This window comes from Adiantum capillus-veneris, chromosome 8 (assembly GCF_014529385.1).
Source record: "Adiantum capillus-veneris isolate H3 chromosome 8, ASM1452938v2, whole genome shotgun sequence".
NCBI classification, from domain to species: Eukaryota; Viridiplantae; Streptophyta; class Polypodiopsida; order Polypodiales; family Pteridaceae; genus Adiantum; species Adiantum capillus-veneris.
This window is the reverse complement of record NC_140938.1, coordinates 13,607,409-13,751,587: the sequence shown is the minus strand read 5'-3', so window position 1 is coordinate 13,751,587 and position 144,179 is coordinate 13,607,409. Positions and strand designations below refer to the sequence as shown.

General features: G+C 42.4%; 4 protein-coding genes and 1 pseudogene across 7 annotated transcripts; 2 read left to right on the top strand and 3 right to left on the bottom strand.

The window, feature by feature from the left end:
* Nucleotides 1-56,088: 56,088 nt before the first annotated feature.
* On the bottom strand, nt 56,089-57,478 carry LOC147451700 (uncharacterized). Its single transcript, XM_086518803.1, has 2 exons — nt 57,235-57,478; nt 56,089-57,064 (listed from the first exon to the last, which is right to left on the bottom strand). The coding sequence occupies exon 2, from the start codon at nt 56,827-56,829 to the stop codon at nt 56,089-56,091; it is 741 nt and encodes a 246-aa protein (XP_086374929.1). The 5' UTR covers nt 56,830-57,064; nt 57,235-57,478.
* Nucleotides 57,479-57,844: 366 nt separating this feature from the next.
* LOC147451699 (uncharacterized) lies at nt 57,845-60,821 on the top strand. The gene is made up of 7 exons (XM_086517589.1): nt 57,845-58,013; nt 58,675-58,716; nt 59,898-60,028; nt 60,109-60,153; nt 60,232-60,320; nt 60,400-60,447; nt 60,634-60,821. The coding sequence occupies exons 1-7, from the start codon at nt 57,909-57,911 to the stop codon at nt 60,732-60,734; spliced, it is 561 nt and encodes a 186-aa protein (XP_086373715.1). The 5' UTR covers nt 57,845-57,908; the 3' UTR covers nt 60,735-60,821.
* Nucleotides 60,822-67,619: 6,798 nt separating this feature from the next.
* Nucleotides 67,620-126,323, bottom strand: LOC147451696 (protein ARV 2-like). Of its 4 annotated transcripts, none has more exons than XM_086517585.1 (10): nt 126,079-126,323; nt 98,460-98,507; nt 80,001-80,090; nt 79,861-79,906; nt 79,677-79,759; nt 79,509-79,606; nt 68,458-68,524; nt 68,262-68,337; nt 68,118-68,178; nt 67,620-67,999 (listed from the first exon to the last, which is right to left on the bottom strand). In XM_086517585.1, exons 1-10 carry the CDS (start codon nt 126,184-126,186, stop codon nt 67,795-67,797), a joined length of 882 nt encoding a protein of 293 aa, XP_086373711.1. In that variant the 5' UTR covers nt 126,187-126,323; the 3' UTR covers nt 67,620-67,794. The 4 variants fall into 4 exon arrangements, with proteins under 4 accessions (XP_086373711.1, XP_086373712.1, XP_086373713.1 ...); XM_086517587.1 differs by having other exon boundaries at nt 67,674-67,967; XM_086517588.1 differs by having other exon boundaries at nt 67,778-67,967; nt 68,045-68,178; nt 126,079-126,320.
* Nucleotides 84,676-97,843, top strand: LOC147451698 (secreted RxLR effector protein 161 pseudogene; annotated as a pseudogene).
* LOC147451697 (uncharacterized) lies at nt 112,878-119,430 on the bottom strand. The gene has a single exon (XM_086517584.1). The coding sequence runs from the start codon at nt 114,378-114,380 to the stop codon at nt 114,051-114,053; it is 330 nt and encodes a 109-aa protein (XP_086373710.1). The 5' UTR covers nt 114,381-119,430; the 3' UTR covers nt 112,878-114,050.
* Nucleotides 126,324-144,179: the final 17,856 nt, after the last annotated feature.

Genomic DNA, 144,179 nt, shown 5'->3' with positions numbered 1-144,179 from the left:
TTTTCTCTCTCTAAGCCGACGTGGCACTTCTTACAGAGCCCAAAAGTGAGTCCAACTTTCTCCTAATGGGGGAGGGGATAGTTGTCCCGAATTGTAGCAGCGTTTACTTTCTTGAGATTGACACACACTCTCAACTTTCCATTTTTCTTCGGGACCACCACAATCGGTGAAACCCAGTCAGTGTGCTCAATTTCGTAAATAAACTCTGCCTCTTTCAGCTTATCTATCTCCTCCTTGATCTTCCTTGCAAACGTCTCATTGTAAGTATAAGGATGTTGTCTACTTGGTTTAGCGTCATTCTTAAAGGGTATTGTGTGTTGAGAGTTACTTGGATCCACCCCCTTAAGATCTTTATATGAACATGCAAACACATCTTTATACTGTTTTAGAGTAGCTATCATAAGCTTTTCCTCTTCTTCAGTAAGATCCGTGGCAATATATGCAGGTTTTGGATCTTCTCCTGGCTCCGCTAGATCTATTCGTTTGGCTTTTTCAAGACCGTCGTATGATGTACCAGGGGGTAAGACCCTTAATTAAGCCAAGAACCGGAAACTATCACAACTGTGGTGTAGATGATCCTTGAAAAAACGAATGTCCAAAGCCTGACAAGAACCTTAAGCCAGTTGAAGCTTATTGCATACAATGTTGCAAAAAGGGAGGACACTTCCCGGAAGATTGTCCAAAAAATCCTTTCAACTAGGGTAAAACAGTAGTGGACGTAGTCCAAGTGATACCTAGTAGCTCTTCTGAGAATGAACCGATTGTTCCAATCAAGGTAATCACTAGATCCCAGACTAAGAAAAAGAAACATAACTCCTCTGATGACTCAGAGAATACAAAAATTTCCTCTCAAAAGACCAAAAGAAGCAGAAACAAAAGGTATGAGATGAGAAAACAGAAACAAAGGGCTGAAATCGAGGAGAAAGCAAAGAAACTATTCCAAGAAAAGGTAAAAGAAACTGGAAGTGAAATCAAGGAAACCACCTTGAAATCTAGAGGATCAATTTTGGTAGACAAATTTTTTGAGCCTATTAATACAGCTTTGGGAGCTTACCAAACGCAAGACTTAAAATAGACCAAAACATGAAAAACAAATGGAAAAACTATCCTTATCCAGACATGGAAGCAGCTCAGCTTGAAGCTTATCAAAATTTGGTAGAAATTACTCAAGAGATGCTGAAAAAACAAAAACCCAAGCTCATGAGTATGGCAAAACCTGAGGAGCTTTTGGTAGGAACCAATAAAGAGAAACTCAAAGTGGTGGTCAAACCCCACCTTGAAACAAAAGAGCCAGAACTTATAGTGTCGGACAGTGAAGATGCCTTAGACGGAATTCCATTCGTAGAAGAGAACTGACTAGGACACTTATGGGAAAAAGTTAGAGAGATTAATGATGGGAGCCTAACTGTGAAGTCAGCTCTTATAGAGGAAGTTTGGCTAGATAGCCTACCTCCTGATATGGACATGGATATACAATCTTTGTATGGGGATTGCGGATCTGAAGCTTTAGGAATGTCTAAACCATTGACTTTGAAAACATTGCCCTCTTACTTGGGAGATAACAAAGATGAATCCATAGTGTGTAAAACCACTCAGGTAAAGAGAGCGGAACAAACCCTAGAAGTAGACAACATCCATGCAATCATGTCTACACCCATCCAAAGCACTCTTACTTTAGGAGAACTGTTGAAAATTAGACCATATCTATGGAATGATCTACAAAAAACTCTGGAGAAGGTGGGAATAACAGGGCTAATCGCAAAAAAAATGGGAAAATTGAAACATAAATTGGATAACAAAGAGATTAGATCTGTTCCAATGAACAAAGTCGGAGAATACTACGAAGGGGAAGAAGGAAACACGACCCTTCCAGTGAAATATAATGATATCAAAACCATGGCAATACTGGATAGTGGGACAGGAATATCCATAGCCATGAAAGCAGTATGGGAATCATGGGGACAACTAGACATTAAACAAACTCAAATGAAATTGCAATTGGCTGATGGGCACATCGAAAGACCCTTAGGACTGCTTGAAGTCAGCTCTTATAGAGGAAGTTTGGCTAGCTAACCTACCTCCTGATATGGACATGGATATACAATCTTTGTATGGGGATTGCGGATCTGAAGCTTCAGGAATGTCTAAACCATCGACTTTGAAAATATTTCCCTCTTACTTGGGAGATAACAAAGATGAATCCATAGTGTGTAAAACCACTCAGGTAAAGAGAGCGAAACAGACCCTAGAAGTAGACAACATCCATTCAATCATGTCTACACCCATCCAATGCACTCTTACTTTAGGAGAACTGTTGAAAATCAGACCATATTTATGGAATGATCTATATAAAACTCTAAAGAAGGTGGGGATAACAGGGCTAATCGCAAAAAGTTTGGGAAAATTGAAACACGAATTGGATAACAAAGAGATTCGATCTGTTCCAATGAACAAAGTTGGAGAATACTACGAAGGGGAAGAAGGAAACACAACCCTTCCAGTGAGATATTAGGACATAGAAACCATGGCAATACTAGGTAGTGGGGCAGGCATAGCCATAGCCACGAAAGCAGTATAGGAATCCTGGGGACAACCAACCATTAGACAAACTCGAATGAAATTGCAATTGGTTGATGGACACATCCAAAGACCCTTAGGACTGCTTGAAAAAGTAATAGTTAATTCCTGTGGGATTGAATATCAACACACTTTTGCCATAGTAGACTTTGGAAAGAACTCAATTACAAAATCATATTGGGAAGACCTTTCATGCGACAAGTACAACTCATCGAGGATTGGTGAAACAATTATTTGTACTTGAAGCAAGTGGGATCGATAACAAGGGTTAATCTAAAAGATCACACTTATAGAGATGTCATGAAAACACCCACACAAGAATTCGATTCAGTCTCTTCGGCTGAAACTAAGCTTCCATCTTCCATCTTCCATCTTGGTTGAACAAAGACACGCCTATTTGGATGTGTGGGGCCTCAAAAAATGGGAGCTTAAAATGAGAAGAGTGTATCTTAGAAAGGGATTGCACAGATGAAGCCTATGTACCTGAACCCTTGCCAAAGCATTTGTTTGAGCCATTTGAGTGGATTTAAATTTTAGCAACAATGGATGTATGTGTAAATACGTCAATTCCTACTTAATTTTGCAATGAGGACGGCTATGACATAATTCCCATACAAATGATCTCAACCCTTCACATTGAAGACAAAATTCAAGAATTCAAGGACTTGATGAAAGCTCAACAAGTCTTTTTAGACCTCTACTATGCAACATATGAGTTAGAAGAACACTCAGCTACCTCAGATGAATCGGGGTCAGAAAAGGAACATGTGAGAGCTAAACTACTCATGAAGGGAGGGAGGAAAAGTTTTTTGACTTTCCAAACCAAAAACCAAGAAGATAAAAATGGTATAGAAGAAAAAGAGACACGAGAAACTTGAAAGCTAGACCTATGCCATCAGTCTCCAGTAGAACACAGTTTCTGATGCAGATAGATGCACATGATTGTGTTAAGGAAAAAATCATTGGTAGATATCATTTAAACAGAAAGTAGGGAATATCAAAAAACATCGAGAAAAACAAGAAAGGAAACTTAAGTAAAACCGAAACACCAGGACAAGAACTCGTCCATGACACGAGTTGAACGGAAAAAGAAATATCAAGAGTTGAAAAAAGCTCTAAAGGAGATATATACAACAGAAATGGAAACCACTTAGGAGGATAATCAGTGTTACATCCCATTACAAGAAGTGTACTCTCCAAGATCAGAAAATTATAGTTGAACAACCTATCAGGGAACTATGAAAACGGGTGAGCCCTACAAAGGACCTGAAAACGCAAAAAAGATAGATCTAGCCAAACCACGAGAAGAGCCTAGACCTGCCTACATTGCAAATGACCTAACGGAAGAAGAAGAAGAGCTTTTGTTAAGATTACTGAAAGAATACCGAGATATCTTTGCTTGGTCTTATAAGGATCTCAAGGGTGTTCATCCAGAAATCTGTCAACATACCATATCCATGAGAGATGATGCGAAACCAAGTAGACAAAGACCATACACGTATAATGAGACATTTTCCAGAAAGATCAAAGAAGAGATATAAAAGCTAAAGGAAGTCGAATTCATTTATGAAATTGAACACACAGATTGGGTTTCTCCAATTGTGATAGTACCCAAGAAAAATGGAAAATTATGAGTGTGTGTCAATCTCAAGAAAGTGAATGCAGCTAGCATTAGAGACAATTTTCCTCTTCTAATCACTGAGCATGTTTTAGAACGAGTTGCAGGAAAAGAAGCTTAAAGCTTTTTAGATGGATTTTTGGGATACAATCAACTTTTGGTTGATCCCAAAGATCAGCATAAAACTACCTTTGCAACTGAATGAGGTATTTTTGCCTATCGGGTTATGTCTTTTAACTAATGCTCTTGCCACCTTTCAAAGATTGATGAGCCATGCTTTTAAAGAATATCTTCGAAATTTCTTGGAAGTATATATGGATGATCTATGCGTACATTCATCAATCCGTGATGATCATTTTGAATACCTCAAAAAGGTATTCAAAAAATGTAGACTTTATAGGATTTTCTTAAATCCTGAAAAGTGTACATTTATGGGTAGACAAGGAAAAATTCTTGGACATATAGTGTCTAAAAATGGCTTAGCTACTGATATGGATAAAATTTTTGTTATTGCTGATTTGCCTAGACCGACACAATAGACAAAGGGGTTCTAGCCTTCTTGGGACATTGTGGATATTAGAGACGATTCATTTACATGTACACTATAATTGCAAAACCCATGTACAGCTTGATTACACACTTTGAATGGACTGCTGAGTGTGAAAAATCCTTCATGAAGCTTAAGCAAGCTCTCACCTCAGCTCCAATATTGAAAGCAACAGATTGGAATAAGATATCCCACATACATGTAGATGCTTTCAATTTTTCCATCAGGTGTATACTAGCTCAACCAGGAGACGGGAAATTTGATTTTCCTATTTCTTATGCTAGCCGACAGTTGAATATGGCAATGAAAAACTATACCACCACCGAAAGGGAAGGACTAGGAATGATCCATGCCAAGAAAAAGTATAGACATTACCTATTAGCTAACAAATTTGTGTTCTTTGTGGACCACCAAGCCTTATTGTATTTGGTCAACAAGCAATGCAGCACAGGAAGAATAGTGAGATGGTTCATCATTCTTTTGGAATTTAAGTTCACTGTAGTTGTGAAAAAGGGCACCACTCATCAAAGAGTAGATCATTTTTCAAGGATTGTTTCAGGATAACCACCTAAGGGAGTAGATGATAATCTACCTAATGCATATTATTGAACTTCCATCAACTTTTGGCAAATGTAAGTCAATGAATGGCATGGAGCAGAAATTTGATGGACATACATGGACGTGTTGGAGAGGGGCAATGGGGGACGCACCCAACGCGCTAACACGACTGCCTCCTATAGCACAGGGCACACACAACACCCCAATCCACTTGGCGAGCACCTTCGACTCGCAATTCTCACCAAAGCGCACGCGCACACGTGCTCACACAGACGCATACGAACTCACACGGCCATCACACAACCCACGCCCACATAATGACACCAATCACTGTCTCCCGTAGACCACACACACACACACTCTATCTCTTTCTTTGCAAACGCTATGTCGGGGGGCATACTGCCACACACAACCGCACACACTCTCAGCAGAGCAGAGAAGAAAGGGGAAAGGAGAAAGCATGACACAATTGCTCATATGGGGGGACTCCTTCTTCATTCGCATAAAAGCCCTTATACAAAACCACCACCGCTCATCGGCGTTCATCAAAAAGCACAAAAGGGCGAGACCCGCTCAAGCCCTACATGGAGTTCTCCATGGCTCCTGCTCCTTGCAAGCTCCTCTTCGCCTTCAAACAAGCGAGCACCCCAAAAAAAACCCTTTTTTCTTCTCTTTCTCTCCAAGTCTAAGTCTAGAAGAAAAAAAACCCCTTCTCGAAAATGCTGCTTTTTCTTTCCCTTTTTCCCTTTCTTTCCCACTTTCTAAAACCATTATTTTTTAGCAACAACCCCGGGAGCCACTGCTCATCTTCAAAAAAAGGCCTTTCTCTTTTTTTTTTTTTTGTCCCTCCCTTTAACTATTGAGAATCCCTTCTAGCCAAACTCCAACAACCTTCCTTTTTTACACTTATAGCTCATGGGTTTTCCTTTTTTTTAAAACTCATTTCCCATGGTGCTGGTGCTTCACGTGCACGGACTCGTTGAACCTTCTTCTTCCACTTCATTCAGACCGCCTCACGGCCTCAAACGGCGTGTCCCAAACATGGAAAAAAAGCATCCGACCATCCACATTCGCTACGAATTGTCGACCTCGACGAAGCTTATCTCCATGCTCCGGACTCCAATTCAGGTGCCGGCGACTCCGACTAGCATCACATGTTGCATACTATCCACCAGACACCTGCGAGCTCGAGAAAACACCAAATGGCATGTTTCCCAATGTGGCCAAACCGCTTCAAAACTAGCCCCTGTCAAAACTTGACTGTCCATAAAACTCCATCCAGAAGCCCGATTCTCAATCCGAAAAGACCGACGTGCTCCACAACGCGAGCACTTCCCGTGCATCATTTCACACCCGCCTTGACCAACCACCTGTGCCTGCCCAATCCGGCAAGGATCTGCGAATGCATCCCACTTCAACTTGCCATATCTTGCACATCCGAGCTCCGTTTGACAAGCCGTCTGGACCTGCTTGAAAAACACATCAACCACCACTTCGGCACACAAAACCATCACTTCGGACACATGAGGCCACCATCCAATTTAGCGCCTGACAGCACACCCTTGGGCAAAAAAAACCATCATATGCATACATTTCTCGATCCACCTAACCACAGTGGCACTTCACAGCTGCATTATCAGCTGGGCCTACATCTGCTCGACCACATAGCCCCGCTTGTGCCCACTTCTATCGTCGATAGCATTTGGCTGTACCATCATTGCCCACCCCCTCGTTGAGCATTTATGCTCAACCAAAAGCATGCTCACTGCACACCAAAACGGCATAACCCCACCAACACTGAGCAAACCACCAAACTAACCACAAAAAGCATACCTCAACCTATATGTACACTATATACATAGCTTCTGCTACTGCAGGTCTTTCTTTAGGTGGGTTGCCCAACCCCCTGCTTTATCCACTATCATCCACTAGGGTCAAACACCTGGCACTGGTCTTGTCCATCCACAAGTAGCAATTCCCTGTAGTGTTGCACCCCAACACAAACACAATAGTGCAACCAAAGTGCACACAACATAGCCTCACTGTTCCAACACAAACACAATAGTGCAACCAAAGTGCACACAACGTAGCCTCACTGTTCCACGCAACCACTGGCATCCATGCACTCAAAAGAGCACTATCGTGCTCACCACTTTTCCCAACGGCCACATCATTAGACATATCAGCATCGATGGACAAACCAACATCGACGGACAAACCTGACCCTCCCACCCAACCATGTAAAGTGGAGGACTCCTCCACAGACTCCTGCAACTGGCAGCATGCCCACTGCACTGTTGTACTCACAAGCATGGTCTTCACGACCCAATGGCACATCTCCTTTGTTAGGTTCACAGCACCCATAGCCTGCTCTTCCTCTTCACCCATGGCCAAATGCACCTGTTCATCACCCAAAGGCCTCTCTAACGGCATCATACCATCACAGTCCATGCATGTGGCATCCTCAAACACCGTATCTTCATGCTCATCTGAACCAAGAGAGCCACATGGCTCCATCAATGCCTCTTGCACACCATCCTCTTCAACCTATTCACTCTCCACCTCCATGGCAGCTTCCTCTTTGGCCAAGCTCCATACCTGCCTCACTATCAAAGCACACTACACGGCCACTTTAACCAACATCACCGTAAGCATGGTGCCACACAAAACCCCTGCATGCATTTCCTCAGCCCCAAGCTTGGCCATTTCCACCTGCACTTCAGCCACATTGGAAACCATCACATCTTTATATGCCAAACTAAGCAGCTCTACATGTACCATCTCAGGCTCACTAGAGTCCGTCTCTTCGCCATGGGATGTGGACCCGTCCTCTTCACCTGTATCCCACAAACTCGAGCTCAAACTCCCATCACCATCACTGCCATAGGCCGACTCGGCACCTGTATTCACATCCTTTAGTAGCTCCACAAAAGCTTGGCTACTGCCAACTTGGCTCTGCACACTCTCATCTTCCAAATCCAAGCTCTTGGTACCTACAACCTGGCCATAACCTGCCATCTTCTTGAGCAAAGACTCCACAAAAACAGGCTCTACTGCCTCTTCAAGCTTCACTTGACACTTGACATCTACCATCTTCGTTGCACACAGACTCTCTTGAACACATGGCCTGCCCTCATTGGCAAGCACATCCACCATTGGCACTAGCATCCTGCAAACAGGCACCTCCAAACAAGCAAAATTCACCATTGGCCTTACCTCAACAGGCTGCATACTTCGCATCATTGGCACCATCCTCGGCGGGCCCAAAGAACACCCTGCTGCTACAATAGGCACATACTCTACCGGCTTAAGCAAGTCGAGTTCTATCTTTCTTTTCATTTTCTTGCTCTTGACTTTGGCCACTTGGACCGCTTCACCATAACTTCGCGGCTCTTCATCATCAACCTTCTCACGAACCACAGGATGCAGACACGCAAGAAACTTTTCCATCTTCAAGCAATCACCATTAACCACATGCGTAACAGCCACCAACTGCCTCCAACAAGCTTCAAACTCAGCCACAAAAACCTCAAAATTGGCACTTATATCTTGACGCAGGCCTTTAATCTGCGCTTCCACTTCATTCACCGACACGACCTTGCAAAACTGCAGTAGAAACCGCTCTTTCAAACCTGTCCAAATCTGTTTGTCTGCTGCCTACAAACCATCAAACCAAGCCTTCGCTTTTCCTCGCAACACCAAGGGCACCGTACGCACCTTGTCATCATCACCTGTGATCTACAATGATAGCAGGAACAACTCAAAATCCGCCAGCCAGTCGTCCGCATCCTCGCTTCCATTGAAGATCGGGCCACTGCTTTGCCACATCCTTGCTTCCAATCACATCATCGGGGAGCTATCAGCGCGCTCCTTAGTGGGGGCACCAGAAGGTGGAGATGGGGAATGGGGGACGCACCCAACGCGCTAACACGACTACCTCCTATAGCCCAGGGCACAACAACCTCAATCCACTTGGCGAGCACCTTCGACTCACACTTCTCATCAAAGCGCACGCACACACGCGCTCACATAGACGCATACGAACTCACACAGCCATCACACAACCCGCGCCCACATAATGACACCAATCGCTGTCTCCCGTAGACCACTCTCTCTCTCTCTCTCTCTCTCTCTCTGTGCAGACACTATGTTGGGGGATACACTACCACACACAACCGCACACACTCTCAGTAGAGCAGAGAAGAAAGGGGGGAAGGAGAAAGAACGACACAATTGCTCAAATGGGGGGACTCCTTCTTCATTCGCATAAAAGCCCTTATACAAAACCACTGCCGCTCATCGGCGTTCATCAAAAAGCACAAAAGGGCGAGACCCGCTCAAGCCCTACACGGAGTTCTCCATGGCTCCTGCTCCTCGCAAGCTCCTCTTCGCCTTCAAACGAGCGAGCACCCCAAAAAAAACCCTTTTTTTTCTTCTCTTCCTCTCCAAGTCTAAGTCTAGAAGAGAAAAAACCCCTTCTCGAAAACGCTGCTTCTCACCTTCTTTCTCTTTTTCCCTTTCTTTCCCACTTTCTAAAACCATTTTTTTAAAGCACAGCGCCAGGCGCCACTGCTCATCTTCAAAAAAAGGCCTCTCTTTTTCTTCTTCTTTTTTTGTCCCTCCCTTTAACTATTGAGAATCCCTTCTAGCCAAACTCCAACAACCTTCCTTTTTACACTTATAGCTCATGGGTTTTCCTTTTTTTTAAACCCATTTCCCATGGTGCCGGTGCTTCACGTGCACGGACTCGTTGAACCTTCTTCTTCCACTTCATTCAGACCGCCTCACGGCCTCAAACGGCATGTCCCAAACATGGAAAAAAGCATCCGACCATCCATGTTCGCTACGAACTGCCGACCTCGGCGAAGCATATCTCCATGCTTCGGACTCCAATTCAGGTGCCGTCGACTCCGACTAGCATCACATGCTACATACTATTATCCACTAGACACCTGGCGAGCTCGAGAAAACACCAAATGGCACGTTTCCCAATGTGCCCAACCGCCTCAAAACTGACCCCTGTCAAAACTTGAATGTCCATAACTTTCCATCCAGAAGCCCGATTCTCAATCCGAAAAGACCGGCGTGCTCCACAACTCGAGCACTTCCCGTGTATCATTTCATACCCGCCTTGACCAACCACCTGTGCCCGCCCAATCCGGCGAGGATCTGCGAACGCATCCCACTTCAACTTGCCATATCTTGCATATCCGGGATCCGTTTGACGAGCCGTCTGGACCTGCTAGAAAAACACATCAAGTACCACATTTCGGCACACAAAATGATCACTTCAAACACACGAGGCCACCATCCAATTTAGCGCCTGACAGCACACCCTTTGCCAAAAAAACCATCATATGCGTGCATTTCCCGATCCACCTAACCACAATGGCACTTCACTGCTGCATTATCACCTGGGCCTGCATCTGCTTGACCACATAGCCCCGCTTGTGCCCACTTCTATCGTCGACAGCATTTGGCTGTACCATCATTGCCCACCCCCTCGTTGAGCATTTATGCTCAACCAAAAGCATACGCATTGCACACCAAAACGGCATAACCCCACCAACACTGAGCAAACCACCAAACTAACCACAAAAAGCATACCTCAACCTGTATGTACACTATATACATAGCTTTTGCTACTGCAGGTCTTTCTTTAGGCGGGTTGCCTAACCCCCTGCTTTATCCACTATCATCCACCAGGGTCAAACACCTGGCACTGGTCTTGTCCATCCACAAATAGCAATTCCCTGTAGTGTTGCACCCCAACACAAACACAATAGTGCAACCAAAGTGCACACAACATAGCCTCACTGTTCCACGCAACCATTGGCATCCAAGCACTCAAAAGAGCACTATCGTGCTCACCACTTTGCCCAACGGCCACATCATTAGACATACCAACATCGATGGACAAACCAACGTCGACGGACAAACCTGACCCTCCCACCCAACCATGTAAAGTGGAGGACTCCTCCACAGACTTCTGCAACTGGCGGCATGCCCATTGCACTGCTGTACTCACAAGCATGGTCTTCACTACCCAATGGCATGTCTCCTTTGACGGCTTCACAACACCCATAGCCTGCAAACAGCACCAAGGATTAGTCCAAACAGTGTTGAAGATTGACAGGTCTAGTGGTCCTCTAAAAATTCAAATGCTTGTGGCTCGTCAAGTTCTGATGGATTCACTCATTCTTGGCAAGGACATTCTATGGGAGATGCAGAACTTCAAAACTTTCTAGAAGAGATGATGCCACTTGTGCAAAACCAAAGGTAAGGATACATCATTTTTGTTAATATTTATCAGTATAGTACCTAAAATTCTTTTTCTAATGCATAACAGATTAAAGAGTATCATTGCTTTAGAAAAACAAAAGGGTCAGTGGTAGTGGGAGATGGATTTGACAATATTCTCTTACTGAAGAAAAAATGTTTGTTCGATACCAATTGTTGGAATTAGGGTTGCAAAGAAACACACATAGCTTGGAGAAGATGAAGGAAGCTCAAGGCACACAAATGAGAGTGTGTTATTTAGTGTGCAATGGACAGATAGATAGCCCTAGAGTGATGGGCCTATATACAATGCACGGGGGGGAAAAATCTCCTAAAGAGGAAAAAAATGCCCTGGCGGTCCTAGTGTGTTCACACACCACTACCACATATATATGGTAACAAAGCCCAATTCACATGTTGAATCTTCAAGTAGCTGCACCAAGCTCTTTTGAAGTCGTGGATCAGTAGCTTGGACAAATTGCTCTACCCGTTTTGGTTTCAATGACCGCTGCTCTTCCGTAGATAATTGCTCAAATTTATTTTCAAATTCTCCTAGCAATTCTCGTGCAAATAAGTCCTTGTTTTTCTGTTGGATCCACTTCATAAAACTTTGCCTAGTTACCCTCTAAGAATCTTCAAGGAAATATTCCTCTTGTAATGCCTTTTTAAAATTCTCCTAGTTTGCTCCTTGTGCAATCTGTATCTCTCCAATTTGAGCCCTAAGCTCACACACGACAATAAAGTGAAACCCTTCAATTGCTTCACGATCATCAATCCCATTATCCTCCATAGATTGCTCATAAACTTGGCAAAATTTTGAAACATCTCGACCTTCGAACCGCTGCAATTTTTTTGTAATTGCCTGTCTACCCTTCCAAATCCGCTCATGCAAATTAAATTTATGTTGTGCAGTCTGTTTGTTGTTGCATGTAAGCAGCAAATTGCTGCATCATTTGTTCCATCACCGCCTCTTGCGGTGTAGCCATCTCTCTGCAAACTTTTCCCACCCCGGCGCAGTTCGCGTCGGGTTCACCAAATATAGCGAGGATAAGGGGTTCGCGAGGTGAGCCCGGTCAACATCGGGCTGCTCGCTGTGGAAAAATGAGAGACCAGATGCACGATGCCAAGCAAAACAACTAAAATAACACTTAACTTGCTTAAAATTGACACCTTGAAAGCCACAAGCTACTATGGTGAACCAAAGTGGAATTTGATGACAAAAGTTGCCATTAATGGCACTTCTAGATCAATTTCTGAGCTAGTGAGAGCTTAACCCTCCCAAAATCCACCTGAGAGTGTATAAATAACCTTGGTTACACCTTGAGAGCTTCCACCTTGAGTATGCTTGTCATTAGAGCTAGGAAAAAAACTGGTGTCTTTCTTCATGCCATCCTCGACGATGATGAGGTCAAGAAGGAGAGAGCAGTTACCAAGCGTTCTCCTTTCTTCTTGCTTTGATTGTTTATCTTTAGCTTGCTCCTTGCATGCCTATTCTCCTTATACCCTTGAATACATGGCCTGCTATGAAAGCGAGAGAAAGGGATTGATGCTCTTCTCCTTTACCCAATTTCTCCTTTACCTCCTCTTGGATCACTTACACCCTCCTTGTTAGTCTTGATTTGCCGAGAGAGAGTAAGAACCCTCGATACCCGAGTTCTCCTCGCTTGTCCCGCTTCTTTCATTTAAGAAGCAAGAACCTTTACCAAAGTTGAGTGAGAGAAAGAGAAGACCTAATCTTCTCTTCCCTTCCACCGACCTCGAGGTCAGAGCCTCCTTCCTGGTTCACCTTCCTCCTTTGTCCTCCTCTCTGCAAGGTCGAGAGAGAGAGAATAGCTCCGCTTGAAGCCAAGCTCTCCCCTCCCCCCCCTTTTCTTTTTGAGAGAGTGAATGAGAGTCATGTCCCTATCCGTGAGTGAGGGAGAGAGAGTGAGAGTCTTCCAAGAGCTTTTTCGAGAGAGGGTGATCGAGCTCTATTCCTCTTGCTTCACCTCTTGAGCTTCATTGCCTTATTTTTACTTCCTCACACTTATTTATCCCCCTATATCCTTCCCACTCCTTGGTTATCCTTTCCTTTCATTTTAAAATCCCCCCCCCCCCCCCCCCCCCCCCCCCCCAAGCAACATCAGCGTCGTCGTTGCTAGGTGAGAAGTGCGAAGAGATGATGTGGCATGTCGAACGACTAGATCCAGAAAATCGCACAGTGTTGGGACTAAACAAGGGTGCCATGTCATCCTTGTCAACTTTCACTTCATGCACGTGCTCATCCGAGCACTGCACAGCTTGACTCGAGCTCCTCTCCTTCCCTACTCGTTGTCCGTGACTACCTGCATGCCATGGTCTTTTTTTTCATCCCCATTCACATTAAAACCTCACATTTCTAACTCCTTTGGGCGGCCATACTTTGGCTCATTGGGTGGCCTTGAGTTTATGGGAGGCCACCACACCTCCCAATGGGCATCACATTGGACATATATATTGACCAAGGTATTACCTTGCACCATATTTGGCATGCACCCCAACCAAATCATTGCCTTGTACCACAATTAGCATTAGATATTTCTCAATTAGCCCCGAGTCGGCAAGGTGCAAGCACATGCAAATGCATTGGAGGAAGTTCTTGCCTTCGCATCTAATTAAAAGCACTAGAGCTTCTTTTCCATAGCTAGGTTGGACATATCTTGCAATCAACGTTTTTTAATAAATGACATTTTGAATTGAAAGCTCATCAAGAATTTTTATGCGCTTTTGTAACGACACCACATTGGTTTATATATGTATCAATCATTCCAAGAGATTGCATCCGAGATCGAAAGCTCCTCTAGCACTTAGTGTGCTCTCTGAAGTGCATCAAAATCCGCATAAATATCAAATTGGTGTACATCCACCCAAACATTGTTGCCAAGCTCCATTATTGCCAACCAAGCACTATCAATCACCACATTAGGCATACATACCGTCCATCATAGTGCTGATCACAACTTTAACATCATACCCCGCTTTCAATGCACTGCATGAGATGACATTCCGCACAAGATGCTCCTTGAGCACTTATTGCTCTATTTTGTACAAAATATTCTAGAACATGGTCGAAGCCCAAAAACTCCTAGATGGAACATTGATCGAGGCGACCAAACTGGTATGGAACTAGCCCCGACACTTTAACGGGAAATATCTTGGCAACCAAAACTCCAAATGCTGATTTGAAAAGACCGACACGTTCCACAAGTTGAGCACTTCAGGCCCATGCATCCATACCAACTTTGACCCTTCATTAGTAGCTACCCAATCCGGTACAAATTCAAATTGTCATAACTTTTCTCACCGTAGCTCCAATGATGAGCCGCAAACACAAGCCCATAGAGCACCTTGAGCACTGTAGTTCTAGTCCATAAAATTCCATTTTTGATCACCTCATACATACCCCACTTCTAGCATCAAAAACATAGTTCTTGGACCTTTAAAGCCGCATCTGTCATACATTTAACATTAAACCTTGCCTATTATCAAGCCCTAGTCACTGTTCAATAAACATATAGACTTCAAAGAAGCTAAACTTGCATCCCCTTGCCCTTTTCCTCATCATGGAAGCGGACCAGTACAAAAATGTGTTGTATAGCACAACCCAAAGAGGACCGTAAGGGACGGCCTGCTGTGCAAAAAATTGCAATGACAAAAATCCTACACAAAAGGATGAAATTGCATGTAGAATACCACTTGTAGTGGAAATAGAGGCCAAAATGCCCATATCAAAATTTTGAACATACCCAGTTCTATAAGCTAACCTAAAGTATTACTCTTCTTGTTGACATTCACCAAATCTTATCCAAACTGGAGATAGTGAGCAAGGAGGTTTTGGCGTGTATGCTGAGGAGGATGCAACTTGCCCTAATATCAATTGTTGGAATTAGGGTTGCACACACAACTTGGAGAAGATGAAGAAGCTCAAGGCACACAACAAAGAGTATATTTCTTAGTGTGCAAATAGAAAGATGAGTTAACCCTGGAGTGATGGAAGTATATACAATGCACAAAGGAAAAAATTTCCTAGTGAGGGAAAAAGTGCCCCGATGGTCCTAAGTGTGTTCACACACATCACTACCACATACATGGTAATAGAAAAGTTGGAATTTCCTTGTGCTTTAGAGGAAGCTGAGCCATTCACTCCTCAAGCAAGCATCTCCAATAGACACAATACTTGAACAAAAGGAAAACTTGAAAGAGTCTAATCTAGGTGGGTCCAAAAATGTACTCAAAGTCATAGCCATGGAAATACTTGACTTTGACTAGGCAAGCAAACAACTAGCAATGAGCATGTGGTATGAAGGGAGTGTGCTAATAAGTCCTCTGCTAGGGACCCTTGGCCAACACTCTAATTGCAAAAAGAATAGACAGTTAAGGAAAAGGAAACTAGTAATTGCCAAGCTTTAATGTTAGTTCGAGTGACATGCACTTCGCCCTTGCAAAACATCACACACTAATTTTTGTACACAATAGTTTTTAAGATTCCTACATAGGAGGGGGCAACCACTGTAAGTAGGGGATGAGAGAGAAACACACACACACACACACACACACACACACTCAGAGGCTCCCTTTACACAAAGGGATAGGGGACACAGGTCAGCTCCCTAGCCCAGTTGTCCACTAGGTGCACTCAAATCCTATTGGATGGCCATAGAGGTGAACCAATGAGAATTAGGCTAGAGTAAATCTAGTTTAATTCATTTAAAGACACTTGATAAAAGATCCAATAAGAATAAGCTCTCTAGAACACTATTGGACAGTCTCCCAAGGGGTCCAATGAGCATTTATCAGCCCAATGGCTTGCCTGCTTCCTATTGGCCAGAAGACAAAGGGGTCCAATGAGAGTTTAGTTGCATTATTTAATTACCTAAAGCTCTCACAAAAGGGGAAATGGGGACACATGTCACAAGGCTATCCCTTATGCTTCTCAATTATGATTGGCTAAGCTTTGCAGAGTCCAATGGGGTGCCAGCAAGAGTAATTTTCAAGAGGGGTCAACCAAGAGACCGAGAGGGGGATGATTTTGGCAAGGCATTATCACACACACACTCACACAATCTCATGCGTGAAGCAAGAAGACTCTCTGTCTCCTTCTCAAGCTTTAATGGAAAGCTCATCATCTACACCAAGCTTGCTAGAAGGGAGGCCTACACCAACAACTCTTGGCTTTGTGATGCAAATCCAACCAAGAGCCAAGCTTCAATGCATTCTCATTTCCTCTACCATGCTAATTACTAAGCTATGCTAAGCTTTTATGAGTGATTATGTGAGGAGATATACTTCTTTCTCATAAGACTACTCCTTCCTCTCAATCTACTCTCATACCCTGCTAGCTCTCACCATCTTCGAGGGTGTGTGAGGTCTTGGGTTTGAGACTGTGAGGGAATTGATGTTGTCTTTATAAGTGTGTGCATGGTGCTTGAAGCTTCCATCTTGTAAGGTTTCCCGTTTCTGAAACCTTAAAGATTATATAAAGCTTAATCAAATTGATATGATTATTGAAAAAGCAATGTAGAATTGTCCGACCGTGGCAAATATGGGTATTTTTGGAATCTTAAGCACAGCAAACCCCGGGCTAGAATTTTTCAGAACCGAATTCCGATAAAATCTGGAAAAGTTGCGGGCTTTGAAAGGTTACACTATGAATTTAATTAGTTAAGTAAAATTAAATGGTTTCAGTAATTATTATTAATAAAGACTTTCTTATCCTAAGGTTCTAGAAATTACTGATATTTCCAATTTTCATCATTAAAAAATAAGAGAAATTAGTAAAAATCGATTCTCGAAGCTGGGGGGACTGTGTGGAGCTATGGGGAACCTGCCCGGGACAAATTTAGCAGCAGGGAGCCCCATCTTGAGCGTGGGGGCTGCTTGAGCTGCAAGCAACTGCTTTTTTCAGCCTGTGAGAGCTTATGAGTGCCAGAAAACTATAAATAGGACCCCTTGCTTCACAATTTGACAGACTCGGAGCCTTGCACATTCTCTCTCATCTAGAGAGACCACTACGCAGAAATCACTAGAGATTAAGCTCTAGCTGGTTAATTAAACGGTAATTAGCCTAATCTTTCTTAATTAGCAAAGCTAGGTTAACCTATTCTTTTAATAAATTGAAGATTAATCATATGTATACTCAAAAATCCTCTCTTAATTAAATATTCTATGTTGATTATTGTGATTAAGCTTAGAGATATTAAGCTAATTACTTATTATATCCTATTAGGATTGAAATTATCCATTTTAACCATAAATTAATGGGAATTATACTAATTAAGTTTATATTAAGTTGAGATAATTATCAGAGCTGTGTTAAACTGTAATTATGCTAGGAAAATTATCTTATAATTTTTTGAGTAATTTCCATAATTAATTAAGCATAATTACACTGTTTTTGAGAGAAAAATAAAAGGGAAAATGATCAAACTATTTCAAAATGATTTAAGATATTTATCAGAGGTTAACTACATCTTAGGAAACCCGTGATAATTATGTTAACCTCAGATAAGTAGTTTACCTAATTACCATAGCAGAACTACATTGTTTTTAGGACAAATTAAAAGAGAAAAAATAGCAAATTGATTCCAAATCATTGAGATATTTATCAGAGGTTAATTACATCTTAAAACAACTATGATAATTATGTTAACCTCAAATAATTAGTTTACCTAATTATCTTAGAAGAATTACACTATTTTTAGGACAAATTAAAAGGGAGAAATTATCTAATTGATTCAAAATGCTTTAAGATAATTATTAAAGGTTATTACATCTTAGGGAACAGGTGATAATTATCTTAATCTCAGATAATTAGTTTACCTAATTATCTTCGCAGAATTACACTCTTTTTAGAACAAAATAAAAGGGAAAAATAGCAAATTGATCCAAATAACTTTGAGATAATTATTAGAGGTAAATCATATTGTATGGAACCAGTGATAATTATCTTAACCTTAGATAATTAGTTTAACTTATTATCTTAGCATAATTACACTGTTTTTAAGAGAAATTAAAAAGCAAAAAATAGCAAATTGATCCCAAATGTTTTAAGATAATTATCAGAGGTAAATGACATCTTATGAAACCTGTGATAATTACTTTAACCTCAGATAATTAGTTTAATTAATTATCTCAGCATAATTACACTATTTTTAAGAGAAACTAAAAGGGGGGAAATAGCAAACTAATCCAAAATGCTTTGGCATAATTATCAGAGGTAAAATACATCCTATGGAATCCATGACAATTATCTTAATTTCAGATAATTAGTATAACTAATTATCTCAACACAGTTACACTGTTTTTATGAAAAAATACAAAGGGAAAAATAGAAAACTAATCCAAAATGCCTTGGGATAATTATCAGAGGTAAAATATATCTTATGAAACCCGTAATAATTATCTTAATCTTGGATAATTAGTAGAACTAATTATCTCAATAGAATTACATTGTTTAAAGGAGAAAATACAAAGGGAAAAATATCAAACTAATTTAAAATGCTTTGAGATGATTATAAGAGGTAAATGACATGTTATGAAATCCTTGATAATTATCTTAACCTCAGATAGTTTGTTTAATTAATTATCTCAATAGAATTACCTTCTTTTTAGGGGAAAATAAAAGGGAGAAATTATCAAATTAAGCCAAAAAGCTTTGACGTAATTATCACAGATAAATTACATCTTACATAACCTGTGGTAATTATCTTAACCTCAGATAATTATTTTAGATAATTATCTTTGTAGAAAACCACTATTATTGAGGGTAAATTAAAGAGGGGAATTAGTAAATCTTGTGCTATGATTACATGCTATTTATCAAAGCAAGATTATAGGATAAAAAGTCTGTGATACTTATTTCAAGGTTAGAAAAGTAGTATAGGTATTTATCTAAGTCGAATTATACTAATTCTAGCTAAAAACTAAAGACGAAAATTAGTAGATCATGTTATATGATTACATGCTATTTTTCAAATATAAATTACATGATTAAAAGGTTTTAATAATTATGTCAAGGTTAGAAACTTAGTATAGATATTTATCTAAGCCAAAATATAATAATTCTTGTTGCAATTTAAAGGGGAAAATATGTAAATCATGGTATATGATTACAATCTATTTATCAAAGTTAGCTTACATAATAAAGAGGCTGTGATAATTATTTCAAGATTATAAAAGTAGTATAAATATTTATTTAAATCAAATTATCCTAATTTTATTTGAAAAGTAAAGACGGAAATTATATAATTAATTTGGAAAATAATAAGATAATTATCAGAGGTCAAAAATATTCTTACCTACTTGTGGTAATTATACCATAGTTAGTTAGTGAGGTTAGGAAATTATAATTGACCAAAAATCATATTTTTAGCAAAAGATTAATTAAAATAAATAGACTTTGCGATTAAAAGTTTTTAGGAAAATTATAGTAAGTGTAAACCTATGATATAAATTGGAGGAAATGAACTCTTTGAGAGAAAATAAATAGAATAAATATTAAGCTCAAAATAAACAGATCCCAAGCTTAAAATTCGATGGAAAAATTAGGAAAAAGATATACAAAATTATAAGAAAATTAGGATAGCTTAGAAAACGCTTAGGAAAGCTATGGAAAAAGTTATCATTCCTATATAGGAAAATAACAAATTAGTAGGTCAAGAATTTACCAATTAAAACTATAAATTTAACCTAGATTTGGGTAAAATTGGATACAAAGGTTAAGTTTAGCTTTCTGATAAGTTATCTAATGATTAGAAGTCTTTTTTATAAGAATAAGAAGTTATGGCACCTAAAAGGACCCGAGCAAATCCTACATCTGATGACGAGGACGTAGGTCCAAAACGAACTAGAGCGTCGCACGATGACGAAGTCGGGCCTAGGAGTAGGCCTATGGAGGAGAGTATTCAGGTGCCAGCGCAGCAGCAAATGGACAATCAATCCCAGGTGGGTTTCCCATTATTCAATTAAGTCTTTAAATAGTTTAAGTTCTTTTATAAGTTAGCAGTGCATACGTAAGGAGTGAGTAAGAATCAAAAAAGAAATAATTGACCAAAAACGGAAGGTAACTTCCAACATGTATTTGTTTATCATGTAGGAAAGAATGGTTTGGGTTAAAACTGATTGAATTAGGAAAGATATGATTGATCATCCTTAAGACAGCTTGTCTCAAGACACCTCCGACTCCTTGGTATATTTTGATGATAATGATGGCTTTCCAGCCATGGATAAGTCGGTTACCCCCATGAACGTTGAGTTTCTACTCCGTGTCATGTCTTGATGTTTTTACATAAGTTAGGATACCGTTTTTATCCTGGGGGAGCCGCCGGTTGTATGGGCAACTGGTTTGGTGTATGGGCACCCGGAACCTTGGGTGGGGGTTTATCCACTCCGGATTGTGAATAAGGAATGGGTGTTGTTTTTTTTCATCCTTAGGTGGTCTTGAGACAAGAAGAGTATTCGTCATTGTTATTATGGACAATGTTTTGATTGACAGTATCCTGTCTTAAGTTTAAAGATGTCTGTTTGTTAAAAGAATGCTTTACAATGCTGTCTTTAATACTTGATTGAAGGAGTTACTGTGACGAAAGTTAAAAGAAACCATTATTTTAAATGTTAAAACAATGTGATAGTAAATAAAAAATAAATGAATCATGTGTGAGTGCGGGGTGGTAAGTGGGGGTTGACTAAGGTTGTCAATCAAGGACGGGTGGACCTGATTAGTCAGGTACTATCCATCCCTGCGCACTAAAACGTTTAGAAAACTTCTTCACTTGGAAGAGGAGTCCACTAGCGGCTGTGCCCTCACATCTGTTACGGGGTAAAAAGCGTTGGTTGAGGATACCTTAGCCCAATTGTGGCAGTTATAGGGCCGAAATAGTTTTTTGAACTTTTAATACGTTGTCCCGTTTCCGCTACAAGACAAGACTAGGTCTTCTTCTAAGGCTATAGACCCAAGCCATTGTCAATGGTAAAGGTCTATTCCTTGGATTTTTCTTGTTTAGAGACTCTGATTTTTATCAGACCTAGAGACCTGTCAAGGATCCCATCCCAATCTTGGTATTGGCGGGTTGGGGATCTCACACATCTTCATTGCACCATCAAGTTATTGAAGGAACACAAAATATTGTATTGTCAAATGTCTCCCTTGATGGGGGAAACCTATAATACAAAGTCTTTTGGAGGGGGGACCGCTGGGTCGATGTAAATCAGGTCCTCAACTATTGTGAATAGCTTAATTTATCTCTCTTTTGAAGTATTGTTCATGCCTATCTAACTAGGTGTTATGCTTTTTGTTGCTCTCTCCATCCAAGCACTCTTGCTACGCTCATTAGGAATTTATTCTAATGAAATCCTCACTATGTCTATGCTATTTTTCGCTAGTTACTAGGCCATTAAATGTTACATTGGTATCAGAGCACAAGGTTTCTCTTTTCTTGCTCAAGAAGGGAGGTCCTCAAGCTAGCTATAAATGGTTGGTATTATTAATTGCAATTGAGAAAGTAGAATAATAATTTTTCAACATTGCAGTGCGCCTGCCTTCGTGCAGATAACGGGGCATCACCATCGAGAGCTATGGTCTTAATAGTGGAGTTCTATGGGACTTGCCTACCACTTAACCACTATTGAGCTATTAGAAGCTTGACAAGAGCCGGTACTGTATTGGTGTTGAAAGACCCTCTGTTCTATTCCTTGCAATTAATGATATTCAAGCCACGGGTACAGTAGCTTGAGTGTTTTTCTAAAGGGTTAAAGAGGAGTAGCAACTAGGGCTTGAAGTGCCAAAGTACACCTAAAAAATTTGTTAGAATGGCTGACAATAGTAAAGAGAGTGAAATTAATGTTGATAGCTTTGATTTTGTTAATGAGCACGCTACTGATAATGCCCCTATGTTTGTTAACTATTTTGTGTCTAGGCTTTAACAAGCCATGGGCAATCCATCCCTCTAAAGTGAAGTGCAACGGCAGCTACGTGCTCATGGGATTCTCCAAACTCCCCACCATGACGAGAGAGTACCTAGGAAGCCTCCTTGCGAGACTTCCAAAAGAGGCCTCTCTCCCATTCGGGAAGAAGAAGAGGATCCGTGTGAAGGGCTCAAAATTTTACTTCTTGATGACGCATCTCCTTCCCAAAGGAGATCTCAAGAGCCCCCACCAAAAGAACGAGAAAGAAGTGAGTCTCCTGCCACCTTAGTGGAGATGGCTCCACAAAGACGGCGGGAAAAATGCTCTCCATCACCTCCTAAACTGAGAAGACCATCGCACACCTCGCCACACCATAATTCAAAGAGGAAAGCTAAAAAACAAGAGAAGGAAAAGATGAGAAAGAGGTCACCCTCTTCTCCATGTTCTTCATCCTCTTCCTCTTATGAAGAAAATGATGGTGTAGACAAAGAGGAACAAGGCAAGAAAAAGGCGAGAAAGAGGTCACCCTCTTCTCCATCTTCCTCAAATTCTTCATCTTATGAAGAAAGAGATGGTGTAACTTTTGACCATCAAAAAGAAGAGGCCATAGGAAATCCTATGCCGCGTGGAAGAGCTCGTCCAAGCTCAAGAAGTTCAAAGAGGGAGGAAAGAACATCTCTTTCCTTACCTATGATGTCACCTTTGGTGCTATAGATAAAGTATTGGCCTTTATCCAACAATTCCATGCGGAGTTTGGAGATGAGGGCTTCACGGAGTCCTCCAAGCTACACCGTGTAGCTATGCATTTTCAAAAATCCATCAGGCAATGATGGTCTAGCCTATGGGCCAAAGGTAAAGCCCCACAAACACGGAAAGATTTAAGAGCTTCCATCATGAAGCAGTTTTGGGCCACCGATGCCAAAGACAAAGTACTCACGGAATGGCGAAGCTTGAATCTCTCTTCCTACAATCCATTCAGAAATATGTAGACAAGTTTTGGGACTTACATCTCAAAGCCATTGTCTTCAAAAAGATGGATTTTGGAGAGCAAAAACAACAATTTTGTGCGGGCTTAAGTGAAGATATGGCGGAGTATGTCAACTCCCAAAGGCCACACACCATATCTGCAGTCATACACCATACAATGGTGGCTTCACAAATCAACTTCCAAATAGGGGCTAAGAGAAATCTTAAGCCCACAAAAAACAAGGGTTCCAATGAGCCTAAGGGGAAGGACAATGTCCAAAAGTCTCCTAAGGGCAATTCCAATAACAACAAAGCTAAGGAGAAGGGAGTTTACAAAGGCAAAAACAAACTCTCTCCTAAAGATCTTGAGCGTTATCGTAAAGATAACCGTTGTTTCAAATGCGGCGAGCAAGGGCATGCGTATCATGCTTGCCCCCAAAAGATCACCCGCCTTGAGCCTCCTAGATCTACCTTGGTTGAAATCCAAGAAGAGGAAGCTCACCACAAAGGATCTCCTCTATGCCATGCTTGGGGAAAGGTAAGAGAACATGATGCTTTTATTCTCTTTGACCCTGGTTCTACTCACAATTTCATATCCACAGAGTTGGCCACTAAGCTAGGCATCCAAGCCTATGAGATGGGAGATGTCCTACGCACAGATGGTGGGTTCAAGGGGCAAGAAGCTTCAGTCACTCCATTACTCGGGAAATTGAGGCTCCATGTCCAAAGCTATGTGGACAAAGAGGACTTCTTTATCTCTCCTCTCAAGCACAAGGATGTAATCCTAGGGGCACCATGGTTTGATCGCATGGCTGCCAATGTTAAATTCCATGAAAGGAGAATCTTCTTTAGGTTATGTACATAGATGCCAAAGAGATGGGTAACACCATACCCATTGTACATACTCAAGCTTTCAATAAGTCAATAAAGAGCTCTATTTCTATGTACATGATTTTTGTTAAAGATTCTCAAAATGAACCTAATGCTTTAGCAAAAGAAAATATAAACAATCACAAGGAATTAGAGTTATCCAAATTTCTCAAGGGATTTCAAGATGTTTTTATTGATGACATCCCTTGTGAATTACCTCCTAAACGAGGCAATGATGACCATGCAACTGAACTTCTTCCAGGAAGTTCACCGCCTAATAAACCTCCTTATAAAGTTTCTCAAGCTCAACAAGAGGAGATTATCCGGCAAGTGCATGAGTTAGTTGAGAAGGGCATGGTTAGGCCTAGCTCATCTCCATTTTGCTCATCCGTGCTATTAGTGCAAAAGAAAGACAGCACATATCATACGTGTGTCGACTATAGAACACTAAATAGGATCACTATCAAGAATAGGTTTCTCGTTCCACGGGTAGAAGACCTATTTGATAAGCTACGAGGGTCGACCTACTTTAGTAGAATTGACCTAAAAAGTGGCTACCATCAGATAAGGATAGTTGATCAAGACATTGTAAAGACCGCATTTCGCACTACGTTTGGTCTTTACAAATACATTGTCATGCCTTTTGGATTGACCAATGCACCCGCCACATTCAACCGCTTGATTAAGAAGCTATTCATGCCTCACTGAACCTTTATTGGAGTGTTCTTTGATGACATTATCATCTACTCTAATTCATTAGACGAACACAAGAAACACCTCCAGGTAATATTTCCAGTCTTACGAGAGAATAAACTTTATGTTAAGCAAAAGAAAAGTGAGTTTTTCTTACAAGAGATTCAGTATTTAGGTCACATTATCTCTCAAGATGGCATCCAAATGGATCCATCAAAGCTAGAGGTAATAAAAGGATGGCCTAATCCAAGGAATCTTCATGAACTAAGAAGCTTTATAGGTATGTGTGCATACTATAGACGCTTCATAGAAAATTTCTCACTAATAGCAGGACCATTACATGACCTAACCAAGAAAAATGTTAGGTATACATGGTCTGCCAAGGAGAACAAAGCTTTTGAAAAGCTTAAAGAAAAGCTTATCTCTCAACCTGTGCTTGCATTGTCACATCTCCCAAAGCCATTTGAGGTCCAATGTGATGCTTGTGGTGATTGCCTTGGAGCTGTTTTGCTCCAAGAAGGGCACTTTATAGCCTATGAAAGTCGAAGGCTCGACCTTGTTGACCAAGTTCTGGGCATATATAAAAAAGAACTCCTTATAGTTATACATGCCTTAGACTCATGGAAGCACTATTTACTGGGGACTCCTTCATTCTGTGGACGGATCACCAAAGCCTTAAGTACTTCATGATGCATACCAAGCTCTCCAACAAACAAATGAGGTGGGAAAATTTACTTTCGCAATTTCACTTTCGTATTGCTCACATTGATGGCAAGCATAATCAAGTAGCCGATGCACTCTCAAGACGGCCGAGAGTGAATGCGGTTTCCATAGAAACTCACAATGATCTATATTCTATGATAGGTGAGTACGCTATTGATCCCAATTTTAGAGATGTGATTTCAGCCCTTGCACTAGGGAAGAAAGAGGAACCATTTACTTTACAAGATGGTTATCTTCTCTATGGCAATAGACTATGCCTTACTAACTCACTACGTGAGAAAGTAATGTATGAATCTCATGCTCCTCCTTATGTGGGGCATAGAGAGATTCAGTCTACCCTAAAAGGGATTGAAATATATTTCTATTGGCCTACCATGAAAGCAAACATACAAGAGTATGTTTCTAAATGTGTGGTATGCCAAAAGATGAAGTTTGATAGAGTGAAGCAATCAACCTTTGCCAATCCCTAATTCACCATGGGAGAGCATATCCATGGATTTTATCTTTGGATTGCCTAAATCTATCCATGGGAATACAAGAATATGGACGATAGTAGACAGGTTTAGTAAACAAGCTCATTTTATACCTGTCAAAAAGACTATCAAAGCCCATCAAATGGCAACCCTCTCCATATCACAAATCTTCAAGTCCCATGGCTTGCCAATGTCCATAGTGTCGGATAGAGACCCTAGAATGACCTAGTAATTTCTGGAAGGGGGAAGGGTCTCTTTAAGAATTTAGGGACAAGGCTAAAATTCTCTTCGGCCTATCACTTGCAAATGGATGGCCAAAGTGAAATAGCTAACCTAACAATTCTTGATCTACTAAAAGCCTATGTAACAGAAGTAGATCAAAGGTCCAAATGGGAGAATTACTTACCCTTAGTGGAGTATGCCTACAATAACAATGTACATACTTCCATGGGAAAAGGACCTTTCGAGGTAATTGAGGGAAGGTCAAAAAGTCCCATGCTCCTTAAGGTACACGGGAAGCTCTTCGATGCAGATGAGTATAGCCGAGACTACAAGAATCTTTCCAAAAGATTAAGGATGCTATCTCTATTTCACAGCAAATGCAAAAGGTTGTTGCTGATAAGCCAGAAGAGCCCAAGCCTTTAAAGAAAATGATTGGGTCTTACTTAAATTTCCCAAGGCTTGATTAAGGCACACAACGGGCAAGAATCCTACGGGACACCAAAAGTACTATGCTAAGTTAGCAAAAGGTACTATGGTCCCTTCCAGATTCTTTGAACAATCAATGAAAATGGCTTATCAACTCAAGTTGCCTAGCCATTGGCTCATACATAATGCTTTCCATGTGAGCCTACTAAAGCCTTACAAAGGAGAGCCACCTCAAGAACCAACTAAAGTAGAGCTTGTCAATCTACTATGGAAGATTGATAGGACTAATGTGCAGGCATGCTTGCGGTAGCCTTAGGCTCTCAAGAGCCAAATGGATTAGTTATCCATTTTGGAACGATGTCGTAGGGTAAGATAGGGATCCTCTACCCGCTAGAAAAAGGACTAATGAATAGGCTTTATCTTCTCTACCCCATAGTCAAGGGATGACTATGATTTCAAGAGAGAGGTGATGTCATAATAACTAATATCTAATTCTCCTAAATGATTTTCTCATGTTAAACTGATCACTTAATATGGGGAAGTACCAGGGGAGAAAAAGCTAGAATATTGGTTAAGCTGGCAAACTAGCCACAGTAGGGATCCAAAGGAGGGAAAATAGGGATCCAAAGGGGGGGGGGGGGGGGGGGGGGGGGGGTGGGGGGTGGGTGGATATGCAAAAGAGAAATGTGTAACAATGGGCTTTAAAGACCCTAAGGTTCATCCCATTAAGACTTCCAAAATGCAAAGGTTCCAAAATTCAAAGGTTGTGTCCAATGGTCAAATCTAGGGAAATTGGGTGCTTTGTGAATGTACACAAAAGTCTTTAAGACTCCTACATAAGAGGGGGCGAGCCCTGTAAGTAGGGGATGAGAGAGAAACAAAACACACACTCACAGGCTCCCTTTACACAAAGAGAATAGGGGACACATCAGCTCCCTAGCCCAATTGCCCACAACGTGCACTCAAATCCTATTGGATGGACATAGAGGTGGACCAATGAGAATTAGGCTAGAGTAAATCTATTTTAATTCATTTAAAAACACTTGATAAAAGAACCAATAAGAATTAAGCTCTCTAGAAGACTATTGGACAGTCTCCCAAGGGGTCCAATGAGCATCCAGTAGCCCAATGGCTTGCATGTTTCCTATTGGCCAGAAGACAAAGGGATCCAATGAGAGTTTAGTTGCATTATTTAATTACCTAAAGCTCTCACAAAAGGGGAAAGGGAGACACATGTCACAAGGCTATCACTTATGCTTCTCAATTATGATTGGGTAAGCTTTGCAGGGTCCAATGGGGTGCCAGCAAGAGTAATCTGCAAGAGGGGTCGACCAAGAGAGAGAGGGGGGGCTGATTTTGGCAAGACATTATCACACACATACTCAGACAATCTCATGCATGAAGCAAGAAGACTCTCTCTCTCTCTCTCTCTCTCTCTCTCTCTCTCTCTCTCTCTCTCTCTCTCTCTCTCTCTCTCTCTCTCTCTCTCTCTCAAGCTTTAATGGAAAGCTCATCATCTACTCCAAGCTTACGAGAAGGGAGGCCTACACCAACAACTCTTGGCTTTGTAATGCAAATCCAACCAAGAGCCAAGCTTCAATGCATGCTCATTTCCTCTACCATGCTAATTACTAAGCTATGCTAAGCTTTTATGAGTGATTATGTGAGGAGATATACTTCTTTCTCGTAAGACTACTCCTTCTTCCTCTCAATCTACTCTCATACCCTGCTAGCTCTCACCATCTTCAAAGGTGTGTGATTTCTTGGGTCTGAGAGTGTGAGGGAATTGATGTTGTGTTTTATAAGTGTGTGCATGGTGCTTGAAGCTTCCATCTTCATTGCACCATCAACTTACTGAAGGAGCACAAAGTATTGTATTGTAAAATGTCTCCCTTAATGAGGAAAACCTATAATACAAAGCCTTTTGAAAGGGGGACCGGCTCCATGTAAATCTAGTCCTCAACTGTTGTCAATAGCTTAATTTATCTCTTTTTTTGAAGTATTGTTCATGCCTATCTAACTAGGTGTTATGCTTTTTTTTTCTCTCCCCATCCAAGCACTCTTGATATGCTCATTACGAATTTATTCTAATGAAATGCTCACTATGTCTATGCTATTTTTCGCTACACACAAGTTACTAGGCCATTAAATGTTACATTGGTATCAGAGCACAAGGTTTCTCTTTTCTTGCTCAAGAAGGGAGGTCCTCAAGCTAGTTATAAATGGTTGGTATTATTAATTGCAATTCAGTAAGTAGAATACGGATTTTTCAACCTTGCAGTGCGCTTGCCTTCATGCATATAATGGGGCATCACCGTCGAGAGCTATGGTCTTAATAGTGGATTCCTACGGGGCTTGCCTATGGTTTAACCACTATTGAGCTATTAGAAGCTTGACAGGAGCCAGTACTATTTTGGTGTTGAAAGACCCTCTCTTATATTCCTTGTAATTAATGATATTCGAGCCACGGGTATAGTAGCTTGAGTGCTTTTCTAAAGGGGTGAAGAGGAGTAGCAACTAGGGCTTGAAGTGCCAATGTACACCTTAAAAAATTGTTAGAATGGCTGACAATAGTAAAGAGAGTGAAATTAATGTTGATAGCTTTGATTTTGCTAATGAGTAGGCATCCCTCCATAGTGAAGTGCAACGGCAGCTACGTGCTCATGGGATTCTCCAAACTCCCCACCATGACAAGAGAGTACTTAGGAAGCCTCCTTGCGAGACTTCCAAAAGAGGCCTCTCTCCGATTCGGGAAGAAGAAGAGGATCCGTACGAAGGGCTCAAAAATTTACTTCTTGATGACGCATATCCTTCCCAAAGGAGAGCTCAAGAGTCCCCCACCAAAAGAAAAAGAAAGAAGTGAGTCTCCTGCCACCTCGGCGGAGATGGCTCCACGAAGACGGCGGGCAAAATGCTCTCCACCACCTCCTAAACAGAGAAGACCATCGCACACCTCTCCACACCATAATTCAAAGAGGGAAGATAAAAAACAAGAGAAGAAAAAGGCGAGAAAGAGGTCACCCTCTTCTCCATGTTCTTCATCCTCTTCCTCTTATGAAGAAAGTGATGGTGTAGTCAAAGAGGAACAAGGCGAGAAAGAGGTCACCCTCTTTTCCATCTTCCTCAAATTCTTCATCTTTTGAAGAAAGCAATGGTGCAACTTTTGAACCATCAAAAAGAAGAGGCCATAGGAAATCCTATGCCACGTGGAAGAGGTCGTCCAAGCTCAAGAAGTTCAAAGAGGGAGGAAAGAACATCTTTTTCCTTACCTATGATGGCACCTTTGGTGCTACGGACAAAGTCTTGGCCTTTATCCAACAATTTGATGCGACGTTTAAAGATGAGGCCTACGGGCCAACGGTGAAGCCCCACAACTTTAAGAGCTTCCATCATGAAGAAGTTTTTGGCCACTAATGCCAAAGACAAAGTACTCACCGAATGGAAAAGCTTGAATCTCTCTCCCTACGAATCCATTCAGAAATATGTAGACAAGTTTTGGGACTTACATCTCAAAGCCACTGTCTTCAAAAAGACGGATTTTGGAGAGCAAAAACAACAATTTCATGAATCAACTTCCAAACAGGGGCTAAGAGTAATCTTAAGCCCACAAAAAACAAGGGTTCCAATGAGCCTAAGGGGAAGGACAATGTCCAAAAGTCTCCTAAGGGAAATTCCAATAACAACAAAGCTAAGGAGAAGGGAGTTTACAAAGGAAAAAACAAACTCTCTCCTAAAGATCTTGACCGTTATCGTAAAGATAACCGTTGTTTCAAATGCGGCGAGCAAGGGCATGCGTATCATGCTTGCCCCCAAAAGAACACCCGCCATGAGCCTCCTAGAGCTACCTTGGTCGAAATCCAAGAAGAGGAAGCTCACCACAAAGGATCTCCTCTATGCCATGCTTGGGGAAAGGTAAGAGAACATGATGCTTTTATTCTCTTTGGCCCTGGTTCTACGGACAATTTCATAACCATAGAGTTGGCCACCAAGCTAGGCATCCAAGCCTATGAGATAGGAGATGTCCTACCCACACATGCCTCAACCTGCGGAGCTTCTTCTATAAGTTGAATGATTGGCTGCTTTTGTTTCAACAGATCTTGTTTTCCTTATTGTGGCAACTAGCATGGGTCTGTGATTCCACAAGCTAGACCATACGCAGGATGTGTCAAAAAGTAGCGACTGTGCAGCCCAGAAATGGTAGGCCCTACACCAAAAATTGAGACCACTGCTTGCTTGTCTAGCAACATCACTTTATCTACGTTCCATTTGATGGCCACGCCTCCTAGATATCTTGAGAGTGTTTTCAATACAAAAAGGGGAAATTCAGCCTTGTCTTTGGAGAAGCTGGAATGGAAGCAGAGGAAATTTGGAGCGTTCAAATTCTCCAAGTACTGACCAAGAGAGGAATTCTTTCCCAAGTCTCCTTTACCTCGTCCATGGGGACGAGGAATGAAGTTATCATATTAGACTACAAGCTACAAGAAATAAAAGCCAAGTTTGGTATATACACATGAAACTCTCATACAAGGAAGCAAAAAAATATTTATGCAGGAGTATACCTTCTGATTTTTGTCTTCTTCGAGTAATGCAGCATTCCATAAGTCAAGTTTACTCTCATTTGTAGAGGATGAGGACAGCGTCAATGTCGTTGATGGAGTACTTCTCTCCATCTTTGTGATTCCAAGCCTTTCCTATATCGCCTTGAACTCCGACTCCGTTGGAAGCATCGTGGCACATGCGACTGCATCCTTGTATATCATTGCTAGTACCTCTGTTGGTTCGATAACTCACCCGCTGTTACATGAGAATCCATGACAAAATACTTGTCATCGGTAGGGTCGATTATGCTGCCATACTCTTGTAGATTTTTAGAGACTATAGCAAGGCAGTAGTCCTCTCTCAAGTCAAACAGTTCCATAATGTCATTTAGCATTACATAATGAGATGATCACAGATAGGGACGGTAGGGAGCACATTTGCTGGCAAAGCTCCCTCTGGCAGCTGAACACCTTCTCAAACACACAAAGCACCACTAGGTGGTTGCACCAACTCGTCACCAGTGATGACTGACCGGTGACTGCTCTCGGCCTCCCTCTGTTGTGTCCCGGTGATCGTCCAGATTAACATTCAAAAAGAGTATGAACCCAACATAGTATTCTGCAACTCAACACTTTTGATTATGTACGGGACATCTGATGTCATTCTTGCAAGACTGCAGTGGCAACTTGAGGCTGCTTCTGTAGGAAATATCTTTCTTTAAACGATGAGAATTGATATCCTTCACATGAACATATAGACAACCCCCAAACTCAAATGTGTCGTTGATCATCTATTGATCGTATGTCTGATAAAACTCTGCAAGGAAATGTGATACAGAAGCCAAAAACTCTTGCAATGAGAAGGAAAGATTGAAAATAGGCTTGAATTCTTGCTCCCGCTACTAAAGCCCAATTCTATAGAGAAAATGGTACAGCTTGTCTTTGGGTGCCTCGTTTTAGAGCAAGGTAGCTCCTCCTCTATCTCGATCTAAAAGGGATCCATTTATGGAGAGAGGTAAGAAAACTTGGGTTGTTGGTTAGGGTGAAGGTCGGAAGACACTAAAGAGTACAAAGGGGGGACTGACTGGTCTCCTATATATAGACTCCTCAGGAACTTGACCAGGTCATTTCAGCCACCCTTATGATTGCATTACGGTGCAATGAATGCAGCACAAAGACTGAGGCAAGCTCCACCATCCCTATGACACGTGTCCTTCATGCGGTGAGTACCGTAGCTATATAAAGCACCTTGATTGCACACTCCAGAACTCGCTCACATCTACACAACGTAGGAGGTATGGAGGACAAGAAGAGAGGAAAGGTGAATCTTTCCCAAAAGATGATGGCGAAAATGAAGGAGCTAGAGAAGATGATAGCTGAGGCAAAAGCTCTTCAAAAGGAGCTGAAGAAGAAAAACCAAAAGGCAAAGGCCGAGGAAAATAGCACCGTAAAGACCAAGGACAAGAAACCACCAACAATAAAGCAGAAAAAAGAATAATTGAAATGGACAAACACGATTGTGCGTTCTTGAAGTTGTAATGGAGTCCTTGAAGATAATACAAATTTCTTCATATATTGCTGCTTTTTCTGTGCCTCTTTGTTTCTTTTTTTGGCTAATGATTATGAAGGAAGAGCTTTTATCAAAATGTGTCGTCCACAATGCGAGTGGTAGGTTTATGTCACACAATCGTTGACTTGCTTGCGCCGTGCATCGACAAAAAAATACCGCGACACAACACGATAGGGAGCTCTCTCCACGATATGGGTGGTCCCTATCGCGTTGTGACGTGACATCCAAATGTCACGCCACTACGCGATAGGAAGGAGTGTCCATGATATGGGTGGTCTCTATCGCGTTGTGACGCGACATTCAAATGTCGCGCCACAATGCGATAGGAGGCATGTCCACGATATGGGTGGTCCCTATTGCGTTATGACACGACATCCAAATTTCGCATCACAATGCGATAGAGAGGCATCACCACAACATGGTTAGTCCCTATCGCGCTATGGCGCCTTTAAGAGTGTCGCACCGCAACGCGATAAGAAGGTCTGGCTGCGGTACACTCCCCCTACTCGTGTTGTGCCGTGAAATTTTCCTTGTTGCGACACGACGCGAGGAGAGGGTTTGGTCGAACAAGGCACATCCCATATCGCATTGTGTCGCTACAACCACATTGTCGACCTCGTGTCCCAATCGACATGCAGTATGCCACGTGTCGTTCATGCAGTGATACACTCTTCCCAATGATGATGATGAGCGACTCAATTAATTGTGGCCGCCACATATTTGGTAATGATGATGATGTCCTTGAAGATTATATAACGTTTCTATTTCCAAATACCCACTATTGTTTGACGATTGTCCTCACCTCTAAAAATTAGCTTTTGTGACGTAACCTTCTCATTGCTCAATCTTCTTCTTATTCTTCTCCACAACGCTTTCCAGGGTAAACACTTGTTTCCATGGCACGCCCGAAGCAGACCGCACGGAAGGTTTACCCGCAAGACAACCAACCTTCATTCTCAAGAGTTGCAAGCAAAACCCTGCCTAATCTTCGAGCAACAATGCATAGTCGAAGGTACGAGCAGAACCGAAACATTCTTCTTGAGCTACATAAACTCCAGAGGCATGTTTCTCTTGCTATTCCTAAGTTACCCTTTCAAAGAGTAGTTCGCCAAATTTGTGAGAGCGCAAATTTGGATTTTCAGTGGGCCAGAAGTGCAATGGGTTGCCTCCACGCAGGCAGCCAAGGACTTTTTGATCAAGCTGTTCCAAGACAGCTATGTCCTCATAGCTCATGCCCACAGAGTGACAGTGATGCCCCGGGATATCAGTTCTCTGAGGCTGTTACGATTTAGGTACAACAAGACACTTGCGTCGGTCCATCTATCTGAAAGGAGAATGGATAACATTTTGGCAATCCCTCCAATAACCAAAGTGAAGGTGACAGATGTGAGCATCACACAGCACACATACGACACACGTTTGAATGTGGAGCGGACCCAAGAGGCACTTGTGGAAGAGCCTTTGAAGGATTCAAATGAAAGGGAGATGTTTTTAGCAATTGACCAAGCTAACAATGACGCCCTACGTTTTCTCGGCTCAACTTTCGATGTAGCACTTCTTGTATGGGGCCAAATTTTATATTTTCATTTTGGCCCTCACGAGATAGGTGTTTTTCAAAATAGTGGGAGGGAGCTTACAGACCAAATTATCAACTTCGGTCTCTGGTATGTTAAATTATTTTTGCAGAGGTATTTATTTGATTTGGCTTATTAGAGATCCTCATCAATTAATTTTCTCAATTTGCAGCATGCTGGTTTTGAACCTTGCATGGAATCTACAATCTGAGGTAGCCATTTTGGATGCGCACCTATCAGTCGTGCTTATCTTGGAGGACACTTCTCTGACTGAAGTCATTGATTGGTTTCAATGAGTGGACATGGACACGGCGAAAGTTTTACTTTTAGCTTACAATGAAAAGTAAGTATTTTTTATAGCGTTAGTCTTCAATATTTTGTATATTACGAATAGCAACTAATTCCTTTTTTTGTGCAATCAGTTCACATTGGAGCCTTGTAGGCTTAAACATTGAGCGCAAGCGTTGCTACCTTGCAAACTCTGCGCATGGTTTTCATGGGAATGTCCGAAGGTACGTAGTTACTTATTTCTTGATTCTACAATTTCAATGCAACGTGTGGTCACCATATGCTATGTATTGCAGGTCTATTCAGAAGCTTGTTTCTGCATGGGAAGCATTGACCCAAGACAGTGTTTGGGAAGATATGCTGATTTTGAGTTGTAAGGTTCCAAAGCAAGACGACTCGCACTCTTGTGGATGGAGAGTTCTTGCAACTGCGGAGCTTCTTCTGGAACGCATTTATGTTGAGGCGCTTTTGTAATCCTTGCACACATGATTTCTTTCAATTACATATAAAAGCTATGAAATTCATTTGCAGGCAAGGAACCTGGTAGATTATTCGAACTTGCATGTGAAGGCATTCAAGACACGATCATCCAGAATATGATCAATCTTGGGGAGACTCGTCCTGAAGGAGTCGCCGATGCGTTTGTCGTGCCACCGCCACGACCGCAACCTCGGACTCCACCTCGGAGGTACGAAGTAGCACCTCCACCAATGACAGACCAAGCGCCCAGACCTGCCTCCCCTCGTATTTTTGGCCACTCAACCTCTAGTATTTTTGGAATACCCGATTTTACTGAGGAAGACGAGGCCACTACACAATCTTTCCTCAACCCCAAGCCCATGACCCCACTCCTAGACCGCCTCATGAGCCTTTGCATCCTAATCATGATAATCAAGCCAGGGGGAGCTCCCCTCAATTGTAAATGAGAGCTACTAAGATTTAATTGGACATCATTACAGTGTACCTTATTAAACGCAATGTAAACACAACTTGAATAGATTTTGAAAAGATAATAGTTCTCAGACTTTATTTGCAAGAAACTCCTTAACAATGCATTTTTGCATGAATGTAGATTGAAAGCTTGTTGTCAACAACTTTCTATAATATTCGCAATACAGACCAATGTGATCTATTGTGTGAGCCGCCTTCTTCAATCAAGAGTTGCATTGCACTAGAAACAGTCGGTCATCCTTTATCTTTGCGCACAATGTCTTCTTCTCCTTTCTCTAAGGCACCTGCATGATAGTTAATTGAACAGTTAGATTAGACCAATATTTTGTGATGATAACCAGTAGGGAAATAAATAACGCAGCATTAATGTTTACATACAAAACAAATAATTAACACAGCATTAATGTTAACATACAAAACATACTACCTTTCGCATGTTGCACTTGAAACGAAATTTTGGAGGCAAGTTGAGGTCAACCGCATTCTCCAAATCCTCACGCACTTGTCAAAGTGTCACATTGCCTCAAATGCTAAGAACAGTTGGTAGATCAGGTCCACACCATACCTCAAGCATTCTCAAAGGATTGTTAAGGTCATCAGTTAAATCTTGGTCCAGAGCTACCAGATGACCATTCACTCGATGCCACCTTATATAGTGGAAGAAAGCTATGAAATTTTGAGAAGCTATCATGCACTTACACACAATAGACTTCTTATTTACCTTGCATAAGATGCCATTAGAATCATGGACATCCCAAGATTCATCTAGAAAATTGAGGCATTTCTTTGACTTGCACAGTAGCATAGTTCCTATCTTGCTAATCTCTTCATCATGGAAAAAGTCGATGAACACAAACATGGGCATGAAGATTGAAACACGTACTAGCCGACTAGCAATATTTGGTCTTAAGCATTTTGTATTTCCTGATGGAGCTTTAGTCTGAAACACTCAGAGGTTTCAGATGAAGGGACTGTCCACTCTGGACTGTCCTTCGAAGGAACCGGGAGATATTCTAGAGTGCCAAAGCCAAGTGCAAAATGCGGAGCAGTATAAAAGTGGTCGAAGAAAAAAACCCTCCTTTCAGCCAACACTCTTTGCATGCTGGTGTTATAGAGTAGCTCTCCCACAGTTGCATGGAATGCATCAAAAATGCCAATAATGCAATCCACCGACTGCCAGTCTTTTTTTTCGGAAGGATAAATATCTGCACCGGCACGTTAAACACGCAATACACGAGTGAACATTGTGGATGTAAAAAGCCTTACAATTTGGTCAGTTTGTTGTGTCATAAAATATAATATCTAACTATACCAAATTAATTTCTCATATTAAACTGATCATTTAATGTGGGAGAATAAACGGGAACAAGAGTTAGAATAAAGACATGTGCTTCTAGACCTATCTCAATACGGGACCAAAAGGAGAGATGGTTGAATCTCAATAGGGGTCCAAAAGGAGATGGTCTATCAAAGAGCAATGTGCAATAAGTGCTTCTAAACTTACCTCAACAAGGGACCAAGTGGAGAGATGGTTACATCTCAATAGGGGTCCAAAAGGAGGTAGTCTATCAAAGAGCAATGTGCATCTAATGGAGCTTAAAAGACCTTAGGGCTAGCTTCATTAAAGACCTCCAATGGTTAGTGTTAAAAGTCCTTTGACCTTAAGCAAGCTAGGGCTGAGCTTGAGGTGGGAACCCGACCTAAACTTAAGCAAGCTAGGAATGTGCTTGAGGTGGGAATTTTAAGCAAGCTAGGGTTCAGCTTGAGGTGGGAACCCGACCTAAACTTAAGCAAGTTAGGATTGTGCTTGAGGTGGGAACTCCACTTAAGGTGCTTGTCATGCTTGATAACTAAGGTACTTGAGGTACTTGTCACATTTAATGAGGAAGTTGCTTGAGAATCTTCCTATGCATGGGGGGTAAGATGCTTGAGTCAAAAAGAGAACCTACACACTTAATGAGGAAGTTGCTTGAAAAACTTCCTATGCATAAAAATCTCAAAGTTAGGGGAATTCTAAAAGAGCACATGGGACACATGTCAGACTCTCACTAAGCTTAACCACATGGTGTGCTTGAATGCTATTGGTTGGGCTAAAGAGCGGTCCAATGAGATTCTACTTCCATCTAACAAATATGACTACCCATGTGCTTGACTACAGGTTGATGTGATTGGCTAGGGGGAGAGGGGTCCAATGAGCTTGTAGCATGTAAAAATTTCACCCAAAGCAAGGAAGGGGGGTGGTAGGGGGATATACTCCACACACACACTCATTTGCAGGGGCATTCTCACTTGGTGAAAGTTGAGGAACACCACCTCCTTCTCCAAGCTTGTGAGAAGTGAGAGCCTACATCAACACTCTTGGCTATGGAATGCAAATCCAACCAAGAGCCATGCTTCAATGCTTAAGCTTGTCATCTTCTCCATCTCCATTACTATGGTATTATGTATGCTAGCAAGAAGAGTAATGATAAGTGAGGAACTATTTCTTTCTCCTATGGAATGTTTCTTCTTCCTCTTCCCTATCCTCATTCCCCGCTAGCTCTCTCCACCTTCGAAGGTGTTTGAGGCCTTGGGATTGAGGCTTGGGATAGTTAATGTTTTCTTCAAGTTTATGTTATGCTTGTGATGCATGAAGCTTTCCATCTTCATTGCATCACCCAGGTTACAAGGAACACAAAGATTGTATTGTACCAAGTCTCTCTTGATGGGAGAAACTATAATACAAATGCCTATTGGAGGGGGGACCGGCTCCATATGAATCCGGTCCTCAACTATTGTCATGTTCTCTAAACTCTCTCTCTTGCAAAAGTACTTTTCATGCCAAGTTAACTAAGTACCATGTTTATGTTGCTACCATCGATTAAGTTCACCCCCTATGCTCACAAAGTAATCTCTCAAAAGTGCTTCACCTAATTTCCTAATTCCACTACTCTCAAAGTTCATAGGCCATTTCCATTACATTGGTATCAGAGCATTTGGTTTCTCTTTTCTTGCTTAAGAAGAGAGGTCCTTAAGTAGCCTGTTAATGGTTGATTTTGTAAATTATATTAGGGTAAGTGGGACTGGGATCTATTATTGGTTTTATTGAGCCCACTATGTGGGATATGGTGCAGACCTCGGGAGCTTTGGTCTTGATAATGAATTCTTTTTAGACTTGCCTACGGCTTTACCATTATTGAGCCATAAGAAGTCCGAAAGGAGCTATCCCTCAGCAACTTCGCTATGTTAGACTCACTCCACTACTTTCTATAATTAACCAATTCGAGCCGTGGGTGTAGATACTTAAGTGCCTATTTTCAAAGGCTAAGAGGAGTAGCAACTAAGGTTTTGAATTGCCAAAGCATACACTAAGTAAACACCTAAGTTTAATTAACATGGCTGACAATAACCAAGAGAGTAGAATGAACATTGATAACTTTGATTTCGCACATGAAGGTGTTAATGATGATGCCCCCATGTTTGTTAATTATCTTGTTACTAGGTTGCAACAAGCTATGGGCAACCCCTCTTTGCAAGCCGAAGTTACTCAACAACTTTGTGCTTATGGGATTTCCTTTCCTCTCAAAGAGGAGAGAGAGCTTAGGAGGCCTCTTGGTGAGACCCCCAAAAGAAAACTCTCTCCCATACGAGAGGAGGAATCCAAAGAACGAGAAAGTAATGACTCCCTAAGTTCTTCAAAAGATGTGGCTCCATGAAGATGGCGGTCTAGACGATCACCAACTCCTCCCAAGAGGAAATGGTTAACCCATAGTCCTTCTCCTCGTCACTCCAAAAGGGAAGAGAGGAAACAAAGGAAGAAAAAGGCAAGAAAGTGGTCACCCTCTTCTCCTTCTTCTTCACCTTCCTCCTCTATCGATGAAAGCTATGGCTATTCTCCTAGAGAATACAAGAGGGGAGGACATCGCAAATCTTACCCTGCATGGCGAAGGTCACAAAAGCTAAAGAAGTTCAAAGAGGGAGAAAAGAGTATCTATTTTCTCACCTATGATGGAACCTTTGGTGCTACCGACAAAGTATTGGCCTTCATCCAACAATTTGATGCAGCCTTTGGAGACGAGGGCTTCACGGAGTCCTCCAAGCTACACCATGTAGCTATGCACTTCCAAAAATTGGCTCATCAATGGTGGGCTAGCCTTCGTGGCAACGGCAAAGCCCCAAAGACATGGAAAACTCTACGAGTTTGCATCATGAAGCAATTCCTTGCAAGTGATGCAAAGGACAAAGTGCTTACCAAATGGTGAAGTTTAAATCTTATCTTTGATGAGTCTATCCACAAATATGTGGACAAGTTTTGGGATTTACATCTCAAGACTACTATCTTTCAAAAGATAGACTTTGCCATGCAAAAGAAACAATTCTGTGCGGGATGACCCAAAGAGATGGCCGAGTATGTCAACTCTCAACGGCCTGGTTCTATCACCAAGGTAATCCACCACACCATGGTTGCTTCGCACATCAATTTCCAACAAGGGGCTAGATGGAATGTCAAGCCCATGAAAAATAAAGACAAAAGTGATGCCAAGGGGAAATCCAATGCCCAAAATTCTTCCCAAGGCCATTCCAACAACAACAACAACAATCGGTACAAGGAGAAGGGAGTTTACAAAGGTAAATATAAACTCTCTCCTAAAGAGCTAAAAGCTTTTCGTAAGGACCACAAATGTTTTAAGTGTGGGGAGCAAGGCCATGGTTATCGTCCTTGCCCCAAGAGAATTGCCCACAATGAGACTCCTATAGCCTCTATGTTTGAAGCTCCAAAAGAGGATGCTCATTGCCAAGGATTTCTCCTTTCCTATGCTTGGGGAAAGATGCAAGAGTATGATGCCTTTATCTTGTTTGACCCTGGTTCAACTCACAACTTCATATCCACGGAGTTGACCACTAAGTTAGGCATACAAGCCCACGAGATGGGAGATACATTGAAAGCCAATGGAGCTATCAAGGGACAAGACGTCTCAGTTACTTCCTTAATTGGAAATTAAGGCTTCATGTCCAAAGCTATGTGTACAAAAAGGATTTCTTCATCTTCCCTCTCAAACATGAGAATGTTATCATTGGGGCACCATGGTTTAACCGCATGGCTTCCAGCATGAAGTTCCTTGAAAGAAGAATCTACTTCACCCTACAAGGAAAAGAGCATGTACATAGATGCTAATGAGTTGGGGAACACCATATCCTTGCAATAAAGGGAATCAAGAGGAATTAGAGTTGTCTAATTTCCTAAATGGATTCCAAGATGTTTTCATTGATGGCATCCTAGTGAGCTATCCCTAAAATGAGGGATGATGACCATGCAATTGATCTCCTATCAAGAAGCTCATCACCTAACAAGCCTCCTTATCGAGTTTCACAAGCTCGACAAGAGGAGATCATGAGGCAAGTGCATGAATTGGTGAAAAAAAAAGGGATGGTGAGGTCTAGCTACTCTCCATTTTGTTCACCATTGCTTTTAGTGCAAAAGAAAGACGACACATATCACATGTGTGTCGACTATAGAGCACTAAATAAGATCAGTATCAAAAATAGATTTCCCATGCCGCGGGTGGAAGATCTATTTGATAATTTACAAGTTTTGACCTGACAAAAGCTCCAGACGCATTGAAACTCATGATGGACATCAGGCCATCCAAATTCTCTTGAACAAGCGACACCTCCAGGTAACCTTTCAAGTTGTGGAAGAGAATAAGCTTTTCATTAAGCAAAAGAAAAGTGAATTTTTTCTACAAGAGATTCAATATTTACGTCACATTATCTCTAATGATGGCACCCGTATGGATCCAACAAAGTTAGAGATAATAAAAGGATGACCTAATCCAAGGAATCTGCATGAGGTACGAAGCTTCATAGGTATGTGTGCATACTATAGATCCTTCATAGAAAACATTCTCGCTAATAGCAGGCCCATTATATGACTTAACAAAAAAAAAAAGGTATTCATGGACTACAAAAGTGCAAAAAGCTTTTGAGAAGCTTAAGGAGAATCTTATCTCTCAACATGTGCTCACACTATTAGATCTCACAAAGACATTTGAGGTCCAATGTGATGCTTGCTCACACTATTAGATCTCACAAAGCCATTTGAGGTCCAATGTGATGCTTGAGTCAAAAAGAGAACCTACACACTTAATGAGGAAGTTGCTTGAGAAACTTCCTATGCATAAAAATCTCAAAGTTAGGGGAATTCTAAAAGAGCACATGGGACACATGCCAGACTCTCACTAAGCTTTACCACATGGTGTGCTTGAATGCTATTGGTTGGGCTAAAGAGGGGTCCAATGAGATTCTACTTCCATCTAACAAATATCTAGATATTTCAAGCTCTCTCTCTCTCTCTAAGGGGTAAGGAGGACGTACACTTGTCAAAAGACTACCCATGTGCTTGACTGCAGGTTGCATGTGATTGGCTAGGGGGAGAGGGGTCCAATGAGCTTGTAGCAAATTGAAATTTCACCCAAAGCAAGGAAGGGGGGTGCTAGGGGGATATACTCCACACACACACTCATTTGCAGGGGCATTCTCACTTGGTGAAAGTTGAGGAACACCACCTCCTTCTCCAAGCTTGTGATAAGTGAGAGCCTACATCAACACTCTTGGCTATGGAATGCAAATCCAACCAAGAGCCATGCTTCAATGCTTAATCTTGCCATCTTCTCCATCTCCATTACTATGGTATTATGTATGCTAGCAAGAAGAGTAATGATAAGTGAGGAACTATTTCTTTCTCCTATGAACTATTCCTCATTCCCCGCTAGCTCTCTCCACCTTCGAAGGTGTTTGAAGCCTTGGGATTGAGGCTTGGGATAGTTAATGTTTTCTTCAAGTTTATGTTATGCTTGTGATGCATGAAGCTTTCCATCTTCATTGCATCACCTAGGTTACAAGGAACACAAAGATTGTATTGTATCAAGTCTCGCTTGATGGGAGAAACTATAATACAAATGCCTATTGGAGAGGGGGCTGGCTCCATATGAATCCGGTTCTCAACTATTGTCATGTTCTCTAAACTCTCTCTCTCTCTTGCAAAATTATTGTTCATGCCAAGTTAACTAAGTACCATGTTTATGTTGCTACCATGTTTATGTTGCTACCATCGATTAAGTTCACCCGCTATGCTCACAAAGTAATCTCTCAAAAGTGCTTCACCTAATTTTCTAATTCCGCTACTCTCAAAGTTCATAGGCCATTTCCATTACATGTTGAAAATCCTATCGGTGTTGTTCGTAGACGCAACGAGTGCATATATGCGTGTTCAATGAGAATCTCTTTGACTGTTTTGCCCGTTTGTAACAAGCGAAAGTTTTTCACCCTACCTTTATAATTGTTCACAAACTCGTTGCCCGTGCGCTTTCTCTTCCTCGTCTGCAGGAGAACCCAGCTTCTAACTGTAATGGTGGTGGAAAGCCATCAATTGTTGTCCAAATCTAAGCTATTGAAAATTTCGACAGACTTAGTACTTGTGGATGGTCGTTGAGGTCTTCTGTTCTTCATTAGTGATTCATCTATGTATGGCAAGATGGGGGAGCGTTTCTGAGTGCAAACACAATACAGTCAAATGTGAGCAGAATAGTTAGTTAAGCGCAAATGAATGAGAATGAGCGGGAATACTATGAAGTCTCTCCTATCGAAAAAGAGTGCACAACTGCATTGAGTGTGAGTTATGGTACATTTGTCCTATATTCGGTCCTGACAAGAAAGATTCAAGCAAATCACAACGTAATTATTGTTAAGGTTTTTATGCAGCTAAAAACTGTTTTTTGAAAATGCCAAAATTTGAGATAAAAACAAGAAAAATCCGAGCTACCGTTACGGTAGCTCGCTATCCATTGGTCGCGTTGCATTCTCTCTCTAGCCCTAAAAGGATCAAATTTAAGTCCAAACTTTTCCTAATGGTAGTTCTAACATAGCAGAGTTACCGAGGGCTAGCTCCTTTCGGACTTCTTATGGCTCAATAATGGTAAAGTCGTAGGCAAGTCTAAAAAGACACCATTATTAAGTCCAAAGCTCCCGAGGTGTGCACCATATCCCACATAGTGGGCTCAACAAAACTGATAATAGATCCGAATTCCACATACCCTAATATAATTAAAAAATCAACCATTTATAGGATACATAAGGACCTCTCTTCTTAAGCAAGAAAAGAGAAAGCAATTGCTCTGATACCAATGTATGGAAATGGCCTATTAACTTGAGAGTAGCGAAAATTAGAGAGAGTACTTTTGTGAAATTTCTTTGTGAGCATAGCGGGTGAACATAATTGACGGTAGCAACATAAACATAGCAATTAATTAACTTGGAATGAACAATATTTTTGCAAGAGAGAGAGTTTAGAGAACATGACAACATTTGAGGATCGGATTTATGTGGAGCCAGTCCCCCCTCCAATAGGCATTTGTATTATGATTTCTCCCATCTTTGTTACAATACAATCTTTGTGTTCCTTGTGACCTAGGTGATGCAATGAAGATGGGAAGCTTCCACTTCACACAATGAGAGTGTGTGTGAGTGTGTGTGGGAGAGTATACCCCCTAAGCATGCCCCTAGCTTCCTTGGTCGACCCCCCTTGTAGCTCATGCTTGAAGCTCATTGGACCCCTCTAGGCCTAGCCAATCACAAGCAGGAGGTGGGCCTAGCCAATCACAAGTAGGAGGTAAATCAAGTAACAAGGATAGCCTTGGGACAAGTGTCCCCCTTTCCTCTTTGAGAGAGAGGACTTGATAAATGCAAAGACAATTAATTAAATCTTCTAAATTATCATTGGACCCCTTGGATGGCCAACCAATAGGCTTCAGGCACACCATGACGTCAACATGAGGAGGAACTTGACAAGTGTCCCTTTTGGTTTCTTTGTACCAAGCATGCCTTGTGTGAGTGTGTTCTCTCTTATCCCCCCTCTTGTAGGGCTCGCCCTCTCCTTGTAGGGATTGAGTATTGACTTTTTGGCACACCTTATCTCAAGCACCTTAGTCAGCAAGCATGACAAAGCACCTCAAGTTTGGGTGGTCTTCCCACAAGCACCTCAAGCACCTTAGTCGGAAAGCACGACAAGCACCTCAAGCACCTTAGTCAGCAAGCATGACAAGCACCTCAAGCACCTCAGTCATCAAGCACGACAAGCACCTCAAGCACCTTAAGCTTGGGTAGGGTTCCCACCTCAAGCATAGCCCTAGTTTACCTAAGGTCAAAGGACTTTTTACACTAACTATTGGAGGTCTTCAATGAAGCTAACCCTAAGGTCTTTATGCTCCATTGGATAGCCTTGCTCCCTTTGACAGACCATGTCTCATTTGGGCCCCTTTACCATTGGCCCCGTGTTGAGATAGATCTATAAGCACATGTCTATATCTTAACCCTTGTTCCCGTTTATTCTCCCACATTAAATGATCACTTTAATATGAGAAAATCATTTGGGTTGGTTAGATTTAGATATTATGACATGTGGAATGTCACGAGATTCCACCTCCACGTTAGCTGCAATGAGCAAAGCGATGTTGAGTTGATTTCAACCTCACAACCTTAAGGGTGGAAACAAATTGTCTCAGCTAAGCCAGGTTGCCGTGCAACGTTGCTAACTCTCACATGAGCCATATAGATTAAAAAAAAATATTGCTCTTGCCATGCTTCCTCATGCCATAGGTCCCCTCCAGGTGGCCCTTCGTTGCATCATCCTCTCCAATCGAGCATGTGTGCCTTCTCAGGCCATTTTTTTAATATAAATTCGTGCATTGCCTCACCACATGGTTGCGTCGTTTTCTCCATGTGCATCTAGGCCTTAGCTCCATGCGTCGACTTTGCCTTATCTCCCCCCCCCCCCCCCCCCTCGTTTATAAATAACACGGGGTCCAACTCACGAGATCAACGACGGAGGCGAGTGGACGGCAGGGCGCGCGATTTGGGCCATCGGATCGACGCAACAGGGGGGGCAAGCTTTTCATTGCGCAAAGTCGCATTGCAATCAACAACGCGCGATAGGGCAGGTGGTTAAGGCTGTGGGCTGCGGAGTGGGAGGTCGTGGGTTCGAAGGGCGGGACACCCAACAGGGAACATCGTTTTTTTATTAAACTACGCACACGATCAACGGCCGATCTTGCCCCCGCCGTTGATCCCGTGTTAGTTATCAACGAGGCCCCCCTCCCCCCCCCCCCCCCCCCCCCCCCCCCCACACACACACACACACACACACAAAGCTTTGCAAGGGGTGTAAAACCTCAACACTATTTGATAGCTTGCTGTCAAAGGGGATAATAGCCCACAATCATCAATTGATATGGGTAGAACTTGGACATAGGGCTTGCCAAAAACATTTTTCCTAATCAAAGAGGAAAAGAAATTCTTCCAGATTCTAGGTCAAAATTTGAAGCATTTGCCGGTATTTACACTGTGTCACTTTCTATTTTTCTCAAAGAAGCTTTTTATTAGAAATTTCTTGTCAATAGCCTTATGTAGACAGTAGTGAAATTTCACCTTGTTTTTGGCCTGCCCAAAGGGCAAAGGCTATAGAGATGCCTTTTCTTTTTGCTGACTAAAATAGAAAAAAGTTGAGTTGTATTTTTTGATAGGCCAAAAATGTTGATTGGTTGAAATAAAATAGTGGATACTCATTTAAATGAACAATGTGTAAATCTAATGATGGACATGTCTTGAGTTTTACTGCTGCTTTTTATTGGAAAAGGATGTAGAGTTTTACTACTATTTTTTTAGTGGATAGAGGTAGTGGACATTTATGAGGCATTAAGATATCCAAAAAAACATGAACTTGCAGAGTTGTACTTGATGGCTCTAGTAGTAGGTCTCGGCTCGTGCCAATTTTGGTTTCGGGATGTATTCTAGATACCTCATCCAAATGCTTTTCGAATTACACACTAGATATTTATCTCGCTAATGCTGAGGCTTTGCAGGTCTATCTGTGTCGCTTTTCGGGTACGCGCGAGAGGAAGATGGGAGTCTAGATCTTGAATGCAGGGTGTTGCAAGCAAGGGACACTGTAAGAGTCTAGGTGCAAAGGAGAACAAAGCAACCATGGAGAGTGCCGGGGAGCGGCTGATGTTGCTCGCGATAGTAATGTGCACGTGTGTGTGTGTGTGTGTGAAGGAGTCTTACCACGCACCGAGCGAGTTTTTCCGAGCAAAGACAAACCCGAGCAAGTGTTTGTACGCGATATAGTAAATTTTATCATCAACAAAATATATATTGTTTGTTATATATTGATGCACTACAACAAAAAGAGTTTTCAATTGATATACTACCTCCTAGATTCCAAAAGATAAAAGCTTACTTTTAAAAAAAGTAGCACAATATTTGAATATATTATGTTCTGGCTCAATCTCTATTTATCTAATTGTAATCTCCTCTGCTTCTACTCTTCTTTGGCTTGGATTTTTCTCGCTTGGACTTCACATGTTTGAGCATGAAGTAAGATTGATAGACTAATAAGAGCTTTAGACCTTATACTATGTTTCTTTTTGTAAGGTGAGTGCTCCCTTGTGTAGTACTTTGGTTCTTGATTGTCGTTTATACTTGAGAGCATGTGCATCCTTCCTCATCTTAGACACATCAATTTGATAGCAATTTATTGCACCTCATTAGTTCATTTATACAGCAAACGTCCCTTCCATGTTATCTTGCCCTGCCCATACTACCACGTTGTGATCTTCAAACAAGGGCACCCTTTTTACACGACACATGTCCGACAAACACCATTGTATATGAAATTATTTTTGTTACAATAAAATGTTTTTCTTTAATTGACCAATATATGCCTTTTCTAATCAATTTACAAAAACAACAATCAAAATTAATAGAGTTCTATGCCTAAAATTTTCTAGAAAGACATCATCATAATTGAACTAAGTTAGTTGGAAACAAATAAAATATTGAGGATCTTTTTACCATACAATGTGACAACTTCAAGCTTCAATCGAACTTCTTCCATAAAGATTGAAGATGCTGCTCCTTTCCATTTTGAATCATTGTTTGAAAAAATATGGCAGGTGTCAGGAAGGTCATATAATCCACCACACAATGGGCATATCATCATCGGAATATGCTTTACATCTTTGGTCATGTGAAATATTCATGCGGCCACCAATTTTAAGAGGCGAATTCGGCTCCAATCTATAAAGACAAAGCCATGTCATACCCTAAAAGATGGTACTAGAGCGTTCTTTAAATTTCGAATGATAGTTTCAACAAGAGGGAAGGTCCCTGCAGTGACTTTGCATACTAATTTGTTTGCAACAAACTCATTCTATTTTGAGCTTGTGTCTGCTCAAGTGGAAAGAACAATGCTAAGTGAGAGAAGATTCTTAGATCTCTCTCTCTCTCTCTCTCTCTCTCTCTCTCTCTCTCTCTCTCTCTCTCTCAAATGAGAAACAATATCACTATCATTGGCAAAAACTTCATTAAAAACCAGGCCTTAAGTTATTTTAAGGGCCAAAATCAAAAGTTTTAGGCTAGTTTTGAGGGTGGCATTGAAGGAAACTGGCTAAATTTGTAGGATTTTAGTATAAAACTCAGTAAAATTCCAATTTTTTTGTTAATATATTCAATGTTCTTTTTTCCATTGATTCCTACAAATGGTTTTGGTGAACACTTCCATGCAAGATTCTCTCTCTCTCTCTCTCTCTCTCTCTCTCTCTCTCTCTCTCTCTCTCTCTCTCTCTCTCTCTCTCTCTCAGTCAAGAGGATAAAGGATCCTTTGAAAACCATTACTTTTCAAGTCATAACTATTTCAGTATTCATACCTCCCACTTACAATTTTAATTGGTCTAGATCTTCCAATCATTCATATTGTCTTGCTAGAAGTGGATATTTACAGCATGGCTCCATCAATGCTGATGACTAGCCTGTCGTACGGATATGGCACATAAAGACGAAGCTAAACTATAAACTATCAAATAATGGATCGACCTAAAACACCAATCAGCAGGTAGCATGGGCATGTTTTTCCCCCAATGCAGCAGTTTAAGTCTTCCTGGTGAAAACTGACTTAGACAAAGCAAACAGCCCCATCAAACCAGACTCTTAGCATGGTTAATTACTAATCAAGCCACTTGGAGCAAGACAGTGAGACAAGCCCTAAAATTCTCCTTTGCCTGTACATCATTCCTCACAATTGCATTGGTATGATCAACACACTTTTGGAGGCACATTTGCTTAGTGAGTTTGTCCTACTGAATAACATCTTTAACAAGCCAATCCAAGGCATCATATGAGATAGCATAGAGCAAAGAAGAAAGTAGGCACCCTTGTCTTGTGGATTTATGCAATGGAATAACATCTGTAGGAGTACCATTGCATAAATCCACAAGACAAGGGTGCCTACTTTCCCCAGCCAGTCCCAATCCGTCTTCTTGCCATCGATCGCAGTCCTTCCTCTTGCCATCAATCGGGATCTTTCCCCTCATCTACTGTGTGCCTGCTCTGCGTTTTGCATGAGTTGATGAATAGATGACCAAGAAAGTGCCCAAGACTGAACTCAAAACCACTCCCGAGCCCGTCCCCAAGCCCGAGCCCCAAGGTGGCACTCAGATCCTCAATAGGGTCTCCTCCAGCCCGGCTCCCATTTTGCAAACCTCGGAGACCACAAGGCATGATGCCCTCAAGCGAGTATAGGACTACATCAAGGGTCACAAGATCCAGAGTAGTACTGAGAAATCGCATATGTTATGTGATCCTCCCCTTAAGAAGGCATTTGGAGGAGACAATGTTAGTGCTCTGGTACTTGAGTCCCACTTGTCAGCACATTTTTCTATTGATGCTATCAGGCTATTGGCGATGCAGATGACAGAGGTCAAAAAACTAAAACGAGTAAACGTCAAAGTGGACAACAAGGCAAAAAAGCTTATGATGGCTATAATCCTCAAGTAATTAAGCCAACGGCTTCATGAGTGGAGCTAGCTGCTTGCACTTTTAGCACAGTGTGTGAGGGGATTAGTGGCAGACAACTCAATGTCAAGGGAAAGGCATATTTGGGGAATATTGCAATTTGCCACTAATGCAAGTCATGGTATGATGAGCCTTTGGATTCAGTCACACTCCTCGTTCAGCTTTGTTGATAACCTATTTGAAAATTTGATGAGGCAAGCCTTTCGGAACGATCTGCAGACAAACATGGAATGCTCACTTCTCCTCTCTCTTTCTCTCTCTCTTAGTCAAAAAGTATTTAAAAATTTGATGAGGCAAGAATGAACGATCTGCAAACAAACACGGAATTCTCTCTATCTCTCTCTCTCTCTCTCTCTCTCTCTCTCTCTCTCTCTCTCTCTCTCTCTCAATAAAAAAGAAACTCTCTGAAAGAGCGCGCGCCTCTTTTAGAGAGTTTCTTTTTGCCTCTGAGTGTGTGTGTGTGTGTGTGTGTGTGTGTGTGTGTGTGTGTGTGTGTGTGTGTGTGTGTGTGTGTGTGTGTGAGAGAGAGAGAGAGAGAGAGAGAGAGAGAGAGATTCTCAAAAGCTGAAGCAATGCGTATACACAGTCCTCTGCATTCCCATTTACCTGACAAGTCTTCTAACGAGAACGCGGACCCAGGAGAGCCACCGAGCTATTTAACGAAAACAAATTGCAGGCTCTTCTAGATTAGAGGAACTCAGGTCTTTGGTGTACCTAGAAATTTGTCGGCTGGCAGAACTGCTCCTATCAACTTTTCAAACCTAACAAATGTGAAGGTGTAGGGAATGGTCCTTCAGTGACCATTCCCCGAAATAATTGTGACCGCATGGCGAGCGGCGGGGAGGCCGCGAGCCATGGCGGGAGCAATTATTTCGTGGAATGGTCACTGAAGGACCATTCCCGACCGTCACAATTGAGGGGAGGGGGGCCAAGCAAGTGTGAGGTTTGACTGTGTAGATCCATCAGTTTTCGACACATCAGCAGGCGTAATTCTGGCTGCTGACTTGCTGACTTGGAGCGCTCTCATTGCAGCATGGCGCAGATATTCCAGGTGATGAGGTGGGGACGTTTTACTGGCTGCATGCAGAAATTCCATCTGCTGAGTTGCGACGATGCTACTGGAGGAGGCTTAGTCCCATGACGACTGCTGACATGTCCAAAATCCGTCGCTGCATCCATAAATTCTGCTGTGGAAGCAGCTGCCAATGGACGGCTCAGATGCCGTGCCCCCCTGACCCTGGACTGTGACGATATTGGATATGAATGGAATGGTGTCCTGGGAGGGCCTAGATAATTTGAGGAGATTGGAAAGACTGGTTGTGATGAGATGAGAAAGTTGTTAGGTGTGGAGCTGGGAGGATGTGAAAGCATGGAGCAGCTACAGTTCAAGGACATCCATGTGCTCCTGTCCAACCACCCGCAATTGACAGATCTTTCCTTTGAGCACTCATGCAGGTTTGCGAGGGATAGAGAGTTGATGCTGGAGTGGGAAGACGTGTGTGGGCCCCTATGTGTGGCTTCGCTGAGGCAGTTCCTATGGGAATACTATTCTCGAGAGGTAAGTAAAGCAGCGTCTGGTTGTTTCAGTGAGAGTGTGTGTGTGTGTGTGTGTGTGTGTGTGTGTGTGTGTGTGTGAGAGAGAGAGAGAGAGAGAGAGAGAGAGAGAAAACTTCCATGTTTGGTTGGTTATGATGCAGCAGGGGAGGATGGAGGAAGAGGAGGAGGAGGGGCTGAAGGAGGCGATCCTGTCATGCTTGCTGAAGTCGCTTTCCGTCGATCAGGACGATTGCGTTGACTTTGAAGATGAGGGGTGGCACTACAGTACGTCTTTACATGGCATTCACAATAGGAAAATGAGGGCGGCCATTTGCCTGAACAACGGAAACGGTAGTAAGCAAGGCAGACCCAACAGTGGGATAGGCACAATTCATCTGCAAAGAGGGCACAAGCGCTTGTTGAGGCAGCCGTGCGATGCTGCAAATTTGCAGGTACTTGTGCTGAAGATATAGGAGGTTCTTTAACTTCTTTAATGGCAAGCCATAGTATGTTGAAAATGTAGACCCATTTGTGCAAGAAGTAGGAAAAGAGGAGCCGTGGACACAATACAAGGACCCATCTGCAAAACAAGCAGAGCAACCAACACAAACATAAGACCCATTTGCAAAATGCGCAAGGAAAGCAAAGTTTTGATTCCGAACTAAAGTAGCAAAGGGCTCGTCAGGCTGCGCATGAGAAACCATGCTTTTGTGCATGGTTAATGAAGAGACGGTGTTGACATCGAAGAGAAGTACGAGAAGGGTGGGTGGCACAGTGCAGACAAAGTCGTGACTAAGTGAATATATATATATGCCAGTCTAGGGGAACGATTGCACGCTTTGAAGAGGAGAGAGAGAGGATAGGGTGGCAAAAGCTGCTAAAATTGTGAGGCTTTGTGTGTGTGTGTGTGTGTGTGAGAGAGAGAGAGAGAGAGAGAGAGAGAGAGAGAAGAGACAGCGAGACCCACGTCCCTAAGTGACACAGGGGGCGGGTAAGGGGATCGAAGAAAAAGCAATCTGGCGGGCATCTCGAGGTAGGCAAGCCTACCCAAAAAATGGGGGCGTGGTTGAGGATCTTAGATTGGAACCCATGACCTCATGCTCCAATGCTTTCTGAAGCATGGGCTAACACACACTCCCGAGAAGAATAGAGTATTAACGTCGTAGGAAACTATCCCAAGAGACCTTAAAGATCAGCTAGCCGACGAGGAGAGTTGAACTCAAGGCTTGTTGTTTAAGAGATTTTGAGAGAGAGAGAGAGAGAGAGAGAGAGAGAGAGAGAGAGAGAGAGAAGGGCGATTTAGCAATTGCACCTGTCTGGAGTCCAAAGGTCTCTTTTTGTTGTCTTTACGCATTCCCAACAGAAGTTTTGAACTCTTGCCTCGCAAGAGCGTGTGCTCTCCCTCCCTTGCCTCGCTTAGTCCAACAAACACTACGATTCTTTACAATGTATGCTTAATTGGGTTGGGAAAAACCTACTCAAGCTGCAACACGAAAAACCATGGTGCGACAAGAGATTAGGTTGGGCTACGTTAACATGCAGAAGCTCTCCTTGTGATAGAGTACAAGGTCGAGTGACGCACATCAGCACATATATGTTGATCCTACAGCATGCACAATATCGACTTTCTCAACCTCTTCCCTTCCGGCCTTCCCTCGCCCATATACGATCCCCTCCTCCTCTCTCTCTCTCTCTCTCTCTCTCTCTCTCTCTCTCCCCCCCCCCCCCCGCCCTCCCTCCATTTCTCTCAATATCTCTAAACAAAAAGTCCACGCCGGCACGGGCTCTTTTAGAGACTTTAAAAAAAAAAAAAAAGATTGAGAGAGAGCGAGGAGAGAGAAAGAGAGGGGGAGCGGTTGAAAAATAAAACCTAGGTTTAGTGTATCCCACTTGCAAATTTTGAGATTTACCTCTAAATTTTAAATTTGGAAGTGAAAAAACCTACAAAATCTAGAGAAATTTAGCATCATTTGGTGTAAAAACCTTCAAATTTAGTCAGTTTACCACTAAAATTCTCATAGATAGGTTTGCCAAGTTTTCAAAAAAAAGTTTTTCTCGAGCACTAGAAGTCCCTGCCCGTACGTGAAAGAGTCCACGTCTCTTTCAAAGACATTTTTTGAATTGTTTATACTATGTAGTGGTTGAAAATGACAACGGTTGAACTTGAGGACCTTCTTGCCTCGTCTATTGTGAGTCTCCTTGCCCAACTCCTTAAAAGCCAAATTTGTCAATGATTAGGGACCCTGAGATTTACCTTTTCTAGCCAACACAATTGTCTCAACGTGGCACAATGTTGTTTGTTGTAGCACAACCAACCTCCCAGTTACCCCTTTGAGGGGGTTACCTTATGTGGTGCTAAGGACCGAGTCTTGGGCCACATCATTTTGCAAGATGATAGATGCAATGCTAGACTACCATCCATCTAGGTCGAGGCATGACGGACAACTCAGCATACTAGGTACCCCGAGCAATCTAGGAGCTTTGAGTTGTGCTGATATTAACATGGAAAATTTAAGAAAAGGTTTTTACACTAAATTTCTCTAAATTTTGTAGGTTTATTCACCTTTTACTTTGAATTTGAAGATAAATCTCAAAATTTGTAGGTGGAATTACACCAAACCTAGATTTCTATCGATATGGGTAGGTAAAAGAGAACTAGCATGTGGACAAAGTTGTCATAAGAAAATTGTTCATAGCTTTATCAACCTTGCGTACTCTTCTATCAAAGCACTCTTTACAATCCCCAACCATTACCACCTCCCTTGACACATTTGTCGCCACCACCTTTGGCAACACCACTAACTCCCACTCCCCCTCCCGATAGAAGGCTACCTATGATGGTGTGATGCAAACTTTAAAGTACACCATGATGTGGATTTTCTCAAAAGAATAGCCTCATTGCAATAATAGAATTATTTTCAAGTCTCCACCATTTTCTCTAAAGTAACTTAAAATGCATAATATGTTATCGTACATCAACCCACAATAACTTGAGATAGAGCAAGAGAGAGGAGGAGGAGGAGAAGAAGAAGAATAAGAAGTGAAGAGAAGCTCAAGCTCCTCCCAGAATCTCCTTATTCATGAGATTTGTTCGAGTGGCAACAACCTTACTCTTTTAGTGTAAGTCTCGTGGTCCTACATGTAGGGGGGTAGGAATAGGAGATTTATATCCACTAGAATCATGGTGCCACTATTTCCAACAAGGATCAATAGTGGTAGAAATGAGCTTTTAATATCTGAGGACAACTAGTTCCAAGGAGAGGAATATCAACATGCCATTGTATGAGTTCCAATTTTTATGGCCCATCAATGGAAACATTCTACCAAAACCCTTGTTCAAGGGTTTTTTTTGTCAAAAATTTGTGGTCGTTTTACCATTAAAATTAGGTGTAGTCTTGTAAAAAATCCTGTTTGGTTTTTGTTTTGTATAGTGTGCCTTGGCCAATCTTGCTCGGTTTGGGGATTGCTCGGAAAATCTCGCTCGAGCTTTGAGATTCCTCTGTGTGAAGCACAACGGGCTCCAAGTAGGGGATGGGGATGGCATGGTGCAATAGGCCAAGACTGACGATTCGTGAACCTCCATCAAGGAGAACCACACATGCCACCCACGGAGACGGTGCTGATCAGATCCACGCCACCGTCAGAGCAGGCATGCACAAATTGCGTCTGGATTCCTTGGAAGCCCCTGGTGTACACGTCCTTGTAGGTTCTCTTGGAGAGGTAGCCCCGTTTCACCCCTTTGGCCAAGCTATACACTAACATGCAGGATGCGGAGGACTCCAAGTAGTTGCCCTGCCGCCTCCCTTGAATATCCAACACCTCCCACCACACGCATGTGGCGAGGTCCTGCACCTTGGCCACCGCCACTGCCAGCAGCTGAAGAATGGACACCAGATCATCCCTTTGAGCGTGTCTAGTCTTCAGGGAGAAATCCAGAATGTCCACCAACGCCATGAAGAACCAACCCACTGCGCATCCCCAGAAGCTAGGTGATGTGCCCATCTGTGGGTCGGCCCACCCCTGTTGCAGCGACTCGTCGTAGCCATGATATAGCAGCCCTGTCTTGGCATCCCGTGCGTGCTCCTCCATCAGCAAGAACTGCAGCAATGTCGAAGGGGGTATATAGCATTGTGTGTGCTGCAGACCTATTCAATGCAGGGTGTGTGCGCCGTAGAACTTGAAGTGTGCACGCACGTTGCAGTGCCCGACAGAAAATGGCAGGCGGAGACAGGGACAGTGATAGTGTGTGACATTGCTATTGATAGCAAAAGCAAGTGATGGGTTGCAGACAGTTTCTCTCTCTCTCTCTCTCACTCTCTCTCTCTCTCTCTCTCTCTCTCTCTCGTAGGTGAATTGAGCAGTTCGTGGAGCCAGAGGATGTATGATGCTAGGCAGGTAGCGATTGAGTGAAGGCAGCCATGCAAGGAGCAAAGCAGGCACGACGAGGCCGGTGGGAGCACCCTGCAGGTGAAGGGGGATGGGGTTCTATGAGGGCTTGTCTGCACACATCGAAAAAAACAAGGCAGACGAATGAGGATGCCATGAGGGCTTCTTTCCTCTGTGTGCGGGCAAAGCAAGGGAGGGTGCATCGATGATGCGGTGTTGTTTTGTGTGTAACCATGATGAGGGGATTGGGAGCACCCCGCACCCTACAAGTGAAGGGGATGCACTGCAGCAGGCGGAGCCTTGAGGAGGTGGTGTGTGTGTGAGGTGGGCTGTGGGAACATCTGCAGGCATTAGTGTTGAGGTTTTCCAAAGGGATGGAATACATCTGATCACAAGCTCCCTTCAAAGCAATGTTGGACACATCTTCATGTTGATGCTAGCCGTGCCACTATTCTTTACTCTGCTAATCAAACTCTCTAAACTCTGATGCTAGCCATGTCTATCCACTTCTCCTTTGTATTCACTCCTACCTACCTTTGTCTCCTCCGGCGGAGCCAGCACATCTGTATTGACGTCCACCTTTAACGCGGCATGGTCACACACACCGCTATCTCCCCACCGATGCCTGTGTGTATTCTCCTTATGCTTTTGGCTCTCATGCCCAATGCTATCACCTCTTTGCCTTCTCATTTCCAGCACATTCCTGTGTGAATTTGAGTGCACACTCTCTACAAATGTAGGACTTGCAGCTGGCCTATATTCGTCACATAGCCTTCCTGACTTGTATTGCACTCCACATGCATTGCACAGCATCTTTGGCCCCATCAGTCCCGCCCTCCATTGTGGCATCTTTTGTGTGGCACAATGAAGACACTTCCTTACTGGGGTAGCATCCTCCACCTTCGTTTTCTTAGGCTTGGGGTTGAAGAGTTTGGTAGAAGGACGCTTTTCCTTACTGAAGGAGGAGTTTTTCGCATTCATGGCAGACTTCTTCATTCTCTGATTGCTATGAATGCGAACAAAGTCTTCATCTTTGTCATCGTCGTCATCATCGTAGTCGTAGTATGTGTTGTACATATTGGACTCAGATGATGCAGCTTGGATGGCATATGTGGTGCAGGCAGTTTCCAAAAGGCTTTCCAAGACTTCAAGGGAGAGAATTCGTGTATTCAAGAGGCAAACAACAATGCAGCAGTGTTTTCTACGCGCATGCCCAGGAGCAGGGGACATTTCAAGGCTGAAGCTGAAGGACGAGCAATGCTTTCCTCTTGAAAAAGTGTAGCACAGAAACAGGGCTTGTGGTAGAAAAAACTCTTCGCTGCTCTAGCAGCGGTGCTCGCCCTTGTCATCGTCACCTAAGCTGCCATGAGTGCCCCAGCCAAGGCATGCAGGAGCATCACTAGAGGAGGAGGACTCTACAAAATTGGAGAGCCATTCAAGCTCTGCCACATCATCACACTTGACAAAAACCAAAAGGAGACAGCCAAGTTAGTTATTGCCCAAAATAATGCAAAGTGAATTGCCAAGGATAATCAAACTGTAAGTTTAAAAATCATTGCCAAAATTCCATTAAGTTTTTATTAAGAAAACTTTCTTTTCAACTTTTGTAATTACTGCAAATTGAATGGTGATTGTCAAAAAAAATTGTTAGAGAAGGGAGCTGGCTCAATCTTAAGCTCACAGGAGGTGGCATTGCTAAGGCAAGGCTCAATGGGGCCACCTATGTCCTCATTTAAAAATCCTAGAGGTCGACGATCGCCAAGAAGTGGGAGTACTCGGTATCAGCTGTTGTTAGCGCCGTATTTGACTTGCCGGTGGGCTTAACAAGTGGGGGCACATAACCACCATGAGTGGGTGGCAGAGGAGGGGCAATGTCCATTGCCAGGCCAAATTACGAAGAGGAAGGATGCAGAGAGGGGCTATGGAAGAGAGGGTGTGATTGATATCTTCTTATTTACACAGAAATTTAAATATAGTATTTGTATCTTAGATAGTCCACGTTCAATAGTTAGCATTGTTTTATATTTTGAAGAAATTATGACTACATTGTTTTTTTTAATTGAATAAACTTCTTCTTTCTATTATACCTACTTGAAGGCGCAGGCCTTGTGATTTTATCACTTGTTTTCCTCGGAAAGTGCACACTTTTATTATTTGACTTTAACTGAGTATTAAGTGACGTGCACCATGACATCATTGGAGGAGGAACGTTGGCTTCTATTTATTATTAGACGTGAGAGCTGCAACGGTGTTATAGCCTAGTTCGGGAGAGTGTGTGAGTGAGGAAGAGAGCAAAGAGACAGAGGAGTATGGCAGCATCGAGCCCCTTTGCGCTGACGCTCCCGCCGCAGTTCGGCTATGTCGTCCTTACTGGCGCGGCAAGCGTTTTGCTCACGCAGTGGCAAGGTTTTAAGGTATTCCTCTCACGCCCTTTTCTACAATTTCGTGTCGATTTTGTTCGCGAACGACGTTTATTTATAAACGAGGAGCCCCAACCTGGTCGACCATTCCTGAAAGAGAAGCCCTGCGCACGTGCAGAGGTTCTATCCTCTGCTTTTTGTTGCAAGGGTTCACTTCTGAACTAGAGGCACATCAAGTGCCAATGCCGTAAGTTACTGCCATGACTTGACCTACACTTCGTCTTGACGATGCCAAATATGTCGCAGTGTACTTGGCGTGAATGCATAAGTTGTTGCGATGACATGACATATGTGTCCTGTTGAGGATGCCAGATGATGCATTGTCATAAATGATTGCCAGGATATCACAATGTAGCAGTTCTGAACAAGGCTCGGGAAGAGCCAGCAGTCTCAAATCCTCCTCATTGTGATTTGAGAAAGAAATGTCACATTTGAGGAGGTAGTATCGTTATGTGTAGTGTTGAAAGTCACATACCATGCTAGGATCCTTGGAGTGCTTATGTTTACTGCCTCAAGAAGAGTGTTTTGCTGATGGTCAGATTATTTTATCAATGTCTACCAAATGAGTAAAGTATTCAGAAATCTTTTACGTACGTTTTGGTGAAATATCCCATGCTTGCCATATGCCTAAATCCTATGTACCATCATGATGCAGGTGGGAATGCAGAGAAGGAAATGTGGCTTGAAGTATCCAAAGGTCTCTCTCTCTCTCTCTCTCTCTCTCTCTCTCTCTCTCTCTCTCTCTCTCTCTCTCTCTCATGAACACGTGTGTGCGCACGCACACACACACCCAGGTTATTTTCATTTTCTAAACTTATTACACAACTCACATTGAACAAATCTTCTTGTAACTTTTGGTCTTTAGTTAACCCATGCCATTTGAAGCCTTCAAGAGTGTGCTTACACAAGCATAGAGGGAGCCTCCCCCTCCCTTCAAATAACTTTAGCTCAAAGAGGTAAAGTTAGCATTACCCCCTCCCTCCTTGTGTGTGTCCATGAGAAATCAATCCCATCATGTCTTGTCTTACAATTACCCCCTCCCGCAGACGCCCCCTCATAGATGTGCTTTTGGGGGCCCTTTTTACTTAAAGCTCCCATGACAGTAACTATAAATGCTCCAAAGAGAGCAACACCTCTTAAGGCAGTGCCTCTTCTATCAACTAATGCTAGTCATGATGTGCTGAATCCTTTTGATTTGGAGGGTTGTCAAATTTGATTATCGCTTGTATAGGCATCCTAGCCTTATGTGAAGAGGTCTTCTTTGGAAGGGTCTCCAAATTTGGAGGTCTATGGGGAGGCTCTATGAGGTCTTCACTTGGGCACCTTGGAGGGCCTATGGGGTAGCCTTCTAACTTTTCAAATTGAAATGGGCTTTCTAACTTTCTAAAATCTAAACGGTGTTTCAAAGACCATCTGCATTGACAGTACTTCTAAGATGCACATCATAGTAAGTGGAGCAGTGGACTTAGTTATCACTTTGCCTGAAGTTTGGCAACTATACCACAAAGGGCAGGACTTCTTGAGGCATTAGATACAATCAAGACCCAGTAATGGTACACTTTTTAGCGAATCATAGGAGTTAATGAACGCAGCTAATGAAGTACTCTGCATCATTTTTTTAGAGGCCTGGGTGGCAGGGCGCATCTTTTGATCTGTTGTCTCTAAATTGGGGTTGGGTACATTTCCCTACCAGAGCATGTCTTGTAGGTGGCTCCTCTATCCTAACAGTATTAAAGTTCCATGCGGAGGTGAGCATCTATGAGAACTCTCTCTCTCTCTCTCTCTCTCTCTCTCTCTCTCTCTCTCTCTCTCTCTCTCTCTCTCATGTCGTGAAAGTAGGTTTTATGGAGGTGTGATAATTCATTGTTAATACTGCAGATGTATGAAGATAAAGAAGATTCCTTGTTCAACTGTTACCAAAGAGCACATCAGAACACCTTGGAGAGCTATCCTGCTTTTATGTCTCTACTATTGCTTGGAGGATTAGGATACCCTGTGGTTTCGTCTGTGTAAGTCTTGGGGCTTTTGTTTCAGGTGTAGTTCACATAATTAGTCAAGCTAGTTATCATGAAACTGTGTGAATGTGCAGATTTGGCATGATTTGGGTTGTTGGACGAGTATTTTATTCTGTGGGGTAAGCTATGGCACCTTCACGTTTGGTTCTGTAGTTTTGGATGATTCTAAAGTAGTCCTTAATTTGGTTATTATGCAGATATTATTCAGGGGATCCTAAGAAGAGGTTACAGGGAGCATGGCATGTGTTTGGTCTTCTCGGACTTCTCGTAACGACCTGTGTCTTAGGTGTTCGGCTTGCACTTCCTGCCTAAGCTTCATTGACTTGGGAATGGAGCTAACAATTGGAACATCGCAACAACCTCAGCCACGAATGCTGCTTTTATTGAGGCAAATGGATGCCTATCTTGTATTGGTAAAAAAAATGTTACATTACAGTCAAGGTGTGTTAATTCTGTAGGTGTATTGGTTTTGTACAAGTCGGTTTCTTTTAGAGGTTTGATATCATTCAACCTTCATTATAGGCTGCATTGTAGTCAAGTGGTACGTGGTGCTAGCTTATCGAGAGTATAGGTACGAACATATAAATAATTGCATGCAGATTCTAGAAGAGTGCACTCCAGACATGAGGCTAATCTGGAAGGGTCTTCAAAGGATAGTGCACATTGCACATCATTGCAGAAGGTATTCAAGATGATGTAGACTACAAGAGAGACAACTCCAGAAGAGCGAATGGAGCTGATGAAGCCCCCAAGAACACATAAGAAAGGGAATGATATCTGTTCAAGCTTGACTCTCACCTTTTAGGAATGTAGAAAGTGTGTCCATGTTCAGGTTTTCAAGCAATCCGAAGATTTTAGAAGGATTAGAAACTTAAGCAATGTAAATCATCTTGCTCAAATTTGGTCGGATTTAAGGCTCTTAATTTTTAGCTTCTCTGGATCCATTAAGACGTGATTCATGGTGACCATAGAATAAAGAAAGCCTAGCATCCACTCAAAATGGGCCACAAAGCCTTTTGGCTTGCCATTGTTAAAAGCGTATGATGATCATTGCATTCAAAGGCTTGACTACTTTTTCCCAATAGCGTTTGAGTTAAAGGAATTTGCTTCTTTCAATCTCATCTTGTGGAGCAAGAAGAAATTTACATTGGTAGAAAAATGAAATACCAGCTGAGTCATGGTAGTCTTGGGGAGAACGTTTGTTCTTAATGTCATGCACCACAACAAAGTATACTTCTATAGTAGCAACCAGAAGCTTGCACCAAAAGTCTGATTTGCGAACATACAAATCAAGTGGTTACATTGATATCTATTGGATTGGCAAAGACCTCCGAGGTAAAGCTTGTTACCATTTACATGTGGTAGTGATGTGTGTGAACACACTAGGACCGTTGGGGCATTTTCTCCCTCTTTAGGAGTTTTTTTCCCTCAAGCATTGTATATACGCCCATCACTTTATGGTTATCAATCTTTCCATTGCACACTAAGTAACACACACTTTGCTGTGTGCCTTGAGCTTCCTTCGTCTTCTCCAAGCTGTGTGTGATTCTTTGCAACCCTAATTTCAACAATTGGTATCAGAGCGGGTTACATCGTCCCGGGCTTAGTTGCCAGTTGCTCCATCGTTGCTCCATTACACGCTTCCTCACTTTCTTCCATTACAATGAGATTTGACGAGCGTTCGCAGGTCGACAAATTTTTTGGGAGAGCTTGTAGAGTCTAGTCTGCTTAGATTTTTGATTCGGGCTTATTTCAGTCTCCATTTCCACTATAGGTAGGTTTGCACAGGCAATTTCGTCATTTTGTGTAGAGTTTTCGTCAACGCCAATTTTTGCATAACATGTGCTTTAAAGTCTTCTACAGTTTGTGCTATATAGCACGTGTTGTTTTCGCTCCGTTTCTCTTATTTTCGAGCAGTTTTCACATCAAGTGCGACATTTATTATGGTTGACAATAACACAGATGTCTTCAAGATGTTTGTTGTTGAGGACAGGTTGGATGGGGACAATTACTTTATGTGGGCTTATATGATGCAACACGTTCTTGTGCGATCAAAGGGCGTCTGGAATATTATGTAGGGCATTGATTTACGTCATGGTTCTGAGGATGTAAGCGATGTTGAGGATGTTGCAGGTCTTGCTGCAAGGATTGCTGTTATTATAATTGTTTTACCTATGGTAGAGCAAGCTTGTTGGGATGTATAGGATGCGCAGGCTCATGCATTGATTACATTGTCTATGAAGTGCACTATTATTCTTCACATCTGTTCAGTAAAATTTGCAAAACAGTTTTGGGATATTTTGGCTCGTCTTTATGCAAGTCGCAATGAGTCTAAAATTGCTTTGATGCGTAAAGAGCTGGAGTCGAAGATTATGCATGAAGAAGATGATATGGACACTTTTCTTGCTAGTGTCAAGGATATCAATGAGCAACTTATTTTGCAGGTGAATTTATTTCAAACAGTTTTCTTGTGTAGATTGTTCTTGATGCCTTATCAGATTCTTACCAGACTTTTGATAGTATTTGGAGACTTTTGACCCACGGAAATCCTGAAGTTGTCAAGTTTGATGCATTATACACATTGCTGTTACAAGAGTCACTTTCTAGAAAAAACAGGACTAGGCAGCGTGCAGTTGAACAGGTTTTTATTGCTTCTCACAGAAAGGGTGGTAACAACAATATAGCCACTTATGGTTCTGCTGCGAGTGGAAAAAATTCTGTTTCTAATGCTAATGTTGGCAACAATTCATTTGGAAATTCCGGTGATAAAGAAAATGCGTTGTTATTATTGTAAAGCTAATGATCACTTGATCAAGTCGTGTCCTAAGTGAAGGTCAAAGAGGCTAAGAAGAAAGAGAGTAGTTCCACTGTAAATGCTGGTTCCACTACAAATGCAGCCATTGTTGAGTCTTCTGTGAAAGGAGACTGTGTTGCTGATGTTGATGCAGAATGGGCTTTCAGTGCAGAGTGTACTTGCAATCCTGTTGGCCATGATGCATGCTTGTCAGTTGTTGTAGATTCACGTGTGGTATTACGACAGTGGTGCTACAAAGCACATTACCTCACATCGTGAATTGTTCACCTCTCTCGAGTCTATCCCTCATGGGAATTCAATCACTTGTGCCAACAATGTCTCTTATCCGGTTCAGGGAGTTGGAAAGATTGTGCTTACTGCTGCAAATGGCATTTTCTTCACACTTGTTGATGCACTTTATGTACCTGGGATCAAGAAGAATCTCTTATCTGTATCCGTACTTGCTAGACTTGGACTTATAGTCAAATTTGTGGATGATAGATGTACAGTTCATGGTTTCAGTTTGGTGATGAAATTGTTGCATCTGGCCTTTTGTGCCGTGGGTTGTATAAGCTCACTTTGTATAACAAGTGTGGACAAAATTTTGCAAATACTGTTGCAGATTCAAGGGCTATTTCAGATGCAAAACTTTGGCATGCACATTTTGCTCATCTAAATTTTGTCAGTTTGTTGCGTTTGCAGAAATTTGATATGGTTGCTTCTTTGCCGTCTCTTGCAGCACCTGCCAAACATGTTTGTGAAGGTTGTATTTTGGGTAAGATGCAGCGTTCTAAGTTTCCAAAGGATGATTCAGTTTGGGTTACATGCAGGTTGCAGCTTGTACATAGTGATGCTTGTGGATCCATGCAAACTCCGTCCTTAGGCAATTACCTTTACTTCGTGACTTTCATTGATGATTACTCCAGGCATGTATGGGTATTTCCGCTTAAAGGGAAGTCCGAAGCTTTTATGTGCTTCAAACAATTTCTGGCTATGACTGAAAAATGTCTCGAAATGTACTATGGGCACCCCCTCCATTCCGATCGAGGGGGGGAGTATATGTCTCATGAATTCAATGCATTAGTGGTTAGTCGTGAGATAAAACACCAATATACAGTGCCTTATACACCTCAGCAAAATGGTGTTGCTGAGAGGAAAAACGGGTCACTTACGGAAATGGCAAGATGTATGGTCGAGCTTTGCCGCATTCTTTTTGGCTTGAGGCCATCATGTGTGCCACTATGTACTAAACAGGTGTCCTACGAAAGCTTTGCAGTCTATTACTCCATATGAAGCATGGCATGATAGAAAGCCTTCTAATGAGTATATGCGTGTTTTTGGTTGTTTGGCATATGCTTTGGTGCCACAAACACAGCGGAGAAAATTGAATGATAAGACTGTCAAATGTATTTTTGTTAGTTATAGTGGTGAAAGCAAAGGTTACAGGTTGTATCATCCGCAAACAAAACGTATTCTGGTTTCATGGGATGTAGTGTTTGTGGAAGATTCTGTTCAGTCCTTGCTGTCATGTACTAGAGACAGTAATGTAAGCTCACAGGACATTTATGACACTTTGTTGCTTCTTTTTAGTGGTGGAAATACGAATGTAAGTTCCAATGAGGCAAATGTACAGCCTATGGGGGTTTCCGAAAATGTTATAGATGAGTCTATTACTGATGCAAATGTACATGATGTACTTGATGAGGAAAGGGCTGAAAATGAGCAAGCTAGAGGTATGCCAAAATGGATGGTGCACACTTTGCGTGATAGTAAATTGGATGCACCTTTGTCTAGTCGTACTCGTTCAGGCTCTCGCCATGCATCTTATGCATCAGATTGTTATGCTTTGGCTATGTCTAGCGTACATGATGTTGAGGAGCCTCTGTCTTTTGATGAAGCGTAGAATTCAAAAAATTGGATGGCTGCCATGCAATCAGAATATGATGCACTTATAGAAAACGACACATAGACTTTATGTGATTTGCCTCCTGGCAAAAAGGCCATTGGTACGAAGTGGGTTTACAAGTTGAAATGCAAGTCGGATGGTGAGATCGATTGCCATAAGACTCGACTTGTTGCAAAGGGTTATGCACAGCAAAAAGACAGATTATGAAGAGAATTTTGCTTCCACTTGTCGTATGACGGTTCTTTATGTCATGATTTGCTGATCACTGAACCAAATGAGAGACATCTTGCTGAATTTAAGGCTGATTTGAATGCTACTTTCAAGATGAAAGATGTGGGGCTGTTGCATCATTTCTTGGGTATACAGTTTAAGCAGTATGATGGTGGTATTGCCTTGTGTCAAAAAAGTTACATAGAGACATTGCTATGTAAGTTCGGACTTGAGGATTGCAAACCTATTGCCACTCCCATGGAAACATGTTTGAAGTTGAGTCTACATGATGCTGGCGATGTTGCTGATGTCACTCTTTATCAAACTATTGTTGGCTGCCTCATTTATGTATGCAACACGAGGCCGGATATTTAGTTTGCAGTCTCACAGGTCAGCAGATTTATGCATAGCCCAGTATCTAAGCATTTGCAGACTGTCAAGAGATTTTTTGCTACCTTAGTGGCACTTTGCATCTTGGCTTGTTTTATCCCAAGGGTGGATCATTGCCACCAGACTTACATGCTTTTTCGGACTCAGATTGGGCTGGTTGTTTTGACACGCGAGTGTCCACAAGTGGTTTTTGTTTCATGCTTGGCAGTTCATGTATATCATGGTTGAGCAAGAAGCAACCTACTGTGGCCACTTCGAGTTGTGAGGCTGAGTACAGGGAAGTCTTGACAGCTACGGTTGAGTGTGTATGGCTCAGACGCCTTATGGCTGATTTGGGTGTTGGACAAGATACTGCCAACACTATTCACACTGACAGTCAGAGCGCATTGGCAGTTGCGAGGAACCCATTTTTTCATGCTCTCACAAAGCACATTGAGGTGCATTACCACTATGTCACGGAGAGGCTCTTAGCATGAGAGATCAGCTTGGCTTATGTGCCAACACAGGACAACCTTGCAGATCTTTTCACAAAGGCATTGTCTCGTGAGAAGCTTGAAGCTTTCCGCAAAGCTTTGGGCTTACTCCCCTTTGTGGACTGATCATGTCCTCAGGGCATGGCACTTCCCTTTACTCATGTGCTAGCTCTCGTTCACCACATCACTCCATGGGGGATTTGTTACCATATACATGTGGTAGTGATGTGTGTGAACACACTAGGACCGTCGGGGCATTTTTTTCCTCTTTACGAGGTTTTTCCCCCCGAGCATTGTATATACGCCCATCACTCTAGGGCTATCAATCTTTCCATTGCACACTGAGTAACACACTCTCTATTGTGTGCCCAAAAAACACATTTCCCCTAGATGTTTGGATATCGGTTGTAATTGGTCGGCTTGGAAAATTTAAATGTTTGCATAAATCTTGTTTAACATTAGTTTGGTAACCTAACAGGACAAAAGTGTCATGTTTTGGAAAAAGATCAAATAGTCCTATCATATGTATGTACTTGTGGGCATCCTTACTTTAGCCCAAAGCTAACACCACATTTTGTGGGCATCCTTACTTTAGCTCAAAGCTAACACCACATTTTATGTGAGAAAAATAAAAGACAACTCTTGCTAGTATAGGCATGAGAAGCTCTCAAAGCCAAAAGAGTACTCGATTTGACCAAAAACAGTATATTTGTAAGGGGAACCCATTCTACACCAAGTTAAAAAATCACTAGAAAACGAGTATTTTTTTCACAAACATCAATGAGTTATTCAAATTCTATGGTTGTCTTTAGGCCCAAAAAATTTCTTTTGGACATAAAATTAACTACAAAAAAGGTACATTTTTTGCATCCTGCAGACCTATCATCAATGTTTCTATGTGTGCACTCATCATTATATTTATAAGGCTTCCACTTTACACAATTTGGTTCCTTACTTCCATATTTAGGCATAGAAAGCATCAAAAGTATCATCACGTGTCTTCCTAAGACAATTTGGAACACACCTATGAAGTACAAAAAATGCACGGATGAAAAATTTGGCTTCCACAATGTGGCCTTCTACATGGCATAAAAACCTATCAAGTCGGTGCCAAATTGGAATTGCACACTTATACTTGGACCTAAGCTTAAAGTGTACCACATTTGTGAAATTAAGCAATTTGAAGACAGCATAGTATTAACTCAAAATGAGTGCCATTCTAGTGAGATGGAAAATCACTTCCACCTTTGTGTTGTTTGTTATTTAGGGTATTAGGTGCCCCAAAACTAAAGAAAGAAGAGCAACATAGTGAAAACTCCATAAACACACTCAAAATTGCCTTTTGGTTACAAGGACACTTCCAAATTTTTCATCAAAATGTGAATTTTAGTAGCGGTTCATACAACAAACTTCAAATATTCATTTAGTGGATAATATTCTCACAAAAATCACTCTTTTCAATATATCTCACATTATACAATGAAGAAGACCGTGTTCGTCACCTTAAAGCTTGTGTCCCTTGTGATATGTCAATAACCGTCAAACAATAACACTAATGCCCGCTTTGCAAACCTTGGAAATGCAATAGTTAATTTGTGTGTGTGTGTGTGTGTGTGTGTGTGTGTGTGTGAGAGAGAGAGAGAGAGAGAGAGAGAGAGAGAGAGAGAATTCCTTCTCTATCACTAGCTATAACGGGTCATCCACTAACTATGCATTACTTTTAAGCATGCTATCAACACTAAGTATTTTTATGTGGTCTACCATCTAGACGAGTGCAGTGACGGAGGACAAAAATAAAACTCAAGAGCGAAAGAACAGTAAAAACTGCAACGAGAGCTGCTTTGTCATACAATGTAAGGCGTTGCATGTTCGAACGCATAAACCTTGTACAAAAGAAAGTTGCAAAATTTCCTACATGTGAAATCTTTCATGAGTGGGTCATCAATCATGGATGAGTGCAAAACACAAAATATGATGCTCCAATAGGTTATAAGGTTGATGGCATGATTGCCACCTCAACTATAAGGGAGACACTTAAGACACCTTCATATGAGAGAAAATGCTGTCTTTGTAAGGGTGTCTTGTACAAGCATTGAGGATCAATGTATGATTGAGAGAGGAGGCAACGAAGGAAGTTTCTCTTTGTTGGCCACCAAGTCCCTGCAATCAGCATGCAGTGACTCTCAAGAAACCTGTATTTGTTTTTGTATAAACATTTTGAAAAATTTTAGGCCTACCCTGTGATGCAACCTAATTTGGCTGCAACAGAAGACATTCCATCATCATCATGACAAGGTTACCACACCTAACCTTGCCAATGCCCCTAGTGCTATGATTGTTGCAGCAATCGGAGTCGACTCATTCATGATAACTGCAAAAAGAAAACCCACAGATGCATTTTTTACCCACGAGTGAAAGGTAACAGGACCTCCAAATTCTTATGCAAATCCCCACCTTTAAAAGCAACCGTGTTCGACGAGAGCACAAACATTTCAACTATGTGCACCATAAAAGGAGAGAAATCCCAAACCTGCAAAATCCGGAATCCCAATAGCTTGACACAAAGCACTAACCATTCTTTTCCCTAGAGAGACTAATAATAGATGAAGGGTAGCACTAGTTGGAAACAAAAGCTCTCTTTCCTTTATACCATCATGGAAAACGTGAACAACTTGAAGTAGCTAGAGAGAAGCAAAGCAAGTAACAAATCTACCCACCTGCAAGATGCAAGAGGCAAAACAAATTACAAGAGATGCAGCAGACATACCCAGCTAAACTAAAGCACTAATTTTGCAATCATGTTTGAGTACTGAAAGTAGTGTGGTAAATTTTGTTTCCTGACAGAAACAGCCTCCTAACAAACCTATAATAAGTATACCTCATGGAATATGAATAAGCAAATAATCTGAATAGAACTGGCCTGGGTTTCAGATAATAAAGATTGACCAACTATGCAAGTAAATCACATATCACGCCCATATAAACAGATCCTCCTTGCTTTAATCATGTTTATTTAAGCCGTCAAAGGACTTTTGAGGCAATGGCACAAGAAACATTTTGTGTGTTTCTTCGTTTTGTTGTTTTGAGGGTTTTTGTTTCATTCCATTTGGAAAATGTGCAGATGAAACACAGAAAAAATTGTTACAATGTGTCTTGATGCTAATTTCTAAGTTTGTTACCCTATATAATGCTAGACTTGTGTTGTGTCTACCAAAGTATGTGTCTTGTATACAAAGTATGCTTTTCATTTGATTTCCTTGGTTTCTTCTTTTCCGTTACCTTGCAATGAGTTCCTTGCATTCCTTGATTTCATGAGTTCTCCGCATTGGTTTGTTTGTGTTTGCTCTCACAAGGTTTCTAGGTCAGGTTTGTAGAGGTGGTTATCAGAGCCTCCTTTACTCTCTTCTTAGAGGCCCCCCACCACCACCACCACCAAAAAAGCTCTGGTCCTCAGGAGCCAACTTAAGAAAGTGGACTCGTTTCTATCTTTGCTGATAGCTCCTTCTCAGCTCCAATGCAGTGCTTTGTTGCTCATCTTGTGGCACCCTCCTACAAGTTTCTTGGTGATGTTACTTGCCTCTTCTCCCTCATCTTCGTCATCCACTGCTCTCTCTCTCTTCTGTTTATCCATTGCCTTCTGCTGTCAGATCCTACTAGTCGGCAAGCAATGCCTAACGTTCGAGCTCTTGCCATTGTAGATGTTCCTTGTCCTTTTCACTGTTGGTGGCCTTTGGTGATTCAAGTTTTTGATATACAAAAGCGGAGTTTTTTTGGGTGGAAGTGCCTGTCTTTCAGAGACTACTGTCATCCTTGATCTCATAATAAGCAATGCAACAACAAATGTAATGCTCCCCTGTCTCAGGCCCTTACTGACATATCTGACGTGTCCGCTTCTCTTGAGGTGTACCTTTGTATCTTCCAGCCTCTATCTCTAGCTGATGTGATGAGGTACATATCTGTACTTCTCAAACCATGTAAGAGATGGTATCCATGTATCTCGGTCACACGATAAAGCCATCCTCCGTAGTGTGAAGAAAGTGCTTGTGATAGAAGGCTATCTTTGTCCCCAACTCCTTCCGAGGTGCAAGCCATGTCATCTTGGTATCCAATAGAACGAGATCCTGCCTGATGATCTTGGTAATGTAGGAGCGAAGAGATGGTGCGCCTATAGAGTACTTAAAGAAGGGTAGCTTATCCATGCTAAGCCATGAAGCTGAAGCCAAGATGACGTTTGTGCATACCAGCACGAGCTGTCACCCTTGCCGGCTAATTGTTGGGAGGATTCAAGAGCTAGTCGCGCATATCAATGGCGAGGGAGCTCCCATAGACTATGAATGCAGGACACACATTTGGTGAGAACCTCCACTACAATCGGTGCAGCCCCTAGTTCAGCCCTAATGATCTCATGTGGCACTGGTGCCTCGCACCTGATGATGACGTTTGTGCATACCAGCATGAGCTGTCACCCTTGCCGGCCAATTGTTGGGAGGATTCAAGAGCTAGTCGCGCATATCAATGGCGAGGGAGCTCACATAGACTATGAATGCAGGACACACATTTGGTGAGAACCTCCACTACAATCGGTGCAGCCCCTAGTTCAGCCCTAATGATCTCATGTGGCACTGATGCCTCGCACCTGATCATCCTGGATATTATGTGGAGACCAAAGGTCTCCCATCAGTCACCACTCATTATGCCTGCACTTTATGCTAGGGTCCCATTTTCGCACTCCATATAATGTTGTAGATGTAACCAAAGTGTCAAACAACAACTTAGTGCGAGGCCTCCTGAAATTGTACCTGGGAACACATCCTGTCAAGACCTCCTAATGCTGCATAGCCCCTTCTGAGTCTTGCATTGGCTGCTCCTTCCATAGAGAAGATGGGTTCATTGACCCTAAACACGTACAAGAGTTCACATGCTCTATCTCCTCATGCCCATAGAGAAACACTTGCGCTGATGCTTTCACCCACTAAGTTGTAGTATTAAACACCATGACCTTGGTTTTACCAAGATTCACTGAGAGATCACTGTCATGTGCATATGTATGCAGTACATCAAGATGTCTCTAAAGCCCTTGCGGCGAGTCAAAAATAAGCACAATATCATCTGCATACAATAGAAGGGGTGCCTGATAGAGGGGCTCCTCTGTCTCCTCTTGCAATATAATCTGAAATCTCATCAACGTAGAGGTGTAGGGGAGAGTGGCACCTGTGAAGTCTCTGGATAAGGGTCAGGTGTGTCTGGCATAGGAGGCTGGCCTGGCAGAGTGTACAAAGTAGCTGCATACTGTTCCCATGTGTCGCAAAATGTGATAGGTGTGATAGGAGAATGCTCTCTAAAAAGTCTCCATGCCTCTTTTGAGAGAAAATCTCTCAAGCTGAACTAAGAAAGCTCTCTTCTTTTGGGGTGTGAGACATCGAGAGAGTCTCTGAGATTCTATATGTGAAGTAGAACCAGGAGCCACCTTGCGCTATAAGCGAGTTCTCGTCTCATGGCACTCATCATCGTACCAGCTATTTTCCCACGGCCGGTGCTTTGAAGTTCGTTTAGGTTCAGTTTCTCTTGTCCACTCGGCCATTCTCTTCCAGTTGGTCATGCACTGATATCATCACTTGGTGACATTTCCCCCTCTTGAAAGAATTGTAATAGCCCTCGATTACAAAAGGACAAAAACTTTCTTCAGTAGACACCGACTCTTATGTACTCATGCACCAGACTCGACCAATCGAGCACTTCTACAAAGACATCAGCCACTGATCAATCATATTTCTGTCAAGGGTCTCAGATACAAATCCTGATCGTTGTAACCATTTAGCAATCACATCCAGACCACACTGATCTTTTTATGGATGTCCTTGATCTACTGAATCGGGTTACTATCAGATTCATATCTTTTCATTTCAAATTTCAATCAAGCAAACCATGTCCATGACCATCCCCTCAAGATAGTACATCCACATAGCATGCAATTCACAAATGACACACTGAGTTCACACTGAACATTCAAATCACATTCACATCACTACTTCCGTTGAGAACTTGGATGAGAATCATGATCAATCGGCAATGTATTTAGCAATCACATCTAGATCTGTCACAATCTCCACAGATGTCTCGATTGACTAAATCTTGTTACTATCATGTCCATCTCCTCTCTCCGAAAAACAAGACCGAAATGCTGTAGTCATTTTGTCTTTCAAACATGCACTCAAACACTAATCACATGAGAGAGCACATGTGACAGATTCATTTTGGGAATTCCCAGTTCAAAGTACTTCCTTCATAAAGTCATCCAACAGAATACTGTCAGCCCCATCAGTATCCTTGAAATCCATGGAAGTCAGTGACTTCATTCCATTTAGGTAATCTGTGACAAAGAAGTGGAGTAACTCCCCTCTTATGCACTCCTCCTGCACTAGATTCAACCCGCTGATCTCCGGGAACTCTTGGAATAGTCGAAGCTAGACCAAAAGCGTCAAGGTAAAGTTCCAAAACTGAGTATCTGCTAGGTCCTCCTCCATCCACTTCACATCCAATGCTCGATAATTCTCGACTAAGAACTGTCGTTCACTTTACCTTTCACTTTCCATTCCTTGTGAGCCAGTATCTATTCCAGAACGAGAATCTCCTTGTTCTCTTTCACTGCAGGTTGCTCCTCAGGCTCCTTACCCACTGGCACCTCACCTTTGAAAGGTTTCAACAGACTCACATGAAATGCATTGTGAATCTTCCAAGTATCTGGCAGCTTCAATCTGAAGGATACATCATTTATCTTCTCTTGAATTCGGAAAGGGTGATAGTATCGCATACTCAGCTTTGGAAAAAGCCACTCTTTGCCCTTTCGTTTCCTTAGGCGTGCCTTCTTAAACCGTAAAAGCACCTAATCATCTTCCTTCAGTTGTAAGTCGCGTCGATGCTTGTCTGATGTCTTCTTATGCCTTGCTTGAAACTTCTCGAGCCTCGCGCACCTTGGCAAAAGCAATATCCAGATCTAGATCATACTGATCTGCTTCAAAAATCTTATCCTAGGTGCGTAGAATAGGTGGAACCTTCTCAACACCCTTGATGATCTCAAATGGGGCCTTCTCGGTATGCACTGTGTTGTTGTAGGCAAACTTTACCACGAGCAAATACTTTTCCCACTCGACCTTTTGATCCGAAATATAGGACTTCAACAAGTCCCAAACCACTAAATTGGCTATCTCAGATTGCCCAATTGTCGAGAACTGCAACCGCGTGCCAATGTTCTCCCTGTTTGCCCCCCCAAAACAAACTAGTGAATCAAGGATCGTTGTCCGAAACAATGGACTCCGGCATACCATGTAATCAGAAAATCTATGAGACAAGCAGTTTAGCCAGAGAATCGGGCTTAATTGTCATTGGTGCAAAATCTGGATCTGTGGCGCACTAATCTACCATATCCTCAAAGCTGTGGTGATGAACTGCCGAAATAGCCAAAACCTAAGGCTTACAAGACAATGCATTCGCCACCACATTGAAAGTAAAATTGTCACCAAGTGTTTGCACCGATAGCTCTTTCGGAAACAAGAAATAGTGCAAACTCTGATGATCTGTGAACACTGTCAAATCAGCTCCAAGTAGAAAGTGTCGCCATTGAGTAAGAGCATGGATACTGCCAAAAGCTCCTTCTCATAAATCTGTGCAACCCGTTTTGGTTTGGAAAACGTTCGGCTAGACTACGACCCCAATGTACCTCAAATGGCTTTTGCAAGACTGGCAAAGCCAATACTGGGCCTGTTGTCAACTTCTCCTTGAGAGTCTTGAAGGTTGCAATCTTAGATGGTCCCCTATGCGAAAGGAACCCTATAGAGGAGAAGCAATCTCCAAAAATCTTCAAATGAACCGTCGGTAGTAGGAGCAAAAACCCAAAAAGTTTCGGACATTCTTCAAATCGGGCCAATCTCTGATGGTCTCCATCTTGGCGGGGTCCATTTTGACACCCTCCGCAGAGACTATGTGTCCCAAAAAGCGGATCTCGGGTAGAAAAACTCGCTCTTCTTCCCCTACACCACCAACCGATGTTGCCTCAGTACCTGGAAAAACATGTAACAGATGGTGTCTATGCTCTGTCTCACTCTTGGAGAAGACGATGATGTCGTCGAAAAAGGTGCCCACAAATGACCTATACTCTTTGAGAATCCTGTCCATCTACCTATTAAACATTACTGGAGTATTCGTGAGATTGAAAGGCATTACCAAATACTCATACAAGCCAAGAGACGTCCTGGATGTTGTCTTATACACTTCCCCTAGAGCAAATTCCGATTTGATGATAACTACACTAAAGCAAGTAGAACCATGAAGTAGGTCTAGTATATCATCGATCCTCAGAATAGGGAATCTGTTCTTGATGGTGATTTTATTGAGCGCTCTAAAGTCAATGCACATTCTCCAAGATCTATCTTTCTTTAGAATCGACAGCACTGGCAAACAATTAGGTGATGTACTGGGCGGAATGAGACCCTTCTCTAGAAGCTCTTTCATTGGGTTCATAATTTTCCTGTTTCTCCTCTAATGACCATCTGATTCTCGTACTGCTCCGGAACCCTGTGATGATTTGTCATCCGACTCCTCCGATTCATTCTCTTTATCGGAAGACTTTTGCCCGGATGAGGTGGATATTGTCCTGTCTAAGTTAATGAGTCGGCATGCATCCCAAATCGTTGCTTAGCATGTCCCATAAGTCTCTGAAAAGAGTCAAACTCCTGGTACAGACAATGCTCTCAAATCTCATTTGGCAAACCACAGCAAAACCAGTCAATCTGGTCTCCCAAATGATGCCAAGTTGTGATGGCATTTCTTTCATATTCGTCTGATATCCAAATTGACGTGAAAATTCTCTTGAATTTTACCCACGTCGTAGGTGTTTCTCTGCATAACAGCAAAGTGGATCAACATGTTCGTGCAATATCTTTCAAGTAAGATGCCACCCTTCGCACCTTGGAGTGTTTCGTGAACCAACTCCTGAGAAGGCGACGTCAAACTGATGTACAAACTCAAGGGTTCGAAGGGTGTCCTGGTAGCCTGAAAACGTCTCAAACCTAACGGTCTAGCCCCCTTCCTTGAACTCCTTGGTCTTCTTGCTCATATACTCACTGTCAAAAGAGGACGAGCTCTCCTCCTCCGAACTGCTAGATGGCCTTCCCTGCCTGCTAGACTTTTTCAAAAATCTGTTTTTCTTGCTTTTTCTCCGCTTCTTCCGCCATTTCTCATCCTCTCTGGAGCTAGAGGACAACAAACTGTCGGTCTTCGGAACTCTCTAAAGACGAAGAAAAATATGAGTCATACATACTCCAAACGACCACGCTTCTCAGATCTGCTAACCATCGACTTCCGGCCCAAATAACTGGGGAAATCGCCGATTTCCTCTTCTTTCAAGAGTGCTTCAAGTCTTTCATTAACTGGTTCATCTCCTGGTCAAGAGCTTTTTCTAGCTCTTTCTACAAGTACAGCTTCCGCTTTTCTACACTCGTCTGTCCTTTTAGCTTTTTTCCCGACTTAGAATCAATGGCCTCATGCCATCTCGAGTGAATCTCGTCAATCGGGTGATTCGCCAGGTGTTTTGCAAATCTCGGGTCTCTGAAGTACTTGATCAGTCTTTTCACACGTGTCATGTCACAGGGACGGGCACCACGAGCCAATGGAAAAGAACAGACTGAACAAAATTTAGCACTTCGATAACGACTGAGCAAAAAGAATAGACAACATGAGATGGGGAGTGGCGGAATTCCACCCCATGGCCCCAAACCTTGGCGCCCATTTCGGTAATCCTTTATATTGCTTGAACTCGGTACAATGTCGATACTCCACCCTTTGCACCTTCGTACTGAAGTGTGCCAGAGAATGAGCCCGCTGCACATATTTGAAGACCCTTGGCCCATGAAAAGCAGTTACACTAAAAGCATCAAACTCAAAAGCATCTGGTTTCAAAAAGCATCTTGCCCAAAAGCTGCCAGTGCAAACTATGGAAATTTGTACGATATGCCACGTCAGCAGTCAACATAAAACGCAAAAATCCGTACAGGCTGCCACGTTAGCAATCAACGCAAAATTCAGAAATTCGTACAACAGTGCCACGTCATCATCTCGCTACGCAAGAGATTGTGAGTGTGTGTGCGCGGTTTTGCTTTCTTTTTATGCCTTTAGGTCCTTGGGTCCCATCGGACGGGGTCCCATAAATTGGTGGGAACTCTTCTTTTTAAAAAAATAGGCCACTCGGCAAGACTTTGCAAGTTGGTAAAACTTCTTCTATTACTTCTTCTAGGGTTTAGGCCCTCGATCGGGATCTACAAGTTGGCTCCGTTCTTCAGTGGCTTGACACGTCAACAGTTTGTGACATCCCCCCTTCTTGAAAGAAAGTAATCGTCCGCGATTACAACATATCTGCAAACAACTCAAGTTAGCTCAAAAATTTCCGAGGGTCATTCCGAGGTACAATCAGTTTTCTCATTCCAAATCGGAGCTCTTGATTTCCTAGGTCGTTGGCTTCCCAGAAGAATCTCATCCAATAAGGAGTCTCATTCCAGATTGGAACTCTTGACATCTTGGGTCGTTGGTTTTCCAGAAGTATCTCATCCAATAAGGAGTCTCATTCCAAATCGGAACTCTTGATATCCTAGGTCGTTGGTTTCCCAGAAGTATCTCATCCAATAAGGAATATTCAGTGGTTAGCATATCACAAAGCAACACAAATGCTCACATATGCATGTTACAAGACATAGAAACATAAAGTCACCGATGAACACTCCCCTTGCAAATAACCATCCAAGTTCGGGCCATGAGTTGTTGAACGACTCCCTCATTACTCCTCCCGCATAACCTAAAAAGGTCCGGGCCAGGAGATGTAGAAGCCTTTTACGACCAAACACCCCCCAAACCGCAACCTGCATCGTTTGGAGGTGTTGAGAGTAACCACTGCTCAGACTTCTTAATACTCCCCCCGTAAATAACCATCAGGTCCAGGACATGAGTAACAACAACACTTTTCAAACATTCAATACTCCCCCTGTAAATAACCACAAGGGTCTCGGCCATGAGTATGTGTAACTATTCTCAAACATCATTTCACTACTCCACTCGGGAGTACCAATTTTTGAAACCAGAGTCAAACAGTTCAAATTGGCACCAAGACTGGTTTAAAACAGACCATACATTTCAAACAAATTCCAAACAAGATCCCCAAACAAGTTCTCAAACAAAACTCAAACTTAAAAAGCAATCTCCAAATCGGTCGAGCTCGAAAAGACGACCAGAGTCAAACAGTTCAAATCGGCACCAAGACTGGTTTAAAACAGATACCATTCATTTCAAACAAATTCCAAACATTTCAAACAAATTCCAAACAGGATCACCAAACAAGTTCTCAAACAGAACTCAAACTTAAAAAGCAATCTCGACATCGATCGAGCTCGAAAAGACGACTTGCTTCCCATCCTGAAACCTGCACCAAGATTAGGATAATATTTCTTTCATAAGGTCGTAGTCGACTACAGCATGGTCCATAAGCGCTTGAATAGTCGAAACAAGCCTCAATAGACAGTGTTCCTATGGCGGTGATGGTAACCCCAAGATATATGAATCACACTGGACCTCCAAGGTTATCAGCGACAGAAGAGACACCTATTGAGAGATGTCGAGAAATTTCAACTTTTAATCTGCTAGGGTTTCTGTGGCAAGCATTTCAGGATACCCCACTCTGCTAGAAGTTACTCTGAAAGCATGTAACTTCAGGCAAAATTTTTATTGAAAGCTTGCCAAGTCCTTGGAGTATGCGGCTCGGTAGCTATAGACATCCACCACTGCATGGCACTGCCTTTGAGGAAAACAGTGGCTTGAAAAAAGACAAAAAATCTGAACCTTCTCGTGTAAGTGATCTTTATGGTTTATGCCTTGCAAGACAGAACGATGAAGACGGGAGCGCGCCCAACGTACAGCAGTGCCACGTCATCAGCTCGCCACGCAAGAGACTGTGAGTGTGTGTGTGTGTGTGTGTGGTTCTTCTTTATTTTAACGCCTTTAGGTCCCTTGTGCCCCATCGAACGGGGTCCCATAAATTGGTGGAACTCTTCTTTTTAAAAAACTAGGCCACTCGGCAAGACTTTACAAGTTGGTAAAACTTCTTCTGCAACTACTTCTAGGGTTTAGGCCCTCAGCCAGGATTTGCACATTGGCTCTGTTCTTCAATGGCTTGACACGTCAGCAGTTTGTGACATGTCTACCTGCAATTGACACTTGTACTCCGCTATGGCAAACTTCTCCGCCGCAAATTTGCCCAGATCTTCATTCTTTTCTTCAATTCCAGTGCCAGATTTCAACTTTTCTTCGCCTCCCCCATTGAGAGGTGCTATCTTTATCAGATTCTCCAAGAGAACCCATGAGTAATCAAGGGTTCTTTATGGCTTATGCCCTTTAAGACAGAGCGATGAAGACAGGAGCGCGCTCGATGCGCGATGGATGAAGGGTGGGAGTAGCTAATAAGTCCGGGTCGGGACACACAGATTCTTTCACAAAAATCTGTGTGCGCTACAAAAGGAATCGGATCCTCTGTAGAAGAAGAATCCTCCTGAGCCTTGATACCACTAGAATAGGCTTGGACACTCCAAGCGAGAAATCAATAGCAACCACACGAACAGAAACTTCAAAATCACTGAACTTTGAGAGAGAGAGAGAGAGAGTCGACACGGCACGGTGGAGTTCCGCGCCCAGAAGCATTGGCCCAAAGACTGGCGCCTCTTTCGGTATTTCTTTATTTATTGATCACAACAAGGTACAACTCTCGAGGGTCCTCTGCTCTCAGACTCTGCGTCCACATGCTCTACACAGTGAGGCCCCGAGGGCTCTTATAAACTTTACAAGGGATGCCCAAAAGCAAAGCCCCAAAAGCAATCAGCTCAAAAGCACTGAACCTCAAAAGCATCTGCTCTCAAAAGCTCCTCCAAAAGCGGCCAGCAGCCAGCAACACAATGTGGAAATCCGTACAATTTGCCACGTCAGCACCAGCATCGCAATTTAGGAAAATCCGTACAATGTGCCACGTCAGCAATTATGTACACCCTGCCATGTCAGCATGCTAGCGCAATTTTCGGACATCGCTTCTAGAGGCCAAGGTTTTGGTATTTAGAGTTTCAGGCCCCAGGGCCAGTGCTCTGAAGTTCATTTAAGTTCAGTTTCTCTTGTCCACTCGGTCATTCTCTTTCAGTTGGTCATGCCACGTCATCACTTTATGACACGCATCCAGCTTTTCTTGTTTGTGTGTTTGGATGATGCTTGTGTGCCTGTGTGGTGGGATGTGTGGTTGCCTGTTGTTGCATGTGCCTGTTTGCTCTTATTTCTTTGGTTTTGGGACAGTATTTGGATTTTGGGGGTGTGGTGTTGGTTGAGATGGTTCGGGTGGTGTGGTAGGTCTTTCTCTCCTCAAGAATAGATTTTCACCGTGTTGTCTTACTGGATTGAAGATTTTAATGCAGGTTGGGTGATGGCTTCTCCCTCGGGCTCTTCCTTTGACTTGACCCCAGGGGGACCCTGTACCCTGGGGCCTGCTGGCAGCCCGACTACTAGTAAGAGAACTTCCTTGCTGTTGCTATCCTATAATAAAATATCAGCACAGAACAATTTTCTTTAAGGTTGAAACTTCACACAGAACACAGTTGGTGATGCAAGCCCAGAGAAGCCACTTACCTAAGCTTTGGATGTGAACGAGTTCGCAAGATGACTACTGCAGCCACTAATATTGTTGAGAAGTAAATAAGATTTTGCACCAACACTTGTCCAATAAGCTGCAAGTCACAAAGCTAAGCAAATTCCAAAGGAACAAACAACATGAGAAGGAGAAAAAAACTAAAATACCTTTCCAGCAGTAGAAACAAAAGCTGGCAAGCTATCCCATTTGATTGTGCCCACCTTCCCTGCACTGGTCAGTGATTGTCTACCTACGTGAATGATTCGTCAAGAAACACTTCTCCACAGTCACATCACTGAATCACGAAGTCTCCTAGCTGCGCTTTTGTTTAAAACATTCTATGTAGGATACAAGAGTCCAGTAGCAGGAAAAGTAGGCATGTTTTCCAAACCAGGTCCTGAGCATCACAAAGAGTACAAGAATGCTTTTGAGAAATTAGGCGACAACCGTCAACAGAATGCTGATGATCTATGCAAAAGAGTCATTCTTGCCTTCATGTTAAGCTTGTAAAGAATGGGATAGTTGAAAAATAAATGGCGATATACTTCTGACTTGTGGAGTATTAAATCGATGAGAATAATCTGTGCATGAAAAGAGTTGCATGAACGACAAAGCATACGCTTCAGTCTAAAAATAAACAACACCATGGAGAAAATGAAAATGTAAAGAATTGTTCAAAATTTGCCCTGCGGACACCCAAGCACTTAGCAGAGCTACCTGGCAAGTACTGATGTGATGTACCCAATGCATTGACAAGTTTTGAACTGAATGAAACACTACAAGTCCGGCACCTAAAGCTACAAGATGAACCTGAGAAGCTTAGACATTGACAAAGTGTTTTGAGTACAAGGCCTCTTCTAGATTGATCGCACACATGAGGGTATCTGATAAGTAAGCATGTCAGCTATGTATAAAAGTAGTTCAAAGGTAGGACGCTCATTTACTAAAATTTGGTACAAAAGTTGCTTTATCAACATCAAAGAATATATTATTTAAAAAAAACATTTTTCTGTTAAGAATTATTAAAAAAACATTTGAATAGCCAACAGGTACTTCTTCAAATAGTCAAAAGAGTTCATGTACACCTTGTTGGGTTAAAGGCCTAAATAACCCCTTTTTGTACATTTTTATACTTTGTCCAGGTTCATATTGAACTTGGACACATTTTTTAAAGGTCACTTATAATAAAAGTGGGAAAACCCAAAACTCACTTATTGAGTTTTCCCCAAAAACGTGAGCTCTCTCTCTCTCCCTCTTCGTTTTGCTAGCGCTTCCTCTCCTGCTGGCTTTCGCCATCCCTCTCTGCACACACACTGCACATCTTCGCGTGCTCTATCACTTGCACACACCGCCGCGCGCTCATCAACTGGTATCAGAGCCAGATTAGGGTTTCAGAAGCTTTGCGCAGGTGGCTGGACAGGAGGCGAAAGGCTTCTCTCGCGTCAAATTTCCGCTTTCATCGCGAAGCCCCTTGCTTCCGGTGTCACCTAGGGTGATTAGGGTTCCCAAAACAGTCTAAAACAGGCTGAAATTATGTCAAAACAGGTAAAAACCAGAAAATTACAGGTCAAAACAGCAAAACGCAGGTGTTCTAAATCGATTCCCGTGAATGCCCCTTGCTTTTCCCACTCAAAACAGATCCATTTGATGCAAATTGATGCGCCAAAACAGTAAATTTGCAGAAAATTCAGAATTGGACTGTTTTTATGTACACAAATTGAGGTTTATGTACGCCTTTTGTGGGTTTATGCAAGTACGCATTGGGGATACTTGTTAATTGCTGAAATTTTCAGCACATTGTATGCAACGTGCTGTACATTGTGATCACTGGAAATTTTCAGATTTTGTGTAGACACTTTCTGCTGCATTTTTATCCGTGCAAATGGCCTCTACTTCCTCGTCGTTTGATGCCAAGAGCTTGATGGAAATCAAGCGATTTGACGGTACAGGTTTCGACCTATGGCAGGACAGGATACAGGGGATTTTGTTCCTCAAGGATTGTGAGGATGCTCTTTTGGCTGTAAAGCTTGAGGATATGCCGGATGAGGATTGGGCCAAGCTCAACAAGAGGGCAAAGGCCTACATCAAAATGGCTGTGACCTGTGACTGATGACATTCTGGTGGACATAAAGGGCTTGGACATTGCACATGCAATTTGGCATAAGTTGAAGGCCACTTATGAGAATGCCACCCCTGTGAATCAGGTGCATTTGATGCACAAACTGGTGAACATGATGCTTGATGAAACCAAATCGGCTTCTGAGCACTTAAGTACTTTCACTAGTATTATGAGTCAGCTACAGGATACTGGGCTTCAACCTTTTGATGACAAGTTGAAAGCCATATTTTTGTTGATGACTTTGCCAGACTCTTGGGAAACGCTTGTGGTTTCTTTGAGTAATAGCCCCAGCCTCCCATATGATGGAGTGCGAGGCTCCATCTTAAATGAGGAAATTAGACGCAAGTCTAGTGGTGGGTAAGGTGGCAATTCTGCTTACAATGCGAGAGGCAGAAGTCAGAAGCAAAATACAGGTACCAAGACTCAAAACAGGAGCAAAAGCAAGTCTAGGGATAAGGATGTGACTTGTTACCAGTGTGGCAGAAAAGGCCATAAGAAGCCAGATTGCAGGTATTTCAAGAAAGAGCAGGAAAGAAAGAAGGAATCACAGGAGAAGAAGAAGACAAAGGATAAGAAAGGGGAAAAATCAGCAGGTACCTCCTCCAAGGATTCGGAGACTGTCAATGTATCCTCTAGTGTGGTTATCACAGAGTTATCCGATAGTGAGGAGATCTTGGTTGCAGCTTCATGCCCCTCAGATTTTGTTGTAGCAAATGCAGAAGACATGATTATCTCACATAGAGATGTCATTGATGCATTGCTAAGTGCAAATGATGGCCTTACACAATCTTGGATAGTAGACTCGGGTGCCTCATTTCATGTGACTCCATCCGTGGAGTGTTTTGCTTCTATCATGCAGGCAAGTATGGCAAGGTTTACCTTGGGGATAACCATGCTTGTTACATTGAAGGAATGGGCACTGTGCGCTTGGCATTAAACAATGGCCAAGAGTTTATGCTTAAAGATGTAAGGTATGTACCAGGCATCAAGAAGAGTCTATTGTCTGTTGGCCAGATGGATGCACAGGGTTATACAACCATTTTTGCTGGGGATTCATGGAAGTTGCTTAAGGGATCAATGCTCATTGTCAAGGGATGCAAGAGTGGTACATTGTACTATTTACATGGCAAAGCTTTGCCTGGCAAGTTTCTTGCAGTGGCCGAAGTTGCTTCTCATTTGGAGTTGTGGCACAAAAGACTTGGCCATATGAGCAAGAAGGGACTTGATGTGCTCTCCTCTTTGAAGAGGGTTGATGTAAAGGGCACCAAGTTAGATTTTTGTAATGACTGTTTGTATGGTAAACAAAAGAAGTCTTCTTATTATTCTAGTGTCTCGCGCAAAGCTAATGCTCTTGATTTAATTCACTCCGATGTATGTTCAATGCCTGTTAAGTCTTTTGGTGGTGCATCATGCTTTGTTACATTCATTGATGATTGCACTAGGAAAGGCTGGGCATATTTGTTAAAGAATAAGAGTGAGACATTTAATGCATTTAAGAGGTTTTATGCTTTTGTGACCACGCAAAAGGGTAGTAAGCTTAAATGTCTGAGATCTGACAATGGGGGGAGTACACATCTGCTGAATTTCAGCGTTATTGCAAGAATATGGGATTAAAAGGGAGTTGACAGCCCCTTATAATCCATCTTCTAATGGTGTGGCTGAGAGGTATAACCGTACTTTATGTGAGAGTGCGTTGCATGTTGTCCACGGCTAATCTCCCTCATGGGTTTTGGGGAGAGGCTTTGAAAACTGCAGTTCGTGTATGCAATCGCTCTCCTAACAGTACGCTGAAAAATGACATTCCAGAGGAGGTTTGGTCTGGCAAACCTGCCTCTTATGATCATTTGAGAGTGTTTGGCTGCGAGGCTTTTGTCCATGTTCGTAATGACTTGAGGACAAAGCTAGATGCCAAGTCCATCCAAGGACTCTTCCTAGGTTATGGGGAAGAGGGTGAAATGGGCTACAGGATATGGTTGCCTCAGTTTAAGAGGGTTGTACGCAGCCGAGATGTAGTGTTCAATGAGGCTAAATTGCTGAAAAATGCTACATCTTATGAAATTGACAAGAAATCGGTCAAATTTCAGCCTCTCTTGCCACGTATTGATGTTGAAAAAGAGCCTCAGGATGCATTACCGCAAGCTGAAATTGATAATCAGCCAGTTAACCTTGAGCCAGAAGAGGTAGGACATGATTTAGATGCTCCAAATGAGGATGGACAACCACCTGTCATGGCTAAAAATGATTTTCAGCAGCATGAGCATGTTGAAAATGAGTTGCCTCCTGATGTAGAACCTATGCCTGAGAATGTAGATCATTGGGTACGCAGGTCTACTCATGTCAGAAGGTTGATACAACGCTTTGACCCCTATTTGCATCATGTTATGTTGACAGATGAGGGTGAGCCTCTTACATATAAAGAGGCAAAATCATGTGAGTTAAGCAGTAAGTGGGAGCTTGCGATGCAAGAGGAAATCAAATCTTTGCATGCAAACAATACTTGGGATCTTGTGCCATTGCCTAAAGGAAGAAAAGCTCTTCCTAACAAATGGGTTTACAAGGTCAAATGTGTTAATGGAAAGCCCAAGTATAAAGCAAGGTTAGGGTATGCACAGAAAGAGGGGATTGACTTTCAAGAGATCTTTTCTCTTGTTGTAAAGCTTACGACATTGCGTGTCCTTTTTGCTCTCGCTGCAGTGCTTGACTTAGAATTGAATCAAATGGATGTAAAAACAGCTTTTCTTCATGGTGACATTGATGAAGATATCTACATGAAGCAACCTGAGGGTTTTGTAGTACCTGATAGAAAGGAACTTGTATGAAAACTAAGAAGGGCACTGTATGGTTTGAGGCAGTCATCACGTCAGTGGTACAAAAAGTTTGATACTTTTATGCTATCTCGAGGCTTTAAACGCAGTCATTCAGACCATTGTTTGTATACAAAGAAGGATAATGATGGCAGTCCTATAATCCTTGTGCTATATGTAGATGATATGTTGATTGCTGGGAAGCATAAGTCTACCATTGATGCTCTTAAACGTCACCTGAATTCAGCTTTTGCAATGAAGGATTTAGGTGATGCTGAGCACATCTTGGGCATGAGAATCAAGAGAGATAGAAAGCTGAAATTGCTCTTCTTATCTCAAGAAAAGTACATTGCTAAAGTACTTGACAGGTTTAACATGGCTGAAGCTAAGTCACTTGGAGTACCTTTACCTCCACACACAAAACTTAGCAAAGCCGATTGCCCAAAGGATGACGTGGCAGTGAATGCTATGAAGGGAATCCCTTATGCATCAGCTTGTGGTTCTCTTATGTATGCTATGGTTGCCACTCGTCCTGACATTGCCCATGCGGTGGGAGTTGTTAGTAGATACATGTCCAATCCCGGCAAAGCACATTGGGAAGTTGTGAAATGCATTTTGAGATACTTGTCAGGTACACAATCTAGGTGTATATGCTATGGCAAAAGTGACCTGAAGTTGCAGGGCTATTGTGATGCAGATATGGCAAGTGACTTGGATACCAGGAAGTCCACTAGTGGCTATGTGTTTGCTATTGCTGGTGGTGCTGTCTCTTGGTGTTCACGACTGCAGAAAATTGTGGCATTGAGTACTACTAAGGCTGAATATATTTCAGCCACTGAGGCTTCTAAAGAGGCCATATGGTTGGGCAGACTTGTCAAAGAGCTTGGTATGCCTGCTAGTACTCCTGTCTTGGGATGTGATAGCCAGAGTGCTGTCTATTTGGCCAAGAATGCCATGTTTCATGCACGGACAAAGCACATTAATGTGCGATACCACTTCATACGACAGGTATTGGAGGATGGTCTAGTCACCTTGACTAAGATTCACTCACAGGATAATCCTGCAGATGTTCACCAAGAGTCTTGCTAAGGCTCAACATGAGCATTGCATACAGCTGGTGGGAGTTGGTTAACTTAAAGGCGTCATTTATGCCTTTAAGTGGGATGTTGTTGGGTTAAAGGCCTAAATAACCCCTTCTTGTACATTTTTATACTTTGTCCAGGTTCATATTGAACCCCTTCTTGTACATTTTTATACTTTGTCCAGGTTCATATTGAACCTCGACAAATATGAACCTGGACACATTTTTTAAAGGTCACTTATAATAAAAGTGGGAAAACCCAAAACTCACTTATTGAGTTTTCCCCAAAAACATGAGCTCTCTCTCTCTCTCTCTCCCTCTTCGTTCTGCTAGCGCTTCCTCTCCTGCTGGCTTTCGCCACCCCTCTCTGCACACACACTGCACATCTTAGCGTGCTCTATCACTTGCACACACCGCCGCGCGCTCATCACACCTATGTTGCTGATTGTATCACCAACCTTGCAGGAGTCTTTAACATAGAATAATATAATTGAGAAACCATTACTAAAAAGCACATGTCAAGGTGCATAAAGCATGCTGTAAATAGGTTAGCAGCAACAAAAGCAGGAGTACATAATCCACACAACACAGCAAGTCAATATTAACATTTCTGTCTATGATGCACAATTCACCAAGTTGTAATGATACCCTTTGAGGCAGTTTGATAATCATGTTCCTCATCAAAATTAAATTTTGACAAAGGTAAACATAAAAAGATAAATTGGGTGCTTGGTAGTAGAACATAACTCAATGCAGCATTGCAACATCTGGTCATCATAAACATTCTCAGGTTTTAGAACGAAACGTTCTGTCCTCGGCTAAGAAATGCTGATGATTCGTAATTTTTCATACATACGAGAAAGGAGGGCAAGAGTGCTGCTATCCTTCCGCAAGTCTTTGAGAATGTCTGGAGAAGGTGAAGGTAGGGGAACAAAGTGTGTAAAAGCTGCAGCAGACGTAGCATGAGTTGCCTCACCTGAATCAAAATCTCAATTAGACTTCTTTGGGCAATTCTTCCGAATATGTTTTCACCACTCACAAGTCTATGGCATATCACCTCCTTCAATCTTCCACCCAGATCCAAAAGTATCATCCTTCTATGCCTTTGGCTTTTGCTCTTCTTTCCTAAATGATAGTCCGATAAGGACCTCAAAGTGCCCTCTAAATCCAGACCTCCATAACTAGTCCTCCTCATCCAACACCATGGGAACAAGTTCCTCCCATGTCAAATCAATGGTCCTCTATAACAGGCTTCGACACTCCAAGCGAGAAATCAATAGCAACACACGAACAGAAACTTCAAAATCATTGAACTTTAATAGAGAGCGAGAGAGAGAGAGCATGGCAGAGTTCCGAGCCCAGAAGCATTGGCCCCAAAGACTGGCGCCCCTTTCAGTATTTCTTTGTTTACTGATCACAACAAGGTACAACTCCCAAGGGACATCTGCTCTCAGACTTTGCGTCCAGATGTTCTGCAGAGTGAGGCCCCAAGGGCTCTCATAAACAGTAGAAGGGGTGCCCCTCTCAAGCTGGCGCCAAAAGCAGCTTCCATAATTCGCAAAAATTTGTACGGACACCGCGTCAACAGTCAACTTGAATCGCGGAACTGTCTATACAGTCTGCCACGTCAACAAGACTTCGCAATATTCTTTTTTTATTTGTGCCCTTGTGTCCCCAAGGCCGGACCACATAAGTTGGAACAACTTATTACTTTGAATCTGTCAGTTTCCAGGCGGACATGCCACGTCATCATTTTGTGACATACCCCCCTCTTGAAAGAATTATAATCACCCTCGATTATGCCTGCAAAATCAAACATAAGATAGAAACTAGTTCAGTAGACACTGACTCTAAGTTCTAACACACTAGACAACACAAATCCAATACTTGTACAAAGACGACAGTCACTCAACATTCAAATCACATTCACAACATATCGTCCATCGAGATATCGGATTAGCCCTCAGAGAAACAGTCAGTCTGAGCTTGCAGAAAATCTTGTCGTTCTTTTTCGAGGTCTGACATATTTGACCTTTGATCATCATTCAGTTCTTTTGAAAAAATCGAGTAAACTGGATTTCATTAATTTGGAAACGGCCGAAGCCGATACCAGTGGGACAGACTCGCCCTTAAGTACAATCTCTTTGCCCTTCTTATTCTTTAAGATGGCTTTCCTTGCCCTATAATCGACCACAGTACTGTTCTTGGGGAACCAAGGGATTCCTAGAAGGACGTCACACCCTTCCAAAGGCATGATGTAAAAGTCACCTTAAATACCCCTAACAATGCAAACGTAGTTTGCCAATGACAGGTGTAATGGCAACATCCCGTCCGCATGCCGCTAGAACAGCCTCCACTGGTGGCCCCATTTCCTCGAGCGTAATTCCAAGTTGAACGCCAATTCGGTTGAAGTTGGCCTTGGCTCCTCCATCAAAGAAGATAAGGGCTTCTTGGTCTCGCACTTTGCACAATGCTCTGCAAAGTTCGGTACTTTCGTCCATTTGATAAGGTCGGCGATCCCCACAAAATCTGGTACTAGTCCTGCTTTCGTCTTTCCTTTTCTTTTGCGCTCGTCTGCTGCTCTGGAACTCTCTGGCTTATCTTCTGGTGGTCCTCTGGTTCATCTTCTTCTCAAGAGTTCTGTCTAGCTCTTTCTGCGAGTACAAGTTTCGCTTTTTTGCACTGGTCTATCCTTTCAGCTTTCCTCCTGACCTGAGAGGCCCTTGGGCACCAGAGTCAGGTAGAGGATCAAAGAAGCAGAGCCTCTCAAGGACCAGTAGTACCAGCGTTTTTGCAGCCCTTGTATCAGCGTTTTTCAGCCAGCATTCAGCCCTACCCTCGCCATCGATTTCAGCCCTTCGCCTCATCACCGATCCAGCCCTCAGCCATTAGCAGCACCTGCGATTCAGTTTCAGCCATCGCCACTCTCGGCGATGGAAGATCAGCCCACAACATCATCATCGTCGTCGTCGTCGTCATCATCATCATCGACCCCGCAACACCAAGTACCAAGAACCCACAGTACCTAGTACCCAGTACCAAGTACCCGCGGTACCCTTCAGTATCTCAGTAGTACCAAGCATCTGCATCAAGTACGCATCAGCGTCTCAGCATTTAGCATCATTCTATCAGCATTGTGCAAGTAATAAAGCAAGCACTTGCTCTAGCAACAGAGCAAGGGGGGGACCTTGAGGGTGGTTGGGACCTGACATGCGGTGTCGTGTAACAAACTTGGGCACCCCAAGTCAAATTTTGTCGCGACACAAGAGAGATTCACTTAACACACTTCACAATTTAATTGATTCGACACGGCCCGACGTAGTTCCGTGCCAAAAGAGATTGGCCCCAAAGACTGGCGCCCCTTTCGGTATTTCTTTTTGTATTAATTTTTGAGCAAAGTACAACTCCCGCAGGTCCTCAGCTCTCAGACTCTGCATCCAGATGCTTTGAGAAGTGAGGCCCTTGGGTCCCTTTTATTCTTAGATAGGGATGCTAAAAGCAGAGCCTCCAAAAGCAAAAACTCAAAAGCTCCTGGTTCCCAAAAACTGCCACCCAACAGCCAACAACGTCGGAATTCCACACGACTGCCATGTCAACAAGTTCTACACAATTTCTTGTTGCTTCTTTGTGTCCCTTTGGCCCCTCGTCACTTACCCCATAAGTTGGAACAACTTATTAGGGGTTTCTATATTAATGGTCATGCCACGTAAGTAGTTTGTGACATACCTCCCTCTTGAAAGAATGGTAATCGCCCTCGATTACGCCTGCAAAACAGATAGAGGCCATAAACCAGTTCAGTAGACACTGACTCTACGTACCGACGCACTAGACCCACACAAATCTAGCACTTGCACATAGACGACGGTCACATAACATGAACTCAAATCAATCACATAAAAGTTCATTCTCAATCGCAGACCATGACTACCAGCAACGTATTTAGTAATCGCATCTAGATCCATCCCGGACCTCACTGATGTCAGATTAACTAATCCTTATTGCGATCATGCCTATAGAGATTGTCGAGACAGAAATACTGCAGTCATTTTGTCTTTTAGTTCTTGCACTCAAACAAGTCACATGAGAGAGTACAAATCATTCATGTTTAATTTTGGGAATTCCATTTCATAAACTCACACAGCAAAATACTGTCAGCACAACAGTATCCCTGAAATCCAGAGGAAAATTAGTGACTCTATTATGTCCAAGCAATCTGTGACAAAGAAGCGGAGTAACTCCCCTTTTGTGCACTCTCGTCTGCACCAGATTCAACCCTGTTGATCCACGGGATCTTTCGAAGTAGATACAGCTAAACCGAAAGCCTCAAGGTAAAGTTCCAAAATCTGAGGAGTATCTGCTAGGTCCTCCTCCTCCATCCACTTCGCATCCAATGCCAGATAGTTCTTAAATTTCACTAAGAACCGCTGAATCACTTTACCTTGCTTTTCTTTCCTTGTGTGCCAAAACCTGTTTGGGAACACCTCGCTCTCTTCCACTTCGGGTTGCTCATCAGGCTCCCCATCAACTGGCACCTCACCTTTAAAAGGTTTCAAGAGACTCACATGGAATGCATTGTGAATCTTCCAAGTATCTGGCAGCTTGAGTCGAAAGGAGATGTCATTAATCTTTTCTTTAATATGGAAAGGGCCATAATATCTCAAGCTAAGCTCTGGAAATAGCTGCTCCTTTCCCTTTCGTTTCCTTAGGTGTGCCTTTTCAAAACGTAAGAGCACCCAGTCGTCTTCCTTTAATTTCAAGTCGCGCCGATGTCAATCTGCTGACTTCTTGTGTCGTTCTTGAGACTTCTCTAGAGCCTCGCGGACCTTGGCAAAAGAAATGTCCAAGTCCCTCGTGTACTGGTCGGCTTCAAAAATCTTGTCTTTAGTACTGAGAAAGGGAGGAACCTTCTGAGCACCTTCAATTATCTCAAATGGCGCTTTCCTCGTCGAAGAGTGAATCGTGTTTTTGTAGGGCAGCTTCAAAAATCTTGTCTTTACTGCTGAGAAAGGGAGGAACCTTCTGAGCACCTTCAATTATCTCAAATGGTGCTTTCCCCGTCCAATAGTAAACCGTGTTATTGTAGGCAAATTCCACCAAAGGGAAATATTTTTCCCATTGAGTCTTTTGATCAGAGATGAAAGACTTCAACAAATCCCAAACAGCTGAATTGGCAATCTTAGATTGCCCATCTGTTTGCGGGTGGAAAGATGACTAGAACTACAACCGTGTGCCAATGTTCTCCCAAATAGCCCTCCAAAACAAACTCGTGAATCGGGGATCTCTGTCCGAAACTATTGTCTCAGGCATGCCATGTAACGGAAATAAGTTTACTTGCTAAATCTATCAATGACAATCCAAATGCCATTGTGTCCACTCTGTATCTTCGGGAGATCAAAAATGAATTCCATTGCAATACTTTCCCAAGGGCTGGTGAGAATGGATAAAGGCTGTAGTAATCCATGTGCCTTATGTCTGTCAAACTTGACCTTTGGCATACTAAACAGCTGCGAACAAAGTCGTCCACATCCTTCTTGAGTCTCGACCAATAGAAATAATGCTCCACCCCCTTCAAGGTGGTATCGATGCCGCAGTGACCCGTAAACAGTGGACAATAGCACTCTGTCAAGACATTTTCCCTCAAAGACTGTGTGACACACAACATCGTTTTCTTCATCAACAAGTAGCCATCCCGTATGGAATATCGTGGAACTATCTCCCCATTTTGTATCCGAGTAAAAACATCGTTAAAGTCCGGATCTATGGCGTACTGGTCAACCATATCCTCGAAGCTTCTATGATGGATCGCGGAAATAGCCAAGACGAGGGACTTCCGAAACAATGCATCTGCCACTAAATTTTTCTGTCCCTGAACATGGACAATCTGGAATTGAAACTGTGACAAGATGTTAGCCCACCGCATCTGCTTTTTCGAAAGCTGCTTCTGTGACAAGAAGTAGCGCAGACTCTGATGATCTGTAAAAACTGTGAAATCGGCTCCGAGTAGATAATGTCACCACTGTGTAAGAGCATGGATCACTGCTAATAGCTCTTTCTCATAAATTTGGGCTACCAATTCTGGCCTTGAAAACAAGCTGCTTTCATAAGCAATCACATGGCCTTCTTGCATCAAGACGGCTCCAAACTACGACCACAAGCGTCACAAAAAACTTCGAATGGCTCTTGCAAATCTGGCAAAGCCAACATTGGTCCAGTAGTCAGTTTTTCCTGAAGTGTCTGAAAAGCAGTCACCTCTGTCGGTCCCCACGAGAAAGGGACTCCTTTCTGAGTCAATAAGTGCAAAGGCAAGGCTCTCTTTGCAAACTTCCGAATGAACCGCTGATAGTAAGAGCACAAGCCCAAAAAGCTTCGAATAGTCTCAATTTTGGCCAGATCCATCTGTACTCCTACTGCTGAGACGATGTGTCCCAAGAAGTGTATCTCCGGCAAGAAAAACTCGCTCTTTTTGGCATTAATAACCAATCTATGACCGCGCAAGGCCTGAAAGACCTGTAGCAGATGGTGTCGATGCCCTACTTCATTCTTGGGGAAAACTATACTGTCATCCAAGAAAGTGCCCACAAAAGATCGATGCTCTCGGAGAATCCTATCTATCATTCGGTTGAAAGTTGTTGGAGCATTGGTAAGCCCACGAGGCATCACCAAAAATTCATATAAACCAAAGCTTGTCCAAAAGGATGTCTTGTAGAGATCTCCCGGAGCGATTCTGATTTGAGATATCCGCTTTTCGAATCAATCCTGCTAAAACAAGAGGATCCCTGAAGTCTGTCAAGAATATCATCGATCCTTGGAATCGGGAATCTGTTCTTGATGGTGATTTTATTGAGAGCTCTATAGTCAATGCACGTTCTCCAAGATCCGTCTTTCTTTAGTACTAGTAAAACCGGAGAACAGTAAGGTGAAGTAATAGGCTAGATGAGACCCTTTTCAAGGTCTTTCACTTGGATCATGATTTCTTCATTTTGGGCTCGGCTAACACGGTAAGGTGGCCGGTTCGGTGGTGTGGTTCCAGGGATCAAATCAATAGTGTGGTCCTCGGGACGAGATGGAGGTAACTCACATGGTAGGCCTTTTGAGAAACAGTCAGCATGTGTGTGCAGAACTTCTTGTCGTTTTTTGTCCTATTCAGACATGTTCATTCGTTGTTCATCCTTCAATTCTTTCAAATAGATGAGTAAACAAAAAAACTGGATTTCATTAATTTCGAAAGGGCCGAAGTTGATAAAATAGTGACAGACTCGCGCTTTAATTTTACATCAAGTACAATTTTCCTGCCCTTCTCATTGGTCAAAGTCGCTTTCTTGGCCCGATAGTCGACCACGGCGTTGTTCTTGTGGTACCAAGGGATTCCTAGGAGGACGTCACACACTTCCAAAGGCATGATGTAAGAGTCCTCGTGCCCTAAATACCCCTGACAATGCAAACGAAGTTTGCCAATGACGGGTGTAATGGCTACATAACTTCCGGGCACCGCTAGAACTGCCTCTGCCGGTGGCCCCATCCTGTCGGGCGTAATCTCAAGTCGCGCCGCCAATTCAAGTGAATGAAATTGGCCTTGGCTCCTCCATCAAAGAAAATGAGCGCTTCTTGATCCTTTACTTTGCCCCATGCGCGGTAAAGTTCTGTACTTTCGTCCATTTGATTTGGGTCGGTCCCCATGCAATCCGGTACCAATCTTGCATTCATCTGCCACGTTCTACCGTTGCTCTAGAACTCTCAGGCCTTTCTTCAGTTTGTCCTCGTTGTGCCTTTTTGGGGCACTTTGCGGAAATGTGTCCTTGTTCCCCGCAACCAAAAAACTTCCCCTAGTCAACTCTCTGTTCCGCAGTCAATCTGGGTCGTGCATCCTTCTTTTTCTGGGAGTTCTTCTTTGTATTGCCGTTTGTCGAGTTCTGTCTGGTCCTTTGTGTCAAAATTTCATCAGTGGGATAGGTAAATTTTCCGAATGTTACCCGAATGTATCGAGAATCCCCGCTTAGCATGTCCCATCAGTTGTTGTATGGACTCGGACTTTTACTCAACGCAGTAATCTCGGATCTCTTTAGGGAGTCCGCAGCAAAACCGCTCAATCTGTTCTTTAAAAGTGACCCTTGGTCATCCGAAGATGGTTCCAAGCGGTTCTCACATCTCGTTCATACTCCTAGGTCAACCAAGAAGAAATAGAGAGCCGCTTGAACTTCAACCACTTGGTCGGGGCTTCTCTCCCCAGAAGAAGAGTGGACCACCATGTTCGTGCATTTCCCTTCGAAAACGATGTTGCCCTCCTGATCTTGGAGTGCTCTGAGTAGTGCCCTCCGAAGAAGGCTATATCAAACTACTAAATGAAAGCCAAAGCCTTCGGAGCATCTCGGAATCTGGTAAAGGATTCAAATTTTATTGACTGTCCACCCTCTTTAAATTCCTTTGTCTTTTTGTTCTTGTCTTTGAGGAAATCATACCGGTTGGCTTTGTAAAAGTGTTCTTCTTTGCATAAAACATACGATCGTCGAAGTCCAAACTGTAAGAGCATGACTCCTCCGTTGAACTGTCAGAAACTGGTCGAAATCCAATCTTCTTTGCCTTTTTCTTGTTCTTTCCAAAACTTTGTTTCTTGCTTCGCTTCTTGCCCTTTCTGTCCTCCTCGCTCGAGTCGGAAGAGGAAGAGCTAGAAGAATTGTCGGAAGAAGAGGAATAAGAACTGGGTAGTCCTTCAAAATGCACATGCTTCTTCTGTTTTCATGCAGTTGCAAAAGAAGATTGACGACCCAGGTATAACCGGGGTAGTCAGTCTCCTTGTTGCGCTTCTCCGATGGCTTCTTCATGTCTAGAATCTAATCGATTCGGGTCTCGACAACATCATTGAGTTCTTCTTCAGTGAACATCCTCGGAATAGGAGATTTCTTGATTGCCGGTTTGATTGGGTCTTAATGGCTTTCTACCAATGAGTATGCACTTCATCCATCGGGTGCTGGGTCAAAAATTTTGCATATTGGGGATCCTTGGCAAACTGAAGCATCTGCTTTGCGCACTCGTCAACCTGCTGTTGACGTTGCATCTCCATGAGTTCATACTGCGAGGACCGAGGTGGCCCATACTCATTCTCCGCTAATCAGCTTGAATTTCCTATACTGCCTCCCACTTCAGAGGTGGCAGATGGAGTCGTCTGATTCTTTTCGGAATCCATAGGTGCCGCAAGAAGAAGAATCGAATTTCCCGTTGGAAGAGAAATCGGTCGTGCTCTGATACCACTGTAATTCTGTCGCCACACAAGAGAGATTCACTTAACACACTTCACAATTTAATTGATTCGACATGGCCCGGCATAGTTCCGTGCCAAGAGAGATTGGCCCCAAAGATTGGCGCCCCTTTCGGTATTTCTTTTTGTATTAATCTTTGAGCAAAGTACAACTCCAACGGGTCCTCAGCTCGCAGACTTTGCGTCCAGATCCTTTGAGAAGTGAGGCCCTTGGGTTCCTTTTATCTTACATAGGGATGCTAAAAGCAAAGCCCCCAAAAGCAAAAACTCAAAAGCGTCTAATTCCCAAAAGCTGGCGTCCAAACAGCCAACAGCGTGATTTACGGAATTTCGTACGATTGCCACGTCAGCAACGCGATTCGTGGGCGTCCGTACAACTGCCACGTCAGCAAGTTCTACGCAATTTTTTATTGCTTCTTTGTGTCCCTTTGTCCCCTCGTCACTTACCCCATAAGTTGGAACAACTTATTAGGGGTTTCTTTATTAATGGTCATGCCACATAAGCAGTTTGTGACATGTCATCTCTCTTTCTGCGTCTCTCTCATTCATTGTCTTCAGTTTCAATGTCACAAACTGATGACGTGGCAGAACTGTACGGATGACCAGGAATTGCGTTGGCATGCTAGAGTGGCAACAATACGGATCTCCGAGGTTTGCGATGACATGCCACGTGGCAGGCTGTCCGAATTTCCGCTGCTTGCTTTTGGCCCAATGCTTTTGAGTTTGCAACTTTTCATGTTCTTGCTTTTGATTTTGAGGCCAAGGGAATTTAAATAAGAACCCAAGGCCCCTCTTTCACTAAGTGTTAGCTGACGAGCTTCTGAGCAGAGGGGCCCGTGGGAGTTGTAACTTTGCTCAAGCATTAATATAAAGATAAATACTGAAAGGGACGCCAGATTTGGGGCCAATACCTCTAGGCACAGAACTATGCCGAGCGGTGTCGACTCTAAATTTTAAAGCGTGATAAAGTTGTGAAATATTTAAGTGATTCTCTCATGTATCATGCTAGATTTCCGACTAGAGGTACCCAAGTAAAGTAACCCTTGTGTTTGTGCGGAGTACTAGATTTGAGCTCAATCTTGTAAACACTTCCGTTGCACCTGACGGTACAACCCTCGAGGGACCTCTGCTCTCAGACTCTATATACAAATGCTCTGCAGAGTGAGGCCCCAAGGGCTCTTATAAAGAGTACAAGGGATGCCCAAAAACAAAGCCCCAAAAGCAGTACAATGAAAAACTTCAGGTCCAAAAGCATCCTGTCTCTCAAGCTAGCGCCAAAAGCAACTTCTGTAATTCGCAAAAATCTATACGGACGCCGCGTAAACAGTCAATGTGAATCGCGGAGCTGTCCGTACAGCCTGCTAGTCAGCAAGACTTTGCGATATTCTTTTTTTATTTGTGCCCTTGTGTCCCCACGGCCCCATCGGACAAAACCCCATAACTTGGAACAACTTATTACTTTGAATCTGTCAATTTCCGGGCGGACATGCCACGTCATCATTTTGTGACATCCTAAAGTAATCAAGGTTGAATATGACTCGCAAATAGACTTAAGTGACCCGGAGACACAAGTGAATCGTGCTGGAGAGATGAGACAGAGACATTATTCCATTAAGGGTGGACTATTGTTTAGAAATGGAAAAGTCTACGTGCCGGAAATCGGTGAGTTTCGACAAAGGATTTTGTTTGCATACCATGATGTTCCTAGCGTTGGGCACCCATGCATCCAAAGAACTTAAGCATTGGTCAAACAATATTTCTATTGGCCAAAGATGCGCTCTTACATAGAGAGCTATGTGAAGAGATGCACTGAGAGCATACATCTCGTGCATCTCCTAGCGAGGTCAGATCAAGATCTCGATCTCCGCTGAGAAACTCTGCCACTCGATGATCACAAAGCCTATGTAAGGCTGCCCTGAGGAGAGAACTGCACTGTAAGAGGGTCCCTACGCATTGCCATTGCTGCCCAACAAAACCTTGGCGCAGATCAAAAAACACCAGAGGGCTAAAACACTAGAGGTGAACTTTTGGCTGCTTGTCGACGGGCATGATCTGCACTTGAGGGGCTGCCCCATGAGAGCGCCCCCCCCCCCCCCCCCATATTCAAATTTGCCCGACCCAGCCCTACAGCCCACGACCTAATAAATAGGGGACGAAATAAGGAAAGGGGGGGAGAAATGGCAATAACTACCCATACGGCTCAAAGGGAAAAAATACCGAGGGTAGGAAGCCTGCAGGAGCCTATATAGCCATAGAACCAAGCCAAAACCCCAAGCTAAACATGGCTGGAAAATCCCGACATGAGAAAACTACCTCACACTAGCCGGGCACAACCACAAAACAGCTCACTCCCTGTCACCTAACCCTGGGAGAAACTAGGACCGACTAGACAAATCCAGAGAGATACCATAACTCTAAGTGGAAAAGGTCTTCCATTGGTGGAATTCGCGTACAACAACACTATACACTTTTCCACAAATAAAGCTCCTTTTGAAAGAGTAGGAGGGAAGAAAATTCCACCTATTCTTTTTACAAAGGAGAAAATATTCTAGGCTTATGATTTCGTGGAGGATTTAGCTTCTTCCTATGCTCAAGTCAAAGTTGCTCTTCAACGCTCTTAGGAGAAGCACAAGAAGACAGTAGATAAAAACCGGAGGAAAATGGCATCCCAAGAAGGTGATTGGGTCCTTCTCCCTTTTGAGAAGAAATGTGCGGCAAAGAAAAGCTTTACCCAAAGCTTAGCATGAGGTATTATGAGCCTTTTCAAATTTCCGAAACGATCAATGAAGCCTCTTTCCATTTGCAGCTGCCTCCACATTCGCGAATCCACAAAGCTTTTCATGTCAACCTCTTTCATCCTTTCCAAGCGGAGGTACCAATGAAAGACTGAAAGTTTTCAAAAGGGGCAAGAGAAAGATATAGAGGCTCCCATTACATGTATCGCAAGAGAGAATGCAAGCACAAGCTCAAATATTGCTGCCATTGATAATGTAGCTGCCAATGATAATGATCAAGATGGGTCTTTACAGTCTTTTGTGGAGAAAGATGAAGGGGATCAGGAAGCGAAAGAAGAATAAAAATTAATCCCTCCTTGTTTCTCAGTTATCGCCTTTTTTGGCTTGGTTCATATTAGACTATAATTACTTTTTCGTTGAGTTGCTAAATTGGCCTTATGTAGTTTTATGCTGCATGGTCTCGTCTTTGATGTACTGTGTCTCATCCTCTTACGTATTCGAAGCACGTTGATGCGCCATAGCTACAATCTATAATCTGTATAAGATTTTAAAGCCTTTCAATGTTTCAACCTCTTTTTCAAGTTTTGTTTAAGAGTTTGAAGAGTATGGAATGTTTTGAAGTAGAACATATTCTTGAATATAGGGGTCGCATAAGGTTCAGCTCGACCCATTAACAAATATGGAAACTAAATCCAAAAAGTTTTGCCCAAAGTGGTACGACATTTTTTTAAGAAACTCTTAATTGCTCACCCCTATGCTAAACAATAATGTGCATCATTATACAAAAAAGAAAGTCAAGGATGCAAACAATTTTGTATATATTCACTATAAGAATAAAACATCTTCCTAAGAAACTCTTCATCGCTCTCCCCTATGCTAAGCAATAAGGTGCATCATTTAACCAAAAAAAAAAGGTCGCAAACAACTTCAATGTAAAATTGCACAAGATAATACGCACCATCATTTCACACTCCACGTACTCATCCGCCACACACTTGCACTCCATCTGCAATCACCCATCGCAGATGCTCAGCAAAGTCTCACTTTCATCAAGATTAAAAGCTACGTATTTTGTAAGTAGATATCAACCTTCAACTGATAAGTAAATGACCACAAAAAGAAGTGCACAACCACCAATCACAAAAAAGTGGCGCTTAATGCAAAAAACCTTGAGACCTCCAAGGAAAAGGGTATATTTACTTGTATATGTAGCTGCAAAAAATACAGATTTGGTGCCTTTAGTTAGAATAATGCTTTAAGGTGTGGGTAGCCCCCCCCCCCCCCCCCCCTTTCCCCATATATGGGCGGCTGCCCGACCTCACACAGCCCCACTACATAAGAAAATAGGGCTAAATGGGGAAACGAGGGAAATAAGGCCTGTAGGGCACTACGGAAATTGGGAAAAATATTCCGAGGCTAGGGAAAAACCCCTTGCACGGCAGGAGCCTATATGGTTGCTAAGAGAACCAAAACCCCAGGCTACACATGGCTAGAGGTGACCAGACATGAAAATTTCCTCACTCCGGCCAGGCACAGCCACAAAACAGCCCTTCCTCCCTATCATCTGTCCCTGAGATATATTGGGACTGACTGGACGAATCTAGGGCGATGCCAGACTCTTAACAATGCGGCACACATGAAGTGAAATGTACAAAAATGGATATGTTTGATTTGTCCTCAAGGTCGACTTCAGCTTTGCAGGACGTTAATAATTCTTTCTTTCTTACTTCTTTCTCTCCCTTTTGTGTTTTTCACCATATTTATGTGCTTCTCTTTCAGTGTATCATGCAAGCTCTTGGAGGCCCTACAACATGCGACGGGAGGCCTGTGCGATCTCATTGCTGTAACTTGTTTCAGTTTGCTGCAATTTTTTGCATCAGCCATCATTAATGTTTATTTTTTTAGTTGAGAACCCTCTTTTAGTGCCTCCAATTGCACAAGATCAAATCCCCGGGGACCTTATGCAGTGTGCATAAGGTGACCCCATTTAGCCCTATTTTCTTATGTAGTGGGGCTGTGTGTGGTCGGGCAGCTGCCCATATATGGGGGGTCACCTTATGCAGTGTGCAGTGCAGTGCACCCCAACAAGGGATGGCCTCTATGAGCAACCCTACAGGAGACTGATGAGCCTTCTTGGCTAGTGTTTTTGGGGAGCCCTGAGCTGCATTTTCGGGTCATCTTCCTATCATTTTGCTGGACAGCAGGCGCAGATGGGCGATACATTCCCTTTCAGATGGTGGGCAGCAAGGTTTCTTCTCTGCAGTTTTCTCCTCAGAGCAGCCTTCCTAGGCTCTTTGATCATGCAATGGCAAAGCTTCTCATCAAGGTGTAGTCCATGGAGAGGAGACTCACACTGTGAAAGCCTAGGAAGCCCTCTAGACGGTAGCCTCACACTGTGAAAGCCTTGAATCTCTCTCCCTCCAGAACTGTTTCCTTGCTAGGATGAATTGCACCAAAGTTGTGCTCTCAGAGCATGTTAGGGGGTATACATGTTGAGGCCGAGTTAAAGGTCTCGTGTGCGGGAGTAGATGGCGGTAGTAGCAGTAGTTTATATACCAGGGGTCTATCCATTGAGGGCATGTCACATCTATGTCGAACCACCCCTTGCCCCTTGTACATGCAACTTTTTATCAGCATGGAAGGTCGATGACTAAGTTGCACTTTTGTACCAGCTTGCGGATCTTGGATGACAAAGGAGGAGCAAAGGATGTACTTTCATTTTTGCTTCCATCCAAGGATGGAAGTTCTCAATTCCAGCTTCACTTGCTCTTGTCCATCCGATATGCACGAGACCAAGTGCATGTGCCAGTCCATGTGGCTTTCGCAGGTAGAGGGGAATTCTTTTACAGAGGATGAGGCGTAGAGGTGGAGCATGTGGTGCCACATGCATGGCCAACTATCACAACTATTCAAGGAGCTATTGCTGGAGTGTGGACTGCTCCATCTACATGTTCTCTCTTCACCAATGGTAGTGTGGCCTTACAGATTTGTTGCCCATGACCGTGCCCTTTTGTGAGCTTGTTTGTACCAGATAAAGACAGGTTTTCTCTTGTGGGCAGTACTCTTGATGTCTGACAACAGACTTGTCGAGATCCTTAAGGTGACAGGTTTGCGAGTATTGTCAAGAGTTGGAAGGGACGTTCACTTCCTGCTTCCACAGTCAGAAACATATGGAGGCCTCTCCCGTACGTCCCTTTGGAGAGCTCAAACCTTGGAGCCGATCTTCGTGGGCATGTTGCAATTCCCCTAAGTGGTTCCTTTACTCTCATCTTGAGTACTGGTAATTTGTGTATTGGATGTTGATTATAGAGTTGAGTGGGTAGATTTTCTGAAGCACAATTGGAAAGGACAAAGTTTTGACGAAGATTTTGAGGAAGCAAGCAACAACAGTTGGAGAATATGTGCTCTTCCAAGCCTGTAAGGAGTTTGGCAAATTGTATTTAAAGTACTTACACATTTGATCTTGACAAACTCCAAGGAGTGGCGAACATATGGTTCGATCTCAGAGAGTTTGCTTGAGTGTGGTTGTCCACATTATCTAGACTCCTATAGCGGCTTGGAGATTCCAACATGAGGTATTGATTTTGGCCCGTAGGGCGGTAGACTTTAGCTATCACCTGATCTTTACAATGTTAATTTTATGACACACGGGAACTTCACGAATAAGCCTATGACTGGAATTAACACTTCAAACAAACCACGGCCTGGCAACTAGAGTGCTACCAAGCAGACAGCGACACCCTGTAGGCCCCAAAGACTAGCGCCCCTTTTGGTATTTCTTTATTATTATAAAACTTGGGAGAAAACCTATAAGTTCCTATGAGCTGTCCCGCTTTTATCGGGCTGAAAATGGCCTACTCTAGCCCAATTTCGTTAAGATAACCACAATAGGAGGCTTCACAAATAAATCCCCATGCAAAAGGTGACTTCCCCAACGCATACAAGCACTTACCCAAACCTGGCGAGAATCTGCAGCACACTGAATTCTCCGTTTTTCGCCTCGAAAATGCACCAGATCACCCGTATAGCGATCCCATCGCTTCCCCGAACCTCCTGGGCATTAGGGATCAATTAGGGTCAAAACCCTAAACCTGAAAAAATATACAGCAGGCTGTATTTTACTGTTTTGGGCTCCATTTCACATGCCGGTTGCATTTGTAGCAAGCCCTCCTACTCCCGCACCTATAGGGCTACTTGCCCTTTGAATCGGACCTGCTCTCTCTCTCTCTCTCTCTCTCTCTCTCTCTCTCTCTCTCTCTCTCTCTCTCTATATATATATATATATATATATATATATATATATATAAGTAAAGTTCAGTGATTTTGAAGTTTGTGTTCGTGTGTTGCTATTGATTTCTCGCTTGGAGTGTCCAAGCCTGTTACACCAACAGACTCGAGTGACACGTTCCTCTCACCTAGACCTACATGCACGTCATGTCGGATGCCCACCGAACTATAATAACATATGTCAAAATGCTTGTACAATCCATTTATGCAAGAGGGTTCCAAAACTGGAAAACCTAATCTAATGGACTCATCCGGGCATGCACGTCCTACGAACAAGTTCACAAAATTGCCAATACTAATACTCCTAGGATTCTAGACAACCCTATCTAGGGATAGGTACAAAATTGACTCTGGAAATCGATAAAGCATGTCCACGTGGCACACAAAGCCATGTGCACGTGACATCCCCTCATGCTTAAGGTGAGGTATTGATACAAAACTCCATGCATGCCATAAGATGATCTCGAATGAATGGCCTTCTAGATGATGTCCTCCACAGGTACTTTTGAGAGAGAGGCTCCCCAGAGCGATGTGGAAATGTCCACTAGACAGAGATGGTGATGATACATCTACTCGCAACTGATGGACTGCCTCCTGGATCAACGATTCCCTTGTTGGTTACCGGCCAGCCTTTGCTGCCCCCGAATTGATGGCTACCGATTGCTAAGAAGATGCATATGGTGTGGACCAAATGTGTTGCCAAAGAGGTGTACAAATCAATGACGATGCAATGCCTATTCTGGGATGGGCCCTCTGGTGTGTCAAAAAAAAAAAAAAAACTCTAAGTGCAAACTCTACTAACTCGAACGAGGAAGGTCGCCTCGGTAACTCTTCAAGATAAAGCACTTTCACGTGCACATGGCTCTGTGTGCCATGTGGACATGCTTCATCGACTGTCATAGCCAGTTTTAGGATCCTGGGAGGATTAGTACAGGCAATTTTGTGAGCCAGCCGGTTCGCAGGACCTGCATGTCCGGACGAGTCCATAAGATTAGGTTTTTTAGTTTAGGAACCCTCTGGCATAAATGGTTTGTACACGCGTTTTGACAAATGTTATTACACTACGGTGGGAAACTAACCCCTTGGTCCAATTTATTAGTAAATCATTCTATGATTTATTTTGTTGGGTCTGGTGGACAGATTGCCCTACCTAAGCCTTAGTTAATTCATAAGCCCAATTCCTAGCCTATAAAGGGAATTCAGCCAGCGTTTCCTTCAGATTTGCCTAGCACTAGCAAGGAGAACAGAGCAGCCCTAGCGTTTTGCTCACAATCAGCCAACGTTTTCAGAAACCAGCAGCCAGCTCCAGCATTTTGCCTAAGGACGGCAGACCAGCCCCGCGCTTGCACATCTCAGCAGATCAGCCCTTGCAATTTCAGTTTCAGCCCTTCCCTCGCCGGAAAGAGCGCAGGATCTGCCATCACTAGCATCCTCGTTGCAATCCGGAACTTTGGCAGCCCATCAAGCTTCCCCTAGGCCATTCCCTCCCCAGCATCGAGTGCTCCACATTGCTGTCCATCATCTGCATTGCTGAGATCTTCGTTTTCAGCCCTGCTTTATGCGATAGATCTGCTCTGTTTTGTGTGCCAAATATGCGTTTTTGCAGCCAATTTTCAGCCCTTCATTCCTCTCACATCGGGAGCGCAATTCAGTCCCAGTCTACCCCTTGGTGGCCATCCACAATCCCACATCGAGAAGGATCCAAAGGTGCATTAAATCAGCCCCGGAGGTGCCTCGTCTTGAGGAGTTACCACGGCGACATTCATCATTCGAGTCAATAGAATCTGGACTTGAGGTATTGCATGCGTGTACATTCCATTTACGCAATCAAAAGCAAATACCACATCCGCAACAGTGTGGGGGGCCCTTGAGAGGGTTGGTTGGGACCCCATTGGGTGTCATTCTCCTCTTCTCTCTCCCTCCCTTTCTCTACACATCTCTACCACACTCTCTCATTCCCTCTCTTCAAGGAAAAGTAAAAGGAACCATCATTTAAGCTAAAAGGAATAACTAACGCAAGGAAAGAAAGAAAAGGATTTGTGGAAATGTAAATCCTAGATCTTCATTATTTCAATTCTGTTGCACTTGACATTGGAATAAGAGCTTTGAAGATTTGGCACTAATTCGCTAACCTTTGAAGTTTTTTTCTTCTCTGTAGTGTTTGAGCGTGTGTTGTAGCGTTTCGCCTAAGGACACTTCTCTCACTCAGGGAACTACAAGACCTGCCATTGCACGTAGGGCCGTGCGCCTTGAGCGTATGAAATGCAAACACTGTATACCGGGGGTTACAGTTGTGGTGCGCGTTCGAGAGGGTAGTTGACTTGGTGTGCGCGCTTGACCGCCTCAAGATAAAGAAATCCTAGCATGGATATTTGCTGTCATAACTTCTTCGACATAACAAATCGCATCATTGAAGACATGCATTGGAAACATGAAGATGTTGATTGCGAGTATTGCTCTCCCATTCGGCATTGCTCTCGCCAATCTTCCTGCGTAGTGGCAGCATAGGCTTGCCGATAACCTTCCTGGACATCGGCGTTTGCATATTCCGTCATTCGCTCTACGAGCATCCATCCGGTTTGCAATTTGGATCACACCATCCGAGTTGGGGCAACAAAGGTTATTGTTTGCCGGTAACAAACAAGGGCATTGTTGATCCAAGAGGCAGTCCATTGTTTGCGAGTAGATGCATCATCACCATCCTTGTGTTTTCGACATTTCCACATCACCCAAGGGAGCCTCTCTCTCAAACGTCGCCGTGGACGACATCATCTAGAAGGAACTTCATCCGAGACCATCTTAAGGCGTGCATGGAGTTTGGTACCAATACCTCACCTTAAGCAGGAGGGGACGTCACGTACACATGGCTCTTTGTGCCACATGGACATACTTCATCGACTTCCGGTTTTTCCCTTCTTCCTAGATAAGAATGTCTAGAATCCTAGGAGGATTAGTCCGGCAATTTTGTGAGCATGTTCGCAGGACCTGCATGTCCGGACGAGTCCATTAGATTAGATTTTCTAGTTTTGGAACCCTCTTGCATAAATAGTTTGTACACGCATTCTGACAGCTGTTATTACACTCTGATGGGCATCTAGCATGACGTGCATGTGGTTTTAGAATCCAACGAGCCATTCCCCCGCGTCGATCGGATTTTCGGGTAGACAGATGTGCTACAGTTTCACGCATAAATTTACCTCCTCATCCAGTTTACTAATAAATAATTCTATGATTTATTCTGTTGGGTCTGGTGAATAGCTTGCCCTACCTAAGCCTTAGTTAATTCATAAGCCCAATTTCTAGCCTATAAAGGGAACCATTCAGCCAGCGTTCCCTTCAGATTTAGCAAGGAGAACAGAACAGCCATGGCGTTTTGCTCACAATCAGCCAGCATTTTTAGAAACCCGCTTGCACATTTCAGCAGATCAGCCCTAGCAATTTCGGTTTTCAGCCCTTCCCTGTCAGGAAGACCACGGGATCTGCCATCGCTAGCATCCTCGTTGTGATCCGGAACTTTGGCAGCCCATCGAGCCTTCCCTCGGCCATTCCCTCGCCGGCCTCGAGTGCTTCATTGCTGTCCATCATTGGCATCATCAAGCTTTGCGTTTTCAGACTTGCTTTAAACGATAGATCTGCTGCGTTTTGCGCCCAGATTTGCGTTTTTGCAGCCAGTTTTCAGCCCTTCATTCCTCTCACATCAGGAGCGCAATTCAGCCCCAGATTTACCCCTTGGTGGCCATCCACAATCCAATATCGAGGAGGATCCAAAGGTGCACCAGATCAGCCCCGGAGGGGCCTCGTCTTGAGAAGCTACCGCGGAGACATTCACCATTCGAGTCAATAGAGTCTTATTGCATGTGTGTACATGCCATTTACACAATCAAAAGCAAATACCACATTGGCAACAGTGTGGGGGACCCTTGAGAGGGTTGGTTGGGACCCCATCGGTGTCTCTCTTTCTCTTCGTATGGACAATTACCATAGATGTGGCAAGTTATTACATGGGGATTCTCACACATTTTGGGAAACTGTGATAGATCAGCACTATTCTAGTAGTGGTGTATGCATTTCTTTGGGAACGCGTTCGTGACATTATGTACGTGACTATGGTACATTGGTACATGGTAGAGCGATGTGAATTGGAGATTGATGACTCTTTGGTAGGTGTGATGTGTATCTATGCCCCCACTTCACCTCACGAGAGAACTCTGTTTGGCAGCAGATTGTGATGTATTGCCTACCGTGGATTCGTGGATTGTGGGGAAGGATTTCAACAATGTGAAGAACTTTGAGGATTGATGTGTAGTTCACCCACCTTCTCTACCATTTGTTGCACCATGAGAGAGAGATGCTTGGGACAGATTCCCATTTACAGTTTCAAGCACAGATGCCTGGCATGTCCCATCCTTGACTCGCACTCTGCATTCCTTGCAATTTTCGGGGGTTTCCAGAGGCACTCACGTTGCTTGCTGGAGCGGTTAGGTAGATTTTACATTGGCACCTGGGCAGCATCTCATGGTGGGACGGTCAAGATTTGAACTACTACAATGCTCTCTGACCATGCTCTAGTTTCTTTGCATTTGAGATTTGATAAAACCGGTCTATGGACTCATAAAACGGTGATTCAAACAGTAAAATACCTGGACTTTTCACTCACACAAACTTCAAATCTCACTTCCTCGCTCAACACCAGATTGGCCACCAAGTCTGGCGCCCCTTGCGGTTTTTGTATCATTAAAAAGAGGGAAATATACAATGATAAAGTGCAATAGAGCACTTGACCTATACATTGCTGAATTTTGATTAGATTTCGGCAACATAACGGTACTGTAACTAACCCGGAACAAACTAACGGGTAGGAAAACACTTCCACTAATCAAAGCCCTCTGAAAGGAGACTAAAACAGTCAAATTCAGAGCCCTGTAATTTCTGGTTCAGACCTGCAGACTGACCTGTTTTCAGCTCTAGACTATCCCTGTACTGTCCCTTGTATCCTGAGCTAGGTGCCCCTTGATTCTGGCAGCATTCTGGGCACAAATAAGCCCCAAAACAGTCCAAAAACAGCATTGTTTTAGTGCTGATTTTGATGTCAAATCGAGAGGTTATTACCCTCTTGCGTTCCTGCTTTGGAGTAGCAGTTAGCTACTCCTGTTCCTGGACAGAGATGCTCTTGCCTCAGCATTTTAGCATCAAACCCACACAGCAATACAATCAGCCCTCTAGTGGGGAATTACCACTGCTCATATGGGATACTAGGAGGTAGGAGGGAGTGGGAGCAAGCTCAACCACCTGTGCATGAGAGACAAGGAGAGGGCAGAACGCAATAGCTTTGGTACCTGCAACAATCCACCATGCGTCTGAAAATGCAGCCCTCAGCTAGATTTCAACGCTGGTAGCTCTCCCCTTCTGGTAATTGCACAAAAATGTGCCAAGTGGCACTCATGCAACAAATTCCCGCATTTGATCTTCCAGGCTAAAAATATCTCAACCGGTTCTTCAGTTGACTTAGCGGCAAAGTAATAAAATGTTCCTCTTGTCATTCTAGAGCTAATGATGCGAACACATTTCAAGGTCCAAAAATAGTAACTCCCTAAATTTTAGGGATCACTTCCATTGCATTCCCTCGGGTCTACCAATCTAAAAATGCAATGTGGCTCAAATACAGTGACTTTCAATCAGTGTCCACTCACAAGAGTGCACATTCATTTCCGGCCAAGGCACTCTGTCCTACACCTTGCGGCCAAGCACACGATCCTAATCCACTGCCATTCTATTCTTCAGTGCCAATTCTAAGGCTCAGACAAACCATTGATCCAATGTCCCAATGGCCGTCTTCTTTGGCCATGCAATGGTCCAAGCTTAATCCAAGAAAATTGAGAGAAAGCAACAACAGCAAAAGAAGAAGAAAATGATATATATATATATATATATATATATATATATATATATATATATATATATATATATATATATATATATATATATATATATATATATATATATATATATATATATATATATATATATATATATATATATATATAATAGAGAAATCAATTGCAAGAATATCACCACCTGGTGACATACCCCCCTCTTGAAAGAAGCAAGCGACCTCAATTGCAAGCCACACATGCTAACGGATGACATCCGACGATAACAAGATTCCTCACGTTATTTGTGTCATGATTCATCGCATGTTTCTCTTGCTAACGGATGACATTGGGCAATGATAGGAAAACCCCACTATCATTTGTGCCATCGCAAGTTCAAGCCTCACATAAATGTAGTCAAATATTCTTACTTAGAGCCTTTCATATACATGCTTCCGGATGCAACACAATGTCACATAATCATTCGATTGAAACGTAACAGATACAACTTCAAAGCACTGAAATTTCATTCAATGACAACACGTGTCAAGTCTAATTCTGTACATTATTCAAAAGAAGTGCACCATACAACTGTACAGTACATAATGTACACTACTTCAAAAAGCATTTCGTGTCACTATAGATTCCAACTGGAAAGCCTCTTTGTAAAGTTGCAACAACTGAGGCGAATCAGCCAGTCAAACTCATCCATCCATTGGTGAATAGTTCTTAAACTTCACCAAAAATCGTCTTGCAACTTGACCTTTGACTCTCCTATCTTTATGTGCCAGAATTTGCCCAGGAATCAGAATTTCATCTAATTCCTCAACTTCAGATTTTTCTTCTTAAACCATCTCTTCCGGCACTTCTCCAACAAAGGGCCTCAACAAGCTCACATGGAATGCATTATGGATCCTCCAATTCTCAGGCAACACTTCAGCCTTTATGCCACATCACTGATCTTCTCTGAGACTCGAAAAGGGCCATAATAACGCATACTAAGCTTAGGAAAAAGACGTTCCTTACCCTTCCTCTTTCTCAATCGTGCCTTTTCAAAACGCAGCAAGACCCAATCATTCTCTTTAAACAAGAGCTCTCGACGATGGCTGCCAGTAGTTCTTTTTTGTTTAGCTTGTGACTTTTCTATGGCATACTCGACCTTTTTGTAAGCTTCTTGTCATCCTTCCACATAACAATCCGCTTCAAATATCTTGTCCTTTGTTTGCAAAATGGGAGGCACTTTCTTTCCACCTTCAACTATTTCAAAGGGTGCTTTGCCAATAGAAGAGTGCACTGTATTGTTGTAAGCATACTCGACCAGTGGCAAATAATGCTCCCAAGATGCCTTATGGTCGGGAACATAGCACTTTAGTAGATCCAAGACAATAGAATTTTCTTCTTCAGATTGTCCATCTGTTTGTGGATGAAAAGAAGATGAGAACTTTAGAGTAGTGCCCATGTTCTCAAACAATGCTTTCCAAAACAAGCTAGTCATTCTTGGGTCACTGTCACTGACAAATTGACTGTGGCATCCCATGGTACTTAAAGATATTCTGCATGAATATTTTAACCATATGTTCTGGCTTAATCTTCTTTCTGACGGGAATAAAATGTGCATGCTTGTTGAATCTGCAAATGATTGTCCACATTCCATCATTCCCTGTAGTTGTTCTTGGAAGATCAAAAATGAAGTCCATGGCAATACTTTCCCATGGCCTCTCTGGAATAGGCAACGGTTGCAATAACCCTGGTGCCTTCTGTCTCTCAAACTTGACCTTTTGGCATATTAGGCAAGATCTGACATATGCATCTACATTTGATCTTAAAGCTAGCCAATAAAAGAAAGTCTCTACCGCTTTGACAGTAGCATCAATGATGTCCAGCATACAGTGGAGCATGACTTTCAAGCAAAACTTTTGGCCTTAATGGCTTTGTAATGCATAGTCGGCCATGCATCATGATAAAGCCATCTTTAAGAATGTAATGATCATGATGTTGTTCATTGATCAGCTGTTCATAAATTTCAAAAAAATCTTCATCAGTTGTGTAACAGACTTGGACACTCCAAGTCAAGAATCAATCGCGACAGCACCAAATAACCACTTCAAAACAATTCACAGATCACAATAGATTTGCACTGGCCCGGCGGAGTTCCGTGCCTAGAGATATTGGCCCCAAAGATTGGCGCCCCTTTCGATATTTCTTTATGTATTAAATCAATGTCAAGGTACAAAGAGCGGTTAGGGTTTCACTCTCAGACTCTGCGTCCAGATGCTCTGAGAAGTGAGCCCGAAACCGTGCATATAAAGATTACAAGGGAAGCCCAAAAGCTGTCACGTGACACATCCAACCCTATGTGTCCGTGGACAAGTTACAGCATGATCAGGGTTCAGTCAATCCAGTCAGTCTAGATTAGAAGTGATCTGGCACTTTTGTGAGTCTATTTGTAGACCGTGCATGCCCAGTCACTTAGCATAGATGCATATCCTCTGGTTGCACACAGCATGATCATCAGTATTCCCTTCAGAATCCATCAGATTCCATCAAGGGAATTTTCCAGTGCATTTAGCCTATTTTCCCTATTTTTGGTATTTTTTACTTATTATTTTTAAGTGACTTTCCAACAAAAGTAGGTAGGGCAATTTTGCTAAGTTAATATATAAGCAAACCCAAGTTAGCACTAAATGGCAGAAGAGGGAGCAGGAGCTTCCCGCTCAACAGGCACCTTCTCAGCAAGAACCCATCAAGAACCTAGCGTTTGCAGATTCCCTCTCCAAGCCTTGTGTTTTTGGTATCCAACAGTACCTCCCATTTCCTAGCGTTTTCCCAGCTTTGCAACATCGCCATAGACCCAGAACCACCAGCGTTTTCCACAAACGCTACCAGCAGTACCAGATTGACCTAGAGTTTCACTAACGCCAGCAGTCAGCCCAGCGTTTTTGGTTTTCAGCCCAATCAGCATCAGATGATCAGCGTTTTTCAGCATAGACACGACAGCAGATTCAACCCAAGTTGGTTGCGGAAGACCCCCATTTTCAGCCCTCAAAAACGCAGCCAAAACAGTCATTTTCAGCCACCGAAACAGTCCCGAAATTCAGCAGTTAGAAGATCACAGATTTCAGCCCTAAAGTTGTCGCCGTCATCACCGTCGTCATCATCGACATAGCCTAGACTTGCATCAGTCTCATGCATACCATTTGTACCAGATTGTGCAATCATAAGTAGACTACTCTTGCCGACGAGAGTGGGGCCTTCGGAGGAGGGTTTTACAACGTCTCTGGTGTCGTATCTCTCTTCTCTCTCTATCTCTCAGTCTCATTCACTTGCACGCACAGTGTCCATTCACTTTGTGATCATAGCACTCTCTCATTAAGAACGGAAGGCTCTCCCTTCCATAAGAACTAAAAGGAACCTTGAGCACAGTTCGGAGCACTCATCTTGAGCAAAGCGCAAACAATCATTCCGCTGCACCTAACAAAAGCAGAGACCCAAAAGCTTGAAATCAAAAGCAGTTTCTCTCTCTCTCTCTCCATGAGAGTAAAAATAAAGCAATTCAAGTCTCTTTCTCTCTCCCCAAATCTTTGGGTGGCCAAAAGCTGCAAAAAAGAACGTCGCTCTCTAAGCTGCTTTTTGTAGCCTCCGCAAAATCCGGGAATCCGTACCTACTGCCACGTGGCACTGGCGCCAGCCTTTTTAGGGTTTCCAGCCACTTAGGGTTTCAGCCAGCAGTTAGGGTTAGGGTTTCCAAACATTAGGGTTTCTGGCAAAAAATAGGGTTTGCAGGATGTTTAGGGTTTTTGGCAAAAATTAGGGTTTTCGCTACCGGTAGCCACGTCATGACTTTGTGACAAGTTGCATACTACTCTTTCATATCATCAAGTTCCTATGGAACATTGACAGAAAATTTGCCCAATGCATGTGTTTCTCTGACAACTTTGCTTGTGTGAGAAAGTATCTGAGAGTTTGGTGATCCGTTTGCACTACAAAATCAGCACCAAGACAATAGTGCTTTCAAGTGGAAAGTGCATGGATTACAGCCAACACTTCTTTCTCATAAACGTGATAAGTCTTTTCAGTGTCAGAGAGTACTCTACTCTCATATGCCACGACTCGGCCAATCTGCATCAAGACAGCACCAATGTTGTCTCCACATGCGTCACACTACACCACAAATGACTTCGAAAGATCTCGCAAAACAAGCATTGGATCTGTAGTCATTTTCGTTTTTAGACATCTAAATGCTGATTTCTCTTTGTCAGTCCACTGCCACTTGATGGTCTTCTTTACAAGCGCATGTAAGGGAGAAGCAATCTCAGCAAAGTGTCTTACAAATCTTCTGTAGTAAGAGCATAGGCCAAGAAAACTACGGACATCAACAATTTTCAAGTCTGCCCATGAAACGATTGCTTCTATCTTAGCAGGATCCATTCTGACACCATCTTTGGAAACTATGTGCCCAAGAAAGTGAATCTCTTCCAAAAAGAATTCACTCTTTTTGCCATTGATGAGCAACCTATTACGTTGGAGCTCATTAAAGACTGCAATAAGATGGTCTCTGTGCTCCTCTTCATTCCTTGAAAAGATAATCATATCATCAAAGAATGTGCCTACAAAGGTTCCGTGTGGACGAAAGATTATGTCCATCATTCTATTAAAGGTGGCAGGAGCATTGGTCAATCCAAACGGTATCACTAAGAATTCATAGAGACCAAATGTAGTTCTAAAGGCAGTCTTATGAATATCCTCGGGTCTAATCTGATGGTATCTGCTTTTCAAAGCTATCCTACTGAATATTCCTACACCCTGCAATCGATCAAGAATGTCATCTATTCGAGGAATCAGAAACCTATTCTTGGTCGTATTCTTGTTCAAGGCTCTGTAATCTATACACATTCATCAAGAAGCGTCCTTCTAAACTAATAACACAGGTGAACAAAGCGGTGAACTACTGGGCTGAATTAAACCCTTCTCTAATAGCTCATCAACCTGCGTTATTATCTCTTTCTGTTGTGATGCACTATCCCTGTACGGTGGCCTATTGGGCGGACTAGACCCTAGAATGAGATCAATAAGTATGATCTTCAAGCGTCTCAAGGGGTAACTCTCTTGGTAAAGAATCTGAAAAACAATCACTGAATTTATCCAAGAAAGCCCTTCTACTTTCATCTAGTGCAGATAAATCATTTTCAACTTCATTAACTTCCTTTGCAAAAACCAAGTACGCAGAAAGATGACTTTTCATTACTGAAGTAATAGCAGAAGTAGAAACTACTGGGACAGACTCCCCTTTTAGTTTTACATCCAGGGTGTGAGTCTTGCCCCTATGTACAAGAGTGATTGTTATGTTGAAGACATCTAAAACAACATGCTTCCTGTGGCACCAAGGTATGCCTGATAGAACATCGCAGCCTCCAAAGGCATAATATGAAACTCCTCTGTGTCGACATAACTTTGAATGTGTATACGGAGTTTGCCAAGTATGGGGGTGACAGGTTCAGAATGCCCAGAGCATGCCAAATCAGCCTGTCCAACTGGTCCCATTTCTTTAGGACGTATTCCTAGCTTGGCTGCCAATGCCGGTGTAATAAAATTGACACGAGCTCCAGGATCAAAGAAAATAAGCACTGTAGAATCTCTGATCTTGCCCCAAGCTCTGCATAACTCTGAAGCATCAGTACATGGCTGATCACCAACCATGTCGGGCACTAAACTTGCATTCGGCATTGTCTTCTTCTTTGGCGGTACATCTTTATCCTCCGCATCCTTATGCTATTGTTGTGGACACTTTGAAGCAATATGCTCTTTTTCTTCGCAAATGAAGCATTTCCCAGCTTGCATTAAAGCCTTTCTGTCTTCGAATGACTTGTAAAACAACGGCCTCTTCTGTCCTTTGCCTTGTCTGAAGAATTTCTAAGTTGTACCTGAAAGGTCTTCTTTCCAAATGGCTTCTTCCCATAAAAGGTCTTTGCTGGAAAATCCTTCTTTGAACCTATATCAAGTTTGCCCTGTGGTTCCTTCTTGGCAGTACTCTTGAATCCACCTGAACCTCCTTGCAATAGTGCATTAGCCATGTTTGCATTCTCAATCATCTGAGTCATGTTTGTAACATTGGTCTTAATGCAATAGTCTCTGATTTCTTTGGGCAAACCATAGCAGTATTTCTCAATCTGCTCTGACAGCGGCACTGTCCAGTATGAAGTAGCTGATAAGAGTGCATCTCAAAATTTCTTGTTATACTCTTCCACATTTGCACAATTTGGTGCATCCAGTTTGTGCCATGCTGTCATGACATCTACTTCAAATGTGTTTGTTAGCCAAGCAAATGAGAGCTGCTGTTTGAACTGGACCAAAGTAGCAAGTGCTAATCCTTGCATTAACAGAGAGGTCCACCACTATAAAGCATTACCCTTTAAAAACGTTGCTGCCTTCCGTACCTTAGAAGACTCTGTGAAATAACCTCCAGAGTATGCAGCATCAAACTGTTGGATAAAAGTCAAAGCTTTCAACTTGTCCTGCATACCGCTGAAAGTCTCAAACTTCACTGCTTGACCACCTTCCTTATAATCCTTAGCCTTTACGCTCTGAGGTGTTTCGTAGACTGGTGGCAGGTTGAATGGCAAATCCTTAGGCATCTTCTTCTCAGCACTGACCTCACCAGTCTTTGCTGCCAAATGCTCACCGGGCTGAGGAATTTCAACCATGCTAACACGTGGTGCAGGCATCAGAACCGGACTGTAGAAGGTCTAATGTCCTCGTTGTACACCAATGTTGGCATAAAGAGGGTTCACTACCTCAGTAGGCAACATTCCTAGTGACCCTTCTGGCATGAATCCTCGAAAACTAGCAGGCTGCCTTGCCATGGCCTGAAAAATTGACCACCACCAAAGTATCTAGGTTGGGCAGCAATCTGAGTAGAAATGGTCGGCATAAGCAATTGTGCATTACTCCCTTGACTATTCACTGCTGGATCCTGTGCCTGTGTAGCTTGTAGCACTGGACGAGTTGCCACTGCTGGTGTCTTCTCAACATGCTTTACAATAAGAGGAACCTATTCCTTCAATCTGTTTGTGGCATGATGAGACGATTCAGCCTGTGAATCCTCTTTGCGTAATTTCATGAACTTCTTGATTCTGGGATTCTTGACAAGCTGTTCAAATGTGCCAAGCATGCTCATGAGTTGTGCAGTAAACAGATCTTCTTGTTCCTTCTCTTCAAGAGTCATATTAGGTTGTGGCACACGCTCTATCCTGGCAGATGCTGACACCTGCGCACCTGTCGTGTCCCTACGGTGTCTGCAAGTTGAAGAGGAACTCTCTTCAGGAGGAAGCTTGTCTTTGCCTTTATCTACCATAGCTACAACTCTGGTTGAAGCAAGTATAAGGTATCCAAAGAAAGATTAGCGTAATCTTTCTCACCTGTAAACTGTCTGTGTGTATAAACCATTCACCCAAGACTGTCCGTGTTAGACTCTTTAAGGAAAGAGTTCAAATCCCGTCAATGGAACCATAAAACCGGTCTATGGACTCATAAAGCAGTGATTCAAACAGTAAAATACCTGGACTTTTCACTCACACACAAACTTCAAATCTCACTTCCTTGCTCAACACCAGATTGGCCCCGAAGTCCGGGGCCCCTTGCGGTATTTCTTTATCATTAAAAAGAGGGAAAAAACGATGATAAAGTGCTACAAAGCACTTGACTTGTACATTGCTGAATTTCACCTGTACTGGGTAGATTTTAGTAGCATAACGATACTGTAACTAACCCGGAACAAATCAACAAGTAGGAAAACACTTCCACTGATCAAAGCCCTTTGAAAGGAGACTAAAACAGTCAAATTCAGAGCGTTTTAATTTCTGGTTCAGGCCTGCAAACTGACCTGTTTTCAGCTCTAAATTGAGTACCTCGTCGTCGACTTCATCGTCTTCGACATAGACCTCGTCATCGACCTCCCGGTCTTCGACATAGAGCCCGCAATACCCGTCGTCAACATCATCGTCTTCGACATAGTCCCCTTCAATACCTCAGTACCCAGTACTCAGAATCAGTATCCTTGAGTATCAGCATCTCAACATTTAGTCATTGTATCAGCATTGTGCAAGAATAAAGAAAGTACTTGCTCTGGCAACAGAGCAAGGGGGCCCTTGAGGGTTGGGACCCGACATCCCTGTGTCGTCTCTTTTCTCTCTCTCGTCTCTCTCTTTCTTTCAGTTCAATTCAATTCTTTCAAGTGAAGTAAAGTGTCCCTTGTGTTTGTGTGCGGAGTACTAGATCCGAGCAAATCCTTATTCTCTTCCGCTACACCTGACATTGGTATCAGAGCTCTGTGCGTGCTTCGGCTTCGCGAAATCAAGGGAAGAATCATCAAGTACGAAGAACCTCAAGTACCAAGAACCCCAAGAACCCAAGAAGAACCATCAAGAACCCAAGCAGAACCAAGAACCCAAAGAACCTCTTCCAGATTTCTTTCCTGAAGAATCTTTGAGTCCGACCATGGACTTGCCAGATCCCGTCGTCATTGCCATATCGTTGAAGGAAGATCGACATCAGATACACGAGAACCCAGATCTTGAGTACCAAGATCTCTTTGCTTTGTATGCGGATATGGAAGGAGTTGGAGACAAGATCCCTAACCTCTTCTGCATTCACATTCGCATTCGCATGTGCCGTGCATCCATTTCCCTCATCATTGAACCTTTGGAAAGGACTCCGAAACCAAACTTCAGTCCATCAGCACCGGTAATGTTTTCACCACAATCAGTGTTCGGGGAACAGCTCTTGCTACAGCAAGCAGAGTCAGCACTATCTGGTATATAGCCCAGGCTGATATTCGGGAATCATAGTAAGGCTGTACAGTGACCCTTACACAGTGTTTGCATCGCCAGCAGTACCCGCAGCACCCACAGTACCATCAGTCCATGGTTTCGGAGGAATCTGCATTGGTTTGTGCATCCACAGCATCAAAAGCATTCATCAGTCAGCATAAGAAGTACGGATAGAAGTTCGGTAGCTGTGCCTCACTTTTAACAAGGGGGGATATGATATATCACGTGTGCACTTCACTTGCACCACGTGGACACGCTTCTGCCGTGGTTTAGAATTAGTCATATATACCTTCATAAGTTCAGAATAGTCTGAACTCACGAATTATAAGAGGGAATAAAGCACTCATACAACTATAAAAGCAAGGGACACACGAAAAGAAAAGAAAAACAAAAACAAACAAACTAACTAACTAAATCACTTTGATTGCTTCGAAACAAAACTAGATAAAACAAAACATTATTAACTTAAAAATGTTTTCAGAAAAGGCATGTGTAAAATAAGTTGACGCAACTTACTTGGCTTAAAACAAGTACTCAACTTTAAGCAAAAAAAGGATAAGACATCTTAAAAACTTAATCCTAGAAATCAAACTTCACACAACAACCTATAACGGAACACATTCTTAAGTCCTCAGGTAAGCTAAATATGAAATCGAAAAATGAATACTACTACAAACCTACGAAGAGCAAAGAACCAAACTTGACAATATGTGATCTCAACTTCACTGTTTGTCCAAACAGGAAGAATAAGATTATCACCTTTATCATGCATAGCTTGGACAACAGCTATGACATCCCTACTCACGTCGTCAGTGCCCAAGAGTAGGTGCAGGTTTATATAGAGGTCATTCATCTGCTTTGAACGTACTCTACAAAACCAACGAGCTGAATTTCTATCACCCTCCGAAGGTAATAGCCTAGCTTAGGACTGAGCCTGGCACTTTGTGAACCTCTAGCAAGACGTGCATGCCCAGGCCGGTCATGGTTGCATACCCTCTCTTGCACAGTCAGTTAGCATGAGCATTTTTCAGAGCATTGAACACTTTTTGCCAACGTACACATTTTTCAGTTATTTATTAATAAGTGGCTTTTGTTGGAAAAGTAGGTACGGCAAATTGCTAAAGATCTATAAAAGAAACACATTGGGCACTCAGTAGAAGCAAAAGAAGCATGGACACAGAACGAGCAGGCACCACAGCAGACCGGCAGACACTCCGGCAGACACTCTCAAGCTCCCCATCGTTTTCTCAGCAGTTCAGCCCAACATTTCCAGCATCAGCAAATCAGCGTTTTCAGCTCAGCCCTTAGCTTCGCGGATCCTCCCCGTTCCCTTGCAGATCCTCGCCGCATCGGCCAAGTAGAACCCAGATCAGCCTAGCGTTTTTAGTTCCAGCCAAATCAGCCTAGTGTTTTGCATTTCCAGCCAAGACAGCCTGGTGTTTTTGCATTTCAGCATTAGTGCGACTCGGCGGTTGCAAATCCAAGCCAAAGTGCCGCAGCAGTAGCAGATCCCCAACATGAAGTCTAGCGTTTTCAGTTTTCAGCCTTGACGCCGTCATCATCGACACCATCGTCGTCGTCGACATTGTCATCGTCATCGTCATCGTCATCGCAGTCCCTATCTTGACAACGACACCTTCCTTATCGTCATCGCAATCCCGGACTTGACGATGACACCATCGTTGTCATCCTCATAGTCACCGTCGTCATCGTCGACCAGCAGTACCCGTCGTCGACATCACTGCCTTCGACACAGAACCGTCGTCGACTTCACCGTCTTCGACACAGTACCGTCGTCGACTTCATCGTCGTCGACAAAGACCCTTAGTACCTCGTCGTCGACTTCATCGTCTTCGACATAGACCTCGTCGTCGACCTCCCCGTCTTTGACATAGAACCCACAATACCCGTCATCGTCTTCGACAAAGTCCCCTTCAGTACCTCAGTACCTATTACCCAGCATCAATAGCATCAGTATCCATTAGCATCAGCATCTCATCATTTAGTCATTGTATCAGCATTGTGCAAGAATAAAGAAAGTACTTGCTCTGGCAACAGAGCAAGGGGGCCCTTGAGGGTTGGGACCCGACATCCCAATGTCGTCTCTTTTCTTTCTCTTGTCTCTCTCTTTCTTTTAGTTCAGTTCAGTACCTTCAAGTGAAGTAAAGTGTCCCTTGTGTTTGTGTGCGGAGTACTAGATTCGAGCAAATCCTTATTCTCTTCCGCTGCACCTAACAGTACCCTCAAGTATCAGCAGTACCCGCAGCACAAGGCCAGCTTTATCAGCACCTATCCTCAGCATTTTCAGCCCACAGTTCAGCGTTTCCAGCACCTCAGAACTCAACGTTTTTCAGCACTCCAGCCCATCGCTAGGACAGCACAAGAGCCAGACAGCGTTTTAAATTCCAGAACTTAGCATTTTCAGCCATGGCAGTTTCAGCCCATTATCGCCATCAAGTTGCAGATTCAGCCCTCTGAACCACTAGCATTTTCAGAAGTTAGCCCTTAGCCGGGTAGTTCCGAGCATCTACCACAAGCACCCATCGCATCTCAGCATCTAGGACCATTGTAGCATCTCGTGTCAGACGTCTCTCTCTCTCTCTCTCTCTCTCTCTCTCTCTCTCTCTCTCTCTCTCTCTCTCTCTCTCTCTTAAGTGTGGTAGATTGGTTATGCCATTTCCCTCTTGAATAATAGGTCTTGAGTTCAACTCTCCTCGTCGGATAGATCTTTAAGGTCTCTTGGGATAGTTTCCTACGACGTTAAAATACTCTTCTTCTTCTTCTTCTCCTTCTTCTTCTTCTTCTTCTCTCTCATGTGTGTGTGCACACACACACACACACACACACACACACACACACACACATACATATATATACATGTACATATATGTACGTCTATATACTATACTAGTACGGCCGGCCGCCGAAGCTCTCCCCCTCTCTCCCTCTTTATCGCGTGCAAAGGGGCTTGTTTTTGTTTTGGACTTTAGCCTTCAGGTCGCAGATTGCGACACGTGTAAAGGGCTCCCCCTTCTGCCATATTATGTTAGGAGATGTACATATATGTACATATATATACATGTACATATATGTACATGTATATAAATGTACATATATGTCTACACACACACACACACACACACACATATATATATATATATATATATATATATATATATATATATATATATATATATAATATATATATATATATATATATATATATATATATATGTACATACACACACACACACTCACAAAACCTTCACTCATAGTATCGTTTTCTCTTCTATCTAGTCTAATGCACATTTCTCATGAAATAAAAGGAACTATATACCTAGATGAATCCAGGATAAGCCCAGATTCACCCTTAAAAGGAAAGCGCAAGTTATAGACCCATGGTAGTCACCCACAAGACAATATAACCATCAGCTCCATCATCCATAGAATTGACTAAATACCACGACATCCCCATTAACGTCGTCAGTGCCCAATAGTGGGTGTAGAACTAGGTACTAACATATGCTCCCAAACACAACACGCACACCACACACACACATGAGTATACATTAATACAAAGTTCAGCGTACTGAGTTTCTATCATGACTCCGGAGATCAAGGGCAGACTCAGCCACAATGAAGCCTAGCACTAAAGCAAGCATTAAATCGGAAAGATTAGCACAAAAATGAGGTAGTTGATAGGGCATACGCACCACAAAACATGGAAAGAATTAGTACGATATCAATTGGTCATAACTCGGACGAAAATTTCAGAATGTGAAGTCTGCATGTCCGCTATACGACTAAAACATATACCTAGATGAATCCAGGATAAGCCCAGATTCACCCTTAAAAGGAAAGCGCAAGTTATAGACCCATGGTAGTCACCCACAAGACAATATAACCATCAGCTCCATCATCCATAGTATTGACTAAATACCACGACATCCCCACTAACGTCGTCAGTGCCCAATAGTGGGTGTAGAACTAGGTACTAACATATGCTCCCAAACACAACACGCACACCACACACACACATGAGCATACATTAATACAAAGTTCAGCGTACTGAGTTTCTATCATGACTCCGGAGATCAAGGGCAGACTCAGCCACAATGAAGCCTAGCACTAAAGCAAGCATTAAATCGGAAAGATTAGCACAAAAATGAGGTAGTTGATAGGGCATACGCACCACAAAACATGGAAAGAATTAGTACGATATCAATTGGTCGTAACTCAGACGAAAACTTCAGAATGTGAAGTCTGCATGTCCGCTATACGACTAAAACATATACCTAGATGAATCCAGGATAAGCCCAGATTCACCCTTAAAAGGAATGCGCAAGTTATAGACCCATGGTAGTCACCCACAAGACAATATAACCATCAGCTCCATCATGCATAGTATTGACTAAATACCACGACATCCCCACTAACGTCGTCAGTGCCCAATAGTGGGTGTAGAACTAGGTACTAACATATGCTCCCAAACACAACACGCACACCACACACACACATGAGCATACATTAATACAAAGTTCAGCATACTGAGTTTCTATCATGACTCCAGAGATCAAGGGCAGACTCAGCCACAATGAAGCCTAGCACTAAAGCAAGCATTAAATCGGAAAGATTAGCACAAAAATGAGGTAGTTGATAGGGCATACGCACCACAAAACATGGAAAGAATTAGTACGATATCAATTGGTCGTAACTCGGACGAAAATTTCAGAATGTGAAGTCTGCATGTCCGCTATACGACTAAAACATATACCTAGATGAATCCAGGATAAGCCCAGATTCACCCTTAAAAGGAAAGCGCAAGTTATAGACCCATGGTAGTCACCCACAAGACAATATAACCATCAGCTCCATCATCCATAGTATTGACTAAATACCACGACATCCCCACTAACGTCGTCAGTGCCCAATAGTGGGTGTAGAACTAGGTACTAACATATGCTCCCAAACACAACACGCACACCACACACACACATGAGCATACATTAATACAAAGTTCAGCGTACTGAGTTTCTATCATGACTTCGGAGATCAAGGGCAGACTCAACCACAATGAAGCCTAGCACTAAAGCAAGCATTAGCACAAAAATGAGGTAGTTGATAGGGCATGCGCACCACAAAACATGGAAAGAATTAGCACGATATCAACTAGTCGTAACTCGGACGAAAACTTCACAATGTGAAGTCTGCATGTCCGCTATACGACTAAAAAATATACCTAGATGAATCCAGGATAAGCCAAGATTCACCCTTAAAGGAACTCTCTCATTCAGTAAAAGGAACCTTGAGTACGCAATGAGCACTCATCCTGAGCATTCACCATCAATCACTTCCGCTGCACATAACAAACAAAGAGGCGACGAGCTCTATTCCACAGAGAATAAGAGCTACAAGATCGATTAGGATAAATCTCGCGTCAACTTGAGGATGTTCCACAAGATGAGTTTCTAGGCAAGCGCGAGGTTGACTCCATAGAGACTCTTAGTCACATTCAGACTGAGAAATCCAAATTCACCTATCATGCTTCGATATCGACGTGGATATCCGAGGTGGATAGAACAACTAAGGATTTCTTGGCACATTTCAGGAGCGTCCCAAGGGGACTTCTGTTAGGGCCTTACACGATTCTGGAGACAAGTTGCACACAGATCATGATGAGGTCCTTGACATAGCTTCAGCTTATTTTGAGCATTTGTTTACTGAAGTCTGTAGATCAGCTAAAAGATGATATTTTGCATTCCAGAGAGGAGGTTTGGTCTCATGTTCAGCTTGTGGTTACGGAGGTTATGTGTCACACTTTAGTAGCCCCTTTTGCTTTGCAGGAAATGCGTGATGTAGTGGTTGGCCTCGATGGTGCATCTTGTCATAAAGAGGATGGGTTGACTCGACAATTTTTCTTACAGTTTAATATGTACTCATTTCTGTTATGCTTTTGGCTTACAAAACATTTTATGACACGAGAGATGCATGCCACTATGTGTTCCAAACTCATTTCTCTTATACCGAAAGACACATATGCATCGTCCCTCCGACAATGGAGGCCAATCACTCTCATGTCTTCCGTGTATAAGATCTTTGCTCACATGATTAGTATGCATTTGAGACCTTTAATGCCCGACCTTATCCATGCTTCTCAAACAAGTTTCGTGTAGGACCCATGCATACTGGAACATTTTCACATTCTATGAGGCAATTGAATGGGCTCAATAGCTATCATGCTTCTTAACTTTGAGAAGGCTTATGATAAGAGTAGATTGAGGTTTCCTAGAGGGCACTATAACGAGGATGGATTTCCCCTTCTAAGGGATTCGAGGTGTAGCTGCATTATATCGTATTGCTTTCAGTGTTGTCACAATTAGAGGCCACATTGGACAAAGTTTTTTTCTGTCTCCTTCAATCCAACAAGGATGTCCTTGGCAGCTTACTTCTTGTTTGTTGTTGAGGCCATGTCACTCTTCTTGCACTGCAGAACACCACAATTGAGAGGCCTAGTTATGCCTTTGGATGGCTCGTCAAATTTGTTAGATCAGGAGTATGCAGATGACACTGCTCATTGTACGATACGACACACACACATGGACAGTTTACACGATGCTCTTGCTACCTTTTGCTTGGCCAATGGTGCACTCATCAATTGGCACAAGTCTTTCGGTTTTCATGTAGGTGAAGATGAGGATTGTCAATGGGGTATACAGGATAATTTCACTTGGCTACCCACAGGACAGACTTGCAAATACTTGGGTTTTCATGTTGGCATTGATGTATCAATTGAGCGGCACTTTTGAGCCAATTTTACAATCTATCAAGAGGAAACTTTGCCATTGGTCTTCCTTGCATTCGTCTTTGGCTGGCATAGCCCTTGTGATCAATCAAGTTCTTCTTGCAACCGCTTAGTTTACCACATCCTGCGTGACTCTTCACTCTGGGAGCATGGCACGTTTGAAGTGCCTAGTCCGCAACTTTTGTGGGGTGGGCTGGATGGCTCTACTAACACACGACCACGAGTTCATTGGGACATTGTTATATTGCCTAGAGAGGGGGGAGGCTTGTGCCAAGATGCAGAGCAAGGCATTGCTTGCCAAGCTCATAGTACGTGGATTGTTTCTTGGGGCTGAGCCTTGAAAACAATGTGACATAAAAACGCGTTTCGGCCCTCCGAAACAGCCAAACGGGCGAAACGAGTTGATTTTTTTTTTTGCCCCCTTTTGACAAGTTGACCTCAAACCACCCGTTTGGGGATTTTTTGACCCATGTATAAAGGCCTCTAGCTAGCTGCTTATTGATATTTGGACGATTTATGTGGTATGGCCAAAAACGCGCCTCATGTATAATTCAACGTAACCGCGAAACGTGTTTTAGCAGGCCTGAAACACGAAACGGGTGAAACGGCCGAAACGTTTCCCCTGCAAGGGAACGCCTAGAGTGAAACGCCTGAAATAAAAAAATTCCTTTAGAGAATTTGGACATTAAATAATTATTTATTTATTATGTATATGCTATTTCAAGGTTAAATATCTACTCACTGCACTGTGAACACCTATTTTGTCGATACATAACTCTATATATACATGAAATTGGTGTTTCGATCAGACGTTTCAATGAGGCCTTAGCCTAGGGTGAAACGTTTCGGGGTGAAACGCCATGTTTCAGGGTGAAACGCCACATTGCGGGGTGAAACGTTTCGCGGTTACGCATGATGATGTATTATTGCTCTTTTGATCAGGACTCAAGATTCATCTCATGTATTTGGAACTAGTTGTGTGATTTGAGTCATGACTCTTGTTATGAGTACATGAGTTTAGACATTGTTATTTGTTTTGCCATTGTGATTTATCATGGATTTGGCTTGGGTTGGTATTTCAATTTCAGCCCTTACCTTGTTCACTCGTGACTCAAGTGTCACATCTCGATTTTGGTATTTCACATGTCTTGACATGTGAATTTGTACGTATATTCATAATTCAATGTATAATTATAGGTACATACATGTAAAACGAAACCTGTATTTCGCTTTCTTTGAGCTCCGAAACGAAAATTTTCAAAAACTTCGAAACCCCAAAATGCACAAAACCCGGAAAACATTTCATGTCACACTGCTTGGAAACATTTTGTGCACCATGCTTTGTCACGTGTCTCTCCTCGTTTTGGGTTTATGGACTCTGCCGGCACTTGGCGTCCGACCATTAGATTCATCTTCACACATGCACCATTGGATACATCTCATTTGTCACCATTTATGTGCTGCGGATTTGGAAAGAATTGCAACTTGCTTTGATTCGACAACCACCTTCTTGTGTGGAGGAGATAACGAGGCAGCCACTTGTTTGGAATGCATACATGACAAATTCAGAGGGACATCAACTAGGTGAGAGGACACACATTGACTTGGCTAGATGGGATCATGGCCCGACAGGTTCTTTACGCCATAGGTTAGATACTACCTTGGTTGGTGCACAGGTCATTGGTGCTACCTATGGGATCCGCAAAGGAGTTGTTGCCCATATGAGAGAGATTGATAAGTCTAATCTTGCTGACTAGCACAGCTACATTGGGAGAAAAACTATTTTACATTCTCATCAATGTTTTCCAAACCTCACTCGAGAGCACCGATTGTTGCACAACAGGGGACTTTGGTGTTTAGCATTGCAAAGATTGGCCATCACATCAGATTGGAGTTTTAGGGTGAGGTGCCACTCAATCGATGTTGATTGGCAGCCTGTGGCTCTTTCGAGAGGCGCTCTTGGGTTGACCATGTTTTCACTTCTGAGGAGGCACCACTCAACACCGGATTCAGTCATTTATCATCCTCAATAGTACTCCATTGGTAAACAATCACATTGAAGGATGCGAAGATGATTTGGAATTGATTTGCCTCTCTATATGAGTGTCTCGAATGACCCATATTGCTTTGGAGTTATAGTTGAGGAACCTATGCCATTATTTATTTTGCCTTGTGCACTAATCAATAAGCTTTATCCAAAGGTCCACAATTGCTCCCAAGAGTTCAACTATTATAAGGCCTTATGTAGGCCAACAATGGAAGGTCGAGGAGGCGCAAGTTATAACTGTTGTAAAGAAGCTTCTAATGGGGTTACCATATGGCGTGATAAACGGTCTGGATATTGCACTCAACTTTTTGTGACAAGCTGCACTACGTACTAGCCGCTCGTATGTACTCTCTTGAAGTTCAAGCGAGAATTTGGTGACCATTAAAACTTTATGAATGATCACAAGAAGATTTAGAAGTATTCTCATGTAGGAAAACAAAGTCTTTTTAAGTGTTTTTCATACAATGCATAACATCATGAGCTTTGCTCGAGAGGCACCACATACCTAGCTAGCTACAATTGGGGGCAGGGGACCGCCGGCCCCTAGGTATGCGCTGCCTCCCTCGCAGAAACTCAAGATGTTGAGGTAAGTCACAATGTGGGAATTATTGTGAGAATTTGTGTAAAACTTCTTGTGGATGCAGGCACTTGTTTGCTAGTGGGCGATCAAGTATCAAACACAAGATTCAAATTGGGCTTCTATGTTGCAACTCACAGAGACAAAAGAGAAGAAAAGAAGAACTTACGCATTTCGTGAGACGGATGTTGCCAGGAGAATACTGAACATAAACCTCGTTGATTGCTGCTCCGCAGTGAACGCAGCACATGGAGTTCTCGAGCGCATCCTCTCTCATTTCCTAGCGCTGAGTAGCACTTGACTGGCCTCGGGACTAAGTGGCACGGGCATGGGAGGGTGGGATCAATCGTCCCTATTCAGTGAGGGCGGTGGGATTGGTTTTGCGCCGTCGATGGCGGATTAATCCCCAAGTGATCATCATGTGATCACAATCGAAGTGAACCCCCACGAAACTCGATGTGAAAATAAAGTGATCCCTGTGTGATTCCCAATTGAAATGTGATCAGCTTGTGAACCCACCTATTCTAAAGTTATCACTGTGTGACCCCAACCATTCCAAAGTGATCTCCTAGTGAACACCATATGATCCCCACCCCGTCACTTTTGTCATATGAGTTTACATTCTCACCCCCATTTCAAGTGGCGTGCGATAGCTTAATGGGAGAGTCGTTGCCTACGATGTGCAAGGTGGTGGATTCGAGTCACGGGGCAAACTTGACTGGAATCTTTTTATTCCTGGGAATAAATGGACGGTCCACATCATCCAGAGATCGTGGACCGTCGATCCCATGGGTGTCAAATAGTAACGAGGCTTGACGGGCTAACTTTGGGTGCGGACAATCTCCTGCAAGGCGCACTCTGCAACGGATGCGCATCAAGCCATCATCGCACTTAGGCCTTGTCCATTATGAGCGGTGGAAGACCAACAACAAAACAAAGGTGCCATTTGGATATCTACGAAAATTTTCTTCTCCAAGATTTTCTTCCTCCTTGCCAAATTTCTCGTTTTTTTTTTTTGAAGCTCAACTTGATTCGCATCACTTCAAAAGAATACATACATAAACCCTGGCATATCCTTTGCACAGGGAACATACCTAGAATACAAACACATAAGCGCAATACCCCATGCGATCATTGCGGTCATTGCCCTCAGAGCTCCTCACTTGCTCCTTGCTTCCTCCTTACCGAATTTCTCTTCATATCCCCCGTCCCTCCCCATGGGCCTTCCCTTTCCTTCTCACCCAAGGGCTCTTCCACCTTGATAGTCTATGGCTATTCTCCATGCAAGCACGGGCCTTGCTCTGCACTTCCACCTTGTGTGAATGTTAGGGCGACAGAAACCTCCTCCTCCTCCCATGTGTTCCACTTGGAAGCATTGGAAAGGTGCTTTCCTTCAACCACTCTAGTTTGAACCCACACTTATATGAGGATGTCATTCAGCGATTTGTGAAGCCTCTTAATTGGTATAATTTTGGGGCTTCACTAGCACATGTGCTCTTTATTAGGATATTATTCTACTTATGTCTATTGTTGATCTTTCCATTATGATAATATCATGAGTTGTTGGCACTGCCTGCTTGCAGGGAGTGATATAGGATGGTGCCTATCAAATGTTGTACACATTTTTAAGGCTTTTATAAACTATTTTAAGATGTCATTTTTTAGCGTTCCTAATTCCAACAATGCTTGTAATAAAAATAGCGTTGATGTAAGCAATTGCGCAAGGAGACTCGAGTAGAGACTTGAGCAAGACGGAGCTACAAAAGGTCCTCTCTCTCTCTCTCTCTCTCTCTCTCTCTCTCTCTCTCTCTCTCTCTCTCTCTCTCAGCAAGTAATTCCGCTATCCATGCGGTAGTGACACCCCTTGTTGATCTTTCTTACTTTATCTATGGTTGGGGGTTGTAATCAAGGGTTCCTTGCCCATGAGCTATGTGCGGTTTCTCAGTGTCATGGATGGTTGAGCCATGATTTTAAGAGTTTTTTCGATTCATGTATGCCTAGAAAATATAACCATCATGAAGCCCAGCTTGAGCATTTGTAACTGGGTAGAGCCTCATCTCCTAATTGGAGACATCCTTAATCTTGCTAATTGTCATAACAATGGAGACCTCTTGTACATGCATAGTGTCACCAAATATCTAGTCCTAGAGTGAAGGGCAATTATCCCACATGCAAAGTGTGAGTATTCCTAGTATAAAAGAAAGGCTCAAAAAAAAAATTTACAATCGAGTCATTCTCAAGCAATCAAGTTATCCTTTGGTTCAAGTAAGTTCTTTGTTTTCTTATTCTTTTGTCTCATAGGCCATGTTGCCCATGGTGATTCAAGCTACCACCTGCCCCATGCTATGACATTAATAATTTTCCTATAAATCCTCCACATACTTGAAGCTAGGCTACCATCTTTTCTACAATAGACCACGAGTCAATGGCAACCATATGTAGGGTATCGATGGGGTTGACAGCTTCCATTTGACTCTACATACACATGTGCATGTTGTCCCCTCTTCACTGTAGTAGAACCACATATCATATCAAGTGTCAACTTGCCATTTTTTGCTAAGCTTTTACTATGATGCTATTCACAACAATAGGTAGTTATTCCTAATTTCAATGATGATTTAATTTATTTAAATGTATTTCATGCACTAAGACATAGCTCAAACATCTTACACTCAATTAAGCCAGCACACATTTGCAATGTGTAAAGTGGGTAGATATTGCCCTTATAGCCAAGTGCACAACTGGTAAGACCCTCTCTAGTCATGGATTGTGACATTGTTGACGCATCATCAAAAGTTTAGCGTGGATGGTTTCCATACTTGGAAGGTGAAAACCATGTATCGTCTAATGTGCAAGGACCTCTAGAGACCTCTAAGAAAATGGGGAGCCAAGTCGGCAACTCAATAGCCAAGAATGGAAAAAGAAAAACAACAAAGCATTAGGCATAACTGTGAGCCATCTACATGACTCTATGCTACACCACATTTCAAAACTAAAGGAAGAAAAACAAGCCTGGAACAAACTTGATTAGCTATAAAAGGTTAAAAACAAGTTATTAATGCAATTTTACAAGATGCAACTTCAAACCATTTTACCCATTGCGACATTATTAAGCCGATTCAAGAGTATTAAAACACAATTTACAACCATTGGTAAACAATTTAAGAAATATGAAGTTTGTGCAATGTTGCTTAGCATTGTAGACACACACAACAAGGGCTATGAACAAGTTGTACTCACCTTAAAAAAGTGTTTGACATAGATGTGTCAAAGATTGAATCCACCTTGCTAGAGTAATGAAAGAAAGCTAAAAACCACCGGTTGTACATAAATTTGAACAAGTTTTTTACAAGCCACTACACCAAATTAGAATCGAATGCTCAATTTGCAAAAATGGACATGGCGCCAACAATTGTTATGACCGTGATGATCATGCAGATATACAAGAGAGAAGTGATTCTTCTCATGAGACTAAGGATAATCAGACTAGTCATAAGAGAACACTCATGAAGACTTAGTTACTCAAAGACAACCACCCAAAAACTCTCTTGAGCAAGGAATCAAGCATAGATGCAAACGTCATCTCCATTTCTTCTCCATCAAATTATTTGAAGAGTGGGTCTCCATGAAAAGGCCACTATGATCTAAGGGCACTCACCTAGGGACAGGGTTCACAATATGTAAACCCTTCATCGTATGCATTCATGTTTTGCTTTTAAAACTTCATATTTGTGAATTTTTCATGAATATAACACACCCTTTTCTACTTCAATATGCATATGTCCTGTATCATCGGTACCCTTCTATATGTTAGACTTGTGTAAAAAATTGGGCCAAACAGCCCCTTCTATTGAAATCACATGCTATGTTTACATATTTGTGAGTGAGCCAACCCCCTAAGGCACTCGCAATGAAGGGAAGAGATGTGCTCATCTTATGCCAATTGCAAAATTGAATAAAGGAGGGAAAAGATTCACTTTCTGTTGCTATGGCAACATTGACAAGGTCCTCGATTTCGTACAACAATTTGTGATACAATTGGAGGTGATCACTTTGCAAAGCAATTCAAGCTATGGCAAGTAGCTATGTACCTAGACCACCACTGCTTGCAAGTTTTTTGGAGGTGATCCCTTCACAAAAAAGTTCAAGCTATGGCATGTAGCTATGTACCTCCAAAGTCTCACAAGCAATGGTGGTCTTATTAAAGCTTAAGGAGAGATACCCCAAATTTGGAACAAGTGTAGCGTTTCTATTAGTAAGAAATTTCTCATTAACAAGCTCAAGATGATTCTGGAAAGAGCTTGGAGGAGCCTTAAATTTGAAAGAGGAGAAACTACTTTAAGTGTGTTAATTTTTTTTGGGATTTCCATCTCAAATCCACTATCTTCAAACAAACGGACTTCTCAAAATAATGGAAACAATTTAGTGTATGCCTTCTTAATGAGATGCACACACATGTGAGTGTATAGAGGTCCAAGAACGTATGAGAAATTTGTTGGAATTAGGATTGCATGGATGCATACATAGCTTGGAGACAATGAAGAAGCTCAAGGAACACAACAAAGATTGTACTTCTTAGTGCAAAAATAGAAAGAAAAGTTAGCCCTAGAGTGATGGATGTATATACAATGCACGAGGGGAAAAACCTCCTAGTGAGGGAAAGTTCCCGGTTGTCCTAAGTGTGTTCACACACATCACTACCACATACATGGTAGCAAATCCCCCCTGGGAGTGATGCGGTGAACAAGAGTTGGCACATAGTATATAGGGAAGTGCCATGTCCTAAGGACATGATAAATCCACAAATGGAAGCAAGCCCGAAGCTTTGTGGAAAGCTTCAAACTTCTCACGAGGCAATTCCATAGTAACAGATCTTGAAAGGTTGTCTTGTGTTGGCATAAAAGCCAAGCTAATTTGTCCTGCTGAGAGTCCCTCCCTCACTAAATGATAATGCACCTCAATATGCTTTGTGCAAGCATGAAAATTTGGGTTCCTTGCAATTTCCTTTGACTGTCAGTGTAAATGATGTTGGTAGTATTCTGTCTAGCACCCCAATCAATTGTAGGGCCTCTAAGCCATACACACTCAATTGTAGACGTGAAGATTGCCATGTACTCAGCCTTACAATTGGAAGTTGCCACAGTAGGGTGCTTCTTGCTCAACCATGATATGAATGAACTGCCAAGTGTGAAACAAAAACCACATGTGGACTCGTGTCTCATAACAACCAGCCCAATCCGAGTCCAAAAAGGCATGCAAATCTAGCGGCAATGACCCCCCTTGGGATAAAACAACCCAAGATGTGAAGTGCCATGAACGATCCTTTTAACCCTCCGTCAATGCCTAGACCTTGGGCTATGCATGAATCTGTTGACCTGTGAGACGTCAAATTGAATATCTGGCATCGTATTGCGTACATAAATAAGGCATCCGACAATGGTATGACAGAGAGTGACCTCCACAAGATCTCCAACATCATCAAGACTCAATTTCAAACTTGTTTTCATTGGAATACTCATATGTTTTCAGTCCTCAAGTCCAAACTTACATAGTAATGTCTCTATGTATCTTGCTTGACACTGAGATCCCACTACTTAGATTGTACACCCAAATAATGATGCAAAAGCTCCAAATCTTTCATCTTGAAAGTAGCATTCAACATTCAATTCAACCTTGAATTGAGCAATGTGTGTCTCATTTAAATTATTAATCAACAAATCATCTACATACAAAAGGACGATGAGATTTACATCACCCTCATGCTTGACATACAAAGTGCTTTCAGTTGGACTGCTACAAAAGCCTTGTATAATCAAATGAGTGTTAGCTTTCTCATACCAAGCACGAGGAGACTGCTTCAACCCATACAATTCTTTCTTGCATTTGCACACTTTTTTTTCTTGCCCTTTCTTGACAAAATCCTGAGGCTGATTTACATACTCTTTACATATACTTCCTCAAATATATCACAATTCAAGAAAGTAGTAACAATGTCTGATTGATGTACATTCCATCCAAAAAGAGTTTCCAATGCACATAGAAAACAAACAATAGTCATACAAAAAGTGGGAACAAAAGTCTCTTCATAGTCAATGCCTTCCTGCTCTGCATAACCTTTTGCAACAAGCCTAGCCTTGTAGCAATAAATCTCACCATCCGGCCTACGTTTCACCTTGTAAAGCCACTTCATATCAATGGCCTTTTTTTCAAGACATAAAGTCCATGTTTCATTTTCTATATGGGAATCATATTCTAATTGCATTGCAACCATCCAATGTTTTGAATTATGTGCTTCATCAAAAGAAAGAAGTTTCTCTTCATCACAAAACTAGAAATAGCCAAAGCATAACAATCTGATGCACATGATACATGGCAAGAACCTGAACAAGTAAGACTAGACAATTTTTTGCAAACACACCAAATTGACAAAATTCAAATGCCCAAATTGCGCATGCCATAGTTTTGCATTTGAAATAGCCTTTGAATTCACAACTACATTTGCAATATTTTGTGCACACTTGTCATACAAAGTGACCTTATACAACCCATGGCACAAAACTCCATATGTAACAATTTCATCACCAAAATTGAGATCATGAATCGTACATCTATCATCAATAACGCAGAAAGAGAGACTTTTCATCAGTGTTGATATTAGCAAAATGATATTTGTGTCGATATGCATGTCACAAATATTGACCCATACATTGAAGCTAATAGCGACTGTGATATCTACGCTCCATGAGGGTTAAAAAAATTGAACTAAGCGGCGAGCTCATTTTGAACTATTGTCAACAAGAAATAGGTTCACCTTCTTCAAACTTGTTGTCGGTAAGCTTTACCTCTCTCTCTTCCTCCCCCCCCCCCCCCCCCCCCCCCCCCCCCCCCCCCCTCTCTCTCTCTCTCTCTCTCTCTCTCTCTCTCTCCTGTGCAATTGTGCACAAAGAAAGACACACACACACACACACACACACACACACACACACACACATAGAGGAAATCTACACATACATAGTGTAGATCTACATACACATAATCGAATACAAGCACATATGCACACAAAACCTAAAAAAATAATTTATCAATTAATTGTTGGATTAGTGAAAACAATTAAAATGTCAAGAATTTTTTTAAAAATTTGTTAATTAATTGTAGTTGTTTTGAGTATCAATACAAAATTCAAAACTTGATTTAAATATGAATTATGAATTTAAAATTTATTTTTATTTTTATGTTAAAATTTAGGATTTACATTTTTGTTTTGTTATCATTTTACTTTTTCTTATTTCAATTTAAAAATTGAATTTAAATTTAAGGTTTATGTTTTTTAAATTTTCAATTGCAAATGCAAATGGACTTCAAAAACGGCTTGTTCTCTTTTTGTTTGTGCTTGACGCTTCACATATGGCTTACCCAATTGCTTCACGATGGGAAACGTACAATAACCATGAATTGTGGTTTCCTCATGTTAGTTTACATTGTGTGAAGTAATTTGTATTGTGTGCAGGACTTACATATAGCGGTTACAATGCATACATCACGTGTGGTCCAAGGCTTGCCACATAATGATTGATAGTATTGAAGAAACAAATTTACAAATGTTATTGAGCACATCTTCCAGAGAACCATGAGATGCGAGAGGGTTTTTTGGGAAGGAAGCAAATAAGGATGTTCGCTAGGAAATGGCTAGAGCGAAAGGAGATGTATGAAGAGTGCCTGCTACCAGGGATAAAGAGATTCTTAATATGGTATGAGTTACCTTATCGGACAAGATTAAGAATTAATCACTCGCTCAATTTGATGAACATATTAAAAAATGTGGGTAGTTTATTGTGGGACCATTTCATTGAAAAGAGAGATATGCTTATTGTTAGTAGGGTTGAATTGAGGGATATTCAAGAATATGGGTAGTTTATTGTGATACCATCTCATTGAAAAGAAAGATACGCTTACCATTAGGGTGGACTTGAGGGATATTGGTTGTATGGAGCAGTATTGACCATAAACTGTGAATGACGTGTCAATAAAGTTGCCAAAAATGCCTTGGATTTTGACAGCAAAACAAGAATGCAAGGTGAAAGAGATCATACAAGCCATGTGAATGCCCGCATGCGCAATGCATTCACTCACGATGGCATTCATGAAGGAAGGAAAACTCGTTGGCAGGAAGTCACATGATTGGCATAAAATGTGTCAAGTATGCTTCAAATTAATGACCATAAACCATAGTAAAGTGCATGCTTCACAAATGTAAAGCTTGTAACTTGTTTTGTAGTTTACTTTGATTGTAGCTATTGAGGGTTTTTTGTCCTTCAACATCCGTGCAACAATTTACAAAACTTGTTACATTGTTCATTGGCTTTCCCAAAAGAAAATTGATTTTGCATCCATACCTTCTACGAAGCAGAATTCTACGGAGTGTGTTTGCATGTTTGAAACACTTTTTTTTTCCACCATTCTTACTATTCAAGCGCATCTCCTTGTGCACATAATTGTTGATGAGGTGGAAATAACAGGCACCATGCATTTTAGATGGATGTTCTTCCTATAGTACTTCATGAAATTGCTTAAGGGATACATGCATCAAAGTGTGTGCTCAGAGGAAAGCATAGCATGGGGTTGATTGGTTGAGTTATTAGTATACATTGCCAAATGGCTCTATAGGATGGATCGTGCAGATGCTATACTTTGACAGATAATTGAGGATGAGCGCTTGACTGCATTGTTATGATGGGCTCGGGTGTTGAGAAGAAAAACCATGGACTTGGAATCAAAGATCAATCGATTCTACATGCTCCACAATCTAGCGATGCAGAAGTGGCTTGCCCGATATGATGATGCAAAATAGGAGCTCACTGCATGACATGCCTTTAGAATGGAAAAGCGATCACCACTGCATTATCCTAAAGATCTTAAGAGCTTCCCATCATTCATGAGTCTAAGATGGGTGCACGGTGCCATGGAAAGGACCACACAACAAGGTGGGCATGTGATAGAAGGGGAGTGGGAGTATTCATGGGGTTGTAGCCCCAAGGTAAATCTCAAATCTCTACCATGTGGTGTGGCATTTTTTAATGTTGATGCTCATTTCTACTTTTTTTTCATAGTACAAGTCTTACACGGTAGCATGGTGTAAATGTTGTCACTTCAAGCTAGAGTGAATTGACACAAAGAGATGCACTTTCAATTGCAAAATCATAGAAAGTTTTGATTAATCTAGCCAACAATGATCCTCCGATGTAGATTTCTGATTGCAACAAAGCTCATGTATTTATTTTGAAACACTGCAGGAACTTCTGAGGGTGGATTACATGTATAGGGGATTTGGGTTTTATTGAGGTGAATTCAACAAAAAGATGGACCAATCTCTAAAATGAATTCACACTATCCAATAATTGCAAATAAGTAGGTTATATCTTTTCACATCCTCTTGCTGCATCAATTACACATGGGACATGGTTCCACTTTTTCAAGAGATTTTATATCCCAAGGCTTGGAAACCAAGCTGATAGTATGTCATTGAATTATCCCCACTAAACTTTTGCACAAGTCTACAAGGACTACAATCTCCCAACACCAAAAAACATAGAGGAAAACATTCTAGAGAATGCAGAGGGAAATAGAGAAGGAAACGGTGAAGAAAGGGGAAAATGCAGAGAAAGATGTAGAGATAGCAGTGAATGAGCTAGATGATGCGTCTTTAGGAGGAGAGCTCTTCATAGATATAGGGAATTATGTTGAGTTGTGCTAAGATAAGAGAGAGGCTACTTAGAGTGCCAATGCATTGTATTTGAAACACTTGGGCTGCTCCCGTTGTAACTAGTTAAATATGTTAACGTTTACGTTTTTGTTTCAATAATAAATTTAAAATAGTGATGCAATTCAAAGTTGTGTTAACCTTTTAGAGTTTGAAGAAAATGGTTTTTAACTTTAAGCTTACTTGCTCATTACTTTCTTTTTGTTTCTTTCTCTTTTCACATTTTTCAATGTTCACACATTGGGGGCTATGGTCAGGCGGGCATTAAAGAATTTTTAGCATCTCTGTCACCCACACATAGGAGATAGTATGCGGACATTCACAGGGCATTGGCCCATCATAGATACCATCCCTAGCACCATCACTTCGACCATCCCCCTCACACTCTGCATCTTTAGAGCACTTATAACAGTTTGAGTCATCCGTCTCCAGTAGGCACTCGCATGAGACATCGCAAGCCCAACCCTCCAATGATGGAGGAGGTGTATTTTGTGGTTGTGGTGCCACCAATGATTCCACACTTCCTCACAACTGTTAAGAACCCATTCGTACCTCCCACACCTCCTACACAATTGCCATCTACTCTAGACTTTACATGCTGACAGTCAACCAATCTTGCCTTCACACTACAAGACACACCTTGTCTCACAATGCTTTCCACTCCTAGTCTCACACTTGGTGAGACCTCTACCAAGACTCCCATAGAGACACCCAACGTGACCACCAAAATATGTGAGTGGATCTTCCTTACACCATAGGCCCTGCCACCGGTGAGATTTAGGGAGATGAGAATGGTAGAAAAGCGACAACTTCTGCTTATAGGTATTGTGGAAAGAAACATCGTTCAAGCTCAAAGAAAAGGTAATCAACATGCTTCACAATGCTTTTTATGTGGACAATAGTGTAGAGCATCGTTTCTCCACCAAATGGATGCACGCATGGATGCACAACTACTTGAAGCACAAGCGCTGAGAGGTATACAAAGCATTAAAGAATGACTTGCCTAAGCCATCCTAGATTAACAAGGAAGATTGGAAGGAAGGAAAGAAAGAACTATACAAAAAGCTCAACAAGTACGAGCATCAAAAAGAGGTAACGAAGGTGCACATGGAGTGGGCAGTTTTCACCACTTGGGCAGTGGCAGATGGGTGAGCTTTGAGGGAAATTTTGTTAGTACGACTGCATTGCATGTATAATTAGTATTTTGTAAGTTTGTAATTCTTAATTTAATTTCTTTGTTGTTGTCAATGCTTTAAACAATGGGCGATGACCAATCGAGACTCTACCCCATTCAAATGAAGTTATAGTGCAAGCCACGATCTTAGTGAGCTCATGGAGATTTTGAGATCTTGACCCAATGAGGTAAAACATATAAAATTTGAACACTAAAATATATAAACTTTGAACACTAATTACATTTATGTTAAACTATGTGTTTGTATTTAGTTGTATTACCTATTTTTTTATTTTCACTTTTTCTTTTGCAGAAAATAACTCGAATGCTGTCGCAATGTGAGAAAACCTCTTCACACTACAGTAGCACACCCATGCACTACCATATCTTTTGGTTTTAGCACATTCATAGTTTTATGTATCTTTTGTGGATGATACGATTCTCCCATTTTTTATGGCAACATTTGACTTATTATTTATGTGTCATCTTAGTTTGAGACATTCACCCATGTTTGTAATGCAACATTCGACACTACGTGCGAATGTTTTTACATTGGGCATTCACAATCCCTTGTATATAATGCTTTTATATCAATGAAAAAAAAATCATCTTCAAATTTTGTGTCATTCAATGTTTTCAAGCTATGTAGTTGTTGGTCAATATGTTATTGTCTTTGAAGGTTCATATCTATTTACAATGGTTAATTGGGTAGTAGGGCCTTTTGGTCCTGCTACCTCAATTTTTTGCACCTGCAAGCTTCAATATGCATGATGGTATTTATGATAATGCAACATTGATATAAGCATCAATATATCAACATAGCAATGCATATATCAACGTTCTAGTTGCAACACTGATATCGACACCCTGAGGGAGAAAAATCAAGTTCATCTACATCGACACACCTGTCACAAGTGTGAAGCCCTTGTAGTGCAAATTTGACAACATGAAAGTCTTGCAAGTGTAGATACAGACTACTTTTTTTTTTTTCCCTGGTATATAAAGTGCATCATTAAGTGTGAAGGAGCTACCATTTGTGGTAGTTAGCATAATCTTTTTGACTCTCTTGGCTAGATAAGAGGCATTGTTGGCACAAGTGACCGTATTCCCGTGAGAGACTACCTCAAGAGAGGTAAACAAGTCACGATGTGAAGTAGTGTGCTTTGTAGCACCACCAAACATGTTGACTCTCCTGAAACTTACATACATGCATCATGAACTGAAGGATCATAAGTGTTGGGTTTGTGGCCTTTGGCCTAACACTGATAATTGGTGTGAGAACCATCTCTTGTATAGTATGAAGTTCAGTAAGCATGTGAGGGCACATGTGGCAAATGAGTTGCATAAGAGTCCAAATGCCATCCCAATAAGCATAGCTTTTCCACCTTCTATGGAGCACTCTTGACCATTGGAGAGTTGTCCCTTGACCCTTGTGAAAGGTGCATTGTGACCCTTGAGAGGTGCAACTAGCCACTAGCAACTACTATAAGAGTGACCATCTTCTTGTACACACTTTCCAACTTCAACCTAATCAACCATTGCGGTAAATCGTAATGAAATTGCTTATCGGGTCTGCTAGGAGCTCGTTCCCACGGCGCTACCTGCACGTGCACATGCTTTTATGAGCCCCATTGGACGTGAGCTTGTTATTATCAAATTTAGCTTGGGGATCCATTTTTGGCTCTGATAGCGGGCAATTTTGTAGCTTGCTACAACTGCTCTAAAGCTCCACCCAAGCGCTCCATCACGCTGCTCCAAAGCACACAACCCATAGCAAGTGGTGTTATCCCACGTCCCACCTATAGAGAGCTACAAAGGGGCCCATAAGCCCTTATAAGGGACTGTTTCCCACCTGCTATGTAGAAAAACAGAGAAAGAACTTCAAATCAAAGAAGCACACAATTTAGATCTTCAAGGCTTCACCAAGCGTTTTAAAGGCGACTTTGGGCTCCAAGTCTCTTTCAGTAGATTTGTCAAGCAACAAAAGTTTCTTCAAACATACAAAGCAAAGATTTAAAAAGAATCTTTCTCTCTCACATTCTCACTAAAATTGTTGTAATACAAATTGAATTTTTTTGCGTCCCCAACCAAAGCTCAACCAGTTGAAATGTATACCAAAATTCTCACTTATGGAGATGATATCACCGTGTGCTACTGTGAGGAGTTAGACATTGTTTTTGGAGAGCCTCCAAGTGATAAGACCACTCCATCAAGCACTATGAGAACAAAGAAAATACAATCTACAAGGAGAGGACCACCATCAACCTGCATTGCATCTAGTTTTTTATTTCCAAACACTGCATTTAGTCTTTCATCCAATAAAAGTGTCAAGAAATGCTACAAGCCTGACATTTCAAGGATTTTTGGAGTTTTAAAGCACGTAGTAGCGGCAACAATATCTAGACAAGAGCATCGTAGAAGAGATGAATATGAAGCCAGTGTCCCGTGACTTGGGAGTGACAGTGACGACTTGTAGGCAAAATATGGGTGAGCCATCATCTTGGAGACATCTTGATGGTCAGCTTGGTCCCAAAAGACTCATGTTCGAGGGGAGGTTTCTTTAGTCTTTGTGGAATCACAATCCAAAGAGTCATTATAACCTACATGGTTTGGTATCTATGATAGTTAAGCTCTCTGTAGTTGGACACTATTCTAGTCCAAAGTTTAAGGGGAGGTTTTTTGGGTTTATGGCCTTTGGGCTAACATCGACAGCTGGTGTGAGAACCATCTCTTGTACAATAAGTAGTCTAGTAAGAATGTAAGCATGTCAGGGCACATGGCTTAGCACATGTGGTAGATGATTTGCACAAGAGTACAAATGACATCCCAATCAGCATAGCTTTTCCACATTATATGGAGAAACTCTTGACCTTTGGAGAGTTGCCCCTTGACCCTTGGGAAAGGTGCATGTGACCCTTGAGAGGTGCACCTAGCCACTAACAACTACTATAAGAGTAGCAATCTTCTTGTTCACACTTCCCAACTTCAACCTAATCAACCATTGCATGTATGTCACCAGTTTATGATTAATTAAGTTATCATGTTTTGAGTCTATACTCTCTATACTCTCTCTCTCTCTCTCTCTCTCTCTCTCTCTCTCTCTCTCTCTCTTTACTAGTGTAATTTTTTATGCTACAAAGATGAATACTAGTCTTATTGATGCACCCTAGCCTAACAAATAAGTACACTCTACAATGATTGCACACTTTGCATTTACAACGTCATCACTATTGTTATTTATGAAAGATTTTGCAATAGCTACACTGATAGTAGATCCACTTCTTAGCTTATTTGTCCTTGAACTTAGAACATTGCTTGATCAATTGATCATTAGCTTTGCATTAATGACAATGCATCTTCTTCTTCCCTTTTTCATGAGATTTTACTGTTGGCTTCAAAATAATCTTCTCAATACTTTCAAATGCTCACTTTATTAAATCAAAATAAATTCAACAAAACAATTGATTGAAAAATCACAACACAAAAACAACATAAACAAGAATCAAAACACAAGACACCATACTGGGTTGTACCAACCATCTCCCTCAATCAATATGATTGATCACATGACTTATGTCTCTTTATTCATCTCATGGAGCATAATTACAATAAGGTAAATATATAAAAAATAAGAGAGAAGTAACTACATAATCAAGAGAGTGCATGCCATGATTAAGAGAGAAAATAAGCAAAAAAGGGGGTAAAAGTGTATCTTTTGCAGCTTGGCTCTAATGGAGATCTTGATGGCTTCATTGGCTTTCAAAAGGAGGTAAAACACCATGTTTCATGGTTGGGATACTCCGAAGCTCTTGTCTTCCTTGTGGAGGGTCAAGAAGGTGATTTGTATTAAGAAAATGGTGCATGCAATTGTGCAATTTTGGGATTCTCTCTCTTTATCACTTGCATGCATGCACCCAAAATAGAAGTGGTTGATTTTCACTTAAACTCTCAAAATAGTAGGTAAAGGGGAGTTCTATTTACATTTATTCTTTTAAATGGTTTTTCAAAATAAAACATAAGCAAAATTGATGAAATGTCCAAAAGTAGTAACAATGATAACAATCCTCACCGATAGGGAAGCAACTGCCCTCAGTTGTGAAAAATGGAGAAAACTAGGAATCTTCAAAATGTGTGCAGAGACGAGGCAGATGCTTTGATACCACTGTTGGAAATAGGGTTGCAAGGACTCATACATATCTTGGAGAAGATGAAGAAGCTCAAGGCACACAATAGAGAGTATATTGCTTAGTCTAGTCTAATCATTTTGCTTTATAGATTGTGCTAGAAGATGTTCACTATTTAAATTTTAATTTCTAACCCTCTATTTGTTGAAACTGTTGAAGATTTGATTCATAGTCATGATTTAATCGCTTCTAATTTGGATAAGTGGACATTCTTTTGTGATGGGATGCAAGGATGCATTAGGAGTGTGGGTAAGGTCATTGCCTCTCAAGGTCATCGAGATGTATTGGGGCCATAGAAACATATTCAAAGTAATGGAAAAGAAAGCTCAAACTCAGACATTATTGCTTTGTGATGTAAAAAAAATTGTGGGTCCAAATCTATACTCAAGAAAGACGAACAGAGAGAGGTCTCAAACGCAAGGATGCCTTAACCAAGCTATAATTAGGGGACGGTTCAATCCTCACTAATAGCAAGGAGCATATGCAAGAATGTACAAGACATTTCGACAACATCTTCTACACAAAATTTGACACTTGTTATGAGAGGCATGAAGCAATGAAATACTATTGTAGGAGATATCTATGTGCTGAGCCTAGTAGTGCTTTGATATTAGGACTCTTACTTAATGAGCAAGAGGTGCTCAAAACCCTTAAATGCATGGGCAAGGAGAAAATCCTAGATACTTAGGTCCATCTAAGGAAATTTTTTCTACATTTTTGGTATCCACTTGAGCATCTTGTGGTTGATCTCATTAATGAAATATGTGTGTTGCAATACATGGATTGGTCTCTTAATCAGGGACTATGGAGCTTATTCCTAAAAAAATCTTCCTAGCTACATTATGGGTAGGAGACCCATCACCATGATGGGAATATTGTATAAACTCCTAGCCTTCAAGGCTGCAACTTGGAAATAAACAAATTGCGGGGTTGGTATTTGCAAATGATGATATAGATCTTTTTTGAAAGCAAGCAATGGACATGTAATGCAATGCATGAGTTACTTTTTTCCTTGGCTACTGCCTTGAAATTGAGTGTGCACAAAATTGTATTAAATGATGTGGCTACTACAACCTTCAACATCTTGTGTGGGGAGGGAAAAGATTGGCAAAAGTATAGGTGTTGAATATTTGGGATATCCAATTGGTGTGAATGTATTTAACAAAGGTGATGTTGTGGGTTCCAAACAAACTACATTTGAAGCTGGCTAAGTGGTACAATGATGAGTGGCCTATACATGTAAGGTTAAGGATTATTCAAGCAATTATGATTCCATGCATCATGTATTGTTTGCTGCTTCTAGAGTGGAGGACCTATCATTTTAAATAGTTTACTTCTATTCTTATGAAGTTTTATTGGGGAGCTAAAGATAAACAATGTGCTTTTGTTAGATAGGATGTTACGGTGCAATCCAAGTAATTAGGGAGTCTTGGGATTCTAGAACTAGTTGTACATGACCAAGCTAGAAGTGGTACTTTATTGTAGGCCTTTTTGACTAGGTAGGGGGTCTAAATAGACTTTATTCAGCAATAGTGTAATTTCATGGGTACTCGATCTTAGATAATTAGGACAACTTGTTTTCACGTGCACCATTGAACTTTCATCTTATTGTGGCTCAATTGCTGATTAATGCATGGAAAAAAGATATTGTTTGAGCTAGTTTGGTATTACTAGATACACTAGACATTCATTGTAGTTGAATCAACCTTCTAGAGTTTTTTTTTTTCAAAATACCTCTTGCTTTGATTCTTTTAGAAAAAGCTACTCTCAGACACAAAAAAGGGATTCAAAAGGTTCATCCCCTCTCAAAGAGGGTGAAAGTGATAATATGCAACCATAAATGTTGGACGGATATGCCACGACGAACGTCAGTACAGCGAGAACTCACCTAACAAGATTTGTCAGCTAAGGATGAAGCTCGACCCGTAGGTGCGTGGAAGTAAGCATAGGGTGTCAACCTACACTCAACCGACTCCTAACTAATTCCTATAGAGGTCTCTACCAAATGTCTAAGCTACAGTCTTCTGGAGTGCATAAGAGGAGATTTCCTACAACGCTTCCAAGAGCTAAATACCCATCAAACGATCTCAAAATGCCACAGAACTTGAAGGAGACCCTACTAACACCAATAGGTCGCTCTCCCTAAGGTCTATGAACCAAAACCCCAACCCAAAACACCTAGTGCATAGATGGCAACGTCATCAACTAACATGGAGGAAAAGATTGCATGCTCGTGTAGGCTTTGCAAGTATCAAATCCAGCGTAAGCGTAGGATATGTAATGAGCATGTGCACAAGTACGGAGAGTTTGCTAGAGAAATCGTACAGAATCTATGATACGACTCCTACGGAACATGCCTTGATTTTCACGATATAACACCTACATCTGAGAGAGAGATCAGAAAAAGGATTATGCGTGAAGGTCCGACCAATCCAAAGCCAAGGATGGAAGCAGAGGAGGGCTTACAGACACAAGATGATGGCATGGAGGAGATGTTGGATGCCTTCTTCCAGCCAAGCAAGGAGAATGCTAACGAAGCAGCACCAGAAGACGTGTGCCTATCTCCTGAAGACATGTTGAGAAAGTTGGCACGTCAACCAATCTATGAAGGCGCCAAAATATCTGTGCTTCGTACTTGTCTTTCGTTTTTGAATCTGCAGTCAGTGTACGGGTGGTCAGATGTAAGTGTCACTGCTTTGTTTAGATACATAACTTACAAAAGAGATTTTTCGATTGCAACGGTGATGTGCTTGGGGAGGTTTTAATTTAATGTGGCTTAAACAGGTTGTTGCGGGAGCAACTACTCCCGATTGGCGATGAAATGCCCCCTCCAGGCCAGACGCAAAGCCACTATTGACCTCAGTTGGCTTGGACTACAACAAGATTCATGCATGTCCAAATGATTGCATTCTTTTTCGCAATGAATTCGCAGATTGGCTGTCGTGTCCTAAGTGCGGAGCAATGCGCTACAAACAAGATGTGGTTGGCGAGTCAGTGCCAGCTAAAGTGTTGCGGCATTTCCCTATTATTCCGAGGATAAAAAGCATGTTTCGTTGTGGTTTCATTGCAAAGTTGATGTGGTGGCATGCTATGAATAGATCCAGTGACGCAACATTTAGGGTGCCCACTCATTCAAAGGCTTGGAGGCACATTTA

Bases quoted from the DNA above. Each gene is read 5' to 3' on its own strand.
- LOC147451700 (XM_086518803.1), bottom strand. From the start codon at position 56,829: ATGTCCCCTGCTCCTGGGCATGCGCGTAGAAAACACTGCTGCATTGTT.
- LOC147451699 (XM_086517589.1), top strand. From the start codon at position 57,909: ATGGCAGCATCGAGCCCCTTTGCGCTGACGCTCCCGCCGCAGTTCGGC. The intron at 60,154-60,231 runs GTAAGCTATGGC...GTTATTATGCAG, and splicing joins CGAGTATTTTATTCTGTGGG to ATATTATTCAGGGGATCCTA. The intron at 60,448-60,633 runs GTAAAAAAAATG...AATTGCATGCAG, and splicing joins TGGATGCCTATCTTGTATTG to ATTCTAGAAGAGTGCACTCC.
- LOC147451697 (XM_086517584.1), bottom strand. From the start codon at position 114,380: ATGCCTGCACCACGTGTTAGCATGGTTGAAATTCCTCAGCCCGGTGAG.
- LOC147451696 (XM_086517585.1), bottom strand. From the start codon at position 126,186: ATGAGAGAGGATGCGCTCGAGAACTCCATGTGCTGCGTTCACTGCGGA. The intron at 68,525-79,508 runs GTAAGTGGCTTC...TGCATCTTGCAG, and splicing joins CGTTCACATCCAAAGCTTAG to GTGGGTAGATTTGTTACTTG. The intron at 68,000-68,117 runs GTTAGGTGTGGT...AAACAAATACAG, and splicing joins GCACTAGGGGCATTGGCAAG to GTTTCTTGAGAGTCACTGCA.